Source organism: Patagioenas fasciata, chromosome 1 (assembly GCF_037038585.1).
Source record: "Patagioenas fasciata isolate bPatFas1 chromosome 1, bPatFas1.hap1, whole genome shotgun sequence".
NCBI lineage: Eukaryota > Metazoa > Chordata > Aves > Columbiformes > Columbidae > Patagioenas > Patagioenas fasciata.
In genome coordinates this window covers 97,525,001-97,663,522 of record NC_092520.1, presented here as the reverse complement: position 1 = coordinate 97,663,522, position 138,522 = coordinate 97,525,001, and the positions used below count along the sequence as shown (strand labels likewise).

Genomic DNA, 138,522 nt, shown 5'->3' with positions numbered 1-138,522 from the left:
TTGTGTGTTCTGTGCAAGTATTTCCAGAAGTCAATTTGTATAGGATTCTCTTTCAGCAAAACCTTAATCCTATTTCCTGGACTTATAATGTTGTTCCAAAAATAATGACAATGTCCTTGCAACATGTTTCATGCCATACTGCAGATGAATATTCCCAGTTTTATCTTCGCTGTTTTGCTCTGGGATTAATTGTCGTTTCCAATTCTTTCAATATTTTCATCAGCATTAGCCAAGAACTTGTCTTTCACCTTAGTTATAACAAGACTTGTTTCCTTACCATAGTCAAACAGAAAAAAATTTACAAGGCCAAAACTTTAAGAATCTTACATAGCACAATAAAATGTTGTATCTCATCTTCAGGTTTAGGTGAGCAGCTGGACACTAACATTTTTTATTACTTTTTGTGTGTGTGTGCTGTGAGAGTCAATATGTGTCATGGCACAATTGTATTTGAAATACGACATTTTACGATATCCTTAATAAGTATGTGACAAATATGTGATTTACTGAAACAGAAAATAAAAACACTGTTAAATGCATCTTGAAAAAATTACCAAGTCCTTCCAGTAGGCTCCAAAGCAACTCATTTCATGCATCAGTCAAATAGTCCATCCTGCACAGTCCTAAACAACAGAGGTAGGAAAAGACGGAAGCCTGGGTCAAAGCAGCAGGAATCTCTTCCACCAATCTCTCCTTACTGTAGAGTGCTTGTCCTTTTTTCTCAGCGATTAGAGCTAAGGTCAATAGTTTGTTGGGTTTAAAGTTTTAACTGCCACAGAATGTCACATATTCAATCTCTTCTCTCTAGTTTTTGTAGGTGCAGTATAGCTGTTTCCAAGAAACGCTGTCCTAGCCTTGCTACCTGTTTTTCATATCAAGTGAAGCAAATTCACCCACACTTGTGGTGTATTCCTGTACCACCTTCCAACCTCACCAAAAAAAAAAAAAATCATGGAGACAAAAGAGACACAGACACATTAATAAAGGCAAGATTTAGAACACTAAAGAAAACAACTTTCCACTTTCCAGTTTATAGCTGGCCAGGGCCTGCGCGATGTTTCTCCTCAGTGTCAGCAGTGTCATTGCTGTTACACAAACAGGCTCTGTGCCCGAGGAGGTCACCGCTGGGGTGCATCTTGACTTTCAGGCGTAGAATAAAGGAGCAGATTAACCTGGGAGGCATCCATGTGACTGGATGGAAAGACTGAGACTGCATGTATGTTACTAGGGTAAGAGCAGATTTCTGGTTTCAAAGTCTGTGCGCACCTCAGCTTCCTCCGAATTTCAGATTGGTGTGGACAGAAGTGTGTGCCAGCCCCTCCTTTCCTCCTCACTGCACAGCCTGGCTCCTGTGCACGCCATCAGCTCCTGGAACAGGGCTCTGGGTGCATGAGAACACACTGGCAGGAAAAACAACCTTGGAAAAAAAATGTATTCTCTCCCTCCCAAAACAAGACACACAAACTTACTCAGTCCTTTTGGAAATGCAGGCTTGGCTTTTCATGATAACTTTTATTTTACTGCACTTTGTTAACTATTTCAATAGCAATAGCTGGTGTTTAGTCTTCTTGCTTTTACTTTGAATATGCACTCCGATCTTGCTGCCAGGCCACTTTCCCCTCATTTCACAACTAATCTCTGCAATAGTATTTATAAGGTGTCATAGAGAATTTGGAATTTTTTCCCATCAAAATTTTGCAGCTGTTAATGTTGTGCTGTGATGTTTGTTCTTATTGATAACTTAGAAATCTATAACCCACTAGTCACTGTCATAAGGCAGTGCCATCAGTGTAACGTGAATCACGTTACATGGCTTGTTTCAAGTTTGGCTGGTTTCATGGGCAGTTTCTGTGGCTTTGGGGAGCTCTCCCTCCTGGTGGAGGAATGAAGTCCAACTTGAAATGTTTGGATTGTTTCAGAGAAAGAAACTGTTTTCAGATATGCAATACATGTATATTGTACAGTGGTTCGTCTAAACAATTAAAGGGTTACATTTCTCATCCCTTTCTATCATGTATGTTTTGAAGCACAAACCCACATGGCACAGGTGTCAGGCAAACAGGGCAAGTCAGCGTATCCCACACCTTTTTCTGCTCCTGAATTTCCATGTCCTTCTTTTTCGCTCAGCGATTCTGTTACCGGTTTGTTTAAATGATATTGTCTGCACGGCAGGACAAAGAACTTCATTTTATCTGTTAAATATTTAGCACTTTACCTTGAATAAAATAAAATATAGCTGTAGTCCTAAGTACAATATCAAAGAGATTAATGAGCTCAATAACTGCAAGAGAAGCAGCAGTGGTTTTGTGAGGGACCGGATCCTCTGTCTCAGGTCTCCCAAAGAGCTAGAAGGTTAATTAAACCCTGGCTCATTGTTATAACACTAAATCCTAAAATATGATGTCAGTCTTCACGTTCCTACTGGAACAGCCCTTGTTGAAATTCTTTCAAATATTTAAGAAGCAGGAAAAAGGAAAGAAAGCAGTTAAATTATATCCTTAATTGCCTTAAGTTTTGATGGAAAGGCCATTACAGGGGGAAGTCCACATGTGATAATCTTCCTGCTGAATTTGAAGATTGTATCAACTGTCCTATTTTGCGGGAGCAGAGAGAGAACAGAAGACAAACAGAAAGAGAATGGTGTTTAGCAAGTGAAATGGTCCTCAGCCGGCAAGAGAGTGATAAGGGGAAAATAAAATACCTATGGCAGGTTTTCATTGCAGGATGGAAGCAAAACCAGCAGTGACCACAGTGTAATTTGATTCCCTGATGTCCTTTACAATAACAAGGGCCCAGGAGTATCATGGTAGCTCCTAGAAGCCCAGGATTTGCTAGCACTAACAGTCATGAATGTGCAATTACTTGTTCCCTCTGATCCACGTATCCCACTGCTCCCATTTGGTGGCCTTCAAATAAAGATTTTTCAAGAAAAAGCTTATCTTTATTCTCTACATCTAACCACACTCTTAATATTTTCTGTTTCAAGTGGTGGGATGACCCTGGCCAGGCAGCCACACAACCACCATCCCCAGCTGGATAGGGGTAGAAAAGAGGAAGAATAAAAGCATGAAAACACATGGGTCAAGATAAAGACAGTTTCATAGGAAAGAGACAAAAAATGAAGCCAAGGAAATCGCTTACTACCTCCCACAAGCAGACCCACGCCCAGCTGGTCTCTGAACAGCAGCCCCCTTGGAAACCAAAAACCTCCCTTCTTCCTATACTCCAGTTTTTACTGCTGAGTGTGGTGTTATGGCATTATATGATACAGAAAAGTCCTTTAGCCAATTGGGGTCAGCTTTCCCAGGTATGTCCCCTCCCAGTCTCTTTTTCACCCCAGCCTACTCACTGGAGGAGAGGAGTGGGAAGAAGATAAAGCTTTGACACCATGCAAGCTCTCTTCAGCAACAGCCAAAACTTCAGTGTGTTAGCAACACCATTGTAGCCACAAACTCAAAACACAGTGCCATATGAGCCCCTATGAAGAAAGTTAACTCCATCCCAGACCCAGTGCAATATCTAAATCATTTAGATCATCATTATACTAGCTTTCTGTTGCATGAAGGGTCTAGAAGATGTCTTCCCAGAGCTTTTCAGCTTAGGCACAAAAATTGGTACCTGATAAACTGTGCCTGACTTTTCTTGTTACAACAACCAGAGGTTTAACAGGTTGGGTTGGTTTTCTTGAGATGGCTTAGTGCAGGATTACAGCAGAGACAGTCATGAAACAATACCTCGACTTTGATATATTATCACTGCTATTTGAAAGATAATCTGTAGCCTGTAGGCAGATGAACCGTTCTTGAGCTTACATGAAACAGTAGGAGATAGCTTACACATGTGGTATTTTACCAAAATGTTCAGATCTGGTCTGACTTGAAATGGGTTACAAAAGAGAAGTTTCATAGGCAAAACAAATGTTAGAATGTCCAAATTTATTATAATCTGGACAGTAACAAGGTTTGGAAAGAAAAATTCAGAAGGAATTTCTATAGAAAGCCTCCTCCTTCAAGATGAGCATCAACTTCTACCTATGGGAAAAGTTCAAAGGAATTCTACCAATGATCAGGTTAGAACAGCAGTCCTTGCTTGTAGGGATTTCTTGCCTTTTCCTCCAACAGATTTGGCAGTTAATGTTTTGCAAGAAATGGCTATTGAAGTCCATGGACTTCCAGTGAGATGCTTGCAGTTTTTCTTCTAGAATAATTCACTCTGTACAGTGTTTGGGATTGAAAAATCTGTTTATTAACTGGAACTAAATATTATACAAGTACTAAAGGAAACCTTAGCCCAAAGGAAGAATCACTTGAGGAGTCAAATGCAGAAACAGATGTTCTCATTTCAATTTGTGGAAAGCAGTCACAAAACTGGCACCAACCAGTGTAGTCCAGTGCCGCCAGCTTGTGGCCCATCAGCAAACAGCGCTCTGGCACACGAACACAAACCTGTGTCAACAGACATTATTTTTATATGTATTTTCTCATTGTTTCTGTTCATCAAACTACTGCAAAAATGAGACACGATGTGTTTGCCCCATTAAGTAATTAATTGAAGTAATTTCTCTACACTTTAAGGGTAAAGAAAAAAGTGCCTAGACTTTGAGGTTTTAAGGTGATTCCTACACTGAAACCAGAAGTAGTTGATATCATTTGGTATCAGCTTAGCCATGGCTTTTCATCTTATTGTATTACAAGAGAAAAAAATATGGTGGATTCCCTCAATGAATATGTGCATGAAAGCAAATAAAAATTAATTCCTGAGGCATACTTAACTTTTTGTCATTGCTGGGTCATAACAAATAAAACACTTCTGCATGCAGTCAGTTGATTATTTTTAACCGAGTTTTCCAGAGGAAATTGTGGTTTTAATTAATTAGTTTCATGAATTCACAGCCACATGCAGAAACACAGAAAAAAAAATATTACTATTTTTACATTTGGGAAAATTCATGATATTGTAAAGTGATTTTCAAAATGAACACTTTAAAAGCCACTTTGTCTTTTTAAATTAGTGTATCAGCTACAAATCATTAGCTATACATAATAATCAGAATTTTGGCTTTCTATCTCACATCATTGTGAAAGAATCATTGCCTGAAATTTATTTAATAGCAACAAAAGCAGCAAGGGGAATCCATCTCCATAGCAGCTCTTTTCAAGACCATTTTCATTCCATCCATAGATGTCTGTCTGTGTTTCTGCAGCAGACAGTGCTGTGTTGTGTGAACTGCCCCCATCACCAGAGCTATGAAAATATGTGGAATGCAGAAGAAGCGAGAGTAACTCTGCTAAAGAGCTGCATGTGTCCTTGTTTGGAAACCTCTAAATGACCACCAACACAAACCAGAGGGACAAGGTTGAAACGTGGGATGAAAGGCCTTCAAAAAGGGTCAGGAAAAGCTAATAACCTGAGGAAGTGGAAAGGAAAGAAATCATTTAAGGACGGAGAGTCTACAGAAAAAATACTGGCCAGCAAGCCAAGACAGAGCAGCTGGAGCAAGGAGGGGGAGATACTACCTCAGCTGGAAGGGAGGAACAGTAGCATACTATTTCTCCAACATAATCTTCATGATCTTTTCAACACCAGTCTTAGTCTTCTGGGAGACAAAGAAACCTCCTTTCCTGGCAATGCCTCTCTTTCTAGTGCTTCTTTAGACAGGCTTCCCCCCTCTCCCAAACAGCTTGCTTTGAATAGCTCTCAACAAAATCCTACCCATCCAGGGAAGATGCTACAAAAAGGCAGCATGTTTGAGTTACCAGAGGCAGCTTCACCTTGCAGGCATGAGGAAAAAGGCATTTTAACTCACAGATTGAATGCTGAGTATGTTACAAGTACACTTATTTACTTTGGTAAAGAAGAACAAGTTTGAAGTATGAAATTTTGAGTATGAACATAGAGTATGGAAGTATGAACATCATTATCAGGATGATAACATTAGGTGTCTAATGGTGCAAACAACTGCACTTTCTCTCCCTATACCACATGAACAAAACAAAAGGAAGAGGAGGGAAAAGTAGACATGTCAGCTCTTACTCCAAGCTAATCCCAAAGACCAGAGGAGTTCAACTCAGTCATGTTTGCAGCTGAGCTGTCACTTGCCTCCTTTCTTCTCCCCTAGCAGGTCACTTATATCTATTTCCTGAATCACTCAAACTTATTTAGAAACTAATTAGTAATAGTGCAGTGATCATAGAGCCTCTTACAGCTCTGCTGAAATCCAAACAACTTTTCAAGCAGCACATTTCCAGCACGGGCAGGAACAAGGTCAGGTGCCAACACAGACCCTCAAACCCCAGGAGTTTCTGCAGCTCTGGAGTATTGTCAGGATGTCAATCCTGGACCCGAGCTGCAAAACAGAAACATTTCAGCTGCCAGCAGGGAAGCACTAGGGATAAATAGCTTGTCTGGAACGTTGGGATCCAAACCGATAACATCCAGCACTCTCTGCAGCATCTAATGGATGCTACTTCGCTCTATCGCCTGGCTCTGAATCTGCTCCCCCAGCAGCCCTCTTTTTCGTGTTAGCCAGCCCAGCTAACGTGAATGGGAGAGAGTCCATGGCAAGTCCCAGGGAAGTCACACCTCAAGGCAGTTTTGGGCTTCCTCTTGATACTGAAGACGTTAGAAGAAAAGGGATAATTTCTTGGTTATCTGTCTGGAAAGTTATACTATCCTGAGATAAGGATTAGAAACATAGAAAGATAAAAATTTGAACACTGGCCAAACTTTGGAGAAGGGAGAGGTAAGACGGCACCACCATGGGCTGTTTCCATGCACAACTCAAGCACAGGAGCTTTGGTCCCACCACTAGCAAGGTGACTGCATTGCCAGATTTGAGCAACCTGTGATGATAAGACTTCAGAGAGACCATGAGTTCTTTAACCTGTGTCACAGCCAGAGAGCTCCCTGCTCACTGCTCGGGAGGTAAATTACTGTTACTGAAGTTGCTCTAGCAGCTCTACACTGCAGTCTGTGCACAGGTACACGCTAAGCTGGGGGCTGTATAGACCAGGAAAAGACAACCCTTTCCTCCAGTGTATAATCTTTGTTCATTTTCACTTAATGCAGTTATAGAAACATAGATATGTGGTCATTTCTAGAAGTCACTTTAGAAAACACATTAAAGGAAAACATTAATAAAATAAACCTTTACAAAATAATTATGGTTTTGCACAAACATACCATAACAGAGCAGTTGTGGGTTGTTTCTTCTCTTTGTCTTTGTGTGTAGAACAACCTTCTGAGGAGTACAAGTGAAGTTGGTAAGAGCTAGACCATGAAATTTCTAATTTGATTTTTCTAGGCAACAAGGATCTCTGTTTATCCATCACACCAGCCTGGGGAGCAGCTTACATGTCCAAGGTGTAATTAAAAATTGATGGAAAGAGGGAATCTTGAAGTGAGTTACACCGTTATTTAAATACTCTTTGAATTTACCAAGGGAAGGCTCATTTCAAAATTAGCATGCCAAAAGCTATTAGTTATTAAATTAACATACAGTATTAATTAGAAATGAGATTCCCTTGCAAGATTACCTTAGGCATGTCCTCCCTTGGTGAGAAAAGTACTATAAGAATAACGAAGTCTGAAGAAGAGGGCCAGCAAGTCATCACGATAAACCTAGAAGTAAGTATTCAGATAAGAATCCTCCACTTTAGAGTCTTATTTATTTATTATTTTTAATTTCCCCTGCTCTTGATCAATAGAACTGTTTTCTGCAGTCACATGACAGGTAGAATCAATCTTGTCATCTGTAGTCTGGCTGGAGAGAAGACAGCTTTTTATGTGTGCACTGGAACATAGTTATGAAGACATCAGGTGTTTTCATGCATGGGAGAAGGGATGGAGTGTGGTTTTGGTAGCTGAATCATTCACAGGAGTGAGTCCCATTAAGAGGATAGTTTTTGTTCTTACAAAACTGTCAAATGGCAAGGTGGTCTGTCAGCACTAGCCTGCACTTTTGAAGAAAAGGCCTAATACCCTAATTACCCTAAACAGTACCCCTCACAGAGGGTTAAACTGACAGTTGCCGCCTCTTAATTTCAGAGTATATGTGACTTCACAAAGAAGGAAGAAGACTAAGCAACCAGAAACACAATAGTTGTGCAAGTTTTGAGATCACAAAGACACCCAGGCAGCACAGGCTTTTTCCGCCACGGGTTTCTATTTCAGGGTTTGATCCTATTAGACTTCGCTCTGATCCTATTAGACTCTTGCTCTGATCACAGCTGGCCCCCCAATAATAAGGCAGATAAAGTTTCTAAAGGATGATGCTCCTCTAGCAGCACTGCAAACAACCATTCACTACTTTTAACAGCCTATGTTGGTATTTTTCAGCTGTGCCTGAAGATAGAAAGGCACCCTGAACCTTGCCCTAAACACCAAACTGAAGCTGAGTAAGACTAAGGTTCAAGCACCCCGCCAAATGATTTTTTGGAAAATGAGAACAGGTTTCCTCTTGCAAATGGAAGAACACAATTCTATTATTTAATTTTTGCAGAGGTACTATACAAAGTGATGACATTTTGTTTTAAATCTTGAGGAGGAGTGAGTACCGTCTTGTCACAGGTTGCACACCAAGGGCTCCTCCTTGGAAAGGCCATTTACCTTTCTGATGGGTGGATTAGCAAATGTCTCCTCGGCTGGGAGACAGCCAAAGAGGCAGATCTGTGTGTACTGATAGTTTGGGTGCCACTTCTGAATCTCTGCTGATATCTCAGAGAAGCCCAAGGGAATTAAACACTTGATTCCTATCAAACCAAAAATGGAAGTCATGTGCCTATTCCTATTAGTGCCTGCGAAATTCCCAGACCTAATATTAGCTCCAGAGGTTGTTCCACGGACAGATCCCCCTGAGAGTAAGAAAAAAAAAAAAAAATTCCTTCAGTGCAATTTGTTCTCCCTATCCACGTTATTGCATTGGAGTTAACAGGAATAATTTATGTTCCATTATGTGTGGTACTTAATTTAGATAGGCCAACTGCCTTCTTGTACAGTTGCCAGCAAGAAAGTGCATAATCTCAGGAATTAACAAGTTTGCAGGTTTCCCATTTTGCTGCAGTTCTGGGCGGTGGGGCAATGTCATTTGTTTGCTCCCATCTGACAGGGAATTAATCCTGGTCTAAACAAGTTTCCTTCCCTGAAAGTACATGTTGTGTCTTGTCCGCACCTCACAGCTGAAGAATATTCAAAAGCCCTTTCATGCAATAATTTCTCAGCAGGTGGAGAAGGTATTTTCCATCCTTTGGTGAGCCATTAACGATAAATTAATCAGGTAAGAAATACAGGATTTGCTAGGCAAACTCTCTTATCATGTGCAGTTAGTGAGTCTTGCTCTGAACCTACCTGCTGGCAGAGATAGGAAGCAATGATTCCCCATCCTTCTGTACTGCAGAAGAGGCAGATTCTGCCATTATAATCCAAATAAATGAAAACCTTTAACTTCTTAAAAAAGGGGAAAAAAAAAAAAGTTAACATAGACCTTTGAAATACCAGAGATTTGCAATAAAGCTTTGTAAATGATGGGAATTCCATGATAATGTGCTTGGTGTAAAATGGGAGATAGAATGCATCAAAAACAGGGGCAAAAGGACGAACTAAGAGGGAGAGCCTAGTCCACCCATTTGGCATCAATTCCATTTTCCTTATGCCTCATTTTTGTGCAGTGGCTTTAAGCAACACCTTACAGCTGGAAGAAAGTCCACTTGTGTGTAAAATAAGTTGTCCTCGTTCACTCAAACATGACACTTGATGCGGTTGCATGAAGAGAGGTGTAACTGCGGTGGGAAGGATTTTCCCCTGGGAAGGCTCAGGGGACCCCACTCCTACAACCTGCAAACTTGCTGTGCTGTACAGAAGCAGAGCACAGAAAACCTGCTTTGCCGACAAAGCACAGAAGAGAGTGGTTGTTAGGTCTACAGTCCTACATCTACTGTCCTCTCTTGCCTACAAAGTGGTAAGAGTAGTGGTATCAGCCCCTATAGGGCTATTTTCTGGCTGCTAATCCCCAAGGAGACAATTATATGCAATCCCGTCACCATAATGGTCTGAAGAGGATTTAGCTCAAACTCAACACTGGGTGAAGCCCAGGTTGGTCAGCCTCCTGGCAAAGTGGCTGTAAACACCAATGACAGAGACAAAGACATGGACAGATATGGTCAAAGAAGTTGAATAGTATCAGCCAAGAACAACCAATTAGATTAACCTGATCTAGTTGAAGATGTCCCTGCTCACTGCATGGGAGTTGGACTAGATGAGCTTTAAAGGTCCCTTCCTATCCAAACTATTCTGTTCAATGATTTTAAGTATCACCATGAAAATGGAAATGTTTGGTAGCTGAACAAGTTGCAGAGACCATATTCTGCTCCATAAGTCCTGCCTGGCTGGATTATAAAGTAGAGAGTTTTGGCCAGATGGAATAAGGTGCAGCACTGTCCTCCTTTGTGAGGACCACCATGAAAGGACTCGCACTTCCCCAGTGTGAGGGGGGGAAACTCAAATGCCAGAGGAGAGCAAGAACCACTGCCATGAGAGCTTTCTCTCCATGGACTGGAAAAAGCGGCCTGCAACGGTGCACTTAGGTGTATGATCATGGTAGAGGTTACAATTAAAAGATGCAGCTTTCAGCCCTAATCTTGACAAGGAACTTTGGGCTAATGGGAATCATACAAGAAACAGCATTTTCCTGAAAATACTTTTAGAGTTTGTACTTTATTGCAGCTGAGGCAGGAGGAGATTGATATGTTTTTAAACCCTGTGCCTAGTTTCCCTCTTCCACTGATTATCCTCATAAATGGAGCAACCTCTGGCACGTAGGTGCTTGTATAATTTTTGGACAAGTAAATAATAGAGAAGTCACAAGACAACTTGGCCACTGCTGAATTGGACTTTAGCAAATGCTGTCCTATATCAGCAAAAAAAGAAAAAAAAAGTTCACATCACAAGTCACAGCAAAAGAAAACATCCTGTCAGCAGAGTCAACTGTGCTCTTTATCACATTCATTGCAATAAGTCCCAGCCCCTTCTATCCTGTCAGCTATGTGCCTGTGCAGAGGCATTTCACATGGGTGGCAAGGTGGCGTCTGCTTTCTAGCAAATGTCTTGGAAAGCAACACGATTTGCCTTTCCAGCAGTGAGCAGGAATGCCTGCTCCAGCCAGGCCACCTCAGGTGGCACAGCTCAAGCCCAAGCAGGGTCACCATGTAGCTCACCACAGTCCTGCCCCTTTGGCACATACCTGTATCACAGCAGGAACACAATGACATTGGCATTATAGGGGATCTATCTGTGATACAATATCTTGATATCAAACCATCTATCAAATGATATACCAGTATCATATATGATATTGTTGTGGTTAACCAATAAACCCCTAGAAGGGAAGAAGGCTCAGTGGAGATGGGCAAGGGCAATTTACCCATGAAGCTCAGACAATAGTGCAGGGTATGACCAACTGTAGCCCTTGGCAAAGCCAGTTGACTTTGGCTCATCACAAAAGGGACCAGAGGGTGGCCTTTGTTTCAGATAGTTATCAACAGTTGAGTGGATCAGCTGCTGGTGTAAACATCTCCCTGAGTTAGGCAGAGCAGCATAGGGGGAATGAGTATGTAGCTCAGCCCCGCATAGAATATAAAAACTAAATAAGCAACAGAAGAATTTCAAAGAGACCAATGCACTTGAGACAACGTAAACTCAATATATTTAGGGGGGATGCCCAGCATCATGACAGTGAACATATTACAAGACTGGTAATGGAGATCATGTTGGCATTGTTCTTGAACTATGTCTTGCAACTGCTGTATTTTGCTGAGTGTAATTTACACTTGTATCGTGTTGTGTTTTCAGTATAATTTGCATCACAGAGCTAAACCAGAAATCCCATGTAATGGCACTATCTTCAGATAACTGCATTGGATATTAAACATTACAGCCTTCATGTGTTGGATATCTAAAAGAACCCAGTCAGAGAGCATTGAACTCTGACATATATATATATTATAGGTTCATAGATGTGAATCCATAGGGTGGCAAAATGCAGGAGAGTATTTCATTAACCCATACCACAGTTATTAAGTTTAGATCTACCCAATAAAATCTGTTATACTTACATAAAGTTTTGTTTCACAGATGCTCTCAGTCTGTCAAGCCTCTCAGGAACAGATTCCAGTTTTAAAAGTACGTAGAAAACGCATTCAGCTGTTCCTCCCCCTAAAAAGCACTCCTCTGCCCCATGTTACTGCAGTCAGGAGTGTATTAGCACATCTGAAACAAGAACTCGCTCCCAATGCAGCAGCTGATCATGTCTGGTGTTGACACAGCACTGCTTTTATGGAATTCCAGGCTGTTTTTCCAAATATATTAATGCAGTATTGGAAGAAAAGGGATAGACTAAGTGACATTGAGGAATCTAGAAGAGCTGCGCGCAGAAAGTTCCACCAGCACAAACTATTGTGTTTGGAATTTAAATAGAGGATGTGTAAGAAGCTCCCACAACCTCAACATCGCTGTGATGTGGACTGCTTACTACAGAAGCAAACAGCAAACCACCCAACAATGTCCCCTGTGCCTTCTTTCAAGGACAAAATGTCTTCTGTCATTTCCACAGGTTCCTTACACAGCACTACCTGTCAAACACGGTGGTGACACACAGCCCTTCTAACCTATCCTTGTCTATACACCCCACTGCCCGACTACTGCTGCTTCTCCAGCACCTGTTGTTGTGATCTCTGACACCGTCTGGTTCAACAAGGGAAAGCAGCTCAGGAAAGAGGACTTGCAGCAGGGCAGGCGGATAGGCAATGAAGGAAGACAATTCTTGTCGTCAAAGGTACCTAACAACAGAGATGTCTCTTCTGTAGCACATGGGAACACAAAGATATCAAGGAACAGACCTCTGCCATCAGCTGGGCTTTGCTTTTCATGGCTTAGTTTTTGCGTGCTTGTACTAAGAATCATACCCTCTTAATCAATTCTTTATTATGTTGTACTGATAAAAACTTCAACCCATAGTTTTCACACTGAATCTGAAAAAAATAGTCCTGGAAGAGAGCATTAAAAGTTGCAGATCAAAATCATCAGCTTTTAAAAATGAATTATAGATATGAGGAGATTCAATGGAGGCACAGAGATAAGAGAAGTTGTACTCGTGCAAGCTAGAAAAGTAATAGAAGTTTCTGCTTGCATACTCTTAGAATCAAAACCCATCCTCTCCACAAAGTCTGCCCATATGGTGAGACACTGTGCAACTGCTGTATCATTTTAAGGCAGGTCTGCACAACCCAGAATATTTTAAGGAGCAAAGGATCAGGGAAGGGAAAACCTATAAGAGAAACCAAGATCTCAGTGCTTGTAGTATAGTGAAAAGATGACAGAGGAACATGATTTTATCACATGCCTGTCACTTGTTAGAGGCACAAATATCCTAAAGAAGAGTTGATGCCTTAGGGGGCTGAGCAGGTACAGAGGCAGATCAGGAATAGACTAGAGTAGAACTTGTAAACATCCTCTTCTGTTGGGCAGCCTTCTGATAAAAATCTGAGGGAGTAAAAATGCCAAGTGATCTTCCAGTGGGTGTTGGTTTGCTTTCAAGTGAGAGCGTATGATGTTGGTGGACAGCTATGGAAGGGGGAAGGTCTTTCTCTTCCAGTGAAAAACAGAAACTCAAAAGATGGCAGATTTGAAAAATTGATTTAATCTACAGCATCCATCCATGTAGCCATCTTTCTCCGCTGGAGTCTCAATCTCTCAGGTCACATAGCTTTGGGTTTACTTTGGAGGATTCTTCAGGAACGGACCATCCCTCCCACCCATCCTAGGCATTTGGAGGAGCCATGCAAAACTTTATATATTGCTTCTATAAATGCTACAGTAATGTACCATCCCTTCACGGCTCTCAAAAACTGGCTTAGTGCAGGGAATGGTCATAAGGTTCAGCTTGTTCTTTAGTCCCAGCCCCCCAAAACGATCCACTCAGATCATTGCTGCAGGCACATTGCCCTCGCATGGATCAGTTTGCAGAACTGAGAACCAAAAACCACGAATGGAAATAAAACCAAACAAAGCAAGAATAGCCCTTAGTGCACCTTTAGTTACAAAAACCAGACTGGCAAATAGGAAAAGGATGCAGATGATCCAGTTACATTATCAGCTACTTAGTAATCTTGCAGAAAAACAGATGCTGTGCACTCACCCTTTTTCATTCAAGCACAATTAAAAAAAAACTCCATACGCCAGCGTATTATGTACAAAATCACAGTTAAAATAAGCAACTGAAAGCGTGAATGAGATTCTAATATGCAGTACTGTCACACAGCCAAAGCTATTTTATTTTACAAGATGAGTCTTTTGCATTAATCATTTTCTGAAAGCCCAGTAAAAACAGCATGAGCTACTTAAGCAAAATTTGAGAGACGACTTACAAAGTAATATTTGCATAGCGCTGTAAATCTGTGTATTTGGGCACAGTTCTTAGTAGAAACTACAGTAGGTGACAGGGTTTGGTTTTCTTAATAGTTTCATGTTTTTAACCAGATTCAGACGCATCTCTTCTGAACATAATAAAATCAAGTCTAGGAAATAACTGTAAAAATGTACAAAAATATATACACATGCACAGTAAGTGTGTACCCTGTATACAGTCAGTTTTATTACTCGTTAGACTTGGCTAATAATGATCATCTGGTACTTGCACTTTCCTCCAAATGACAAGTTTGTAACAAACTGATCAGGTTAAGGATGGTGAGTTTTCTCAAAGAGGTTTTCGTTAAAGCTACAGTACTTGCTGGTGATCTGAAGGAGCGAGCGACACGCCAGCTGACAGTGGCTGCCTGGCGATCAGACAAGGAGCATTTTATTGTCACACGGTACCGCTCCGACAAAGCTGAAGCAAAATAACACGAAGGGACACAGCTTGGCTCTCTGCACTGATGCACATGCACATAATAAGGGAGGTATACAGAACCAGTTCATGCCTTGGGAAAGAAAAGAATAATTCCTGATTAGCCTCTGCTGCCTACTCCTCCTTCCCTTTGCAAATGAGATTTTTAGTGTGACTAGTAATCAGTGTGTTTTCCTTGAAAATGTACCCTGTCCAAAATGAAAAAGAAATTAAACTTTTCTAAGAAAATAGGTAGTGGTAGCCCCCACACTAAATAATACTTCCAATTTAGATTTCAAAAGTGCTATTATATTCCAGTTTCTGCTGAAGTGTCTATTTAAAAACCATATTTCTTCTTAAAAGGATAAAATGCTGCTTCTAACGTGAAGCTCTTTAGAAACAGACAATCAGCAACACTCAACTTCCACAAAAGTGGAAGTGCACAAATTAACTTTCTTCCAAGTTTCAAAAACTGAAAAGTGGCTTGTAACTATGGATATAAAATTTTAATACAGACAGCTTTCCATAAACCTAGAGAGGCTGAGAAAGAAAAAGATGGCATGTTTGGCTTACGCAGATGCCAATCTACCGTCTTCTCAATTCCAAAGTGTGAAATATTTTTATGGTATTTTCTGGTGGCTACCTAATGTGGTGCAGACCCTGTAAAACTGAATTCCAGAGTGGTTTCCCTCAAAACCACAGCAGATAAAAAACCCACAACCAAAAATCTGCAAGGATCCTGATGCAGAGATTGTTGAGCCATCAGATAAACCAGTCTTCAAGATAAATAGAGGGAAGCATGGCACAGTAAGAGTTACTGTCTGTAATGAGGAAATAAGCCCTTCAAGACAAATTCTGACCCCGACTATGTGAACATGGCAAGAGTTACCTTGTAAGTTGTCACAGGGAGGTCTCAGATTTGTGTTAAGAGTCAAGATTTTGCCTGCCCACATATACCCTTATCGCTGGTTTGCAAACCTCCTGGCCATCGCTCAGTTTTTCAGGGCAAGAATTTGGCCAGACCTGTTGCTGTTCCTCCTCCTTCCAGCAATGCACCTTGCGGTGTTCATGTTCCTCCTCCCTTCAGTGATGCACCTTGCAGCTCCCAGCACGACTGTCAGCTGCTTCAAATCCCAGCTTCACTCACCACTGGCAGGCCTGGAGCAGCCCATTACAGATCAAAAGGTTCAGAAATATGGAAATAAGTACCTGTGACAAACTGGGTCAAAGTGCAAATTCGGCATTACCATTATTGGAGATAGACTTCTTTCCACAGGCATAAACCAGGATGTGTGGTAATCACCTGCTGTGAACCAGAAGCTTCACACCAAGTGATGTAAGCACACAGGCATCCAGGAGATGTTGTAAGCTCCACCTCTGCATCCAATTTTCAAAGGAAATCTAGGAACAGATTTTTCACTTTCACCTGCATTGACCGCCAACATCTCAATGAAACACATGTGGGCTAGGTCTGCTCAATCTTGGCCTTAGACTTACTTAATACATACTTCTCTAAGATGCCAAAATATGTCTGAAACACTGCATAGTGTGAGCTCAGAACTATTAAAAGGCTCCAACCCCACATTTATTTAATCAAAACCAGATTTTGGGGTAGACTCTGATGAACACATAGCAACCCCTGCTTGCCAGTTACTCCAACGGTTAGCGAAGACCTTGTCCCAGCTCTCTCTCATTGGGTTTGTCAATGCTAGAGGGACCTGTTACCAGGTAGCGATGGGCCTATGTGAGCCAGCCTGGGAAGGAACTCCTCTTCCCTAAAAAAATTCAGCTCTGAAACAGCAAAGTTGCATTATCACTTAACATAACCATGCCACTTCAGACCTACTGAGCATGCCAACCAGCATCAAAATGCAGGAAGACAAAACCCCAGCTATGTGAGACAATTTCTATAGGACTGGTCGAACTGGAAAACTTCAAGTTCCAGCTAAGAGACTGTAACCGAACCACCTGCAGAAAATACAGGCAAGCAAATATACAGACGTAGGTAGATGGAGACCAGCGGTATCACGTGGAAGTGAGCAGACACACTCACTTTTTCTGTGAATACCAGGCAATTAGGACAAAGGTAGCAGCCATATTCATTGGTCAGCATGTAAGTGTAGAGCCCTTCAAGATAAGTTAAAGCAGAACAAAGGAATGTTGCCCATGCTCTTTGTGCTGGAGACGTATTTTGATCAGTGACGCAAAGTCCACTGCAAGAGTACATTCAGCACACAATGAGCAACAGAGAACTGGAATCCCTGCCGAGCCGAGACCTCTGGATACCCGTAATCCGGTCCTTCTTCAGCATCAGCTTTTTGTGCCTTCCTAACCGAGAGATGCCACGATGCCAGCAGCCTCCGAGCTCTCCCACCAGGTTCTTAGACATACGTAGGTCAATGTGATGCCGACTTGGGACTGCAAACCCCCACTTTGAGAGCGACATCATCGTTCTTCATGACAATGACAAGTGCCGCCAAGGCCAAGGGCACAGCATCTGTCCACACTGGCCTGAGAACCATTCACATCTTCAGAGTCAATGCTGAGCGCCACAGCAGGCAGCTTGCAAGTCCACACTGGAGAACATGGTATTTAGTCTAAACAATCAAGCAATAAATGAAAGTTCTGAAAGGTGGAGAGAGAAAACACTCCAATAGCTTTAAGTTTATTAAACCTAGCATGGTTGAAAAGCAAAAGACAAAAAACATGATATATTTTTGTTTATTATTGCTTTTAAAGGGCTTGGTCATCAAATATACAAGCTATGTTCTATTAAACCAGAAGAAAATAAGATATAAAATCTATGCTCACTTTTCAAATCCAAGTCACCTGCTAATCTTCATTAGTGACATTAACTTCAGCTATTTCCAGTCATTTTAATTTATACAGACTCTGTGTTCGTGTGCGTGTGTGTGTGTATAAAAACCCCTATTTGAGTAGATAAAATTCAAAATGAAGAGATTTGTGTTGGTTTTGTAGTGTTTTGTGCATTGCTGAACACTTTCCAAATGGTTACTGATATGTCTGCTTAGAAGAGCAAAATTTAAGTAACTGATGATGTATTTATTATATTTTCAAAAAGAAAGCATGACCAGTAAGTTATGATAAGAAAATATGAAATGTTGATTATTCTCCCCTCGATGTACATGCACTAATCCCATGATTCCTAACAGGGAGTTACATGCACTAAGAGGAGAAAAGGATCCCATAAAGAGAAAGGCTATTCATTCCCTTCTCCTTTAAGTATCTCCCCTCTTCTCAGCATTAAGAAGGGATTTATTTTGTGAAATTCTTGTCATGCCCATTAATATACTGCTCAAAATGTAAATATAAAACAGTGGTCGGCCTGCTTTGCAAGCCTCACTCTGCTAAGCCAGTACAATTTATATATATTCAATATCATGTTCAGGAAGCAAGTATACAGCATTTGTAACACCTTTCTAACAAGCAAGAATTAGATCTATTACTGAATTACTTAAGGAAAAAAAAAGAAGAAAAGAAAGGAAAAGAAAGAGAAGCTCACTGCTTTTAGTCTTCTGGCTAAAAAACAGGGAAAAGTCTGAGAGTTATCTTTATCAGCATTTGGAAGTCTGACCATATTTAAAGACAAAGTACAAAAACATCCAGCAAGGAAAACAGAGTGATGGCTAGGCTCTGTTCTTCTGAATTCCCAAAGTATATTCCAAATTCCACTAACATTAACAACAGTTTTGGATCCTGTCTTAGGGAAGATTTATTGAAGGGACAAAGATGACAAACTAATGCTGGGGCTACGGGTACAATGATCCAGTGAGGGTGAGTCTACCAGGAGACAGACAATGTAGGTCATCCTTCGAATGCTCGTGTTGAAAAGACCACAAATAAAAATCAAGTGCATGACAGAACAGTGATTAATGACCCCAAGCAAAATATTTTCTAAGTTACAAAATTGCTCTTCCAGTGTTTGAAACCAGAAAAACCTGTGGGAGAAGAGGTTACAACCCAACTGTTAGAGAAAATACGAAAAGAAGGTAAATTATTACTCTCTTATCTTGGTTACTAGAGCAAAGATGAAAATAACGATGAGTGCTTTGATAAGATCTGCTCTTTACAAAAGGGAGATAAATATTCTAGTGGCAGCTGGGTTAAAAATACAGACCCTGAGGGTCAGCTTCTGCCCTCAGCTGTAGATCTGCAACTTGTGAGCCCAGCCAAATGGAGATTGTGGCCTTCAGACTTGAACATACAGGTAGTTCCCATCTGTTGCAAATAATTCTCCAGCTATGCACACAGCAGCAATCTACAATAATCTCAGAATGTGCATTTGTAAAAAAGAGAAAGCAAGAAAGAGAGACAGGTACAACCATGATTCTGATCTCTAATTTTCAGTGGAAAAAAAAAAAAGAAAATAAACCAAGGTCAACAAGCAAAACTAAAGATATTTAAAAACCCTGAAGGGACCCAATACTCCTAACGCTTAACAGCACAGCTCACCTTGCAATATATTTCACATTAACATCTAAAGCACAATCAAGTAGAAAGTGTAGCACACCCTGTCATTACAGCCCAGGGTAAGATCCTGGCTCTATCTGAATCAATGTCGAAACTTACATGCCAGTATTTGAAAGCTGATTGCTACAGACCTCTCCTTTTTCAAATTTTTTGTAAAAGACGACATTTTGAAAAATATTGTGCTGATTTCTGCTGCTGCCTCCCAGTTCACCAAGAGAGGTTGGCTGAACTGGACTTCAGTGATGGAAGATGCAAACAGGAATAAAAGGAGAAAACATGAGGACAATTGAATAAATTTCCTTCTTTGCATAACTCCAAATCCTACAGTCACCAGTAATTCAGAAAACAAAACAAACCCAAACAGATTCAAGATTATCGTACATGTATGATGTGAAACAGGGCAAACAACACTCAAGACTGAAGTAATATTTTGAAATTAAACAGCCTTGAGCAGTTAGCAGGAGATACGATGAGAATTTTATACTGTTTTAATCCTAGTGGATCTGTTCTATGGCATGTGCCGATCAATAACACACTGCTTCCAGACTCCACTATCTGTTCTCTCGCATTACAGAAGTTTTAAGACGATGCCTGAAAATAAAAAGTATCAGTGTAACATACAAATAGGATTTCATCTGCAGCCATGACAACACAGCATATCCAAAATTACTCTAACCCAGTGAACATCTGTCGATTAATTTAAGAAGGGTTGTTTTTTCCTGGCTCATTAATAAAAAAGGTTGGAAATCAACAAACATTACGTTGGCTTTAGCAAGAGGAAACATTCAATGGCTCCTGTTGTAAAAGTGAGTGTAGTGCTCTTGACAGAAACCAGTGTATTCAGTCATCTGAAGATGCATGTGGCCACCCTCAAAATCCCCCAACAAAGCAAGAAAAATTAGTTTCTTCTGCCAGCCCACCCCAGATTTTCTCCCATAGTTTGACTACAGTAATCCTTAAACAGGCAGAAAGTTGATGCATTCGCTTCAGTTGATGCCTCCAACTTCTTCATTCTTGGCTCAAGTTTTATTCATTAATATTAGTCATCAGTTATTAAGAAAAAGATAGTTTCTAAGTGTTTGTTGTTGTTTTTTTAACTGAAGTTAATCAGATACCATAGTCTGTTTGTGTCCTGAACTGCAGATGTCAGTTATTCCTTTTTCTTGAATTCCTGGTTGCCGTAGCTGGAGCCTTTTTCTATTTCAGTTACTCCTATCAGTCTACGTACTCCAAAGGAAGCTTTAAAATATAACAGAGAAATGGGAGGCATATTAAAACCAGTTCAAGAATTCAGGAAGTTACATGTAAACACACAAGCAGAACCAATATGAGTTAACCGAATCCTGAAGACAGTAGTGACTACAGACCAACAGTACACTGCATGTAGCTGCACATGGATCACAGGTTAGGTGTCACTAAAAGAGGGGGAGAATCCAGATTTCAAAATATAATTAATGGTTCTGTATTGATTAACAGGCCAGTAGTATGCACACTGAAGCACAACCTCCCTCCCCAATTTGTTTTTTGGGTTTGATTTGGTTGGTTGTGGTTTCTTGTGGTTGCTGTTTTGTTTGGTTGGTTTTTGTTAGGGTTTTCTTGGGGGAGGCTTGGGGCTTTTATTGGCTTGTTTGTTTTTTAATTCACAGAAAAGGCATGCAGTAAAAGTATTTTCTCCTTCAAGCACCATAATAATGGGTTACAATACACACTATTTATTGCTATAGATACTGCTTATGTTATGAAGGCAAGCCTGCCTGGATTTAAGCTTTTGAAATAATAAAAATGCTACACAATATAAACACTACAGAGTGCACTCCAAGTACTCTTCTGCAAGCCCAATTCATATTAATCAATACACAGAACTTATTGGAGGTAACGAATCCTGTTACATGTCACTCTGGGCTTAGCATCTTCTCTGCTTTTATTACCTGCTCCAACAAATCCCAGGAATGCAAGGATAAGGAGAGGTGATCCACTTGCAAAAACTCCAAAGCCAAACGTGAAGAGAGGAGAGAGGAGAACTGTGGCCCAAAAAAGAAAGTTGAGGAGAGTCCATGGTCTCCTACGAGGTTTAAACTGCTGGCCAGGAAATTTGCCTTCCTGATTATACATCTCTTGCAAAGCATCCTGGGAGAAAGAGATGGAAGAAAACATGTTCATAATGTTTGCACCAAGGAATCTGAAACTAGTAAACTCCAGGACAGCAAGGACAGTATCTTTGGTAAATATCCATCAGGATTACAGAGCTTTCATTTCCATCTGCTGTCATTTATTTGGGCATTTCTGTTGACTGCCAAGGCCACCGTATTAGCTCTTTGAAGACAATCTTAGCCACCATCACAAACTGAAACCACACCAGTTTCTCCACTATGAAATACCTTATTCTCTTCTCTTAATTGCTCAGGAATTTAGGGCAGTGTCAGGCCAGAGGCCAATTCAAACATCACCTGTCTCTTTGCTGGATGCTTTTCGTTTCCATTTTTACTTTCAGAAAGAAAGGTCAGCATGACTTAGCAAAGCACAGCAGAAAAATGCTGCCTATACAGCTAGAAGAGGAAGGCAAAGCACAAGCCAACCAGCAGAGCAGCATGCCTGCAGCCTTCCCTCAGCTTGTAAGAACATTCTGTAAGGCTTCCAAGCTCTCACCAAGGATGGCTCGAGTTTGGCTTTTTCTTAGTTTTCCCACTTAAGGGAAGCTAAAAGACAAACAGCTTATAAAGGACTGAGAAGCGCAAAGAGTTTCTTGCCAATGACACAGCCTTCTGAGGACATACCCTCTGCACGGGACGGAGCGCTTTAAGGATTCTAGTTACAACATATTGCTACCACCATGAGATCAATATATAGAAAAAAAGACAGAAGGAAAAGCTTTGTGCTGTTTGAAGGCACGCTGACCATGTGCTACATCAGTCCCTGGCAGCAGATCCCAGGGACTGTCTGTACCATGTCACACACCACTGCAGAGGCATTACCAGGAGGCAGAAGGAAAGTGACAGTGGAAGAAACATGAAAGCAAAGGACAACTGCTGCTAAAAGCCAGGACCAGCTGCCCCTGACATGCAGTTATTACTCTTCTTCAGTGAACTGAAAACACCCACAGGGAAAATGGAGCTTTCACAAATGTGTGACAGAGACTCAAGAGCTGAAGAACATAAAAAGAAAGTGGATTGCTATTAGCCCTCTGCAACTCAGGCATCTCTCTGAATCTCATTGTGCTTCCCGGCAATTTGAGACCTACTCACTAGCCAGCCCTCCATGGCCAAGGGGCTCTTCTGCACTGCTCCTTCCAGCAGCTTGAGGGATGGCTGCCAAATTATACATAATATTTCCATCTCTCCTCTCCATCCAGTGGAAGAGTGTGCATCACTCAGTGCCTTAATACACTACTCCTGTGAAAGCCTCAAAAGAGAGAAGAAGAGCGGGAGGATGAGTGAGGAGAAAGCAAAGTAGTTTACCTTTTCCTGGTAAAGCTTATGAAGCCAGTTTGCAGCTTCCTTTTCATCTTGAGGGATATCTTCCAGAGGAAATCTCCTAGATTAGTAGAGAGATTAAAAAAAAAAAAATATATATATAAGGCAAAATCCAGGTATTTGATTTAAGGTCTCTACTAGGGAAGATCTTCCCTTCAATGAAGGGTGTAAGGTACAGGTAATACTGTCACTGAAGGCAGAGGCCTTAATGCAGATAAGAATTGGGACTTAAATATTTAACATCTGATTCTCCACCTAAAACAGATTTCTAAGACAAAAGAAACTGTACAAGCTCCTATCAATTCCACAGCACATTAGTAAAACAAGCAATTCCCATTCAAACACTGTTCTTTCTGCACCGTAACTGCCACCAGTCATTCACAGTGAGCTCAGATTGAGACACCCAGAGCTGGGAAAAGACAAGCAAGTGGCGAACCCCAGGATGATTTTTTGTTGCTTTATATTAATGTAAGCTCTGTTTCGGAAGAAATGGGAGGGGTGGTTAAAAATCAACTTTAAGGAGAACAACTTCTTCTACAGTGACTTCACTTCTCTCTCCCTGCCTCCTTACGGACTGAGGAGTGCACTTCTGGATGCACACAAAAGTCATGTCCCCCTTCAGGTACTGCCCCAATCTCACCAAGAACATGGACTTTTTAAGAGCCTCTTTCTAGTGGTGAAGAGCCAACCATTTTCCCACATTTTTTTTATTTTCTGAGGTAGGCCACTGACACACACACACACAAACATATAGTCTCCTTTCTCAGCGGCACACATCTTGGCCCGGGATCAATTCAGAAAGCAGTTGGTCTGTTTGTAGAGGGCAGGCACACACCTTCCGCTCAGCTTGAACACACTTTGGCAACACTTGGATTGTTATCAGGGCCCTCTTACAGCAGGGCTGTAAGAACAGAACAGTGACCTCTGGGAGGGCTCTAGACACAGAAATCCCAGATACAACTTATTTGCTGCTGTTCAACCATGGAATATATTTCCACAGTACAAACTAAAGCCTTTTAGTCTGCAGCAGCAGAGGGAAGATATTCTAATACATTTCTAATAATTTCTGCATCCTGTAAACGAATCGAACACCAGATTATACAAATTCACTTTAATTAGCTCTAATAGGAGGAACTGCTCAATTAATGTAAATAATGCTCAACAAAAGCTCATTAAAAAGTAATTTCTTAAAAGCTCTCCAGCAAAGTTGTCACTGTATTGCTGTCGCCACTAGAGGGTACTCACAGCAATAACATTTGGTCCTTGTACTTGTTTTGGCTGCAATAGAGTTAATTTTCTTCACAGTAACTTGTATGGAGCTATGTTTTGGATTTGTGCTGGAAACCGTTGATAATACAGGGAAGTTTTAATTTTGCTGAGCAGTGCTTACACAGGGTCAAGGCCTTTTCTGCTTCTCACACCACCCTGCCAATGAGCAGGCTGGAGGTGCACAAGCAGTTGGGATAGGGCACAACCAGGACATCTGACTCCAACTGACCAAAAGGATATTCCAGACCATGGCATCATGTTCAGCAATAAAAAGTTGAGGGAAGAAGAAAGAAATGAGAGACATTTGGACTGATGGTGTTTGTCTTCCCAAGTAACCATTACCCACCATGGAGCCCGGCTTTCCTGGAGATGACTGAACACGTCCATGCCCATAGGAAGTGGTGAATGAATTCCTTGTTTTGCTTTGCTTGCATGTGTGGCTTTTGCTTTACCTACTAACCCATCTTTTTCTCAATCCACGAGTTTTCTCACTTTCACTCTTCTAATTCTCTCCCCCATCCCACCAGGAGGAGTCAGCAAGCAGCTGCATGGTGCTTTGCTGCCAGCTGGCGTTAAACCACTGCAGTCATTTAGCTGATCATTTTCTCTGGAGCCAGTCAGGAGAAAGACTCGATCCTCTGGAGAGAGCTAAGCTTCTTACCTATGCACAGGTAACTGTGTACACATATACCAAGAACAAGAGCTTATGTGTTTCCTTTCTCTGAGCTAAGCTAAGTCTGCTGGCACAATAAAGACACATTCAATTTTCATAAAAACCTTTAAAAACAATTTGCTTATTCTCATAGCTTCTTTTCCAAAACTGATAAAAAGCTTCAAGTATAGAAGAGCATCTTGAGAATGCTGATTCATTCCACAAACATATTTAAAATCAAAATTATCTGCACACGGTCATTAGTTTCTTTAATAGTGTACAATTAGTAATTTTACCTTGCAACATCATCCTCAACAGAATTTTATGAGTCCAAAGCTCTTCTAACAACTATTGAAAACTGCATTTCTTTTCTCCTGCTACCTCACCAACTTATATCTCCATTAGCAAGCCATAGGATATTTAACTGAAGGCAGCTACTCTTCAATGTATAATTACAGAGATGTACATCCATGCATGTGTGCCCCAGATCTAGTTAGGCATGCTACATGCATCTGCCATCAGTATGGAATTACAGGTGGTAACCACCTGACCAGCTGTTTTGCTAACTGTTAAGTTGTCTGCTCACTTTCCTCATCAGGAATCTATCTGGCAAGTGTCAATAATAAAAATGAAACTCCTTTCAAATGAATAACGCCATTTCTCTCCCCATCACCTCCACAGCTTGCTTTCTAACTGAAAGACTAAAATGTTGTGGAAGTTCTGGTATCTGAAAACAGAACTGGAATGCTGCCCTTCGCCTTCCCCATTAGGGCTGCAACACTCTGCCTCCTCAGGATAGCATTTTTTCCACAAAACTGTTGCTGCTACACCTTGACGCAATAGGTAATGAGTGTGATTCCCTACAAAGTCTTTCATCCTTGAGGGCTCTGCACCTGCCCTGTAGAAGTACAATGTACAAGTGCCCCACATCTGCAATGTCTGCAATACTAGAGTGGAAAGTAGTGTGGGGAAGCAGCAAGGTTTTTTTCATTTTTTGTTTGGTTTTTTGTTGTTGTTGTTGTTGTTTTGTGTGTGTGTGTTTTGTTGTTGTTTTTTCCTCTCCCCTCATTAAAAACAAACAAACAAACAAACAAAAACCAAACATCAACTTCATCACCATAATGCAGCAGCATTTTCCAAAGTGTGGGTGACGTCCCCAGAGGAGCAGAAGTGAACTGTCAAAAGAACCGTGCAAAGAACAACTAGGTCGATTGTCAGGTGCAAACACCAAAGGGAAAATAAGAAATTCAACAGGAAAGGGTTGGTAGTTTTTATGATCACAAGGAAGCCTTTAAAGCAGAAGACAACAAGAAGAAAGCATGTGTGTGCGCACGTGCATGTGTGTACGTGTTGCAAGGAGTTTGGTTTTAGCAGATACTCTTTCAGGAAAAAGAACAATGAAGAATTTGAGGAATGTAGCACCACATTCATACAATGTCTGAACTTCAGCATTATTTAACTTGTAATCTGCTAATCAAACCATGTGAGAGGAGAAAAACTGCTTTATGCCATTCACCACAAGAGACTACTCACATTGAACAGGCTATTTATACTATGCATAGGCTTGCAGGGGACTAGAAAGAGGACAGAACAGTTGGTTTTCTGTTCCCAGCAGATAAAGGAAAAATGCAGACTAGAGTCCTCACTGCACAAAACCTGGGGAAATCCTGTAACGACAATGTGGTTCTATCCAGGCTTAAAAGGTTTGCCCAGTGCTGTCTCACTTGCTGGGTGATATCAAGGAATCTCACATATGAAAGCGAGCTGAAGTAAGGGGGAAGTGGCGAAGTCTGTAGGCTGCAGAGAAACTTCAAGGACAAGGAAAAGGGGACTACAGCAAAGGACATTAACCTGTAAAATCTGAATACACTTCAACATGCCAAAGCATGCATCTTAGGGCTCACCTCCATCATCATATGCTCACCTTACACACATATCTGCTTCATATTTCTTTCCATAAAGGATTCCTAATAGAGATGGGTTCTTGTTTCCTCTGAAATTTAGTGTTACATCATACACTGCTGAAACTGTTGCAAAAAAAGAAAATATGGCTATTATATCAGCAATTCTAGCAACCACATTGCCGACAACCTTGCATTAGATGGCAACAGGGCCTTGTGCAAGCCTTGCCTTAATGATGTCAGGTAGGAGAGCGCTTCACTACTTTGTGTTTACATGTTGTATTTATCTGTTTCAGCCACCTGACATATTCCCACCTACTTAGCACGTGTATTACGAAAACACAAGACAACTTGATGAACTAAGTAACAATGAAAAATATTAAACCTTTCACGTATTTAAGACTTCTATCTGAGAGTTATGTGGCACAAATTAACAGCTGTCATGCAGAATGATTATTACTGCCAACTCACTAATTGTAATGGAGGTAATCAACAGAGTATATAGTGTGGCACACTGTATATTAAATCACATATTACAATTAATGCAAACAACAAGTAGCAGGTTGCCAGTACCTGTTCCCCTGAGACACTGGACAGCAGTGGTGAAACCTTTGGTTCTGGGCAACAGGTGGTATTTCAGTTTAGGCAACCCCTTGGATTCAGCCACCTCCATGCTGATACGATGCTTGGTCTCTGTAAAACGAGTTCCTTCACAGTACAGAAGAAACTAGCTCAACGAGACAAAAGGCAAAAACGAGGACACCTTGTGATCACAAGAAAGCACGCAGAATACTGAAAATTTGTGTGAGATAAACATACATCCATGCACATACACAATTTAATTGTCTAATTTGATCATCAAGTATTAAGCAGAAGTATCACACCTCACCACTCATTTACAATAGATTACATATAAAGTTTAACAACACTGGTAGCAAATTTAAGATGACAAAAGTCTAAATGGTTATACCTGAAATGTTTACTTTAAAAAAAAAAAAAAAAGAAAAGAAAAAAACCAACAAACCCTAAAAGGTTTGGCTGGCTGGTGATGGACTAATCTACAAATTAGAAAAAGCAATTCAAACATTAGTACATGACAACTTTAGGAAAAAAATATATATTAATCACTAGATACTTCATTTAAAATTTGTACTGTACAACCAGCATTACTCATTTGAAGACTGACTTGTTTATCTGAAAGGCTTTCTGATTTTTAGGTGGTTTTGTTTTGGTTTTAGTGGGGGTTTTTTTGCATTGTGTTGTGTTCATACAAAGTGGCGCCTTTCCCTAAAACCTTGTTCGTCTTGTAAGTCACTAGTCTGATTGTAGTATCTCGAGTAACTACCAAAGACTTCAATTCTCCCACACTAACTTCAAGCAGCACAAAACACGGATCTGTCCTTCTCCTGCCTCTCTATTGCCTCTGCTCTACCCAAGAGACTAGAAGCAATGCAAAGCCAAGAGTGCACAAACAAAGCCCTGGGGTGAACTTCCGCTTATCCCTGGCCTTTTTGAAAGGTGGACATCATTTCCATTGCACCAAGCAAAGGAAACACTGCTCCATCTCAACACACAAACCTCTGCATCCCAGGTAGGTAACAGAAGGTGAGAAGGGCAGGTTGCTGCAGTATCATGCAATGCTCTAATGTTGCAATTCAAATGCAAGACTTGTCAAATGCATCACTACAGATCTGCTGTTTGTCAGTACTGTGGTTGCTAAACTTTTTCTCAGTAGTGTATCCACATACTGTGCACCACAAAAGGCAAGTTAAATCAATATTACAGAATCAGAATCACAGAATGGTTGGGGTTGGAAGGGACCTCTAGAGATCATCTGGTCCAACCCACCTGCTAAAGCAGGTTCACCTGGAGCAGGTTACACAGGAATGTGTCCAGGAGGGTTCTGAATGTCTCTAGAGAAGGAGACTCTACAACCTCTCTGGGCAGCCTGTTCCAGTGCTCTGGCACCCTCAAAGTAAAGTTTTGCCTCATATTCAGATGGAACCTCCTATGAAGTGTCTGTGCCCCTATCGTTGGGCACCACTGAAAGGAGTCTGGTCCCATCCTCTCGCCATCCACCCTTGAGATATTTGTAAGCATTTATGAGATCCCCTCTCAGCCTTCTCTTCTCCAGGCTGAACAGACACAGCTCTCTCAGTCTCTCCTCATAAGAAAGATGCTCTAGGCCCCTAATGATCTTCAAAGCCCACTGCTGGACTCCCTCCAGTAATTCCTTGTCCTTCTTAAACTGGGGAGCCCAGAACTGGATGCAGTACTCCAGATGGGGCCTCACCAGGACAGAGTAGAGGGGGAGGAGAACCCCCATTGACCTGCTGGTCACACTTGTCTTAATGCACCCCAGGACACTGTTGGCCTTCTTGGCCACAAGGGCACATTGCTGACTCATGATCAACCTGTTGTAGACCAGAACTCCCAGGTCATTCCCTACAGAGCTGCTTTCCAGCAGGTCTGCCCCCAACCTGTACTGGTGCATGGGGTTATTCCTTCCCAGGTGCAGGACCCTACACTTGCCTTTGTTGAACTTTATCAGACACAAGAGTTAGACCTGCCAGAATGCAGTGAAAGAAAGGGAGCTGGTCCTGCAATCTTCATTTGGCCATTGAGGGCACACTTATTATGAAAACCTGACCAACCACGACCACCACATGGTGAGGACGGCACAAGGTACAGCGTCAGCCCCAGTCTGCAGTGCAAGTGCTTTCCTCTACACCAAATTCTCACCCTCTTCTACTCCACAGTGCAGTGATCCTTCTGGACCGAGGGTGCGAGTGAGGTACGGACCGTGCTGCAGTGCACGTCTGGGGAAAGCTGTGCGACCAGCCCTGATTGTGGCATTTAGAATGCACAAAAATTTGGAAATCGATGTATTCAAGTCAATTTTAATCATTATTTTAATTACCAAGCAGGAAGTCTTGATTTAAATAATCAATGCTAACTACATTTTGCATTTATATTTTCTAGTTGTTTTCCCTAGAGACTAGTCCTTGGTTCTCAATTGTAGAATCATTAAAATGTATAGATTTGCAATTAAAGTATGGTCTTGAGATTTTTTTTAATTGGCAGGGGTTTTTCTTTTTTTATTTTCAACATTGACCAGGAGAATATATTAAATGTCATGCCTATCCATATATTCAAGCAATCAAGTAGCTTAAAATACATTATCCAGATTCTTCTTTATCTTTGTAGTGACAAAAACAAACCCAAAACCAAAAAACCACACAAATGATGTATTCACAATATATTAATTAATGCTTACTATTTCACTATTCATTTTAACAAGTTATACTTGCTAACATTGAAAAAAAAATGACTTAAAATGCACAAAAAGCCTCTTAAAACATTTTATGAGCCAAATAACTGCACATTATATGCACGGCTATACAAGCAAAGCAGTAAATTAATCAAAACATTTGCATTTAAAGCTAAAAGAAGGTTAATAGGTTGATTATACCACTGTGTTGCTGCAGTAAAATCTAACAACTCTGCACATAATGAAAAATAGATGTTTCACCCCTGACTTCAAATAATGTTGAAATCAAAAGGAAAAGCATAACTGCAAAAGCAGGTATAAGCTTGCCGTATGTTCTCACTGAGGTGTTTCGGGAAACCTGTCATTTCACAGATCAATGAACATACTAACAAGAACTTCCTAACAAAGTTTATGGTTTGTTCATCCCTTCCACCAAAACTCACTCATTTCTCCAGAAAAGACTCTCTTGTTTATGCATATTTTTAGGCTACCTCAGAAAAAGTGGCTTAAGGTGATATAGATTTAGTAGTCAACTATAGGCTGTTATATTTTTTAAAGGTAAGAATAAGTGCAGACAAAATTAACCACTGTTACACAAGCCTGATTTATAAATTATCATCAAGCTTGTAATCACCTATGCAAGCTTCTAAACTGTTTCCCAAATGACTTCCCTCACCAACAGGCAAACAGAACACCACCTTCCCTTATCCGAAAAGACCTCCTGAAACAGAATACATGTTTGCCTTGAGAAAACTTGAAGAAAGTAGTGAGCAGACCTTCTCCTGATATAAAATGCTACAATACCACATGAGTATTTCCATCACCATTTCAATTCTAGCCATTGATACTAGAGCAGGAACTTGACACTTACCCACATATATTCAGGATAATCAGCCAAACGTTTTAATCCTTCAATAACTGTATCTCTGTCTTCTTCCCATTTCCTTTTGCAGAAAACAATCTCAAGGAAGTACCATGTCCAGCCAATTAGGGGCACATATAGTAGCTCTTTCTTAGCAAGAACTTTGGAACTCTTGGAGAAAAACAAAAATAACAATTCAAAAATGTAATCTGCTGATTTGTACAATGAGATGAAACAAAGACACTAAAGTTGAGATGAAGAAAAGTTGATGGAGTTATAGCTGGAAACTCAAATGCAAGGAAACTGTATGTGTATGGGTTTTAAATAGACCTATAGTCCACTAGATGAAGAGAAAGGTCATGGCCCCACGTACCCCTAGCACTCCAAAGCGCTCTGTCATAGTCCAGCCGCACAAGAAGTCGATTTCGAAGTTGTGATTCAAGATGATGATGACGTGTTCTTTCCCAAAGGTGTTCACCGTGGCCTCGTCTGAGAACAAGGTGCACTCTGTGCCTGACCACCATTCCAGCAGCATTACCAACTCTGTGAAACACAACAGAAGACAGAGAGAGAATTAGGGGCGCTGCTACAGAAAGCATTTAGCATTTCATCTCCAGCCCCATTCAGTGCCTCATCTCCTTTGGCTCCCAACAACTGTCACCTTTTCAATCCAACCCAATAAACATTAAATGAGAGCTTAGATGGGTATAAACCAAATAACACCATCATCCTTAAGCAGCATTTAAGGCACTAGATATATGCATTATGGATAATCTAACAAGTTTTTAACAGTGAAAAGTTTGCACATTATTTTATGAATGCAAAATTTCATGATCACTGGAAAAAATACTCAGACTTTGTGCCTGAAAACAGACAGTTGAGCTGTTGATTGCTCCACTAACTGAGTACAGTTTCTCCCAGGTGGAACACAAATTATGCATAGATGCAGCCTTTTACACAACATCAAACAAGCTTTATGGAGGCAAACAGACCAATAGAGGGCTTTTAAAGGGATCCAGTGCCATCGATCTTCTGCAACACATTTTAATATTAGAAAACAGGACTCTAATTGTTCTGTATTATGGTCATCAACACAGAGTCAGAAGCATCAGAGAATTGAGCTAATTTATCAAAATATCTGTGAAAAGCCAGGAATGGTAAATTGTCTTTCTTTTACTGCAAAAGAAAGAATAAGCCCTTTCTGCTGTGTCCTATCTACCTTTCAATATTCCAACATCTCTCTCACTCCATGCTGAACATTTCCTTTGTTACACACTCTTATTTTCCACTTCCCCTTTTTTTTATCTTAAAAAACCCTTCTCACTTAAATTTAGCATGCAATGAATGTAGTTGCTATGGTTAGCCTATTTCTCTCATTTCAGTACAACCAGGCAGATGAAAGGCATTGCCTGTATCATGGGACAACTATAAAGAGTATGAGAATAGTTCATTCTCCCAGTATAAAGATTTGCTTCCACGCAAACTGTAGTCACTGGTATTTTCTTATTTCAATGAGATATGGATGCAATCAAAATTTGGTTGCACAAACATGGCAGTTAAAAAGTCCAACTTTTCCCACATTACTATGACAAACTTGTAGAGTCAAAACTGGAAAGTGCCCCCTTGGTTCCCTATATCAGGTTCTGCCACATAGCGTTTCAGCTTTCTATTAAGAGCGGAGGCAGTGCCTCCCTGTGCAAGGGCTTCTGATCAGTGGGAGCACAACAGGGTAACCCAACCATCCTGCTAACTAAGAGTGGGTTCAATTTTGCACCACATCACATAGAACGCAAACACAGTATTTAGGTCAAGAGCAGGGAAAATCAATCCTGGTGTGCTGAAGACACACAGCTTCTATAACACTAGTTTTTCCACCTGTATTCCCTGTGTGCCCACTTATCCACCAGGTTGTTCCCCTGTATCATTTCCAAGAGCCATGACAAAGTTATGCCACTTGCTGATCAAGAGAGCACAACCCTGGTCAGCTGGAAATACAGCAAAGACAGAGTAATACTTCATACCAACCAGAGGTTTCTATCATTGCTTTCCAGCTCTGTTTCCTTGGCGAATTATGTGATTGCTTACCTTTCTTGCTCTGGTTATCCTGGCTCAGTAACAGGGGAAACAGGACAGCCAGGAGTGTCCTCAGTTCAGAGCTATGCTCTTCCAAGCTTGTGGCCAGGAGAAGGAAGTAGTGTTACCAAACACAGGGTAGTATTCTGAGTGATTTTCCCTTTCCATTGTTGTCTAACTACTAAGAAGGAACATCTCCAGTTCTGCTGCAGTCACTGCATTTTCGTATTAAAAAAAAAAAATAATAAATGGATGCATTTCTTCAAAATCAGAAAAAAATTCTGAGAGGCAGGTATGGATGATTTTCTGTAGAGCATTTCTTGTACCATTCACTCTAAAATAGTTGAGGAAGCTTTCCAGAGAGATTTGCCAGAGTTCATACTGCGAGAGGAGGGTTGATATGTCAGAGAATTAATATGAGGGAATGGATTGTCCTCTGCAAGTGTACTGATAAATTATGTGATTATAACTGGGAGTGGGCTCATTTCCTTTTTTTTGGTGTGTGGGTTACAGCTATTTTGCATGGCAGCAATCCTACTGATGCTACAGCAAGCCCATCCTTCTGAACAAAGGGATGGTAACACTTGTGCTGCTTGGGATACCTCCTGTAGAGGATAAGCGACACTGTGCTACAGACAACCCCCTCCTGCAGCTGGGGGTCCCACAAGCCAAAGCAGGTGGGTTTATGGCCTTGCAAGCCACCCGGAAACAAGGCAAACCAGAGGCACAGCACACTCCTCAGTTTAAAATACTAATATTTGAGAGAATTTTTTTGAAACTGGACTTAACCAAATGCTCTGTGCTCTCCAAAGGTGTGAATCATATGAAAGGAGCTGAAGTACAGACCATCCAGCATGCATCGTGTGTTGCAAAGGGTTTACATTGAGGCCAGGGCAAACCAGACGTTTTTTTCCCAAACATCTGCCATGAACATTGGATAGAGCCTATCTCCTATCTCCTTCTAAAGCTTTGCTTTATGTATCTGAGAAGAGATACAGTATGAACAGAGCCTGGTATTCAGCAGCCTAGACTACACAGCCAGATACACCATCACCTGTGTATCTACTCCTGCACACCAATCCTCTGCCAGGTGGGCACAACAGCTTCTGTTACAGACAGCTCTGACATGAACACCCGCAGCCTAAAACTAAACAGCTTGGAGTAAGTGAGCAAAATGTAGCATCCGGAACAGAACACCAGCCTTCAGGTTCACTGCTAAAAGGCTTCCACCTAATGAAATATATTTCATTATGAATGGCAACATTTGAATGGCTGCATTTACACAGCTTACTCAATTCTTTATAAATCACAATTGAAGTGCATATTCTGTCAGCTCTTCCATTACAGGCCATCAGCACTCTGCAATCCCATATAACATTTACATTAACTTTCACAGTTTAATTTCTCAGTCATTTAATTTATAACAGGCTATACTGGAGGGGTTATCCTAGCTACAACCCAATTATCTACTCAGCCTCTCCAAACCTTTTCGAACAATAATGTAGGTTTTTCTAGTGTGTACAAGATATTAAGATAACAGCATTTAAAAATGTGATTTTTTCCACGCACAATACTAACTTGTAGAAATCAAGGGTCTGAACCCTTGTGCCGTTACAGGCACAAGCAGCTCACACCCTCAGAAAAGTCAGACTATTAGTGCAACTATAGTTTTCAGGATAAGGTCATATTCTAGCTTATTAAAAGCACATTAAGAAATTCTTACAAGCAAATTAAAAAAATACCATATAACCCCACTCCCTTCCAATCAAGCTAATTCTTAAGTTTCTACCTCTAAGTTCTTCCACTACAATATCTCTTCTCCTGACAGTTTGCCTGCCACTCTCTATTTGATTTCCTTTCTCCTGTGCTTCTCAGACAACATTCTCAACAGGCAGGGCAAAAGGCACGGAAAGGACAAAGACAGCAAGCTTAAAAAGAAACTGAACAGGTACTTTGGAGAGTTTTTGTTGGTAGTACTTCACATTGTTGACTTGAGAAATGTGGGTGCCTGTCAGCGGACTGCTCAACTGTAATTTAAGTAGTCGTTTAGGTGACTCATTTACATGAAGTGGGAGTTGGATGCTGAGCTGAGCACTAAGGTAAGTGGCCATGCATACCAGGAGGGGACGGAGAATGGAAACAAATTAGATGATTCACTGCTGAAACAGGAGGTGACATTTGGACTAAGGAGCCTTCTAAACATTGATTTCAGAAATCTACTCCGCTGTTAAGCTATATGAGGTGAAAAAAAAAAAAAGCCATCCACAGGGAAGAAGTTTTGCAAAGGTCTACAAGAAGAGAGCAAAGCAGTTGCACTCACTGTAGAGCCTTCCCACGGGCAGAAGAAGAAAAGAATGACAAATTGCTCACAAGAGGAGACATTTGTGTCACAGATGGACGCTGCAGGGTGTCAGAGGGCTGTAAAGCTGACACACAGTTCAGCTATAAAGGCATCCACACTAGATACTTTAATGCAGACACCTCTCTTTGCAGACCATACAGTTGACTTGAGCTCCTAGGTGGTCAATATTGCCCATATGCTCAATAGCTGAAGCATTCTCTGTGAATTCCCCCTTCCCCATCACTTAGCACAGACTCCAATGCAGGATGAAAATGGTGTTGACACAGAATCAGCAATTTTGTAACAGTAAAGATAGGGTTGGGAAGGAGCTTTAATACCCGCTTCTTTTAAATAACAGAGTGATAATATGTGAGTCACTTTTGCATATTTTCCCAATATCTCAGAAAAGATAGCTGCTTTAAACTGCTCTGAAAGAGTCTACATCTGACTTATCATTTCTCTCTCTCTCATTCTTGTGTTTGTTTGTGTATGCATACATGTGTCTGTGTATATATATATACTCTTTAATTAACAAAAAGAGAAACAAAAACACTCGCCTCCCCACCCGCAGCCCTCAGGTCCCCTTCAAGCATACTCACGGCTCCAAAGCGAATAGGCAAGGCGACAGTTTACTCGGCGATAAAACTGCTTGTTTATGGGCCAGAGGGCTAGTGTGCATAGTTGAATGAAGTTAATGATCAGTCCACTCACGACAAAGACAAACCCGATGAGGAGGTGAACTATGGACTGGGTCTTCAGAAAGGCAATGAAGCCCATGATAACCACTCAGAGGCGCGTGCAAGGGCCGTCACTCAAAATAATTGTCCTGAAAGAGAAAGAAAATAATCAAATGAAGGCTGGTTTTACAAGCCCTGAGGAAGGGCCAAGCAGGAGCCCTTGAACAGTCCATACCACTTCAGCAACAGGAACCCAGCTCAATAAACACTCTGGTCTCCAAGCCTGCCTTATTCAGGTCTTCACGCAATCAACTGTTGACGGTGCATATCGCTTCCCAAAATAGCAAGGAATCGTTATTTGCAATTTACAGCCCACTAAGAAGATTATTGTTTGCTGAAGATGTATCTCGCACCTCTCTTCAAACAACAAAATCATATAATTGGACTAATGCTGGGAGGAACACAGAGTCCTGCACTCCCAGTGAAGCCATTGAGCCCTGATCAGTAAACAAGCTGCACCCTGACCACTGGACCTTCAGGGGTTGCTGTCCCCAAACTGCAATAGGACCCTTTGTCCCCCACACCCCATAAACAGCATCCCAAGCCTCTGGAGTTGTGTAAATGAGCCCATGCTTCCTGGCTTCAAAGCCAACACCACTCTGCACACACTTCTCCTGAACAAGCACCAAGTGAGAGCTACTGAGACTTCGATACGTGTTTGCTTCGACTAGAAGAGCACAGCAGCCGATCTGGGGAATGGGCTCTTCATCCTGCAGTGAATTTCAGGATGAAAAGGGCAGGGCTGGTCACATAAAAGCATCAGTCTGGCAAACACCAAGGCATGGAAATGGAAATTTGGTATTTCCACATCCAAAAACCATGCTGGAGCAAGTTTAGTATCTTCTCACTTAGTCAAAATGCAGTTTCATGACCGAATATACCAGCTAGTGTGTGTGCATGAAAAAAGTAAAATCATAGGAAAAGCTTATGCTACGCAGCAGCACAAACTTCCATCTGCAAAAGGATTTGGTGCAGAATCTTGATCCCATTGCCTTAGCCAGAGCACTTAACCTGGAGCATGTACCATATTTATACCAGGTGCAGAAAGACAGGTGATGTATGAACCACAAGAAAGTCACAGCAGTTTAGACAGACAAGTCTGATCCAATACAAATCCTGCCAGTACAAAGTTAACCCAATAAAATGTATTTAACAAGCCACCAGACTGAGTTTATTCCAAACCCTGCATTACCTGGCACTGGCCTTTTTGACTTGTTGGGTATTAGAAGCCCTGCAAATAGGCCAACCACAACCTCCATGTCTCACCCAAAAAACAAAAGCATGCCCCTAATTTTCTGCCACAGCCAAATATACTCTGTCTTTGCCAGTGTTGCAAATAACCAGAACAACCAGTAGATGGTAACAAATACTTTTGACAAGTCAAGCATCTGAAGGTGATGCAGAAGTTCCCGAAGCCCAAAAATGAAGTATCTGCCAGTGTGAGGAACCAAACCATTTCCATTTGCCACCTGCTTACAGTGTAGTGCTATTTATAAAACTCAACAGCAATTTTACTTGGGAAAGCTTGTTTTCTACTGTCTCTTCTACAAATCAGGTAATGCCTTTCAATGCACAGAGTGTCTAGCTTTTGCACAATGAAAATCGACTTGCATCATTAGAAAACTTCCCACTTCAGAAGTACATTACAGAGGAAAGTCTGCCTACACAGAAAGCAAAGCAAGTTTAATTGGCTGCAATTTAAACTTACAATAAATAATCTAAATTTTCCCAATGTTCTCCTGTAAGAATCACAGAATCACAGAATGTAAGGGAGTAGAAGGGAACTCAAAAGATCACCTAGTCCAATTCCCCTGCCGGAGCAGGAACACCTAGATGAGGTTACACAGGAAGGCGTCCAGGCAGGTTCTGAATGTCTCCAGAGAAGGAGACTCCACAACCTCCCTGGGCAGCCTGTTCCAGTGCTCTGTCACCCTCACTGAGGAGTTTCTTCTCATATTTAAGTGGAATCTCCTGTGTTCCAGTTTGAACCCATTGCCCCTTGTCCTGTCATTGGTTATCACTGAGAAGAGCCTGGCTCCATCCTCGTGACACTCACCCTTAATATATTTATAAACATTAATAAGGTCACCCCTCAGTCTCCTCTTCTCCAAGCTAAAGAGACCCAGCTTCCTCAGCCTTTCCTCATAAGGGAGATGCTCCACTCCCTCAATCATCTTTGTTGTCCTGCGCTGGACTCTCTCCAGTAGTTCCCTGTCCTTCTTGAACTGAGGGGCCCAGAGCTGGACACAATATTCCAGGTGTGGTCTCACCAGGGCAGAGTGGAGGGGAAGGAGAACCTCTCTGGACCTACTAACCATCCCCCTTCTAATACACCCCAGGATGCCATTGGCCTTCCTGGCCACCAGGGCACAGTGCTGGCTCATGGTCATCCTGTTGTCCACCAGGACCCCCAGGTCCCTTTCCCCTACGCTTCTCTCTAATAGGTCATTCCCCAACTTATACTGGAACCTGGGGTTGTTCCTGCCCAGATGCAGTACTCTACACTTGCCCTTGTTATATTTCATTAAATTTCATTAAATATCTCATTACATTTTTCTCCACCCAACTCTCCTGTCCAGGTCTCGCTCGAATGGAAGAAATATTTCTTCCACTAACATATTATTTTTAGAACAGCAGTTGGGAAGCAGAGACTTGTGTTTAAAAAGAAACAAATGGAGCCCTCCTTCCTCTCCCCTCCCTAAAGAGCTGCAGGGTCCAGTTGTCTCATAGAGCCAAATCACCATGCCAGTGTTCACATGTATGGGAAATAACCATGGTATTTGATATTTGACTCCCTAATGCAGCTCATTTATCTTTTCCACTGGCATGTTCTTCAAGTCATTGTATTAAGTACTGCCAAACATTAAACACCAAGTTCTTCACTTCCAAGATCAGTCATTCTCCTCATGTGGTCTTTCTCAAAAAACAGTTCAAAAAAACCAGAAAAGAACAATTACCTTTTCTCTCCCCACACAAGTGTTTCCTGAATCCCTACTTGCTTCCATACAGCCACGTGCAGGCAGCTTTGCTGATCACTATGTCAATCATATTCATTAGCCTAGTACTTACGGCCTTGGCCTTTCAATGCAGTTTGGCCCATTCCAGACAAGGGCCCAAAGTGCATACAAACAGCATGAGAAAGAATAGAAACTTCAAGTATTATCTTAAATTAAAATGGTTTGACTCCACTTCCACACCCTCTTTGCTTTGTGCAAAGTCTGGAGCACTCTGGTGTTTGTCCCTTACATTAAGGACACTGCCATCTTACAGACCCAGAAGGACACATCCCTTTTTACCAGACAGAAGGCTGAAGCCATTGCAGCATGTTGCTTCTCTAGCTTTGTTACACGCAGAAAACAGGATTTCCCATCCATGTGCTGATGCCGTGCACCAGTGCAGTGCCCCGCTCGCTGGGCACTGTCTGGCTCTGGTAGGAATCCAGAGCTGCATGGCTCTGGCTGGGGACGTGGCACAGTCACCTCGTGTGCCTGCCCCTGGGGTCACTGCACCCCCATCCACCTGTGGACTGCACGTCCTACCAGTATTGCTACAGGGTAAGGAGAACAGTAGCCAAAGCATACCTGGCTCCTCTCTGGCACCTTTCGAGGACATGATTTGCCCAGTTGCTCCATAAAGCACAGCTGGTTTAATTGCCCCTCCTCTTAAAATGGACAGGGATCAACTGAAAAATGGGGTAGTCTTCTTGTCTGATCCTTCCAGCTTCAGTGCTGGATACAGAACCTGCCAGTGTTTCTTTTGCCAATGCCTTGTTTAAATGTATTTGACTTTTAAGATAACTAGAAGTTAATCTTAACCCAGGAATTCTTTACTTTTCTGCATTCCTGCCTATGTAGGACAGCCAGGCAATTCAAGGACAGGCCACCAGGCAAAGGGCAGTCAGCAGCTGTTTTGCCGAATTCTAGGATCAGGCTGGGGAGAGGATCAGGAAATCAGTATTTGCTGGAACAAGGAGAAGAAACATCTCTGCAGCTGATCCTGATATATGTCTCAGATAAGTGAAGTGTCTAGGAAGTAAACATCTGCCCTATCTTAAGACAGCAAGTTCTAACATTATTAATTTTTGCTTTTTTAAGGTATATCCATATCACGCACATATTCAAAGACCTGCCAGTAAAACCTTTCTTCTCCTTTCTTTTCCTGAAGTACCTTTTAACTTCACAACATGGGCCTTCCACCACAAAACCCCCATTTTTTCCTGTGCAGCCACACTGAGAACTGCAGGCAACTTTAGCACCTTCCCCACTTTCACATCCTTACCAAGTGCCTGCTTTTACACAGCCACACTGCGGGACGTAAAATTTACTGTTACTAGTGTAAAATGCAGCTCAAACCAAACAGCACACTTCCATTGCCTTTTAGTGCCTTACCTCGCAGGGCTGCTTGACTTTCATAAAGTCAGAGACCACTCCCCACAGTATTGATCTTCTCTGACAAAAAAGTTCTGAAATGCTTTGCAACCTTCTGGGTTCCCTCCCTTATTTATATACCTCTCAAGGAAAGTGCAAGGAGGCAGATGAGCTACAGCTTTCTTGCATACAGAGTTGTGTCTTGAGGCTCCACATTTACATGGATTCTCTGGTATCCAAAAGATACTATGCGACTTTCAGTAAAAAGAGAAATCCAACCTTTTTATAGATTCATGAAAAGTACTAAAGATCAAACCGCTTTGAGACTTCTACTTCTCTGTTACATGCGACTGAAATGTGCTACCAAGTTCAAAAGCTGTTAGAAGGGAGAATGTCAGAGACAGTGTGATTGCATCAGGCTCATTTCATTTAGAAATCAGGTTAAAAAAACAGTTCCACTATGTGCACTAAGCACATTACAGCCATTTCATGAAATGTAGTTCATGTAGTTTTTATGAACTCAAAATTAAAAATTAAGTCATTAATCACTCTATAATATCATATTTCCAGTTCGAGCACCAGGTTTTAATTAATTTATTGCTGTCATGTATGTACAATTCCTCCGAAGTTCATGAGGTTTGCACGAATATGAGCATGAAATTAGAAATTGGTCCACTGATTCTAATATTCCAACCTAGTGAGAATTAATGTGTTTGACAACAACAAAAACTGGCAGCAGGTACTTACATCTCTAGCCTTTTGCCTTCAGTTTTTCTGAGCATGCTGTTGTTTAATTTTCCAGCTGCTTCCTCTCTACCATACCATATTTATCTCCATGTATAAAACTAATTACAGACATCTTTTGCTCTGAATGCATTGCCATACCCTGAATTCTGGTATTTTACCTACCTCCTAACATTTTTGCTAGCTAGGCAATTGAGTGAAACGCTTACAATACTGAATTCTACCTTTTACTACTGTATTTTAAAATACTGTATTTTTCAGATTGAGCTTTGTAAGCCTCCTGTCCATGTAAACTTGGCAAAGTTTGGCTAATAATACTGCAAGTCAGAAGCAGTACAAAAAAGGCATTTTGTTGGCCATGTCTCATCAAGAGTTTCCTCACAATTTTTCAGAATTCTACAAATTCTGCTCGTTGGAAACACACAAGTAGAATTTAAAACTTCCTTTTTTTTTTTTTTTTAATTCAAAGTGAGAGCTATCTGTTCCATGAGCTGGTTCATGTATATGAGGACAAACAGCAGCAGACGAGCTGAAGGAAACACCTCATCTCTCAGTATACTTTCTACCCTCTAGATTTCTCTGATGACCTGACTCAGGCTACTTCTCTCTTAAAAGCAGTTATGAAAATTGCCAGCATAAGCATCTTTTCTCCCTCATCTCCCCTTACAAGATCAGTAAAGCCAAGAATACTAACCAGCTACCCAACAGTCAAGGCAGAGATGTGAAAGAAAGCTTCCAGTGCCACTGCCTATACTTATCTGGTGGATAAATAAAAGTACAGGTCCCAGTCTGGTTATTCTATCATCCTTCAGAAGTACTACATTGCCAGGTGCAGCAGATTATTTTCCTGGACATTTCTGGGACATACCACACAAAAATACATTGAGTATATGAGTTGTGTTCAATGCTTACAAGTAATTACCTGTTAACCCTATTCCTTGTAGAATATGCAATACTTTTTGTAACTAAAAGATGAAGTGCAGTGGCTACCCAGCTTTTAAAAGTGTAATAATATATTCATAGCAAATACCCCTGATGTAGGAAAATGTTCAGGAAGAAAGTAGGTAATTGATGGTCTTCCACATCCTGCACTGTACCACATCTCTTTCTGGGATGAGGAATTTGGAAGCCTGACCGACATGACTCACAAGTCATACAAAATGAACAGACAGGGTATTTACCCAGGGCTTTGCCCCAGACTGCAAAAAGCAAGCTGAGGCTCCTGCCCACTCCGCCATGGCACCACTAAAACCAGTCTCCACTCAGGTCTGATTTATTTTTGAAGTGTAGTTTTAGCTGTGGTTGCCAGTGGTTCTTCTAAGTTGGTTAGGAAGTATAGCTTAGATCAACAACAGTGAGTCAGTTCAGCTAATAAGCAAATGAAAGGAAATAAGGTGTAACAACTTTTGGTATCCATTTGAACAGTCTGTACTAAGGATTCTCCAGATATGCTGTCAAAATAGACAGCTATTCAATCACATCCCACATAGCATTACAAACTGTCTGCTACAGACCTAGCCTTTTAAACCCAAGCATGACAGGAAGATTATCTTTGTTTCTCACACAATATAGGTCTTATTTCTCTGCACATCCCCCAGTGAAATGCAAGGCTGATTCAGAATTCATTAAAATTCCTGCTTGTCATGAATTTCTAAAATGGAAGTGTATAGAAGAGGACCTTAAGCCAAACTTAGGTCACAAAGATGCAGATTTGTTTTCAAGTTGTGAGAACTAGGAATACGACCTCAAAAAGAAAAAATGTCACCCAGTTACCATCATGAAATTAGATGAGAATTTATTCCTTGAAATTTTGTCAGTCTCAGTTTTGAAACAGCACCACAGCCAGTTTCTAGAAAAGGTCAAGAGTAGAAGATTATCACCACTAGCTGTCCAAAATATATTAATTATTTTGGTCTTGATCTAAAGCTCATTAAATCCTAGACACTTCCACTACTGTCAGTAGATTTGGCTCAATTTCTGTAGAGATTTTTGACAAGATTAATCTATTTCCCTCAAACAGAATGCCTTTTGCTTGACTCATCATCTAATGAGATGCCAGTACTTCAAGGCACACTGCTCTGACATTCATCACCATTTAACGGGCATACAGAATGAGGAATAAGAGGTCCTGAAGAAGTTCTTTAATTTTCTTCTGCCACAGGCAAATTGTAAGTGTTAAATTTTGGCACGATGTAGTGGTCACTTGGAACAATGACAACCACATGAGGAGCACACATCCTCAACAGAAACACTAGTCCCTGTTCATGCCTCCTCTACTCTTCAGAAATCTTAAATTTTATTATTATAAGACTGTTAAGTTTAAAATTAAACTTTAAGAGAGAGGAAGTAATGCACATGTGAAGCTTCTGCATACCAGCAAGCCCCATGGGTAAGTGACCATAAAAAGCCAACCCTTCACCCCACAAATGCAGCACTAGGGCACAGCCCTGCTCTGGGGAGTCCTTTATGTGCTCAGAGTATCTCTTGCATGGCAACATCACCCACCTTACGGAGAACATCCATAAAAGGTTCACACCCTACCGGGATTTGAGCCCCAGCACAAATTCCTGCTTTAAGAGAGAGAGCGCGATAACAAGTTGTTTAACTTGTCTTTTGTGGATAGAAACCCACTAAATATGTAAACAAGTAAAAAAAAACAAAAACCACATTCAAACAACTCAATGGAGTCAGAAGTGGACAGAATAGCCCTGGATACTACTTATCACTGCACCTGAGGTACAGTTCTCCCTCTTTCCCACCCTAAATGAAGTGTTACTGACATGACTAGGCCTCCTTGCCAGCTGCAAAGAGCATGGTCCTTATTCCTCTGCAGGAGATGAAAATCTATTTTACTAACTTGTTGCTACAATATTACAGTTGAAAACACAAGCAATATTAAAATGGTTATTTTCCCAATTTAATTCCAACCATTTCCTTTGATCATACTCGGCACATACAAAAAAAGAGAACAAATGTGCACAAATTCAATTTCTCCTCAGCACACACACACTCAGTTAACTTGGCCGCTATTTAAACAAATGGATCAGATAACTGAAATAAATCCTGACTTGCTTAGCAATCTGATGGCTGCACAGCAACCAATACAAGGAAGCAGAACTGCTTGAGAAATCCCCTTCACTGCAAGCATCTCTTTATCAACAAAGAAAATGATGGTATTTTCATAAGGATTTTCTGTTCACAACAGAGAAACTGGAGAGATTCTGCTGTGAATTCACTGGGTAAAACCAGCCCAGACAACTTCGATGTCACAGCTGAAAATCACTGAACTAGACTGACATTAGTTTTTCTGTAGAACAGCCTTACCATACTTGCAAGACACCGCAGGGTTCTCCATTAATCTTACCAGTGACGGAGTCCCATTACTTCAAAACATGGTTGGGCAAGCCTGTAACTTGTTTTTATTTCAGGAAGACAAACATTGCCTCATGGTTTAGTAAACTTAGGATAGTTTCTATTATAGTATGTCATTTACAACTGCTTGTAGGTGTTCGCATGCTGTTTCTCCCCTGTATACATGCACGTCATTTGTCATAATTCGGTCTGCAGTCTGGCACTTTTGCTTCTCTATAAACAATATATAAATTTTTCCTAAAGCTGTAATTACAAGAGCTTAATTGCATATTAAATTTAGATTAGATAATAATTTGCAAGTTCTGCAAGTTTGCCTCATTTCTCATAGATACGGATGGGTTCTGTGAGTATATGCATATTTACACATACTGGGGAGAGCCCTTGTAGAACTCAACTTTAATAAACCTTGCTCTAAACTTGAATATTACTAATTACAAAGATTTACTAGACTCCAAGCATTTGAACTCAAGTTCCTTCTTTGACCTGCTTGCTATCAAGACAAAAAAAACCCACATGCTTTTCTTGATCTACATGGCATACAATTAGCCTCATTTTGAAAACCAAAGGCAGTAGATAGACATTAGTCCTGGTTTCATCTTTAATGGAAAGCGGAAAATTCGACTGTTAGGGGCAAACAGTAAGAGCTCTTCAATTCTGATCACCTGAAACAAAAAGGAAGTTGCATATGAGTAAGCCTTAATGCAGCAGAGCTAAGCTAAAGGGCAAGTTAATGTGCACATTTTAATGCATGAGCTTCCCCATTAAAGGGTGACGGTAACCCAAGAGAACACCAGGGGTCCCACAGCTCTCCCCAATTATGATTGCTCTTCCTGGGGGCTGGACTGGGCTGTTTGCCTTCCTTTCCAGCACTACAGAAGTTGACCTCCCTGCTGCAGTCACACACAAGGACGTGGGCCAGGGGGACCTGTGGTCCCATCAGCCCAGCGAGACACAGTAGGAACAGACCTGGCTCATACAGGGAGAGGGAGAACATAAGCAAGACTGCAATTTAAAAGCAAAAGGAATAAAACCAGGGGAAAATATCAGCCCACAGCAAGATGTTTTACACCAAAACACATGAGCTAGAACGCTCATTCTGTATATTTTAAGAAATAAATAGGAACAATTATCCAGTTTTGTAAGTTCCTTGTGGCTCCAGACAGACAGTTAAGTGTGACTCACTCAAAAATGGCTGTCAAACACCTTCTGCCAGTCTTCTCTTGGGAGCTTGTAAACCTCTCCCCTGCCTTTTCTGTTTGTTTGGAGGCTGCTCTTCTGCCCCCTCTGCCACATTAGATAAAACCCTTTCAAGAGAGAAGTAGGATGCTAATCCTTGCTAGCTCTCCAGTTCCCTATTCTTTCCCTCCTGTTATACTTACCTCTTTTCCTCACACACACCAGCAACTTCCCAGGCCTGTACAAGCATCCTGCTGCGTGTCTCAGCGGATTTGTGCCACTCAACCATTGTGTGCAGTGTTACAGGCGTTGCCTGTCCATCTGGTATACAGTTTGTATGTCAGCCCCGTATTCGGAAAAATGCTGTCAAGTTTCCAGCTTGCACAGGCTTTGAGAGCAAAAGCAGGCTGGGAGAAGCTCTTGGAGAACTCAGTACAGTCCAGCAGGTCTAACAGGTCCGTTCCCGTTGTCTAAAGGACAGCCAAATATTTTCTGACCTGCTAACTGCTCTCTGCAGTTTCACTGTGAGTGCAACAGCAGGGTGTCCTGCCCAGTTTCAAGAGTGACAGATGATGGGCAATACTGGGATGCAATACCTGCCAAGCACTACTGCAATGCTCCTGGTGCTAAATGCTCCCTTTCTTTTCCCAGCCAGGTACACTTGTCAGTGACAATCTAACAAAGGACTTCAGTGGCATCTTTGTTAAACCCTGTGCACATCTCCCTGTATCCAAGAGAAAGGATACTTGCGTGAGCCAACAGCTAGGTGGAGGTTACTGTACAGCCCAGCAGCAGCTCACACATCATTCAACCATTGCACTTGCTATGAACAGAACTGCCACCAGCACCACAAGACATTTAAGCAGTTTTGAAAGCCTTTCATGAGAAGTAAGCCAAACCTCTAATAAACACAGTATTTGCATGCTTCTGACTTATTCCCCAAGTTACACTTCAGGCACGGGAGATCTTTTGCTTAATGACAAACATGCAGCTTTAGCATGTTGCACATGTAAAGCACATCACCACAGGCACCTGTGGATTGTCCGCTTGCTTGTGTTGCTCATGCTCTCTGCTGCTGCCTCAGCTATGACAGTTTGCGTGCAGTGCTGCACCAATGTGCTTTGAGGTTTCTGGGCCTCAGCTGGCCAAAGCAGGGGGTGGACAGCGCAGGGCAATAGTCCACAAGTGCCCATAGAGGTATGCTCTAATACTCTCACTGCCAACTCTCCCTTAAGCCTCAGGAGGAGCTGAGAGACCCTCCCCCCACCACAGAAAAGACAGAAAATACAGTGTGTTTCCAAAAGATGGACCCAATTTCAAATCACTATACCTTTGAAATTGGGTCCAGCTTTTCAAAGCACCCTGTACTTCTCCACTACGCAGCAGCAGGATTAAGTGGTTGAAAACAACATGTCCACTCCTGCAGCTGGGGCTGGAAAAAAAATCTCCGTTTTCCCCAAGACAGAGGAGCCCAAATCTCTGGGCAAGGGAGCAGGAAGCAACATGTTTCTCTCTGGAAGGAGAGGGCTGGAGGGGATGACCCGTTTTAGCCAGGTTTGGCATTCACAATGTGGATGCTCTGGAGATCTTGTAGATTTGATAAGTAGCACCATACTGACACCCCCAAAGACTGCTTCTCAGCTGACAGCAGGTCTCAGTACAGTGGCACAGAATTCCACATAGGCATGGTTTTGAAAATCACTTTGCATATATGTATGCATATATATACACAGACACACACATATATGTATATATAACATGCACAGGACATATCAACAATTTTCAGGATACAGTTTGTAGGCCTGACAGAATTTAATTTTAACCCAGTAGGTATGCTAGTATTTGGAAGGCAATGGTTTGTACATAATTAGCACCGTAATCAGAGCAAGGGTGAAAAGCAGAAGCCAGGAGAGCACAATCTCCACAATGCACACGTAACTCCACAAGGCTGGGCTGGCCATAGTCAATGTTCTGCTCAAGTCAGCTCATTATTTATTCTGTCCCACTGCAGTTTACACACCTGTGCAATTCCTACAGAGTATCTGTCATCCCCCAAACCTGTGATAAAATTTGCATTTTGACAGAAGCGTGAACCTTCAATTTTTCATGCAATGTCGGAAGAATATAAAATATCTTCTGTCTCCGCAAAAGTAATTGATGCCAATTGATTTATTCCTGTTGAGCTAAGGCATAGATTATCCAATACAGAGTAATAAAAAACTTAAAATGAACATTTTATACATAGTCTTTTCAAGGACTGACAAAAACAATAATTCTTCCCAGTTCTTGGAACAGATTCTCATCTTGCAATTAACTTCTCAAGGCTGTGATGGGCCAGGAGTAGCTCAGAGAGCAGAGGGGTAAAGCACAGTAGTAACTCACCTTGCACCTGAGCCGGCCCCAGACTCATCCTTACAAACCCCCCTTTCACTTTACGTGGAAGCAAGCAGAACCAGCAACGTAAGTACATATTTTGAGACAAAAATACAACCCAGGGGTTTAGTTTGATTTAAAAACCCCGCAAAAACACATTCCAGTTGCTTAAAAAGATGAAAGAGGACTGAGACAAAAACTTACCATATAATCTATTACAAATATCTAATTAACCACAGAAACAGCTGAAGCTGCAAATTGCCTCAGTGAGTTCTTCTCAATATAGCTGGAAAAAAGGGGCATTTTTATTATTTCTAAGAGCTCAGAACTTTTGCTCAACCTGACTGGAGGTCAAGTCAAGATTTAACCACCAGGAAATCACATTCTGCATCTAGCAGCTCTATTATATTCAGCCTTTCCCATGGAGCAAATGCTGATACTGACATTTTCCACTCAAATGTAAGCATTTTCAATTCCTCTTGAAAAGACTTTTTGCCTTAATTACTTCTGCTTTCGATAGAGCTAGCAGGTGTAGTGAGATTATTTTCTTCATTTCAACTAGTTCATTCAAAGTTGAAAACCCGACTGGGAGTTGAAAAAGGAAGGAGCTTCTTGCAATGTCTGAGTAAAACACAGGTGAGAGAAAATGAGGTCTCTGAATTTTAAATGGGGACAGACTTTCCCTGGTATTTATGTCTTGATATTTCCCCTAATAGTAGACCTCTCAAAGTGAACATATTCAGGCTGCGGCTACTCTCCGTAGTAAGAATAATACTGTCTAGAGTGGATTTTCAGAGCAATTCAATATCCCTGCAAAGCCTTTCATTCTTTTTGAAGTTTTTACACCAGATAGTTTGCCTGTACAAGTGAAAATGCATTTTTATGAACACAAAATTCTGAAGCTACTACAATCACAATTGGTACCATAAAACAGGTTTATCTCTAGATGCTGGCAGTAGCATTTTTCAAACATTAAATGAAGGCTATGGGGAAAATACTAGCAAACCTTTAAAGAGTAACACACTTGGTTTGTCATCACCTTGCCTCCTACCTTCTAATGAGTTAACATCTGCTTTGTATCTGGTAAGTAAGTCCCAAATTCTGACATTTAACCAGGTTAATTTTTTTTAAAACAGGTTAAAATACAACTATTTCAGTGTCAAACTTTTGTATCTGTATATCTTGATGCAGGGATTTACAGTTTGACAGACGATTTGCTGGAGCACCCTTTCCTGAATCACCTGCTCTGATTTGTGCAACTCCAAATATTTCAGATTGCTTCCACTCTCATTGAAGAGAGAGGTTTGCTGACAGCAGGTGGCCAGGTGCACTATCCAGCTAGTAGCTAGTTGAAGTGGCAAGTAACAAAGTAATTAACTATAGTGATTTCTCTAAAATATTAGGAATTTTTTTCTAGATAGCCCAAATAAATTTCATAACACCAGTAATCCAGCACTCTTCAGAGAACAGCAACGGTTCTGAAGATGAAAAAACTAAACATTGTATTAAAAAGGCATAATTTGGAAAACATCGCCTGTTTCCAGATCAGTGTACGGCATCCTCAATGACACAAGCACATGGCTCTCAGTTTTCCCTTGGAGTCGTTCCCCTGAACAGAGGGACATTTTCCAAAGTGAGCCATACAACTGCAAAACAGAAAACTTGATGTGTGGGATTGCCACTGCTGAGGTCGACAGCCAGTTCAGCCCAGGAACTTGCACAGGGAAAGCACAAACCTCTCTCAAAAAAGCATCCCTATGGAGCCAAGGGCAGGGAAGATGCCTAAACCTGATTTGCAAGTGGCCAGGTAGCTCAGAAGAAGGGGAAGACAGCAGCCTTGAAATGCAGATAGCTGAAGAGCTGAGATATCAAGGTGGAGTAGAGGAACAACGCAGCACAGGGGAGCAGAGATCAGCACCAGACCACGGTCCCCTCATAACCTGTATATCTGAATTTGCAACATGAACAAGTCTTCCACCCATCACTCTCCACCTCTGTGCCAATATATTTATCATGTTATTTCCTTCTTCTTGCTACATGAGACTACACTAGCTACTTGCATGTCAGAAGAAATCCTCATAACTTTAATTCCCCACCCTACTTGCTGCAACCATAGAGTAAAAAGACAATCTGTTGTTCTGTCATCAGTTTGATAGCTAGCTACTACCATGTCACAGAGATGTAGTTAATGTCACCACCACTTTGATTTAGTCAGGCAGGAGGAGCTTACTAATTGCCAGAAAAACCTCTTAACTTGGTTATTTGTTCCCTAACTCACTGGGCACACAACGGATGATGCATCCACACTCACATTGCCCCAGTGCAGCTCTGCCCCACGCATCACGTTCCTCACTCCAGGTCCGCTCCCAGTGGACAAGCAAAGCAATCACTGGGCAATCCAAAAATTTCTCAGATTCATCAAGAGGATAGTACACCTAAAATATCCCCAACTTAGATTGTCTCTTCTCCATGCAAACACCTATTTTCAGCAGTGCAGCTTCTATTATTTTTCTCCTGAGAACAACAAAGGTTTTGTATTTAATTCTCCCTTCACCATGGAAATACGCATAACAAGTAGAAGGTGGTATATTTAGTAAAGTGCACTTGAAGCTATTCCTGAACACAAGATATAAAACGGTATCCTAATAGTTTGTGAGTTTTATTTTTACAGTAATTTCGAAAAAAAACCCTCAAGCTCCCATCAATTTTCTGTCATTACGAGCCACTTCCTCTGTTGTGTTTTTTGCTAAAAGAATTTTGAACAGTGGCTATTGTATTTTAAGAACAAAATTTGTTATGACCCTTCATACTACCATTTCTAGTTAGTTTTCTCCACAAAGATTCTCCCTGTCCTCTGTGTTAACACATCCTTGATATCTACACTCTGACGGCATTTTTGTCATCTTATCTATTCCCAATTAGTCTCCTCAGTCTTTCCCTGGATAACAGTTCCTGCGAGCACTTTACGATCTTTGCTACACATCTCAAAATTTTGCTTTCAGCTTCTAGTTTTATAGATAAATTGGACTGTGTGAAAGCAAACAGAATACACGCATGACAGTGATATGGGGGAAATAATCTCTGAGCAATAACTGATGAAAATGTATTTCAGGCTATAGGACAAGTGGGAGAAGAAGAGTTACCCCAGCTACTGATAGCATCTTTTTCCCTGGCAAACTTCTAATGCAGGATGAGAGATCAGCTCTTCACATAGACGAGGCCAAACCATGGACACCTGCATATGGTTTGATTCTCTCTTTTCCAGAAAAAAATGCTGCTAACAAAGAAAACCCATGGGCTGCTTCAACGTTTACTTTGGCTTCAAGACCATCAAACTTGAGATGTTTGCTTTATTTTCTGAATGGTCTCTCCCAAGAAGCAACCCCCTTTGGACATGGACTAAGGACGTGGCATCTCACTTGCCAAAATTTTGGATATGTGTGAAGTCACCTTAGGATGTCACATCAAAGCCCAACCACTGACACAGCTTCTCTTGCCCATTCACCACCTGTCTGGGTCCAATATCAGGACACAGCCAGCGCAAAGGGAGGCAGTACTGGATCCACCCAGTATCATGTTGGGCATGTATGGGACAGCCATCACAGACCTATCCTCTCTATTAGGGGGCCAAGTCCTGCCAGGGCACACACTGCCCCAGCGACAGCTCACCAGGATCTAACTCAAAGAGCTCAAATACAAACATTGGGAAGAGCAAAAACTCACCAACAACAGCCATTCATGTTCAAGAACTTCTGTAAAGAATGAATAGCAAAGCCCATTCCTCACCAGGCTTTTTATCTTTCCAGACATTAAAAGACAACACCAATTTGTACTACTGCTAGCTGTATTAACAACATACGTAGAGTGGTCCAGCACTGGAACAAGTCACCCAGAGAGGCTGAGGAAACTCCACCCTTGGACATTTTCAAAACCCAAGTGGACAAAGCCCTGAGCAACCCACTTTATCTATGAAATCAGCCCTGCTGAAAGCTGCCTCAAACTCAACACCACACTTCAGAGGTCCCACCTGTGTTCTTAAATATATATACACACACAAAAATAATAATGAATGCCTGTAAAATTACAAGCCCTTAATTACAATCTCCGTAGAAAAATGGATGCCAAGACCTCATATTTGACCATGGGAAACCATTCCAAGACCTCTTTCATCCTTGAAATGTCATCAGGTGAGCTCAATAGGAAGGCAGGCAAGGCACTTTGCACAATAATAATAAAGTCCAAACTTCTTAGTTTTCACTCCACTTCCCAGGTGGGTTTTGTAGCCTGTGGTGAAATCTGTGTTGCCATGGCTACTCATACAAGCACTTCACCCCTCCTTTAAAACTAATCACATCACAGCTACAATATAGACATGCCCTATCAGGTAACTTAGCCACAGATTCATTTCTTCCTCTACCAGCTCTGCAAATCGAAGATTTGATCTAAAGTAAGTTCATCCTTAAGATAGATGCAAGTTTAAGTATTACGTAGAGCATCTGTTGCACTACTCAATCTCTTCACTAGCATTAAAATGATGGGTCTCTTTCATTGCATCTTCCAAATTTCAGAGTGTTAAGTAACATCTCTTTCGTTTCCCAATCTGACATCATTTGCTTGCAAAAGGCAATCAAAATCAGCCATTTGGGATCAAGTGCCCGGGGAACCATACTGTTGCACATCCCCAGTGAAATGGGAACAGTGCCTGCCTCTTCAGACTAGAGGTCTACGGCAGAGCAACCACTGGTCATGATCATGGGCATGATCAGCAAAGTCCCCAAGGTCAATTTGGTTTGTGTTCAAGAGTAAAAACATACCCTGTGGGGTGTTGACAGCTGCTCTTTCAGTCTTTCCTCTTGCCTTCAACATCTCACATTTTTCTTAAACTCCAAACTCGACCCAGTATATAGGAATCCCCATTTAGTTAATAAGTAACGATTGCCATGGTTGCAGAGAAGAGCTTGAGTAACCAGCTACTCATCATTAGGAAGCAATCTGCCGAATAAAGGAATTTGGCCAGTACTTCCAAAAGTCTGGTTCCCTACAAACTTGTATTTTAGTGTTGACACTTTTACAAGCTCACATCTGCATAGAGACCCAGATATCAACAAACACCCAACTTTGCATCATAACATTTCCCTAAGGCGAGGCTCTTAGCAGCCCCTTTCTCCTCTCCCCAGTTACCTCCATGAAATTTGTAGGATTCCAGTGATTTTGGAGACAGTCTTGCTGCTACCTGCCAGGCAAGCATGGCTGGAAACCCCTCAATGAGTTCAAAATGTATCTTTGAGGAAAGGGACACAATGTATTTGAACAGCACAACATGAAGTTTTATTTCTACAGCAAAGCAGGCTGAAAATCTGCCAAGCTCAACCTCTTTAAGTCTTCAAATTTAAATATACAGCAATGCTATATTAGCCTGGACAAACTCATGGTTTATGCATATGGGCATGGTCACAAAATTCTTCGGGTAATGAGTTTTCAGATATTAAAGATTTCCATGTTTGCAGATCCAGGAGCAGAAGCCACAGCACAGAAACAACCCCCTAAACTCCACATTATGAATACTGTTCAAAGTGTCAACTTCTCAGCAAACTCCGGATTTATTTGAATACTCTACACTCCTAAAACTGCATGGTTTGATGCTAGAAGTGTTACAAAGACATCAGCTGTTTTAATCTCTAGATACTTATCTCATATACAGCTACCCAGTCAACGTAGGACAGCTGTCTTCTCAGTGTGTCAGATTAAGCTACCTAAATAAAGCAGCAGAGCATACAGTGTATGCTCCTGTACATAAATGTGGTGATATTTCCAGCACAGTAGCCCATAGATTATGGGGACATTATCCACAGGTAATAGAAATACATAATGTTGTGGTTTTTGTGTCAAGTGATAATCTGTATAGATGCACCTGGAAAACAGAACTTTTCTACCAGGCTCAGGCCTGTTCTTTCTCAGCTTCCCTTAATGGCGGCACAGGCAGCTGCACTCCACAGGCCTGACTGGGAACATGGCAGCCAACACATAACGCTTCTCTCCCCTGCCATTTTAAGAAAAAATGACTAGTATTTAGATATGTGAATAATATAATAAGTTTAGATGTGACATGGATTTTAATAAATCTTCATCCCAAGAATCCCCTTCCTGCTCTTTGGCCAGCAGGGCCGGCCAGCCCTGACACAGGAACAGTGCTCTTCCATCCACTCTGCTGCTCTCCTCAGGGCTGGGGAACTGGCTACTCATTTTTGCCTATTTACCTCCTTCCGAAGTCAATATTTCTTTAAAACAATACTTAAATAGGAAGTCACTACTTTAGCTTCTCCCCAAAATAACAGACAATACATTCACCCCAAAAATATAGTGATGGGAAATACTAACAAAATCCAAAAGAAGATGAAGACAGACATAATTAGAAATGATGTGCTAAATTATTGCTTCAAACACCTGAAACCAGGAGAGTAAAGCACAATTACAGTCAGGCAGTGAAATTGTGCAGCTCATTAAAACTGCTTGATTATACATGCAAGCCTAGCATGGGCCTCCCCTCTCTAAGCCTTTCTCAAAAAATGCTGAACTATCGCAGTACAAAATAAAACAGCAGCCAAAACTTTATGATCTGACATATTTTGCTCTTAACTCAGAGAAGTGTATTAATGAAATCAAAACATTCATGCCATGTTCAGGTGTTTCAACACATCACCCAAGCTACAAGGCAGGGCTAGGAACATGGGAAAAAAAAAAAAAAATAAAATAAAATCACTGAGTTAAATTACCTTAAGTTCTAGTAAAAAGGACACCGATCAATCAAACTAGATACATGTTGGTATTTTGGGGTCCTTTGGTGGCCTGAAGCTGAAACTTAGGAGGCAGATTTGTCAACAGGGGAAAATGAAAGCAAAAGGTATTTGTTTCAAACATTTTGGACTGGGTAAATTAAAAATAAAAAATTAGAGCAGAGGATTTTTGAGTTTACATTAAGTGATGACAAGCACACACAGAACGATAAATCCATTATTTATGTGCCAAGTGAACTGCTGATTGGTGAAAAAGGATGATTCTGTTAGGGTCTCATGTTGCGGGGAGACTTCAGCCAAACTCCCCACAGCAGTAATGACTGACCAAAGAAGAAAACGTGTGGACATCAGTTTTGCACTATGGGTTATACAACCTGTACACACACTGGACTGCTGCAGTTTATTCTGTGAGGCATTCATACCTGATATGAGCCTATGTGCAGAGATGTAGACAGGCAGACACTTAAGAGCCCTCTGGACTATTTCCTATACAGCTGCCTGTAACTTCAGGAGACTGCTACTGTGATGGTCCCCTGCACATCTTTAATTGCTGCCTGAGCACCAGCCTTCACACATCTGAACAATGCTTGGTTGTTGTTTTTCTCTCCTCATCCCCTCCCTTTAGGTAGTTTCTGAGGTTGGTGGTGTTCTTGCATCAGACACACAGCAGGAGAGCCAGCCCCAGGCCCGCAGGGTGCCACCTAAATCCCAGAGCAACAAAGAGCCTTTGCTTCCTTAGATGAATTCCTTAGAGAATACAAACTAAATTTAGCCTAGAAAGTGACCAACATACATCCTGTCCAGCAAGCTAATGAGGGTGCTCCAATTCAGGAGAAGTAAAAGATCACAGATGGAATTACAGAAAAACCAGGTTAATCTCTCAATATGCAAAGTTGATTCGCAGCTGAACTGGTGATCTCTGATCTTAATCACCCCAGCTCTGTCTGAGGATATTTTAAGGGAACTGCAGCAGCCAAACTAGCACATTTAAGAAGAATAAAAAAAAAAAAAGAATGAAAGTCTTTCTAGTTACTTCCTACAGAGCAGACTTAAGTTAAAAAAATTAATAAACTAAAATATTTATCAAAGACAGCTTTCTTCAAGCATCAACAAATTAAAGAGTTAAAAAGCCCAAGCCAAAAAAACACCCTGAGGTACTCATGTTAAATTTCATCCATATCTAATCAGAGAGGTTTCAATGAGCTTTCTTGTCACAAACAAGTAGATGATGTCATTAATTTTCTCCTGAACCTTGAGGTTGTTGAAGAAGAGGATCTAACCTAATACCAGTTAATTCCTGCTGCGTAAAGAATTGTAATCTCTCCTGCAAACCAGATCTGACCTGGATTCAAGTCAAGAATTTTAAGAGTGAACAAAATAGAGGAAAAAAATCATTACAAAAGAGATGTACATGCTATGCCTGTGTATAACGCACACACAAATTTATATTGGTATCAATACAAAAGCATAACTGGTATCAGATGCATATAATGCACCCCAATATTGAGTCAAGACAAGCAGAATTAATTAAAAGCTACACTGTATTCGTGTATATACCTACCACATGTACTTCTGTAAAAAAACAACCAAACAAAAAACCCCCACCACATTTAGCAGGACAGCTGTTAATGTCCTTAAGCTCTACATTTCCTGTTTTTTAACACTAACACTGTAAAGTCACCTAAGTCCTGTTTTCTTGAACATTTTTAAGAGTAGAGAAGGTAGTACTAGAAAGGCTAGAAATTGCAAATTTTAACTTCTGCTGCCACACTGTATAACTGAAAGCTTACATATCTGTAGAGATTCACTGTAAAGCTTAAACATAAATAAACTCCTTAATATTAGAAGTCTGTGCGCATACACACAGAGGACTGTAGGCTTGTAAACAGCACAAGCATAACTGCCTGGAGGAGGCACTTGGCAAAAACAAAGCCAAGATCACCCCACAGATTTTCATTTATTTGTCTCTTTATATTGCCTTATAAAACAAACAAACAAAAGAACCCACACATTATGCTGGAGACTTGCTCTCAGCAACAACACACCCCATGGAAAGTTTTCCAACTGCAGCCACATTAATTACAACTCCAGAAGGCTTTTCCTTTTACAGTTGAAGTGACATGTAATTTTTCCACTAAAACTAGCCAAGAGATTGCACTTGGGTCTCTAAAAGTTGCGGTTTGCTCCAGACACAGCTCTAAAAAGGTCCAAGATTTCTTTTGGCTGAAAGTCTTGGACAGATGTACAGACATGTAGAAATGATGCCAGTCCAGAAACCTAGGGCACCCCTGCACTGCCCTTACCTCTCCCAAACCCAGGCAGGCTCATTGCCACGTGCTGCTATAGGACAACAAAAAACCCAAGAACGTCTGGGTTCCCATCCCTGCTGCTCCAAGCCACCACCCTCCTGGGCCTCAGCACACCCCCAAGGGGAACCAACCTGCTGAGCTCCTGGTAGGGGAAAAAACTACGGAAGTCCCTAGTTTGCACCTGCCCGAAACTTTTCTTTTGAAGTGCTGAAGACGCAGGTGTCCCGCAAACACCCTAATGCACTGTGAGCCTGTTGCTGCCTGATTTCCAAGCTGCATGTCAAGAGAGACAGCAGTGCCCATGCTAAGCAAATACGAGTGAAAGAAATTTAAAGAGGCTCTCACAACAAACTGGAAAGACACAATCGCCATCTTACCCAATGCGTGCTACGGCATCCTTAGCCACTACACTTTCAGTAGAATAAAAACATACAAAAACTCAAACAACAGCAAAACTGAGTCCCACGACAACTAAGGCAGCACTGGCATGACTGAGGGAGGTCTCTACCCCTGGCCACATATAAGTACATCAGCCTCCAAGAGCATTTCAATAGGACCACTACCCTTCAGCCCACCCCAAGAAAGCATTTTAAAGGACAAGCCATGACCACAGATGCAGCGCAAAATCCAACTTACCAATACAAGTAATAGGCTAAAGCCAGGGCGATGAGTGTAGCACAGACTCCAGCTAGCAAGCATATACCTGACTGGCTTACCAACATCTTCCCAATTTGTTATTGATTAATAAAACCAAAAAAAAAGGAGGAGGAGAAATGGAATGGCAAAAATGGACGGTGCGAGCCTTTGCTGGGAAAGCAAATCAGTCTTGACATGGAGGAGGGATTATGATGACAAAAGCACATCGAGGTAAATCTGGAAGCACTGCAGCTACTAAAACTGCCTGCTCAGCAGCAGGAAACAGAAAGCTGGGTGTCCTTTCCATTACATGGCTTTGTAAAACACCAAACTAAAAAAGCCCCTCTTACCTCCAGAATGAAGGTATGATCGGGGCATAAGTGGACTCATATTTAAAACAGGTAATACTTCTCAATAAATATTACTGTCAGGTGGTGTTGCTGACAAACCAAGCTTTTGCTCTAATCCAATAATCTTCTTACAGCAAATTACCAGGCTACAATCAACTGAATTCGCTGGCGTGGCGAGGTACCTATGTTCAGTACTGCCACTTGACACTTCCTTTTTCTTTAAGAGCAAACAAAGGATTTTAATGAAACCTAGATTTTAACAAAAAGGAACCTTGCAAGGCAGAAGGTGTGATTAAGGCTCAGGGGCCTGTTCAGCTGTTCTGCACCACAATCTGGACAATCCAGGTAAATAGAGACTTGAGGTCACGTCCGCATGGGGACGTAACAGTCAGGCTGAATAGTGTGATTCCTCTTCACCTGCCCTTAGACCAGTTCTCACTAGTGTAAGTGATCCTCCCCTGGTGAGAGTTAGGCCTCTAAAAGAAACAAGAAACGAAATCCAAACAAAATCTGTCTCAAATGCCAAAGAAAAAGTGGTAGTCCTCCTGATGCTCTCAGTTTACTGACCGAACTTTAGCAGCAGCACTACAGAAAGCTACAGTGTGCTGTTAGCTCCTCTTAAACCCTTAGCTGCCCTGTAAGGGGAGTCATGGAGATTTTAGGAGATTTTAATGAAGTGGAAAGAGATAGTACAAAAACATTCAAGATACAATAAATAGAAAGTTTTTACAATCAAAGAAACAGACAACATTGGAACTATTTGGCCAAAAAGGAAAAAAAGAGGTAGCAAATTTAAAACAAAACAAAACAAAAAAAACCCCCACGCAGCCAAATAGGGTATTTTATTTGGTATGAAGTTCAGCAGAGCTGGGTGGAAAAAGAATCTGAGAAGCTGCCTCTGAGTTTAAAAGACCATACAAAATATATATCATGTACTTGAGAAAGTGTGGTGAGTAGGGTCCTGTGGAAACCAACTTCTCAACCAGGACAGAAGCATCACAGCATTCATGAATTAAAGGAAAATTCCAGGTTCTCTCTAAGCACCAAGTCAATAGGTCCTCCTGTCATCTTATCTCCTGCGTAAAGTCCAAATCTATTGTGAAACCTTTTCCAACCTCACCTATGACCCAACCACATTTCTCAAGTGATTACACGAAGTCTTACTATCTACATCTTTGTCAGTGAAAGAGACAGCTTGCAATTAAGTTCTTTGCTTAGGAATAATAAGTTTCTATGGGCTCTAAAGGAATTTTTACTGATTTTGTTTCCCAATCTCATTTTGGAGCTGCTCACACTGTTTCTGTTCTCAGTTACAGAAATACAATTATAATAAATTATCTTAAACCCCAACACCTGAGAGATAAACACACACACAGTTCAAAGATGAGAAGAGGGTTCTAGACATGTGGAGTCTGTAAACTGGCACTTGCAGTGTTTCTGTAGGTGAAGCTCAGTTGCCAGTTTCCAGGACTGCTGATCAATACTTTTACAGTGCTCAATCTTCATTACAGTAAATACATATAATGGAATATGGCTGGGCAAAGGACAGGCTCAGGATTTTGTAAATAAAAACCAAAGCAGCAATTGTTGAGAGGCCTCATTTGAAAAAAAGGAAAAAAAATAGGATATTGCAATAGTTGCCTATATTTGGATAAATGCTTACTTAGTATTTCCATTATAAAAGCAATTCTAAAATTATAGTGGTGGTATTCAAACAGTGATTCTATAATACCAGCCCTTATATAGCAAATAAAAAAGGAGTTATCTAACAGAAGCCCTATTAGTACAAAATTATTTGAGTAATATGCCTCTTGTATTGTGTAAAGGAAATCAACGTTCTGTAATTATATAATGCTGCCAATCTTAGCCTCTGATGATTAAGAAAAACCTCAGTAGTGTCTGCTCATCTCTAAGACTACACAAAATGCTACTCTTCACTCTGAGTGGTTGCATTTTCAAGGCAGGTGGGAATTCATCCTTTGTATTCAGATAAAAATAAACTACAAAAGAAATTTCAGGAGCGTAAGTGCATCTGCACACCAAGCTGTAAAACCTAGGGACCCATCTCCTTCTAGACAGATTACGTGAATTTAGAAAATGCTTTGTGGCAGTTTCCTTACTTGTTAAAACAGGGATGCAAAATAAAGGATAAACAAAAGAGTCTTGTCTATGATCATCTGAGATAAGTGCTATAAGAAGAAACATATACTTTGCTTTCTGGATGGAAAATTATGCAAAAAAAAAATGTCAACCCTCAAACATAAGAAACAAAGAGTGGCAACAAGAGATATCTGTCAACATGCAAATGTGCTATGAGGTCTCAGCAAACACCGTCTGCATGCCTACAAACCCCTTCCCAAGTTTTAAGCTTTTCTCTGAAATACTGCATACTAATGGAGAAGAACTCAAAAGTCTGTCTTTCAAGAAGTGCTGTGCTGTTCTAAATATTAGGTATAAACCACTATGTTCTGCAAACCAGAAGCAACACAGTTTATTGTATGACTGTACCATCAGAGATCAATGGTGTGGGTGAAGGGGCAGGCAGGCTCTTGGGGTTGCCTTGTACCAAACCCACTAACTCCCTCCTACCCTCTCCTGACAGCAAGCTGGGAGACACAAGACTCAGTACATCAGCTTCGCTCATTTACGCTTCGTGTTTCTGCTCCAGTGTTTGCTACCACACTCCAAACTGCCATGATTGAAAATCTTAAATAAATGCAATCATTAATTACTATTATGATTACTAAATAAATAAAGAAATGAATAACACAGTAAAGCAAGGCGCCAGATGACACCAGAGCTATCCACATGCTGTAAGAACCATATCTGCAAAACTGATGAGGAACAATAGGAAAGTTTTTGCCTGCAAGTGCTCTACCATATTAAATCCAGAAATTCCTCAGAAGAACATTCACCTACAAATGTACCTCCAAACAGCTTCACAGCAATTGAGGAAGGCTGCTCTAAAAGACAGCTGAGAAACAGCATATATGCCACTCAGTTGTAACTTCGCAGTCTTCAGCTTTCTTGACAGATCTGTGACAAGTGAGAAAGACCAATCAGCTCACTGTCACCAGACTGATATTTGTCACATAGACAAGGATACCTTGTCTAGACATTTCTTTATAGGAAGTCTATGCTTTCACCAGCAAATTTTCCAGGGTTCAACCCAGAAAGGAATTACAGAATCACAGAACGGTTGGGGTTGGAAGGCATCTCTGGAGATCATCTAGTCCAACAAACCTGCTAAAGCAGGTTCACCTACAGCAAATTGCACAGGAATGTGTCCAGGTGGGTTCTGAATGTCTCCAGAGAAGGAAACTCCACAACCTCTGGGCAGCCTGTTCCAGTTCACCATCACCGTCAAAGAAAAGAAGTTTTTCCTCATATTCAGACGGAAACTCCTGTGCTTCAGTCTGTGCCTCTTGCTTCTCATCCTACTGTTGGGCACCACTGAAAGGAGTCAGGTCCCATCTTCTTGACATGCACCCTTGAGATATTCATAAACATTGATAAGACCCCTTTCAGTCTTCTCCTCTCCATGGAGGTGGAGGCCATGCGGAGGGAGAGGGAAAGTAAAAGCCACTGTTCTGGACTATCTGGGTTTGCAAGATCTCCATCACAGGGGAAACAAGGGAGAAAAGTAAAATTACTAAAACCAGAAGTGGTAGGTGTTCTGCTGTGTCACTGACTGTCAGCAACTTAAGATAAAACCACATTGTCTGCAGTCAGAAAGGAGTCATAGGTGAAAAAAAGTGGCTTGCAAAACCAACAGGTACACAACCAAAACGGCTCCTCAGTCAGTTCACAGGAGCTAACTGGCAGCCTGAGTTGCACCAAGGAACTTGATCCTGTTGTGGAAGAAGAGGAGGAGGGTGTTCAGTGCAATGCTGCTTCGTACAGTGCAGTGTGCAGTCTGCTATTCACAACCCAAAGGGTTGAGCAGTACAGCAGGGTGGAGGCCCACATCATCCCCCTTTTTCCTCATACAGGATCCACTTTCTATTCTCTTTCCTGTCATATCAGCTGCCATTAGCAGCATGTTCCTACCTGAACACAAAGGTTATACTTATTTTGCATTATTTCACTGACAATTATTTCACAGGCTTTTATCAGTCTGAATTCATCGTTATCCTTGTGGTCAGATCTCCTTTTGCATATACACAAAAGCACGTATCTTTCTAAACAGGTAGGGCAGACTATCAAGCAGACCGATAGCAAAAACAAATACATGCCTGACAAAGCTTTTTGTTCTGCGTTTTCAGACAAGATCACACCAGCATATCAATACTGGCAGCAGTCACACACCACACAGTTGTTTCAGTGTAGATGGAAAAAACCCACCCCAAACAACAGCAACAAGACTCAACCTTAAACCCTCAAACAAACAAACATAAAAAGCTCTTCTGTCCTACACAAATTTGAAGATCACATTTTGAACACAAAGATGAACTGGATGAGTATGAACGTGTGCTTTCGCACATGGTAAAATCTTTATAAATTAGAACCAGAGCACTTTATAAATATAGTATCCTACTCATTAAAAAAAATTAACTTTGAAGTATGCTCTTATGGTTCAGGCTGTTGCTGGTCATTCAGCCAGGGCAGCCGTTCTGCAAACAGCCCATCTATTAAAAAATTCACTTGTGAGAAAGATCTGAAGAGAAATATCGACAGCTCTGCCCAGTTTTTAAGGTCTTAGATCTCCTTGTACCTTGTCATCCTATTGCTAAATAAGCCTCTTGTACCATATATAGTTGACTCAAATGATTCCAAATTCTGCAGAGCAGGGGACCCTTCTATGTTAACACACACTTTGAAAGATGCAGTCAGCAAAGATCAGAAACCCAGGACTGGTTAGCGTTGTTGTGATTCAGTTTCACTTGTTGAGCTTCTTCTGACAGTAGCCTTTTAAAGCAATGTTGGAGAGGGAGGTGACCTAAATATCCTTTTACTGAAGGCGACAGGAATCCTTGAAATGATTAGCCCACAAGAAATCCATGCCTGCCTTGCACCAGCAAGATTCAGACAGCTACTTTGCATGAGGGCTGCTTCACTACTGACAAAAAAAGCAAGGGAGTTTTCACAGATGCTCTCTGCTCTTTTTATCATTGTCTCATGTAAACTATATCTGACGGGACCTAGACAAAAGGACATCAGAATAATTCTGACAGTGTGAGTAGTTTCTCAGTACTACAGGTGCCACTGTACTGGTACTAATCTGACTGTAGGAGATTTCTCAGTGACCTAACATGAGCCTGGTGGGCAGCTGTCTGCCTGGAAATTTCTACATCTCTCTACATTCCACTGCATCATTTCCATTTCTGTCGGAGACACACAAGATCACTGGAGCAAAGATTATAACTGTGCCATGTAACAGAAGACAAAGTACCAAAAGAAACCTGAAATGTGAAATTATAGTATAAAAGCAGGCACCCATTTATCTTGGAGCTCGCAGTGTTTCAGAATAGTTGGACTGCCAATTCAAAAATTGCTTCCCATAATTTGAAAAATTAGAGGCTAATTAATAAACAGAGGTGTTTATTGTACCAAAGCCCCATACTCAAAAAAGCCTGTGTGCCACACTCAAATTCTGTATGTCATCACTGCTAGCTTGGCACTGCTTTTCAAAAGCTCCTTGGTCAGGCAGAGTAATAGTTTGAGAAGCAGCATTTCTGCTCTTATGATTCATTTTTATCTGCCAGAATAACCCTTAGTTCATCTGCAATTATATACAAAAAAAAAAATCAGATATTCAAGGATATTAAGAACTGCCTGCAGTTCAATGCAATGTGTTAATATAGAACACATTTATAGACAATGAGTCTAGCAAACCAGGCTAGCTTCATTTAAAATAAACAAACAAGCAAACTGGTCTAATTATCAGAACTAATCTAAAATAATGAATATTTCTCTAATTGAGACATATAACAAGAACCTTGATGCTATTTACTCTGCAATGTATAATTGCTAGAGTCTGCAGTCTGTGTTGTTCATTTTCAAGCCCATTAAATATGAATTACTTTTGATTCGGTCTATTTAAATTCCTTTCACCTTTACTATAATCAGCCAGCTTTTGGAAATACCTGAAATAACTTTAAAACTTCACTGCATTTATTGGAAGTACTTCCAGGCAACTGGGAGCTTATCCCATGCCTGGCTTGACCGACTGCTCACAAGTCCCTACTCCCAGGCACTGCTAGAGGCTCACTCTTCAATGATGCTTAAGGTCAGCATGGCCTGAGGTCTGCTTGTATAACTCATTTTACAGTTACTACTAATCCTAGGTCTGCACCAACAAGATATATCTTAAGCTAAACTGTTGTTTTGGGTTTTTTTAAATTTTGTTTAGAGTTTTTTAGGAAATAGGCAATTTTGGTAGACTTGCTTATGGAACAGTTAACCTAGCAAAGCTGAGAAATTGGCACAGAGGGACAAACAGTTTTAACACAGCAGCACCTGCAACTGGGCTCTAAGTTTATATTACTAAATATCCCAGCACTACCCTGGCCCACAGTCATAAACAGTGGAGATGTTTTCCTTCTGGGACACAATGACAGTAACAAGTGACATTGCCATACCTTCAGTACAGGAAAAAAAAACAACAACCACCAAACAAGGAGATGCTTAGGGCTTTTGCCACCATTTTGCAATACAGATCCAAAATACCCAGATGATTTGTTACTCAACAAGGCAAAAGCTCACAAAGCCAGGACAGGAGCACCTGCCCTGACAGCTGTCCAGAAGGAACCTGCAAAACAAGACACTGCAGCCAGGTCCTGTGGTGCGGGACACACACGTGGCCAGCCACTGTTCACCCAACCAGCTTGGACACGTATACCAGTTCTCCACCATGGTACGGGACCAGCAGCTGCATCACCAGCTCACATCACACTGAGCCTCCTCCTCTCTGTTGTTCCCTTCACATCGCAGCAGGAACAAGGCTTGTTGTGTTTTCAGAGGGCTGTCCATTGTTTGCCAGCTATTTTCAATCACAAATGTATTTGGTTGTTTGATCTCCAACACTCTGGTCTCAGACCAAGCCTCTCCTGTGCATCAGGCTACTTGTCCCATGAAATCTGAACACCACAACCAAGGCAGAAAGGGAGAATCTCTTAAGAGGGAGACACAGATTGGACAAATGAACCTTTGATACAAAACCAGCCTTGCTGGTAATGATCACTGACTCATAGGATGGTTTGGTTTGGGACAGACCTTAAAGATTATCCAGTTCCAACCCCTTACCAGAGGCAGTGACGCCTTCCACCAGAACAGATTGCTCAAAGCCCCACAGTGAGAACTTCACTGGATTGCCACGACTTCTCAAATATGATGGACAGTGGCTTAGCAACTTCATCTGCCCATTCCCTCAGGACCTGTGGATGTATCTCATTAGGTCCCATGGACCCAGGTACCTTCAGGTTCCTTAGATAGTCTCAAAACTGATTTTCTCCTACACTGGGTAGTTCGTCATTCTCCCAGTCCCTGCCTTTGCCTTCTGTAACTTGGGCAGTGTGGCTAGAGCTCTTGCTAGTGAAGACCGATACAAAAAAAGTAACCGAGTACCTCAGCCTTCTCCATATCCCAGATAACCAGGTCTCCCATTTCCTTTTGGAGAGAGTCCACATTTCTACTAGTCTTCGTTTTATCACCAATGTACCTATAGAAGTTTTTCTTGTTGCCCTTGACATCCCTGGTCAGGTTTAATTCTATCAGGGCTTTAGCTTTCCTAACCTGATCCCTGGCTGTTCAGACAATTTCTCTGTATTCCAGCAGAGCACCTTTCCTTGTTGGCTCCTCTGTCACTTGGAGAAGGAAGTTATCAACACACTCCAGGAACCTCCTGGATTGCTTATGCCCTGCTGTATTGTCCCTCCAACAAAGGATAACATTATTATGCCAACGAGATGGAACAATATTGTCACAAAACGCGCACTGCGACGGCATTCATCTTCCCATCTGTATTTTCTGCTGCTTTGGAAAATCCTGTCAAAAGTCCTGATTGCGTGGCCTTCACAACTTAAAAAAAAAAATCATGTGAAAACAATTCCTCTCAAAGCAACACTGAGATTTTCAAAACAATTATAAAAGAGTAAGAGTAAATGACATTATAGCTCCTTTTAAAGCACTTTTATTTTGGATTATTGTTTCTTCTCAAAATAAGCACCCCTAAGAGACCCAGTTTATAAGACCTTGGTCCTTGATTTCCACCTGCTGACCACTCTTAGTTTAAAAACCACACACTGCACCAGATTAACAGCAGGGATCATATCTCTGGTAGCTGCTTTGCAGAACACCAGTCTGCCAGTGAAGAGGCTTCTGTCTTATGGGCTTTGAAATAGCCCGTCACCACAGCCTTCAGATCAGTAAATTAAGTATGAAAGCAGAGAATGTAACTGGTTTTCCAAAGTACTTTACATTTCTCTTTGCTTGAACTACAGAAAATCCTTGAAATTGTAACTTTGACTGCTTTTGAGAGCTGCTTTTTGGTCTAGCCTGCTGGATCTTTATGTCCACAAGTGCTTTGCAAAGATGATTTTTTTTTCCTCTCTGTGGTCCCCCCAACTAAGTTTATATGAAAACTGAATCTTCCAACAATTGTTACAAATGTTAACACTGGCAAGTCTGACAAAGATAAATGCCCTCATGAAGACACACAATAAGGACAGTATCAGCAGATGATACCTATGGGGCTTCTTGCCTATGCACAAACTTCAACAGGAGGGGGTGGCTGCTATGGCAAATGTTACCATAATTTGGCCTCCCCATAATTCAGTCCCTCACCTTTTTGACTGTGTGCCCGTTGGTACCAGTTGTGCTTTGGTTCATGAAATGGTGATTTGTTCTGCAGAAGAAGCATCCGCTGGGACGCTGAAAAGTTCTCAGTACAATTTCTCTAATCCATATTAATATCTATTGACCCGCTCAGGATTTATCCAAATAATCAAGAAGGTGAAGGCTGAGGGAATTATTCATGAGATTATTCAACCCATGCAGCTTCCAGCGTGGCCATCCACATCATTCAGAACATTTCATTTCCAGATTCTTCCTCCTTTTGCAGGTTCTAGCAACCCAAGATAAGACACCAGGCCTGCACTACATGAGGGGCACAGGCACCAGGGTTGGTAGCCTGCAGGGTATGAGAAGTCAAAGCTCTCTCTTCTCCAAAGATAAGCAGAGCTTGAAAATTCAAGACCTGTGCACAATTCATAAAATCCTGCCCCCCGAGCATATTTTAGCTTCTCAGTAACACATTGATGGCCTTTTCAGCACTTATACACAAAGAAGAAGAGCAAAAATTGCAGCCATGTCAGCTGAAAAATACACTACAAAACCGCAAGCACATAAAAACAGGCTTTCACGTATTTCTGGGGCATTGCTCTTATGGCTGATGGCAATGGCCCCAGGCAAAAGCATTTTGCAGAACCAGTTTTGAAAGTAGCTGGTCACCATGACACTGTAATGAGGCTACTTCCATTAACCAACCTACTGGGTCTCCCTCTATCCATCAAAGCTGCAGAGGGTCAGCATTAACCAGATTCAGCTGCAATAACTAATTTTTAGGGGTAAAAATTTGATCAAAAAATACTTTGGGCTCACAGAAAGTGGTTATTTTCCCACCTCATGTTATCTGGGATAAATACTTTAACTGCCTCTGAAGCAGGAAAATGTGCATCTTTGAAATGGATGTAGCTTTGCACGGGGTCAGAACGCATGCCCTGAGCACAGACTGTGGCTGTTCCAGTATGTACTGCCATGTGAATCAGGGCTCTGAAAAATCTCTCACAGAAATGAAAGTTTCTTGGGAGACTACTTGTCCTATAATAGATCTTGAAATGTTACAGAATACTAAAGCAACACTCTAGGTCTTCGCAAAAATCATCAAGATTAAATTACTTTCCTATATAAAAGCTTCTAATAGCCCATGAAGGGGCAGGGTTATCAGAGATCATCATCAAAATGTCAGCATCTGACACTAGCCACTCTGAGGTCTTAAGATCCTGTCCTGGAAAAAACATGTTCTGTTGCTATGTCAGCAGGTTCTCATCAGCTTTCCAGTTTTGCTGTCACTGTTTGTATGACAGACTACAAAAAGAAGGAAATTTACTGCTGTAACATTTCCATATCTGGTTACCAGACAAAATTTAAGGATGCTTGGATTAAAGGCAGCCTAAGATGACGCCAGAGTCAGCACTCAACAGATTTCTAAGAACTGTGTAAAAGAGGTCCTCAAAGCACTGTAAGGCCACAGTTTCCATTCTATATCCAAGGGGGGAGGTGATAGTTAAGTATTTCTAGAGTTTTCTGGAGCTTTATTTGTGATTAAGCCTTTACTGCAATGATTAAAAACAGAGAGAGCATACATGAGAGAGCAGGAGCAAACACTACAGCAAGCAACAAGCTGAAGCACTGGTTTCGTCCCTAAATTCAAATTCTCAGAGTAGGAGACTTCTGACACCTCTCTCAGCAATTCATAGAGATATATGAACAGAACAGGATTCGCACCCCCTTTTATTAAAATAAAGCATCTTATTGCTACAGACAAAATGCAAATACAGAAATGTGGGGGAAGATTTCTTTCTTACCACCACTGGGGACCACTTCTGGCACCTGGCAACACTCAGAGTAACAGGAGAATCCTCATCTCCTCCCTCCAGGGAAGTACCTCTGCTTATGTTTCAAGAGATTTGCTTTCTCATTTGCCTATAAGCAAAAAAGACATTTCTTCAATGAATGAAGGTTAAAATATTTTGGTTAGAAGCAAAATACAATGCAAACAACATGCAGTTGCTAACCCAGGTCTCAAATTCTTTAACTCAAACTCCTCTTATTAAAATTACACAACTTTCTCTTTTGTTTGAGGGAAAAAAACACTTAATCTTTCTTCCCATGTACTAATACTACACTCTGCTCCACAGGTACCATCTACTATTCCTTTCAGAGGGCCTAACTGATATGTATCTGTGAAATTAAAAGCAAGTGTTCTCAATTTATATTTAGTAGTGAAATTACAGCTTCTATTCAGAATGAAGAAAGGGCCTGCATACTCAAGAACTAGCTTACTTCTCCCTAGCATAACAAAAGGTATTTCTTTTACCTACAAACCTTGTCTTGATAGAAGTTATTGAAAATGAAGCAGAAGCAATTATCCATTCTCCAAACACACACTTAATCCCTATATTTTATTAAGAGCGGTTTTTATGATCCTGAAGCAATTAAGTTAATCATTATTTAATTTCAGATTACAGAACTGGAGATTTACTTCTGACACAAGCTCGCTTTCCACATAATTTAGTCTCAGTAATTAGAGATGTACTTCACCCAGAGGTGGCTTGTTTAAAGCGTGTTATCTAATTCCACAAGCCTTATACCATTCAAGTTTCACGCAGAAAACTACAAGCTACATTCCAAAAAAAAAAGAAATCCCCAGAAGAAACTCATTTACCAGACTGCAAACCTGATTTTCCATAAAAATGAAAAACTGAAGAAAAAATATTTTTCAAACACTCATCCAACAAGTAAGATAAATCACAAAAGCTTTTCTTTAACCCATCACTACCTTTAATGAAGTTCAAAGTTGCAAGAACAAAAAATGCTCTTCTCACACAAATCACTTCATTTGCAACTTATTTTAATGAGGATGTAAGGTCTACAATATAATGCATGTGTCGATTAGGATGCCCAGCAGGTACCTGTCATGCGATGTAACTGAATCATGCAGACACTTAAAAGACTTCTGTGAGGTGTGTTCAGAGGAACAGAAATAAAGACCAGGCACATAGGTTTATACTGAATGTATTTACCTTGGATACTATACCATTCAAAACCAGCTCAATTCCAACCTACTTGAGACAAATTTGTGTAAACATGTTGTTGAAACCAAACCATACTAGGAAATGCCAGTTAGCAACTACCCACCGAGCTCAGCTTTATGTCTGTATACATTACTAGCTGCCAGTTCATCTGGGCAGGCACATTGCTCAAGGCCAGTTTTATGTCAAAACACATCTGCTGTTTTTTGGAACAAAGAGTATCCATCTTCTACTGCCGCCATGTGAGAGAAGGAAAACAGATGACCAGGCAAGCATGTTTAAAATATATACCACTTTCTGCAACACATCATCTTCAAAATTGCCCAACAAAACCAACACACGCAATTTTCTACACTCAAAAGTCAGCTATATTCAAAACATTAGAGAATACCTCTAGAAATGCAGAAGATGCAGATTCATTTAGAGACTTCAGTGGCATACTTTTATGGTCAGGTTTGACTTGCCACATAGAAGAAAGGCTACAGAACTACCAACAGCACATAAGATTTCAGCAAAGACTGACAACGGAGAATAAGGATGTGAAGCTACAAAGAGATCAGGACACAACACATTTGCTGTAGCGAGTTTACTCAAAATAAATATAAATACGTCTCAGCTAGCTGGATTTTCAGCAAACATTGTTTAATACCTGCACGTGTGGTGTCACATTAAACATGCGAAGTTGGAGACCGATAGAGGAACTGTTACACAGTAAAAGATCCTGCCCAAAAGAGATGGTGACTGACAACACAGGAAGAAAAAGCTGCAGAAACCTTGGAAGTTACTAATGGAAATGGGTTTTTTGGTTGGTTGGTTGGTTTTGGTTGTTTTGTTGTTGTGGTCGGTTTTGTTGTTGTTTTTAATTATTGAAACTACTGAATCTATTTTCTGGTCAGTTTTCTTTCTCATCATAGAACATCTTTGAATCTCCTTATTACTTGCTTGACCCACAGCTCAGTCTATTCCTTAAAGACCATCTTCCACATGATAATCTCCTGATGTTGATGAAGGAATGGCAGTCAAAAAAAAAAAGAGGCTTGATAATATGTTTTCAATCACAACTTCATTCCTAAATGGTAAAACTGGTTTCATGGCAAACCTCCCTCAATGTCTTATGGAATCATACAGATATTAACAGAACAACTTTGGGAAATTACTTCCTGCTACCACCATCCCGCTACTGTGACCATCATCTCAGAACATTGCCCCTAAGAACTAAATGCTTCCCTAATGATAACTGGAAATGATAGAAACTGCTTTCAGAAAAAAAAAGAGGTCTTCACTCGTAGGAAAAACTAGGGAGAATGTCAACAAAATATGAAGGGTTTACACAGACAATCAGAAGCGTTCCACCTCCCCCATAACACAGAACTGACCTGCAAACATTCTTGCCATGGCTGTTGGAGGTGGAGTACGCAGACTGAAAAGAGAGGAACTGGAATTACTAATGAAATGGAAATTAGGAGGATATGACAGAGTCATTGTGTTGACTGTAAATCCTTTTGTAAGGCACGCATTATAAGCCAGACTACTGACCTAGATGGATCAGTGACAGACAGACTCTCTCTTCAAGATGGAAATCAGATTTCTGCAGTGAACAAAGCATTTAATTTTCCATTGCAACTTGCAACCAAAACCTTCAGTTTTGAGGTTCTCTCTCTAAGATGGGGAACAGATAAACAAGAATGAAGTGGACTAACGTATCTGTGGTCTCATGACTGCAAAGTTCTCTGTTCACTCATCGAGAGCGAGCTTGAGCACCACCAAACCAGTTGAATGTATTCCCCTCCATAACCTTCTGTGGAACCACTGCTCTGATGCATAAACATCCTCCAGCAGGTTCAGCTGTAGCAGCTTAAAACATTATTGCCCATTCTTGTCCATCCCAGCCTTCTGCTAGGGATCCCTCCTTCATAACTGGAACACCTCCATAGCCTGCACCTTCATTGCTACAATTCACACCTCAATATGTTAGTTTAAACCCCTGAGGAAGGTGAGTTTTTGTCATGACTTTTTTTTTTTTTTTTTTTCACCAAAGCAGCAAACTCCACAAGGATTTTTCCAGCTGTGAACTGCTAGGACTGAAGCACCTGCACATGATCCTTTCTGCAGTGCCAATGGCTGGTAACACCTAGAGGAGCAAGGAACGTCTGAGATCATTGCAGCAAGATTTGCTAGACAATCCTGATCCAAGTTGAAGTGGTCAAATTATTCCTGGTAAAAGAGGTTACAATCCTTCTAATACTGAGACCAGAAACAGGCTAAGTCCTCAGCAAGTTAACTCAGATGTCTGTACAGCACTGTAGTGCTTAGTTGGAAACCTTTCATCTTGCTCCTAGCTTCAAATGCAACATACAGGAAAAGAAGCCATGGCTATATGAAATGACATGAGCTGGGAAAGCCACAGCTGCCTCAAAAAACTAGGGCAGAATATCTGTGAACTGAGTTAAGGGTGCCCTGTTCTGGGAAATGTGAGCCCAGTTACAGCTCAGACAGGTTTACTCCCAAGAAATTTAATAATTTATCTGCAATTTCTTAGAGACTAGTTATGTCTGAGGTTTTGCCATGACTTTCCCCTCATTAAAGGCCTAAATATACTACCAAAAAAAAAAAGAAAAAAAAAAATCCCCACATACACACAAAAAAATCAAAACATAAAAATTCCACACAAAAACCATACAGCATAAGAGAGTAAGTGTAAGAAGGGAATTTGAATGGGCTCAGCAAGGTTTCCAGATTTCCTACTGTTTAGGAGTGCCTGGGTTCAGTTGGGTTTATTAATGAAATTTAAATTGTGAATAAATCTTGAATGTTGATGCAAGCTCATCTGTGCTTTATAAAAGAATTGCCTGAACTGGCTTCTGGGAAGAAGCAGGCTCTGAAAAAGGAATTAAATTATTTTTCTAAATGGCTATTAATTGTAAACATAGTGTTTTCTTATCACAATATATAACATAAATCTGTCTTGTTCAGAATAATTTCAGTGATTTTTTTTCTTTTAAACACTGGAATATTCTTTTGCTTAGAATATGCCCATTATAGAAAATGTTAATGGTAATAGAAGAACAGTTCCACCTAACACAGAGCTACATAAAGAACTGCCTTAAGAGAAGCAAGGATAGCTAGGTGCTCTATTCAGCTCCTAAATAACACAGAGAGCAGCTGTGGAGCACTGTGGAAAACATACACAAGAATGTTCTGCAGGGTAAGGGATAAGCTTAATTTCTCTCTTTCTTCCACAAGTCTTAAAAAAAAAAAAAAACAAAAAAAAAGATGACCCAAACCAGTTGCAAACACCCTCTGATGATTTCTTCTGACCTTTCACTGTTCCTTTCACTATAGGGTACCCCTCCAGCGCCTTCATTTTGTGCCTTGTCCCAAACGCTGGGACTGAGGGCCCCTGCACTGCACCCCAGGGGAAGCCTCCTGTCCACAGCTGAGTTTGCACAACCTTTTCTCCCACTGCTCTGACATCACCTTTGGTGTGCAACAGATTTATAGATAACTCTTAGAGCTGTAGGATCTTTAAATGGCCTTCAGTCAGGAAAATATAATAATCCCAAAAGACAATTCTTCATAATTATCCACTAACAAGAAGAAATTGGTCATTAGCTTTCATGCTCTGATCTTCCACATGCAGACTTTCCAGGTACTCCAAATTAATAATCTTCTTATGAATTCACTGATAAAGTTAATAGGAATGAGTTACCCTCAGGGGATCTGAGAATTGCAGCTTGCATTCAGCAGAAATACCTTTCCTTTACAGGCTTCGAATTTGTAAGTTTCCAAACAAAAAAAATATTTATATGGAGTTATTAGTCACACCAGGGTTAAAACTCCCAGCAACCTGTGTGTGCCCAGCACACCAGACTCACATAATCTCCTTGAGCCCATCCATACAACCCCCTTTGCTGTCCACGTGAAGTCCCTTTCAGCAAGAGACTGCCACTAGGGCCACGAGTCAAGCAAGCTTGTCTAAAAAACATCATCCAACACTGTCCTTCATCTGCCTCACTGTTGCCCACCTCATCCTCTGCCTCCATGCTGGATACCCTCCAAGCTCCCAAGTTCCTTGCAAAGCACCTACTCTTATCAGTGGTAGCACCAGCAAGCCCCAGGAGATGGCCACATCCAACTACGGGGCACAAACCTGTGTGGCAGCTTTTGTAGCCAAGAGATCCACCTACTCAGTTATTTCACTCCCCCTGGTTAGACTAAACTTAACAAAACTTATTTCTGTTCATTCACTATTCGTAACTCAAATACAAGTGAAATTAAAAGGATACAGTTCAGAACTTTAACAAATGTAAAGAGCATTTCAGAAATAAAGTCTACCACAGAGCACTTGAACTAATTAAAAGTTTACTCCTCACCCAAAACTCCTAGCATTCTGCATTAAGTAAAAGCCTTTAAAAGAATGCTGTAAAATTCTGAACTGCTAAAAGTAAGATCTGAACAGGTAATGGTGAAACTAGCTGCATTTGCTGTATCTCATTCAATAGCACAAATAAGGAAAGAACAGTTAAATATACCTGTATCCTGAGAAAAAAATCTTCACAGAGTGGTTTGGGTTGGAAGGGACCTTAAAGGTCATCTAGGCCAACCTCCCGGCCATGGGCAGGGACACCTTCCACCAGAACAGGTTGCTCAAAGCCCCATACAACCTGGCCTTGAACGCTTCCCATGACGGGGCATCCACAGCTTCTCTGGGCAGCCTGTTCCAGTGACTCGCCACCCTCCTGAAGAATAATTTCTTCCTTATATCTAATCTAAATCTATGCTCTTTCACTTTAAAGCAATTATCCCTTGTCCTGTCACTACATGCCCTTGTAAAAAGGCCATCTCCAGCTTTCTTGTAGGTCCCCCTAAGGTACTGAAAGGCTTCTATAAGACCTGTCTAGAGCCTCCTCTTCTTCAGATTGAACAACCCCAGCTCCCTCTGACTGTCTTCACAGGAGAGGTGCTCCAGCCCTCCCATCACCTTCACGCTCCTCCTCTGGACTCACTCCAACAGGTTCATGATCTTCTTATGTTTGGGGCCCCAGAGTGGGAGGCAGGACTCCAGGTGGGGTCTCACCAGAGCAGAGCAGAGGTACAGAATCACCTCTCTTGACCTGCTGGTGACACTCCTTTTGATGCACCCCAGGATGCAGTTGGCTTCCTGGGCTGCAAGTGCACATTGCTGGGTCATGTTGAGCTTCTCATCAGTCAACATCCCCAAGTGCTTCTCCTCAGGGCTGCTCTCAATGCATTCTCTGTCCAGCCTGTATTTGTGCTTGGAATTGCCCCGATCCACGTTCAGGACCTTGCAGCTGGCTTTGTTGAACTTCATGAGGTTCACACAGGCCCACCTCTCAAGCTTGTCAAGGTCTCTCTGGATGGCATCCCTCCCCTCCAGTGTGTCAACCACCCCACACAGCTTGATGTTGTCACTTGCTGAGCGTGTGCTCAGTCTTACTATCCAAAGATATTAAATAGCTTCAGTCCCAATACTGATCTCTGATAATGCCACTCATAACTGGTCTCCACTTGGACAATGAGCTATTGATTGCAACTCTGAGTGTGACCATCCAGCCAATTCCTTATCCACCGAGTACTGCATCTGTCAAATCCACATCTTTCCAATTTAGACACAGTGCAGGACTGTGTCAAATGCTTCGCACAAGTCCAGATAGATGACATCAGTTGCTCTTTCCTTATCCATCAACACTGTAGCCCTGTTATAGAAGGTCACCAGACTTGTTCAGGCACGATTTGCCCTTTGTGAAGCCGTGCTGTGTGTCATTAATCACGTCCTTATTTTCCATGTGCCCTTGCATAGTTTCCAGGAGCATCTTCTCCATGATCTTGCTGGGCACAGGTGTGAGACTGACTGGCCCATAGTTCCCCAGTCTTTCTTTTTTAACTCCTTTTTAAAAATGGGAGTTATGTTTATATTCTTCTTTGTTATGGGTGAAGCCATTTTGCAGTGAAAGAGGTGATAATTTGGGATGAAATACAGCTTTACGATCTCCAAAAAGTTACAGATATGCGTACTCTTACTATGCATACTCCTTTCCAAGAAACAGTGGCTAACAATGAAAGAATAAAAACATTAATCTTCAACAGAGCTAACAGATGCACAGAAGGCCTAGCTTAGCCTCTGCAGGAAAACCTGTGCACTGGATCTTTTAACTCATATTTTTTTTTCCTTGTTTACACAGGGGAAGTTTTTTAATACCATCTTAACAGCATTTTTAATTGATCAGAAATATACATAAACAATAGATTTCCAGAAGGCTGATAAAGCTTGAGCTAACTGTAATATAAAATAACAATGTAATTCCTAAAAGGATGCATTACCTTTACATAGTCCTAGCTTGGTCTTGGTCAAACACAGCAAGAGAGTAAACTGCTACTTCAGAGGTTTAAAGCAGAGAAGAAGAAAAAACAAACAAACCAAAGAAAAAAAAAAAAAAAAACAACAAACCCAAAACACCAACAGAAAACAAGTCTAACAGAGGAGCACACGACTGAGGAGATAGAAAATACTTGCGGTCCCAGGGTGACACAGGATGGGTATTTTATTAATCTTGCAGGAGTCCTGCCAACAACCCTGCCAAGGGGCTGTCGATGCTTTTCCCCATAGCTGTGGCCATTCCACCTGCAACAGGCTCAGAAAACCTCACCAGATCACTCTTGCTCATGCCAGTCCCGGGGCTGGCACGGGCGGCAGCAGGGCCCCAGCTCACCCCTGGCCAGCGTGATTGAAGCAGGTGCCGGCTATTTTTATGTCCGAACTGTGATTTACATCTGACCTGTTATTAAGTTCAAAGAGAGAAGTAGCCGCAGCAATGCCACCGGGAAGGCAATGCGATGTGTTGTGTTGCTAGCTCACCGGTGGAGAAGGGGAAGCTATGGCTGAGGAAGCGGGATGTGATCACGGTCCAAAATGCTTGGTGGGCTGCAGAAATGTGTTGCAGGAGTGGTCTGCTCTGACTGCCATAAACCAGCAGCTGCCTGATGCTGCATAACCTGCCAGATGCCAAAAAGCCCTGACCCTTTCCCTCCCCATGCATCACATAATCCACTTCTGACAGCACCCAACAGTGGGTATCATGCGCTGGCTTGGGCTGATCTCCCTGATTCTGGATACTGAAACGTGTGCACAGTTTGTAAATAAGGGAGTGTGGGACTGAATTAATAAATTTTGAAGTTCTGCATGGCAGGCTAGTGAAGTAATAATCTAATCTTAAACTAGTTTAAATGTGTTAACTGATTCACCAGTTCATTCTCACAGCACAGATCTCAAAGGACTGTTTGGAATGTGATCAAGTGGCCAACTCTGCACAAGGTATCATGTCCACAGCAGATCATCTGCAAATGGAGAATTACTTCAAAATCCATTTCAAGTAAATCTTCTCCTGCCCAGAAATCTCAGCTTCTAAGATTAGAGATCTTTTGGAAGATTATTCATTCCTTCATCTCACACTTAAAAGGATGACAGAATTACTAGATCCTGGACTGAAACAGAAGGCATTCAGTAAAAGCAGCTTTCTTATCAAGGGACCACCTTTTCACTGAGATCCATCACATATCTTAGGGTTTGACTGAAGTATTTAGTATGTTTTTTCTTTTTCCATGAACACAAGAGATGAGCAATCTTCTAATCTCTGAGGTTGAAATGCCCAGCTTCTACAGCTGCAGTAATTAAACCAACCTCTTATGCCATTACCCACATCAAGTCTCTTCCTCAGCATCTGCTCTATTCCCACATTGCACTTTTAAGTCAAACCAAGATAAGCTATTTTCTAAGATCAGCTGACTTGTCTCTCCCTCAAAATCACTGCAGCCAAAATGATTCTGAGAAGATATGAAGCATCTTGCTAAGTATCCCAAAAGGTCTCTCTTAAAGAAAAAAAGAAAAAAAAGCGCAGACGTCAATGCAAGTGGTTATTTTTAGCACTTGAGTTGTTCTATATTTATTCTTCTATCTAAAAAAAAAAAAAAAAAAAAAAAACACAGCATGATCTCTGATGAAGCATTACCAGAAAATATATTCTACTAAGAAGTCTGTTTTACGAATCTTAGCTACACTGCAACAAGTACGTCAGACCACCAACTCAGCCATATAAGTCTAAGGGCTAAGAGCATACACAGAATTATTTCTCCTTGGTTTCAGAGAGCTGCTTTAAAAACAAACAAAACCAACAAACAATAAAACAACCCAGAAAGCAAAATCCTCAGCATAATCTTTTTGTCATTCTGCTTAGATGCAACACTTCAGCCTCATGCTTATAAACTGCCACCTTGAAATATTTCTAATTTTCTAACCTCAAAAAAGCTCAAGACACCTTGTGGGTTAGCTGTTAAAAACAAAACAAACCCCCACTTCCAAATCCAGGACACACCTTCAACAAAACCTCAGGTCAGCAGCAACTGCAGCAGCTCAGGTCATACATTCAGGCAAGAAGAGACTACTTATCTCTTTCTTATTTTGTTTCCTTACAGCTGTCACCTTCTACCCCTGAAGACCCCTGCCCTGTTATCTCTAATGTGTTTAAAGTCCCCCAACAGCCTTGTGCCTCTGACCTTAAAACAAATTATCAGACTTCTTTTCAAGGGCGGGATATGGGTTATCAAAGTTATGGTTCATTTGTGCGGGAAGAGATACTTGAGATAGACAGGAAAAGCACAACTGTGTCAAGGAAGCTTCTCCTAGTTGTAGTAAACTTTCATTTAAAGAGGGAGAGAAAATAAAGTCAATGAAGACAGGGTCTTCCATCCAGAAAAACTGAAAGATAACTTGTATATTTCAAAGTCCTGCTCTAGAAAGATACCTGTTAACCTACCCACAGTTATTTTAGATTGTTGAGTTATGCTAGATCTCTTAATGCACTCATCAAAATAAAAGGCAGGGGGAGGAAAATGGGAAGATACTGGTTGAATACTTGCCTTTATATAAACTTTAAACTGCTCACTTCTCTGACCTTGAAGAACTCTTTCTTCCAGCTATTCCCTAAATAAAAGACAGACATCTCATCACTCAGCCATATACTCCAAGTATTCTTCCAACTAACATTACTCACACATTGACAGCTCTCCAGTCCCAGGGTAAACAATAGACAGTTAAGAGACTCCAGAGTATGAAACTAGACCAGAAACTTCTCTGCACATACAATGATAGCAAATCACACAATGGCTGGGGTTGGAAGGGACCTCTGGAGATCATCTAGTCCAACCCACCTGCTAAAGCAGGTTCACCTAAAGCAGGTTGCACAGGAACGTGTCCAGGTGGGTTTTGAATGTCTCTAGAGAAGGAGACTCCACAGCCTCTCTGGGCAGCCTGTTCCAGTGCTCTGCCACCCTCAAAGTAAAGAAGTTTTTCCTTATATTCAGATGGAACCTCCTGTGCTTCAGTCTGTGCCCACTGCCCCTCATCCTATCCTTGGGCACCACTGAAAGGAGTCTGGTCTCATCCTCTTGACATCCACCCTTGAGATATTTATAAACACTGATAAGACCCCTCTCAGCCTTCTCTTCTCCAGGCTGAACAGACCCAGCTCTCTGTCTCTCCTCACAAGAAAGATGCTCCAGACCCCTAATCATCCTCGTAGCCTGCTGCTGGAATCCCTGCAGTAATTCCTTGTCCTTCTTAAACTGGGGAGCCCAGAACTGCATGCAGTGCACCAGATGGGGCCTCACCAGGACAGAGTAGAGGAGGAGGATAACCTCCCTCGACCTGCTGGTCACAATCCTCTTAATGTACCCCAGGACACTGTTGACCTTCTTGGACACAAGGGCACATTGTTGACTCATGGTCAACTTGTTGTGGACCAGAACTTCCAGGTCCTTCTCTGAAGTGCTGCTTTCCAGCAGGTCCACCCCCAACCTGTACTGGTGCCTGGGGTTATTCCTCCCCAGGTACAGACCCTTCACTTGCCCTTGTTGAACTTCATCAGGTTCTTCTCTGCCCAGTCCTCCAGCCTGTCCTGATCTTGCTGAATGGCAGCACAGCCTTCTGGTGTGGCAGCCTTTCCACTCAGTTTGGTATCATCAGCAAACTTGCTGAGGGTGCACTCAGTTGCTTCATCCAGATGATTGATGAACAGGTTGAACAGGATCGGACCTAATACTGACCCCTTGGGAATCCCACTAACCACAGGTTTCCAGCAAATAAGTTTGGTCAGTGGCAGGTTATTACTACTTTTATACACTGTAAATCACCTGAGTCTGCAACTTACCACAAGGTAAAGTTATGGATTTTCAAAAAATTGTAGGCCTTTTCAATTTTAAAATAGACATGCCTCAATTACCTCAATCTCAGACTGATCCTTGTATGTTTATGTTTGTCTTTGACGACCTTGTACTACATCATTATTACACTATGGAAGCCAACAAGACTTAAATTCACACAATTTAAAATGAGCTGCTCTGAAAGCTTTTAACAGAGCATACTCACTTAACTCCCCTATCCAGTTTTGAACTATTTTTCTACTGATAAAAATGTTCCCATCCAGCTGTGGTTTCATTTTAGTCTTCTGTAAAAAAACTAAAGACAGGAAAATAGGTAGCTTAAATTCAAGATTTCTTCTTCTCATAGCCACACAAAATTCAAAAAATAAGGAAATTTCCTCTGTTGCCAGCTCCTCCCCTACTACCAAAACGTAGTTTATTTATCATTGTAAAGTACCCCAAAGCAAGGCAACAGAAACATGCAAAACCTTAGAAAGATGGAAATTAAATGCTGCATATCCTCTCTGTTTATTAAAAAGAAACAAAAAAATAGATACAAAGGGTTTGCTTAAGGGAAGCACATCTGTGGGAGAAGGGACAGCATATCCAATTTATTCTTATTTCCTGGATTAAAAGCCATTCAGCTCACCATTTATTTCAGGTAATTTGTCTACCTCTTGTGAACTGGATAGCTCCTTTTTCAAAATGGATTAAATTCCAGAATGAGCATGTCAAGAAGTTTTTCCAGAAACATGCACTGTGTATGAACTAGGTTTGGCCTCTGGTAGTCTTCCCTTCTGCTGTATATGCCCAAATAAAGCTGTTTTGTGGCTTTTGTTAGTGCTTGGGCAGCAAACTGACCACATATAACCTGTGCACACAAAGGCCAATATGCAGCCAGGTATAACCCATCTGCAATTACAGACACAGCATTGCTCACATACCCTCCTCAACACTGGAGATGTCCAATGGGGTTCTCTCAGACCCAGGCCAACATCCTGCAGGTATGAACTGGTTCCTTAACATTGGCCACAAACACAAGATCACAAGGACACATCCAAACAACAAACTTGGGAGGTGACTCCCAGGACAGCCATGCTGCAATCAAGAGCACATGAGCTACAAAAATAGCTTCTTTCAGAGGAATTCAGACTGCAACAAGACCTCCAGCACCTGTGTCTACTAAGAGAAGCTGGAAAAAGCAACAAGGGAGGTCCTGCAAGAACACCACTGAGCCCTATCCATAGCCAGCAAGCTCCATTGATCTACAATAGCACATTAATACACAGCCCCAGTCTGCTTTTGAAGGAAATGCGCTACTGCTTCTGCAACTTGGACCACAGAGTGATTTTAGTGTGCACAAGTCAGATTCCCTTTAGATGAAACCAAATCAGAAGATCTACCTGGTGTGCCACTCTAAACCCTGCTGGTGACACAAGCTGAGGCCAAGGTTATCACACAGGAGCCACCGGAACACAGCACAGTCCCTATGCCTCCCAGACCGTGCTTGTAAGTGCTATGAGGGAACATTGATGTGCAGGGAATGGACATTTCTCTTCGTCCATTCTCCCCCATGGCCAACAGCAGCAATCTCCTGCATTAACTCATCTGTTTACAACGCTGGTAAGTGCATTGCTTTTCTATACCTGTTGCTAGGGAAGAAAGATGTGTGCATATGAGTCTTCACACTGAATTACAGCGCACTCACTGATCTTGAGTCAGCAAAGAGCCAAACATCAGCAACCTGACTGGGAAGGCTGTCATGCCTTTAAAAGCAATTCCACAAGGGCAGAAGATTGCTGGTGCTCATCGCACAGTAAGCAGCTGAACTATAATAGAAAGTATCTCTCTGCTCCTTGCCCTGTACAAGGGCCTTGCTCAGTCCTGCTGACCAAGCACACCTGCACACAGCATGTTCTAACACAGACCACAAAGGCCCTGACTATATGCACCTCATTATCCAGCGGGATACAACTCCAGAACCACACAGGCCTCCTAGGTCATTCCTTGATCCAGGTGGGCTGTTGTGTGGCACAGAGCAGATTCACAACAGTTACTGATGGGGCCCTCAAAGGCCACCAGATAGTCCCAACTAGCTCTTCCTTCAGCACGGGCCAGCAAAACAAAACAAACAAAAAACTCCCATGCACCCAAGGGATCAACATTTTTGGAGGAGCCCTCTTCCCTCCTTCACTCTCTGCCTCTCCCCTCTTCTCCCATCATGCTTCTCTGCCTTCCCTTGGTGCAAATTTGAGCAGGTTGCAGGACAGATTCCTGCACTACAGCACTGGCCATAGCGAAGAGGTAATTACCACACATGGTAGGATATCCTATTCAGAGTTCAACTTCACCTGTACCTTACAGGAGGAGCAAAAATAGGTCTACCAGTTTATACTGCTTTCCATCTTCTGCTGCTGCTCCCACTGTGCTATGCCGTCATTACAAACCTGGGGAAACTAGTCAGAGCCCTTCCATACACGAAGAACAAGTTTGTTTTTCTCTGCTCCACAAGGTCCTCTGATGCAGAGGAGGTCTCAGAGGCAAGGACAGCCCCTGTCACCAGGCAGAAACCTGGACATGAGGAAGACCCAAAGGGTTGAAGGCTCAGCAAAGATGCTGTCAAGACTAATCAAAAGGGACAAAAAAGAATGGTTGATTTGAGTGCCACCAGGAACAGAACACACACATGTGTGCATGCATAAGCATGCAAAAATGGGGAGGGCAGGTTAGCAGATTCAGAGTCCATCAGGAATCTCCTGCTTTTTATTCAGCACAGACATATTCTCAGTCTGACTAGTAAGTCACAGCACACAGTTTCATTCCTTGTTACACTCTGTCTGTTCCCGGCCACTGATCACAGTGGTTTTCCTTTGTAATAAATGTCCTAGGTGAGTGCCATGCTGGGTACTCCAACTTTCTGAAGCAAGTGTGGGAGGCGGAAATTACAACCTCAGAAAAGATTCCCCCACATCCTCAGTAAGTGTCCACAGCAGCCACCCATGACTCAGAAGGCACTGGATATATTTGTTTCTCACCTTTTGTGCAGGAAGAACCAGGCAGCATGTTACACTTCAGTAAGGTAAGATATGAGGCCGTGCCGGGAAATTCCCTTCCACGATCTGAAACTGGCAGGACTAACAAAGGGCTGCCCCCACTATTTACTTAACAGCAGTCTTGGGCCAGGCACCAGGCTAGAATCAATACTGCTCATACTGCCTGTGGATACACAGAGGGCCAAAGGCCCAGGTTATCTTGTTGAAAAGTCTCACCACATGGAGATAAAAGGTTTGGAAGAGAGCCTTAGAAAACCTGATCATAACTACACCCACACCAAACTTGCTCACCCCACATCTGCTCACCACTAGTGGCAGGAACTGAGGGTTATGATACTTTACAGATGACAGTCACTCTTCTGCACAAGGTCTGGACTGCTAACATTTAATTTGGTGACAGCAGAGATGCCATACTATCTGATGGTAGAAGACCTTGACTGCGACTCTCCACACATAAAAGCTGTGCCCACTGCTGGTCATCTTGTGTCTTAAAAGCAATGGCACCCTTCCAGACCAAGCTTCTCCACCAGGTCCAGAGAAAAAGCAGCTGCAAAACTTCAGAGAAAGCTCTTACTTCTGACTTCTTCCCCAAACAACAGGATGGCCAGTCTGACTCTGGTCATTTGGGTGTGCTCCTGGAGCAGGTGATGGTGAAAAACACCCATCTTCCCTGACATCACTCATCTCAAGAGTCAGGAGGGGATCCAGGCAGTAGGTTGCATAGGTCACTCAAGCGAGCAGAAAGAGAAATAAAACTTGTTCCCACATGAGGCTTATACAGACACTACTGATAGGGCAACGACATGCTAGAAACATCCCTAAAAAATGGGGAGGAGGACAAATTGACACCTCCTGGAGCAACAGTCCAAGAGTAGAGGTTAGTTGGGCAGATTACCTTCAGAGAGCTCTGCAGCACACGCACAGGGAAGACAGTCAGTCCAGGGAGAAGGCTAACTCAAATTCAGAGAGCATTAAGTGGACAAAGCAAGTAAAACTGAAATCTGATCCTCTGGCCTGCTCCTACTGCACTGCACATGCCGTTAACGCAGACACAGGAAGCCACGACTCCCCGGCACAGAGATTCTCTCTTCCGTAGAAACAAATCCTCAAAGAGCTGCTCCAAAATCCTGGCCAAAACCCAGCACTGGCACTGAAGGGAAGAGATAGGTTCCACTAAAAAGCATTTTGAGTATTATGTGCTATGCTGCAATACAGTTCTGTTGCTTGGAATTTTTTTTTGTCTTAATACAACTTTTGCTTCAAGTATCTGATAGACAGGTGCTTTTTCAATCTTCCCTACAATAGATACCTTTATAATCACTAAAACTACTAAAGAACAGGGACTGGTATGTTTATTTGAACAACTAAGGACAGAAAAATCACACCATACAGTTCTTTGATTTCCAGTTTGAGCAATATCCTGAGTCTGAGCATTACACGTAGGTGTACTTTCCCCTTTCCTCCTCCAAACATGACATTAAAAAAAAACAGAGTTTATCAAACGCAGAGCTAGTATTAATCAGCCTCTGAGGATCTGAACCCCATGGGCTCAGGGCAAACTGCTGTAGAAGACTATTTCTTCTTCAGTGGACTTTGTGCTGATTTACATGCCACATGAACAGTTTAAGGCAAGGTTAGGACTTCATTTTGGCATGCACCCTGCGTGAGGCATTACTCTACAGCTAGACTGATACTGCTAAAAGACAGGCCAGAAGGCCAAGCATGGTCCAAAACAAGACAGGTGGCAAGCCAGCAGCTAAGCAGGGTAGATGACAAGGTCCCACAGCACTCAGAGCACTCCAGCAAATAATACCACTGAGTGCTTTGCTGATTGACCCACTGCTTCCCAAAGGTGGCCCCTTTCCATCTTGCCATGAACCATCACCAGCCTCCCATATAAGGACTCCTCTACAGACACATATATAAGATGTATACTGCCCAGCCCTTCCTGTCCTCCACGATTCCAGACAGGTACCTAGATCTTACATGAAGGAGATATCAAGGAATGGAGGGAATATTTCTTCACATTCAGGCTCACTCTGACATAGGAAGATTATAAGGGCTTTCCAAAACTGAAGGAGGTGAGAAACAATATTTTAGCCAAGGGAGGTGAAAAAAACCCAATAATAATTATTATCTCTAGAGACTAGAATAATTTATCAGTAATTTCTTTTTCTACTTCAGTGCTTTCCCAGCTCCTGAACTATATGTGCATGCTGACCCATCATCCCAACCATGAGCATTTATCAGCCACCAAAATCAGAGAGATAACAGTTCTTACAAACACATTATCACCACCTAGATGTAGATCCTCTGGTGCACCTCAGTGTTTGCTCCCTGAAAAGGGAAGAAACAGCTGCAGAACAAATTGAAAAAAAAAATAAATAAAATCTCTTAATCAGGCAGTTCACTGCTCTTTTAGGGGTTTGAGAAGTAGACAACAGAGAACAGCCAAACTGGGGGACAGGGACGAAAGGAATTAAAAAGGTCAGTGTCGGGAATGGACTAAGCAGATCTGGCAGCTACCTGCAAAAGGGGACAGAAATGGCCCCACTTTCAAATGGGGTATCAGGACCCTCACAAATGCCAAGGACAGAACTTGACCAGAGCTGTACACTAATACCTTAGTGGTATGCACTCTTGTTCATGTTTGGACAATATTCTGAAGCCTGAGGAAAGGACTAATTTGAGCACAGCTTATCACTGGGCTGATGAATCAGCTCTCCAGTGTGCATTTTCCTTAGGGAGAGAAGAGAGAATTGCCAGAGGACAGTGCTGCAGGAGATAGCACTATGAGGAAACAGCTGCTGATTTTGATGCAGGAGCAGCCCATTGTGTGGAAAACATTTTGGTGCAGTGTTCTTGGCCAAAATCATCATCCCCAGTCAAGCACATCCTACAGAACGTAAGGAACAAACATTCCCTGAGGAAATCCACAAGATTTCCAACTCTAAAATGCTGGAACAGCATTTGCTTTTGCTACTGTACATGCAAGTAACAGCAAGATAGCAAACATTCTCTATCACATAGCAAAAATCAAGGGAAATCCACATTGATGCAGTCCTCTCAAGGACAGTATCAATCGTGCGCATCCAAAAACCAATGAGCTTGTGACTTACCTGCACCTATATTTCACAAAATTGGCACTCAAGTCTGAACTGTTAACTTCACTCAGTAACCTTTCATAAGATTAAATGGAAAATGAGCTTCACATGTTTTCTGTAAAATTATTTTACGGAAACCTTAAAAAGCCCTCAGACTAAAACAGGAGCGTGAAGCCCTAGGGAGGACCACTATGCAGCCCAATGGACTTGCTGCAATTTGCAGAAGCAACCTTTCTGCCTCTTCAGTGTGTTGCAGAGCTTACTGCAGCTCTTCTACATAAGGCTTCCACTTTCCTGCTCCCCTCACAGACAAGCTTAAGCATGTGATAAAGCAGCTCTTGAGATGGCAGCACCAAGGCTTGCCATGAATGCTTGCCCTACAATCTTCTGGCTGCCATCTGGGAAAGCCTAAAGTCAGGAGAATGGCAAGCAAGCAAGCCACTGCCCAGAACAACCATAGGGAAAACGTCTTTCTACAGAAGTAGTTCTCATTTACAAAGATGCTAGAATGAGTTTAAGGATTCTGACATCATGGGCCTCTGATAGTTAGCAAATTTCCAAAGAGATTAAGGCAAATTTTCTACTGATATGCCAGGAAGGCTGGTTCCAAAAGGGAACAGATATGGAGCAGTGATACACAGCAATTTCCCAGGCTGTCCAGAGAGCCAGGCAGAGGGAGACCACTGCATCCGTGTGCTCCTGCACAGAGCACCCCAGGACCAGCACTGCCCCCAGCAGCAGCTGCCCTTGTCCTGCACAGGTATCTCTCCTGATCAGGCCATGCTCATTTCCATACGCAAAAACATCTCCAGGAGAGGCTGTTGCAGGTAAGTGCATCCAAAAGCAGTTCAGTTTCTTCCACTACCCCGATCAGCCACAGCAGATAAATAGCCTGAGCTACCAGGCTGCGCAATCACACAAACACATGCTGTAGCCTAAATACCTTAATGATTCTCAGAATCGTGACACCAAGCAATGGTCCCACATTGCTGTCTGAAAACAAACAACCCAAAAATACAAATGAAGAGAAAACACTGTAGGAACCAGTATTTGAGCTTGCACTTGAAAAATCTGGCATCCTTAGAAAAGCTTCCTACAACATGTTGCAAAGTGAATTCCAGAGCACAGAGACCAAACAGCAGGTAAGTGAAAAGTCCACAGCTTGCTCATCTTGCAAAACCAAAATGCCACGCAAGTGTGTTGATTGGAAGACAGGTCAGAGCCATCAGGTGGACACATTCTGGATTATTTCACTTTTATGAAAAGTTTTACACAAATACATGCCTGCACAGGAGTATTTATGTGGAATAAGACCTAATCTAAAATACATCGTTAGTACTTCATATTAAAATCTACCACCACTACTAAAAAAGCCCTGCACAAGCCGAATTCTTTACTTATCACACAAGATAAAGCTCCCAGGTACTCTTGCCTGTTAGAGGAAGTCTGATAAACAGAGGAAGTCTGTTCTATGACTGGCTTTTTTTGGTTACAAAGATTTGATCAGCACAGTCCTGCCCCTCTCCAGCTCAGTCACAGATCAGTTAAATTAGACTCATAAGGCACAGCTTCAGCTTTGATGACCTTTATTTCCAAGTTGCCGTAATGGGACAGAGAAATATTATGGAACAAAACTGCATTTCACATTTTTGTTTAACCAAACACTAGTTTACCACTAGACTACCACAGTCTCCCCTCTTGCAACATTTTCAGTGTCAGATAACAGCCCACCTCCAGGATGGCTGTATTCTCCATGCAAAGGCTAAGAACCATGTAAAGAAAAATTACAACTGCAAAGGTACATATGCTCCAAGAGCCTTTCACACAATACAATCTATTCCACCAAGCACTTTCAGACTTTGAAGAACAAAAGTGGGTTTATATTCCTGTGCCAGACTGACTGATTTCTCCTTTCTCTAAAAGGAAAACCTGCTCTCGATTCTGTCCATATAGAGATAAGGATCTAACTTCAGCAAGAAACACAAGTAACTCAATCTTTTAATTTTTCCTAATGCTTCACATGTGTCCCATCAGTGGCATACTGAAATTTTACTTATTTGTTCTCCTTCCACATGGTAGAAAAGAGCTTTCAGTGTGCGCAAAAGATGATGCCTTAAATGTTCCCCATGGGCCTCTTATTTATTGTTCACTGTAACTTCTTTCTCCTGCTGGCAACTGGAGACTCGTTCACCAGATTTCTGTGATGACAGGTATAATAAAATACAAGCAGGTATATTCTGTTGCGTCTCTGGACACCTGCTCTGAAAGAGTTTTCTGTTCCTCCGTGCTGTTATTTGAATACATGAATGACCTTTCCAAGGTGACAGTTTTCCCCAGAACAGGCTTAGTCTGATTGTCAAAACTGAAGGATGGAAAAAAGACACTTGCTCTCCTCAAATATCTTTCAGTGCTACCTTTGTGAACTGAGAAATCAACAGCTTCCGAGACTTATTTTGAGCCCGACAAATTATAAGGCTTAAAGCAAACGGGGCCTTACCGTTGTACTACAAATAAAACTATTACATTCTGTCCATCTATCAAGATTTTAATAACACCGAGTTCTGTGTATGAGCCCTGTTGGTTTTTTCACAGCTTTTCTTCCAGGTGACTAAAAGAACTACTCTCCCCACAAAAGCTGTGAAAGGAACCTAGAAAAGCAAAGAGGTAGGTTTGTTGTTTTGTTTTAATTCTAAATGCTGAACCACTGAAAACAAAGGGAGGGCACTATGTATACAGTTCATTCCAAGCCTGGTGAGCCTTATGACTTGGTATCATTGCTTCCTCAAAAGCCAGCCTGAAGAGTAGAACCATACTGACAGCCTGCCAGTATTTGGTCAATGGCCTTCAAACCAGTACCTCTACCCAAAAGGTATAAAAATCGGGTCCTGGGGAAATGGTGAAGAGAAGAACATGCACATCATCAGAAGCTGTGACGGTCCTGAAGCAGAGCAGACAAAGGAAATTCCATAGGAGGGGCAGAAGAAGAAACAAGAGCCAACAAAGATGTTGAAGATGCAGGGTGGTGATCAAGAAGCGTGGGGAGGAAGATAAGAAAGAAGCATGGCCTTGCTGTAGCCAGGGGCTTATATAAACAGGAGATGAGGCTTTCATGCATCCACATCACCATGTCCATTTCTGACTTCAGCAGTTCAAGGATTGAGTTCACAGACTGAGAAGTGTGCATGGAAGAGCTTCACAAACAATTGCAACCACCAGAAAACAAGTCTTCATCAAGAAACTCAACAGGGACAGCTGTTTCAAGTTAAAAACCAAACCAACCAACCCACAAATCCATAAACCTGATCACAGTTTTAAGTCCCCACACGAAAGCCCATTTTATGATAGATTAAGCAAAAGCTGCTGGGACTAAAGCTTGGTAAACAAGAGCCACCACCTTCTGGATGAAACTAAAAAAATTCAGGTCACAAGCCATGTACTTCAGCAAAGATCACCAGCCAATGGAAGAATTTACTGAGAGCCAGCATAGTCTTCATGACTAACCATTTTTTAAGCCTTGTCTGGAACTACTTCTTGGAGGCAAGTTATAGATTGCATACAGATTTTTGAAATGTGTGGTTAACCCTGGGATAATTCCTATACCCTCTACCTTTGGCTTGTGATTCAAGAACCCAAGAAGTGGGTGGGTGAAGGGATCAGGGAATGGAAGAGGGGCAGGAAAAGAAATTAAGAGGAAGTACAAAAAAAATATTTAGAAGGAAATATAGAAAACATGCTGATAATTGGGGATTAGACTAGATGATCTTTGGAGGTCCCTTCCCACCTGTAACCTTTTGGGATTCTGTGATAATGAAGCAGAATGACTAAGAGAAGCCTACAGAGCGAAAGTAAAAGAATGCACATAGTAATTTTATTTTTTTAGTTGAAGATGCATGGGAGGAAGGAAAGAAATGGAAAAAGAGAAAGCAATTCTGTGTAGAAGACTGGAGAGGGGACAAGGAAGAGCCATTAAGGAAAAGAGAACAACTTGGTTTGCTTGTTTGTTTCTTCAGATCACCACTTCAAGGGTGAGAATTTCAAGTGCAAAGTTCCCTATACCACAGAACCCAAGCCCAGCTTGCCACACAGTACTCCAACCAGCCTTGCGTTGCACAGATAGTACATGATGCCATGTGACAGCGAACCAGAAAAATGCTAAACCTAAAACATGCCCCCATTCACACACACAGGCTGATTCTTCCAGATGACAAATCCTTACACACAGTGATCCCCTCTCTAAGTGACAACATGGAAGCAGATGCTTTTTTAAAGCTACTGTATTACTCCACACTCAGCTCCGATCAATGCAGCTGCTGTTTATTTACTTTGTTGTTTCAAGCTCCGTGACAAGGTACAGCAGCGAAACTTTACCTGGACACCAGCTCTATGGGAGATCAGATGTGTGTAGCATTATGATCTATGCAGAAGGAAAGGAGACACCAGGAATCGATGCACAAAAGCACAGGAAACAAAGAACTACCTAGCTGGGCTCTCTGTCGGCTTCTCTAAGCAACAGCTACAGGATCAAATAACAATAACCAAATTGAAACGGTTTGTCACATAACGGTGTAAAGATCTGAACTTCATAGTCTGGGTAGCCAAGGCGGCAAACTATATAGGACAAATTAAAACGTACTGACCAATTAATTAGCCACGGAGGCTTTAAAGAAGGCTGGTCTGTCTCGCTTACAGCTCTATCAATGAAAGCCATCAGCCTCTCTGAAGACAGCAAGAAAGTAAGGGCAGCACAGCAGGCTTCTCTCACCTCTGCTGGGCACGGGACGGTAACGTGCTGGGGGAGGCAGACAGAGGGATCAATTCTCTCATCAAATCTGAGTTTACTCCTAAAATCTCTACTCTGAAAATCATATCCAGCAACATACACACAAACAGAAACTTCTATGGGGATAAACACTGCATGCAAGCTTATACTTCCAAAAACTGGGCAATATCATTTGGGGGGAAAAAAAGTGCAGAAAATACACATAGCGGCATACATGTACACTAAAAGTCATGGGCAAAACCTCAAACTGAGGGAACATAAGGCACCCAAAAGTCTTAGGAAATTTAAAAAAGAAAAAGGGGGGGGGGGTGTTATACATCCTCTTTTGCTTTCACCTATGTTCATATTTCATCCACATAGCTTCTTCCACTCATAAATAAATATATGAAAAAACAACCAACACACACACACACAAAAATTCAAAAAACAAAAACCAACCAAACAAAACCCAACAAAAACATATACAAAGGCTTCTTGCCCCCCAGCTACTCGGGATTGCCTCAGTGATCCCCACACTGCATGAAGTGATCCCAAGCACCGTTCACTCTGGGGTTACCAGGACGAGGGGCAGAAAAAAACCCTTGCTAATGTATAGATATACTCAAGTGACTCCACAATGACTAAGGGAAAGGGGAATAATTCTTTGCAAACACTAAAGACAGCTGGCAGTTTACTCATGCCCCATGCAGAAATGCTTTTAAATGTTAAACAGCACAGTCAGAGAGATCTATTCCTTCTCATGTCTGCACCTCCCCCTGCTTCCAGTTGCTCTGCTCCTGAGAGCTCCATTACTTGTGTTAAAGAGTCTTCCCTTTTAATCTACCTACTGCTTTTCAGATTAATTTCACAGCATGTTTTTTTTTTTAATTTTAAAATCAAACGGAAAAAAAAGATAACATTTGACTGTAAGAATATACCATTACCCGAATAAGCCAGTTTCTTTACAGAGAGAAAGACAATAATAAAATTAATCTTTTAAACACAAAGATGGGCAAAGGAAAAAGAGAAATGAACAAATACTGAGGAACCAGGCTTTTTTGTTTGTTTGTTTCTGGTTCTGTTGTTTGGTTTTGTTTTTTTTTTTTTTTTATTTCAACGTGACAGATTTGGGTGCTCCAGTAAGACTGTCTGCCTTCAAGCTGCAGGAAATACAGTCAATGGCATCTACATGTCAGAAGCCTGCTTTCCCATCTCCTTGCCAGTCTAAGCATAGGGTCAGATTTCCTCTCATTTTCAAGATGCCTCAAGAGGCTAAAATGGAACAGTAGAGCCACTTACTACCCTATTAAGAAACTAAAACTATTTAAAAAAATAATTTAAAAAATTGTGAGATGCCTCTCCACATCCATCACATTCATTTATTACCACATAGCAAAAACTCTCTCATTATCCTCACAGGAAACAAAGTCATATGTAAACACAACATTTCCTAAGTGGATGCCAGATTTTAGGAAGAGTTGCTCTTTCAGGAATAAGGAACCCATAAAACAATACAAATAATTAAAGGTTCAAGTATTTACTGGCACATGGAAAATAAAATTCCACTCTCACAGAGCATCCTAAGCATAGTGCATTCAGTAGTAAGTGGATTAAGACTTCACACACACCTCAGAGGAGACATCTAGGGGCATTACAGCTTTTCTTTTGCAGGTCTCCCAGCTTCACCTTGCTCTCCAGCACAACCACCACCTTAGAATATCAAATGCCAATCCACTTTTGGCAAATGGAGAAATAAGGTTGCACCACTTTTGGTAGACAATAGGTAATCCTGCAGCACCGAAGACCTGCAACTGCTAAGCCAGCAGGTTTGGGTCTGCAGGGAGGTCCCCAAGAAGCGCTGCTGGCCGACATCCCATCGCAGGGACAGCTGCCCCAGGAGCAGAGGAACCACACATCACCCAGACATGTCCAGGGCCTCCATGACAGCAGATCGACCTCCCTGGATTTCCCTGGGGCTGCACCTCACATGGCTCATGAGGCTCAACGTTGCACTGCTTGGGCTCACAGGCCCGAAGGGATAGCTGACTCCGTCCATGTTTATGTGTCCTCCTTCATCCAGGGCCCTTTTGCAGATGAAGCGCCTCACGGTGTCACCAGCAGACAAGACAGTTGGTCAGATGCTTCCTGTTACTGACAGATGTGTCCAGCTGCACACACCACGAGTATGGCAAAAGATTAAGGATGCATTGCCAAAATGACTGGTGCCAGCCTGCACTGGTGCAGAGCATGTCCGGAAAGGAACAGCAAGTATGTCCTGACCCATGCATGCACACCGCTACCGGCATCCGAATTCAATATCCAACATCCTTCAGAGATCCCGCTGCAATCCCATGTTGCTTAAAATATAAATACCATTTGGAAAAGTCACATAATCAGGGTAAAGTGCATGGGTAAAGCAAACATGCAAGTGCCCTCTGGATCACCGAGGTCAACCCTGGTACCACTTGTACACAAGCAGATGAATTTGAGAAACACTGCAATAGACTTTAGAAAGTTTTGTTGACTGGCCCGAGTCAGTATGAACAAGATCTCTCTTTTTGAGCACTCTGCAGTCAGAAGGAATGGTTATGATTCCTTGTGAGTGCATTTTGCCAGGTGCCTCACTTGGCAGTGTTCTGCCCCACTGCCCAGCCCCAACCATGGTGCTGCAGGCTCTGCTGCCACCTCCTTCCCAAGCTACACACAGCCCAGTGATTTGTTATGCCACAAAGCGCCATTTGATCACAATCCTCAAACACAATTTGAGCTTTTCAGAAAGCACAAATTATAGTATTTTTTGCCTATTTCATTATAATGTTATAACATGCTTTTCAATGTACTACTGGTGAACAGAACATATTTTGATCCATATGCAAAATAGCAGCTGATTTTAAGACAAAGACAAATAGTTAAAAACAAGCACACAGTTAACACCACCTGAAAATTGCAAGCATTTGGTGCACTCCAAAGGAAAGGATGTTTGCTTTTCAGCAGTGCAATAACCTGGATTACACATCACTTGAAGTGCTGGTTACCGCAGAAAAGCACATGAGTTACTGAACTGGGGGGAACGTTTCTAATTACTTATTTCTAGGCCTAAAGCTCTGCCTGTTGCTTGATTCTTAAAAACAGCCAACTATGCTCCTGTCTTTCTCTTGGACATGTAGAAAACTAAGAGAATACGAATATATACTTTAAAAATCCCAAAACCTCTCTCCTTCCACCTTATGCCTTCCCTCCTGCAAAGGTATTTATAATATTAAATGCTTACTCAAAATACTAAACAAACAAATCTACACAGACAATTTATATGCACCTACATACAAGGAGTTTTAATAAAATCTGAATGCTTAGTGAGCAAGTAACTTCCATCGCCCCTATTTCAGATAGGCATTCAGCTACCATTATCAACAACATTCACAGACTCCGAGAATCTTACTTGAATTTGCACCCATTGATGTGACTGCTCTTCAGAGGCTGGACTTTCTCTTACTATCCAGACTAATCATTCTTTCCACAGCTCAAGATGGTTTTAGTATTTTCTGTTCTAAGGTGGCTTTGCAATTATGGTCTCATCAAATTCTAAAATGCTCTTTATTTTTTTTATTATTATTATTATTATTAATAATAATAATAATAATAAAGCAGCTTCATTCAGGACACATGGGTGCCTTGAAATCAAGAGGACTTAAACATATATCTGAGTGTTTTGATGAATAACACATGATTGGAAAGCATAGAGATGCAAGTACTTTTTGCTAGGAAATTATTTTGCTCTTCACATGACAAATATTTTTCCAAAGCTGGAAACCTCCAGAGACGTTTTCTTGTTTCTCTCGAACATCAGATTTATTACAAAGCTATCACATAGTGTTCCAATGTATTTATTAGTTTGGAAGTACTGTGCTAAAGGACAGTGAGAAAGCAGGGGGAAAAAAAAAGTATCACCATACTGATCCATTCACTGCCTTGCTTATTTTACCTTTATCATGGCAGAGGCATGCTATTTCATTAAAATGAGTATGACACCGTGGCTAGGAACATGCAGTAAAGAAAACGATCAGACACTACTTGCCTCAGCTGCTTAGAAACTATTTAATGCATAATAAAAATCTTGCTCCTGCCAACAATGAAAATATTAAAGTTTACAGCACTTGCAGTCCCATAAGTATATATTATATATCTGTCTTTGAAGACACACTATTCTTAGGCTTACACATTTGCATTTTTGCAATGTTGAACTCATGGAACATTACTGTACTATAGTTTACTCTAACATCTTCATTTCAGAGTGATTTTAAGCTGAGGTTTGAGGAAAGGTCTACCAGTTATAAAGGCTTCTAGGTTAACAGGCAGACAAAAGAACCCCAAACAACACGTTCCTTGAACTTCTTACCAACACTTACGGAAGAGATACAGGTTTCTATACACAGGTGCCAAGCATCTGTTTTAGTTCCAGGATACATCCACAGCATCCATATGGAACTGGCAGATGTGACACCAGACCATCAGGAAACCTACACTCTTTGAGAGGGGTGGCTCCAGGCATGGAGAAATACCCCAGAGTGCCTAAAGCGACATTAGATATTCAGACCCCAGAGTCGCCCCCCCACTAGTCTCCACAGCATTTAATTAAAGAAGATGACAATCAGATTTAGAATCGGCCCGGTCCCTCCATCCTCACCCCTTCCAGCCAGTTAGTTTGGTGGATGGCCACGTGATTTCAGCGCACAGGAAAGAAAGCTGCTTTTCTCAGAGTATTTGGAATACTTTGCATGGTATCAGTCTGACAAATAACTGAAGAAACTTTTGACAATAGTGACCACAAGAAGAAAAGCACACACTTAAAAACTGAGCTGCACAGAAGGCAAATAGAAGATAGCAGCGTGAAAGGACTAGGCTTCCACAACATCTCAAGAGATATGCAACACTATTTCCCACTATGGCTTTGTGAGAGATCATGGAGTTTCTCTTTTTATTAAGAAAAAGAGCAAAATCACGTTCCAATACAGAAGAGCATACATTATGAACTAAAAAAAAAAATGGGGTTTAGGTATCGGAGACATTAACTAAAAACATTAACTACCTGATACACACACTTTAGGAAAGTGTTTTCTACCTGCACAGAGCTGCTACCCTGTTCTCCAAGGTCACTGCGATTACTGATGGAAACCACCATGACACCAAGAACAAATGTGACATTAGCATGGCTTAAGACTCCAAATATTCCACCTTATTTTACCTAAGTGATTTATAAAGTTTACTCTGCTCACTGGCAGGACTTTACATTTCATATTCATATTAAGCACGAAATAGTTCAAAACAAGACACAGCTGATCTATAGAAAAAACTCTAAGTCAAAAGGAAATGGTTTTGCTCCCCTTTGGGCTTTATTACTTTCACCAAGGCACTTCTGTTATATAGTCAGAAGTACATTTAATACAAAACAGAAATTAGGGTTCAGGAAGCTGAAACAAAATCATGTCAGGAAAGTCACACATTGCCAACAGGAAAGAACACTCATAAAAATTAGTTTGAACACTTCAACTCTTCCAACTTCTATTGTGAGTGATGCCCAGCAATAAAAACATACCCATACAAAATAAGTCAGCCTTGGCTGGTTTGATTTTTGACCTGATTACATTCTTCCTCCCAAAATAACCTCTCACTAAACAACTAAAAAGGCTGCAGTCAAGAACTGGCCAGTATAACCAGGGTCTTTCACGAACTTACACAGCTCCCTCCACACGCAGAAACTGTCACTTCCATCGCAAGAACTGCAAAGCTGTCTGCGCTAAGTTAACATCTGAACAAGTCTTAAGATAGGATCCTACATAAATTAGGATTGCATCCAGACCTGAAGCAAGAAACTGGGACTCCTGAGAAAGAGATACTGCCATTCTAAAAAATACGCAGCAGCTCTTAAATGCCTGTGAGAGTCCTCCAGAGCACAGCCCTAGCCTCTCATCCTCTGAAAAAGCAGCAGAAAGTGCCTTGGTGAGGTACAGGAGGGAGGAAGAAGCAGAAGCAACCCACTGGGTCCATGGTGGAGGACAAAGAAGTTTGACAAGAAGCAAATTCCGTGTCTAAGAAACAGATCCGGGAAGCAATAAGCAAGGCAAGGTGAGATGTAATGTAGGAATGCAGAGCAAGGCAGGCAACAGGGAGTCCTAGAAAGAGAAGGGCTGAACTGCTGAACCTGCACAGCCTGCTCAGCGTCTCCCCACACACCCTTCTCTATTTCAACTCGGACCCTTTCCAAAAAACCTGCTGGCTTAGTTCATAGCGGAAATAATGGCAGCATCTACCCAAATGTAGACCTGTTTGGGTACCTACCTGCTGGACTTGGGAGAACCTCGGCCCGCGCTCTAAGCACACACACTTATATAAATGTAAAACCAAGAAAATCTAGGAACAGTTAAAGGCCCTTTTCACTCCTTTCATGTTCCTTCTCCTTCCTCTCCCTTCCCCATGTACATCTAGTATAGAAGAAAGATGGTTAAGAGGTGCAATAAAGAAAACCTGATATAATTCCACAGGAAGTACAAAAATGAACTACACAAAGATAAAGCATTACTAGTACAGTTACTTAATCTATCATGCAACGTAGCATTAAACTTACCTGCTCATTACTGTAATTTGGCAACTGAGTCAAATGCTTAAATAAGAGCCGTGACAAGACCTACAGCAAGTGGGATAAAACATGGAAGAGGAGGAGGAGGTGAACAAGAGAAAATTACACCAAGAGATCAAGATAAGTTGGAGATGCACAAATTCACCTGTCTGAGAAGATCCACCCTCTTCCAGAGAAGATCTGCTGGCTACAGTCTCAAGGAAAAAAAACTCAATGGGAAAAAAAATAAACCTCCACTTTATAATCAAGTTGTATGTGCTTGGCACTGCTAGAACTTGTTAATCACAGTTGCTGTCAGACAGACACCCCTGCAGAGAGGACCTGTGTCAGTGCAGTGGGTTTTTAATTTGTCTAACAATTATTCTCAGGTTTAGAAGCACAGAGCTAACGAGGACTCACTGGCTAGCTAGAACAAACCCGCACTGCGAAATGCAGGTACCAGATTTCTGCTGCTTATACCTTCTTTCACAGGTGTAATTCTACCAGATTATACCAGATTTGCAAACTCCAAATACTACACTATCTGCAAAAGACAGAATCTTCAAAGACAGAGGGTTCATTTACTAAACAGTAGCACCCAAAATGCTTCTAACATACAGAATCCCATTTTAACATTGTTCTGTAATTAAGGCAGAAACACAGCAGGACTTCCCTCTCCTACAAGCATACGGCATTTTAAAAAGTAGCGTATTGCAAATTCCCCCAACAGCTCATTGAATGAATGAGTCATTCAACAGAGGCTCAGTTGATCTTAGTTCTGTCTCTCCTTCCTAGGCACACACTCCACAGTCAGCAACAGGAAGACCGAAATTCCTTGCAGTCACAAGGAAGCAACCTGTTCTTATTTATATTAAAGATACACATACTTTTGATGAACTTTTCAGACACAGTTGATGGCAGTTCAACGCTGCTGACATCAGGCACTGGTCAATGCTGGGGAAAGAACTCAAAAGATATTAAGTTCCTTGTGTGGAGCATTCTAGATGTCGTGTGTTTTACCAACACACAAAACCCATACGTCCTGCTAAACAATTTGAGGCACACCATGTATAAAAGAAAGCATTTCAGGAAGCTGGATGGTATTTCTTTTCTGTTCATACAGAGTGATAGACCATCACAGTCCATAAATTTTCTGGTACTTCATCTCTAATGTTTGCTAGTGAAGTCCTTGGCATTACAGGGAGCCAAGAATTTGACGCAGATTTTAATTCATTGATTATCATTCTGCAAAACTACTTCAGCACCCACTAGCTTCGTGCAATGGCTGTAATTCCAAAAAGGCAAGAAGCAGAGAGAACCCGTGCTTGCATTGAAATTCTGCAGGCACATACCAGCAAGCTTCTGACTGAGATTTACCCAGCCTTTAAGCTTTTGTTTAGTGCCCTCCACGCATTGCTGGTAGTTGATGCTTCTGGCCAGAGCAACTCACATGTACTTTGGCTGGTTGTCAAGAATTAATTCTGTGCCACAGAAACTCACCAAGAGCCGAATGGCTGAAAAGTAGCAAAACAAAGGAAATTAACACCATGGTCTTTGTAGTAGCTGGGTTCAAGTTCCAGTTTAAAGGGGTCAGTATCCTCAAGGCTTTGCTATACCTTCTGCATGAAACAAATGTGGACTGCAAGTGAATTGTCTTCACATACTTAAAGTGGAAGACATGAAGCAGCCATTAATTAAAAGGACCCCACGTCAGAAAAGCTAAAAGAACAATACCCTTCCCAGGGTCATTCAGTCTGACGCACAGATTGATCAGCATTGCCCTGTGCTGGAGTTCACAGCATACAAAGTTCCTAGAGTGGAGCAGGCTTGCAGTACAAGCCTCTACCAAAACACAATTACAGTATGCGCGGCTGAAGGGGATTTCAAGTGGTCACCTAACCTAGCTGTCCCAAACCTTTGACAGCTAAGATTCTCCATCACCTTTAACTTATTTTCTTCATCATGAACACTAATTTCTTAGCCCCCCACCCCAGGCTCCCACACATTTTTTGCATGGCAACATAAGGGATGAGCAAAGACAGCCAGGACTTCCATTCTTTGGCTCCTCCCTGCCCCTTGCCCACATCTCGCATTTCCCACCAGGGACCCAGCACTCTGGTCCCCAGTGCAGGAGCACCAAACCCCAGCCTTCCCACAAGCATCTGCCAGGATCTTTATTTTTGAGTTCTTTCCAGCAACAGAGATTTCACAACTTCTGTTTGGCAATGGAAAGATTTTTCCAAAGCCTTCTAGCTCTCCCTTTTGCATCTTAAATCCATAACTTCTTGTCATCTCTACAGCAGGCAAGGAGAGCAGTTCACTCCCTTATCTGCAGCAGGCTTTCAAGTGTTCTCTACATAGAACCACCTTCATTCTGTAAACCTTCCTTTGGTAATGTTTTCTAGATATCTCTGTGAATTTTTTCACACAGTTTTTCTTACAGCTTAGTCCTTGGGAAAAAGCATTTCTTAAAAGGTGAAGCCTTCAGTTGCATGCCATGGTCCAGCTCATGCCAAGAAGCGTCATTTCAAAGTGGTGTGTATCCCCATCCCACACACTTGGTTTTTGCTTTTGGGGTCAGAAAGAAGGGGGGGGGTTGGGGTTTTTTTGCAGCCACATAAGATTGACTCACATTCAAGTTTGCAAACTGTGAAGTGGAAGCACTACATTTTTGGTTATTATCAAACCAGGTATTTGGTAGGAATACAGACAAGCCTGGGGCTTTCTTTTCCCTTACGTTTTGCCAACCTAGCTGTGTTAATGAATAGCATTAGAGGACAGACTCCAGTGCAAGTACAGAGGCACAAATGAATGTAGGCAATGATATCACCAAAACTGATTGTGGTTGATTCTATAGGAGGAGGAGAATTAAGAGTACCAGCAGACTCCTCCCTTCCAGGCTAAACTGCAATCCCACTACAAAAGCCGCTGCCAACCTTTTCTCAGTGTTGATATTCTTATTGCACTGGGAAGGAGAAAGGAGCCAACTAGGTAGGAGGTAAACAGCCAGTTTTATCTGCCCTGTGACAACACGCTCACATCCAGGATTACTCTGCTATTTCACTGCTCCCCATGCTGGATCAGGCAGGAACCTGAACACACAAGAATATGGCTCTGTTCCCTCTCTAGGGACCCAGATCTCAGGAAAGTTAATGCTGATCAACCAGAAAAGGACAGGCTGCCTGAAGGAATAGAACGGAAAAAAAAGAAAAAAAAAAAGTTGAAAGTTGGCTATTTTAGGTGACCCAGTAAAACCAAAGCATCTGCATAATGCTGCAAGGCTCTTATTTGGAACTGAATCCATGAGGTTCAGAAAGGGAGCTTACAAACGCCACAGTATGCTTCAGACCATTTTTAAAGCTTTTTGGCCTGCACTCGTCACTTTAAAAGCCAGCAATGTTTTCACCAAGCCCACCCCTGCCATGTGCCTCCTTGTCACAGAGCAGAGATACAGTAGCTATTTCTCTCCTAAGAAATTAAATCCACTTTTTCTTGAAGGAGGAGGGTCAGGAGGGTGAGGGCACCACACTTTTTTAAAAAAGAACATTAAAAAATAATTATGCTAAACCACATATCAGCACAAATTAAAAAGAGACAGTAAAATGCCTGCTTTCAACTTGCTTAAATATTCAATTAAAAACAAACATTTAGCAAAGTTTTATTAAAATAAATCAACTAAGGAGATGCTCATTAAACTAATCCAAAACCCACATTCTTTTTGGATGTTCCTTCATTGAAAAATAAGTCTTCAATCTGCCATTATAAACGCGATCATGTCCTCCATGGATGTGCCTTCCTTTGCAGCAGCAGCGAGTGTGAAGAACAACCAGTTCCGATTTCAAACATAACACCAAGTTCATTAAAGCTTCAACCTGTTTCCCTCATACAAAAACACATCCTCTGCCTTTCTCAGGGCCAGCAAGCTAAGTTATCCATAGATAACCCTTCCCCGTAGTTCATAGCTTCCTTTGGGATCCATCAAGACAGCTTTTGAATTGGTGTCTGAAGAATTAGTGTAGATGGACGTTAAGTACTGGCTTTCCACCTGTAGCGCCTTAAAAGCAAACCAAAGGTTCAGCCTTCAAACCAGACCTACTATATGGCTGCTTGTCAAATGCTGAGATCGTTGCTTTTGTATAAAATGTTTAAGGTTTAGGACATTAAAAAATTGACAAAAAAAAAAAACAGACAAGAGAAAAAAAAAAATATTATAGCACTCTCTTTTGCTGTAGAGAAAGGTACAGGCACATTACCTGAATGATGTAAGGCTCATGGTGGGTTACATACAGCAGGTCCTGTTAGTTCAGTGATGATGAACACTATCTGTTTTTTTACTGTGAAATATAGCCAAGATGATGCTGTGAATGCCAGTACATCAGGTAAACAGCAAAACAAGGAACTTTATTTTTTTCCAGTAAAGCTAATGATACCTTTGGGTCCTGGAAAGCTACAAAGCCTGCTTTCCAAGCTACTACAAAAAATTCCCTTCAGTATCACCACTACTTCCATCAGCTCTGTTTCTCCAGCATGATATTGCTACTGAAAAGCCAATATACTACTCTGGCAGTATATTGGAGTATACCATTAAAAAAAAAAAAAAAAAAAAAAAAAACACACCACACAAAACAAAACAAAATTATAGTACACAGACTAAAATGAAACTTTTCAGCCAGTAAAGCTTATTTCCTTGTTGGCAAGTTGCCAGCAGAAGCTTATAAATCAAAAAGAGGAAAGTACCATCAAGAGGGCTTTAGTATAGGCACAGTTGCACCCAGGAGACCTTGCTAGTAGTACAGATCTAATAGCATGAGCATACATACCTGTTCATTCTAAGACTATATGCTCCAAAAACCTTTCCCATGAATCAAGTTATGGCTCTCAATTCACAGCTACAGCTGCAACAAGCAAGCTGAAGCAATGCCGTTTTTAACCAAAGCTTTTGTTTCCAATGCAAGGCTGAATGTCTTTTCTAGGGCTGAGCAAGACCAAAGCAGCAAAGGAGCACGTCTGTACCAGCTCAGAGTCGAGGTCCACCCTGTTGTACAACACATCCCCGGGCAGTGGCCAGCAAACGATGGCCACGGAAGAGCAGAGGACCTGGCAAGTGTATTGCGACCCTGCTGCTGCCCAATCTCTCAGCCTTTAGCAATTCGCAGCCAAGGCACTTCTCAAGGTAGAAGTACAGGGCGTTTCAGGAAGATGGACCCCATTTCAAAAGCAGTATATTTCGCTATTTGGGTCCATCTTTTTGAAACACCCCATAGCGCTGCTGCCCTTGGAGTTCAGCTTAAGACACACTGCTCTAAGGTTGCTAGAAAATGAACGCAAACTTGGTCCTTTCAGAGGGTGCGCATTGAGTGTTTTCTGATGAGTATTTGGGCAGGAAAGCTTGCAAGGAATTCAGCAGTGATAGGTCTCAGACCACCACAGAAAAACACTGGGGAAAAATACAACTGCAGAGTTAAGCTAGCCAGTTCAGTTTCCATCATCAAAAACAATTCAACTCAAGAGGACAAGAAGCAAACTAAATTACTCAAAGTGCATAATATTCAGATTAAGCCATCTCAATTCTTAAGAGAGATCATGTAAACATCCTTGCCACAGTGCTAACTATATATGAAACACCTATTTTCAAACAGTTGTCCTTCCCATGGATAAGAGTGATAGCACACTCAAAATGGATGTGAAAACATTCACAAGTTCCAGAAGAGTTAGCTGTGAACAGAGGTGAGTAAAAGGCATGGCATTCTGTCCCTTGATAGAAAGCTGGCTGTGGGGTGGCCAGGAAAACAAGATTTCTTTGGCCAGAAAGGCAAAAGACAAGATAAAAACCACAAAACATAAAATATCAAGAGCCACCTCAATTCCACAAACTCAGTGATGAGGGTATTTCACTGGAAATAGGGGGGATGGAAAAATCAGTAAGGATCTCAAATCTGGCCCAACTTCCCAAAGCTGCTTATAATTTTAGCCAAAGGTACTTTACAGGCAAAGTGAATTTAAAAAAATTAAAATTAAAATTAAAAAATCCTTTAAATAGAGAAGAGAGATTCATAGGAAAAGAGGGGCTCCAACTGTCTGTACTGTGCATAGCCCCAGGAAGCTGCCTGAGGAACCAGAGGTCTATAACCCAAGGGCCATAGGCATCCAACAGATTCACGAGAAGAAGTTCAGCTCCAACACGCTGGTAGGAAGCCCCAGGCTGCAGGAAGGCATTTGGAACATGGGGGCCCAAAAACCAAACACACACTGTGCAGCATAGTGCTGGATGAATCAATCAGAACTGTAACTGGGAGATAAATGCTTGTATTAGGCATTAAAGGTGGATTGGTCAACCATATAGCCACGCATCTCTGCTTAGCCAGGAGGAGGAACAACATTTGCACTGAAACCTGATGGAAGGCTACCAGGCAGGTTAACAGGTTTAAAAATCTACTTTTATCAAATAAACTGATTATAGCTGTGTTATTTAACTGTATGTAAGCCATCATGAAAATTTGGGTCCAGAAGCAGTCTAGCCTGCATCACTACCAGAAACCTGAATGCTGACCCTGCAGGAAAAGACTGAAAACTCCTAACACTAAACCATCATATGAATTATGTTGAGAGAAAAGACATCCATCATGTTCACCTGAAAAGACCCAATCTGCATGTGAAGTATCCTCAACTTCAAATCTCCAGGGGAAAAAAAACCATGTTCTTTGCACACAGTCAAGATTAGGCAAATCTTGCAATGGTAATTACAGATACTGCATCCCCAAGCCATCTGCTGTGGCATTCATAACTGCTGGAAGGGCAGCACAAAGAGCTGATGGGGGAGAAGAGAGAGACATTACCAGCAACCAAAGCCAGGCTGTACAGGAAAGCTGTGACACTGGGCTGACCCAAATGGAAACTTACGTCCTGGTTATTCAGACCTCCCTCAGCTTGCAGATACTGCTAGTGTTCATGTAGCAGAGAAACAGCCGTGTCTGCAGCATTTTTGGATCAAAGGGAGCTAGGAGCCCTGCCTCAAGGAAACTCATAACCCTGAGCAAGCCCAGGGGGAAGGATCCGACCAGGACCTCATCCCACAAATAAGTGAACCTGTGCTCTTAATTCAGTTTGAGCAACCCAGCTTTCACCCATGGACAAACATCACAGCCAACAGCTCTGCCCATCTCTCCTCCAAGAAGTGATGCCAGTAACACAGGCAGAATCATTTTAGAACAAGCTAAATTCATCCTTTACAAGCACGCTTAGGGCCCAGCCTCATGTATGCACCTGCATACTGAGGACTCCTGCAACTGCAAAAAGTTTGGGTTTTGTTTTCCTCTCTCCATCGGCACAGCTACAGCTAGAAGAGGCAGGAAGACGCATTCACCCACCCCTTGATAACATACCCGCATATCTTAGTGGAGGGCCAAGCCATGGGCACTTTGAAAAATCCCTCTTTTGCAGTACAGCTGGAGACAATGCAAATTAATTGTTTCGCCATCCATAAAAAATTACAACAATACTCACTTCATAAGGCTGTCACAAGGATTATTTAACATCTCTGAAGAGCTTTGAAAAAGGAATAGCAGCTATTGTTCTGAGTACCATAGAATTTGGAAAGATCCCACATGAATTTTACACGACTGTGCATGTGTGACAGTTGCAGCACCAATAGATTATTTTTCTCCACAAAAAAGCCTCACAGAAGCTCATTTACTCTAGGCAACACTTTCGTCAGAAATGTACTTTCTTGCTCATTAATATATCCAAAATAGATATAAACTTTGACTATTTAATTAATAGATTCAGGTGCTGTTTCTAATCTTAATTAAGGGCAACATTGCATTTTTGACAAAGAATTCAGTTTTTAGGCTGTCACAGCTCCTAAACACACTATGATTACCTAAGTAATGCTAATGCACAAGAACAACAGGCAAAAAAAAAAAAAAAGGCGACTAATATTTTCACTGAAATCCCACTTCCTTTACAGCAAACGAGAAAGTCTGGCTGCATGAAGAGTTGCTACACATGGAAAAGAAGCCAATGTTATACCACTTACACCTGACCATTAAAGAGCAAAAAAACTGATGCAGAAACATTGTACAGGTTTTAAATAGTGTTTTTTTCATGAATATACACATACAGAGGAGGTATTGGTTTCTAAATGTTCTGCCATACACTCAGATCCACCTCTTCCATAAGGAAAATTTCTAGCATATCTCTCCAAACGTATAAGGAATCTATATGCCCCTTCATTCTCACAAAACATAGGGAGATCAACGCCTGCTTCAAGGATGAGCATTTTTTTTTGAGCAGTCTCAAACTACAGCAGTAATCAGTAATTAGGCAACAAGGTTGCATCCAGGGTAGAGACCAATCTGGCTGAGAGAATTACCATATCCACTGCACAAAGCTCCAAAGGATCATTGGGACATCTTTGGTTCGGAAAGCAAACACTACATTATTGATCCTACTGCAAGAAAAACAACAGTATTAGGGCTCATCAGTACATTGGCTTTCATTCCCTATCCAAGATGCGACAGAAAGCTTCTTCTCTTAATTTAACCCTAGTTTTTCACCAAGGCACTGGCACCTACAGGTGCACTAAGTAATGCAGAATTGCAGTAGCAAGCCTTAAACAGCTTAAGTCCCAAATTCCTCAATTCCCAGGGGAATCAGTAGCCCAAAATAATGCAAAATGCATGGAGGAAATTGCATGTCCAAGGAGAAGGAAGGAAAGAGCAGAGAAGGAAGGAAAGAGGAAGCACCATGAGCAGCTGGGCTGATTTACCAATAGCACACAGCAAGGAGATGTACCATCAATCCCAGCTTTCCCCAGATTTATGTCAGGTAGGGATCAACAGCTTTAGGGGAAGTTCAGAGTGCCAAGATGATCAGCTCCTTTGTCTATAGAAAAAAATTCTTCACGGAAAGGATTGTCAGGCATTGGAACAGGCTGCTCAGGGAAATGGTGGAGTCACCATCCCTGGAGGGGTTTAAAAGGTGCTCAGACAAGGCTCTTAGGGACATGGTTTAATGCTGGAGTTAGGTTATGATTGGACTCAATGATCCTGAGGGTCTCTTCCAACTGAAATGATTCTATGATTCTATTCTATCAGTCTGATGGGCAGCAGCCTCGCATCTTCTGAGTAGTGCATTGTTTCAATACAGCTCTCCTTGCATTTTCCCTGGAAGGTTTCACAACTTCGACCTAGCACTTCCCTGGTCATGAACAGGGTACCCTGGTACAGCCAGTCACTTGCCTCTCCTACTAAAACTGTTTGAGTTTTGCATGGTTTTACAGACAGAAAAAAGAGTCCCTATGGCTCTCAGTTCCTTTTTACAACACCGAACTCTCGTTTGGACAAGAAGCCAGGCCTCCTGCTTCCCCAGATTAATGTCCTGGCTACTAAACTGCACAGTTATGCTATCTGTCCCATGCAAGGTTAGACAGCTGCAGATAAAGACACAGCAGAAGGAGGTGCTGTTGTGAAGGACTGGATCCAAAAGTAGCACTTGCAGAGTGGTCTTTACAAAAGAGATATTTCTTTCATTTTTGCTATGACTTGCATGTAGCAGCTTTAAGAGCCCAGCTTCTCATCACTGTCATGTCTTGCACACTTCTAAATGTGTCCAGACTCACAGGAATAAGGAAATTTTAATAGGTAAATCATAAGTATCCACCAATTTAAAAAAAAAAAAAAAACAACAAAAACTATTTAAGTAATGGTTTGTTTCCTTTTAAATAATTTGGACTCTTGGAATTTGAACTTCTGCAATTAATAAACCAAAAGAGGAAATAGAATTTATTGGTTTGGTGCACTAGCAAATTAAACACTTCCTATATTATCCTGATTTTAGCAATAGGTCCCTGTGTCCTAGTGATAACCAGTCCCCAACATAGACAGTGACTCACTCCTGGAATCCTGACATGATCGTGCATCAGATGGCAAATTGATTTTCATGTAATACATTTAACCGCATCTTCATCAAGCATGCAGCAGAGGCCTTGAGATTAGTGCTTCTTTTTCTCACTTTATGTTGGTTAATATCGTAAGTAAACAAGAAATTTTGATAACAATTTCTAATGCCTCTCTATTCCCTTCCTTTTAGTTTTCCTTTAAAATATGGTACCTATTACTTATTAAGAGCTACCCATATGCCAAAGTTGCCTGAAACGCAAGCATCCTTTACTAGGGGCTAAGCACCAGAAGGTAGTGGAACGGTCTGAGAGACAACAAAATTTTGGGTTCCCTTTGCTTTTTGTCATTCCTTTTGTTCTTTACTTTGTAATGTTCAAAGTACCAATTGCCTAGTCACCTGTTCTTTGTTCAAGCACTGACTACAGACTAAGACATACGCAGCAACACTCACTGTTAACACACACACACACACACACACACACACACACACACAAGACATTTAAAGAACAGGACATTTTTTAGGCAGTACAAATGATAATTATCTTTCTTTGTCATTGGCCATTCCTATAAAGAATTATGTTCTTCTACGCCAAAGGAGCAAGACTGCATGCAACCTTTCTTGTGTTTTTTCGTATTTGCATAAAGCATAGAAGCAGCCTACCAGAATGTATCGATATCATACAATCAGTAAAGGTGAACTCATTACAGTTAACAGCAATTCTTTATTCATATTGGTTCCCCACAAAATGTAAGCTTCAAATCCAATTATTCCATAATAGTTTTGTAAGTAAACAAAACACCATTCAGGATTTGAAAACAATGCATCTTTCTCCAATCACAGGCAGGAAGTAAAAAAAAAAAAAGATAAACTAGCACAGGACTGTGCAATGGTTTCATTTTGTAAGAAGATTAATGCAGGGCAGAAAGCTTTGGCTTTGTCTGGGAAAAGAACATACACTTCGTGCTTGTAGTGTTCCCTGTAATTCTAGGTAGAATTTTGCCCTGTTAATGCATCTCTTCAGAGATAAAAGAAATCACACTGGGAAGAGGAAATAGCATCGTTATTTCCGTCGCCATTACCTCAACTAAAGTCCATTCTGATTTCAGCCCTTGTCAAGTACAACTCGTGTACCCTTGACTGAGCGATCTGCAATGTTTGTTAAACGGCAGTACAAAGTTTTGATAAGCGGTCCTGCCATTTTAATCATGCTCAGCAGGGACAATCTGGTCAGGTGTTTTTCCTGTGCTTGTTGAATTCAAGCTATATTTGGAGACCAACTGTTCTCCAGCCTGCTTTCTCCAATTAAGCGTGTGTATAGGGGTCCAGAGGTGAAGGTGGCAATTAAGAGAGAAATGAATAATGAGGCTTTCTTAGAGTACATAAGATTACCCTTAAAAAAGGCTGAATACAGGTAGTGAACGTAATGCACATCATTTTAATTGCAAAGGTTCAGTAACAATAGATGTGAAGGAGAAGACTAGAGTACACAGACGGGAACCACAAGCCAAGGCTCCTGTGAAAGTCATAGGAAAGACCAGAACACATACGTTTAAAGTCCAAGAGCCGGAATTGCTCAGAGCACAAAGAGCTCTCTAACAGCCCAACATTCATCGCAGCAAAGCAAGTTCACTGCAGGTTACAGCGACTCTGTTTAACTTCATCATCCCGTATATAGCTGCAGTCTTGAAAGAAGATAAATGGAAACCTTACAGGTTTTACCGCTTGTAGAATCAAACTTAAAAAAAAAAAAAAAATACACATACCTATCTGTGATTATGTTGAACTTCACCCAAATAACCTGTAGTTCGAGCAAGGAGCCTCAAGTGAAGAGTGTCACCGCAAAAGAAATGCTGCCAAGACAAGAGAGCTTAACATTTTACTTCGAAACATGCTTGTACGTATCAGCAATTCACCAATGGCAAACATGATCTTGGACTCTAGCCTATTTCCCTTAGAGCAGGAGAGGGGGAAAGGCCATGAAGTTTAGTTTGGACTAGAAATTAATGAATCTGATGACATGATGAGCTAACAAGGCTGTTACTGCTTTGAAGAAGGAGCAGCAAGATCACTGCAAACTCTGCCACTTTACTTTCTTGTTCCACACCTGCTCTCTGTCTTACCCAGGGGGGAAGATGAAGATTCAAAGAGGAAAAAATACCGAAGGAGAAGAATATGTAAGTGTGGTATCAAATAGGTAACAGTTGCAACAAAAAAGTTCCCTTAGAATACAGTGTATTAAAAGCCATAAGGGGATAATCAATGTGCTTATTCATTTAGATACCTACACATTAGGTTAGCAGCTTATTAAATCCATCAGCACCATCTGAACAGAATCCAGGCACAACAGCATCCCATTTGGATGTCACTCTCAGATCAGATCTTCTCCATTTTGCGCTCTCAAGCCGTGCACCCAGGTGCACCTGGCTCTTCGTAAACGGGCTTTTCTTTAGATTTTGTTTTGTTTCGAACCGCTCTCCTACTTTTCCTCCCGCCCTGCCTACCGCTCTCCCCTCCCGCTCGGCAGAGACCCCGACTGCCCCACTCCCGGCAGCGAGCCGCCAGCCTGCACCTCCCTCGCTCCGCACCCCCGGGAGGGCGCCCATCTCACCGTGGGAGGGGGGATGCATTGCAGCCGGGGCCCGGCCGCGCCGGCGGTACCATTGTGCCCTTCCCCGCACCGCCGCCATCCCCCCGGCTACCCCTCGCTGCCGGCCTGGCTGCCGCCCCCCGCCCGCCGGCGCACAAAGGGCTGCGTCTGCCGGCAGCACCGGCACCGCGGCCGCCGGACCGAGCCGGGCCCGGCGCGGCTCCGGTCGGCGCCGCAGCGGGGGGCGGCGCGCTGGGGCCTTCCGAGAGGGGCGCCAGGCGGAGCCGCCGCCACCGCCCGGGAGCGCCCAGGCGGGGGGTGCTGCCCCGGCCCACGGAGGGCCCGGCACGGGCAAGGTCTGCCGCCCGCCTTCCCCTAACAGACCGGCACCCGCGCCTCGCCGGCGGAGCGGCACCAACCTGCAGTTCCCGCTGCCGCCTCCTCGGGAAGAGCCGGAGCTGCCTCTGCCCGCCTCAGCCTTCAGCCCCGGAGCGGGCGGCCTTGCCCGCCTCCGCCTGCTGCTGTCCGCGGTGCCACCCCGGCGGCGGCGGCGGGCTGGCTCGGCGCCGCTGCCCTCGGGAGGCGGGGAAGGGGCGAGCGGGGCGGGCGGCTGCGGGAGCCTCGCTCATTGAGTGCGGCAACCCCAACTGTCGCCGCCGCCGCTGCTCCCCGCAGCCGCTACTTCCTGTGCAGCGATGGTTCAGTTCCTCCCGGTCCGCTGGGGGCAGGAGAGCCAGGCGGCGGGGGGGGACGGAGAAGGGCGGGGGGGTCGGGTCAGATAGCGGGAACGGCAGCAGCCGCCGCTTCTCCTGCCCAGCCCCGCCCCGGCCAGCGCGGCGGGGCCTCCATCAGCCGCTCTCTCTCTGCAGCGCAGCCCGCTCCGCGCCCAGCCGCCGCCTGCGCCCCCCGCCGCGGGGCGCCCGCCACGGGGTGCCGTCGCTCCCGCCCGAGGCGCCCCTCACCGCGGCTCCGCTCTCCCGGCGGGCGGGGGAAAGGAGGGGAGCGGGTGTGGGGCGATCGCCCGGCCCGGGGAGGGGAGTGCGGCTCCCCCAAGTGAGGCCAAGACGCCGCTTCCCGCCCGTGCAAGCCCTCTCCCCTGCCCCAGGGAGCGGCGGCGGCGCTTGCCCCCGGCCTGTCCGTGAGGAGGGAGAGCAGCCTCGCTCGGACACGGCCGTTCACCGGAGTCAGGGCTCGGTCTCCCGCTCGCCGCCCTCAGAGCGCTCTGTGTCCTCCCGCCTGCCCAGGGGCGCGTCCCAGGACCGCAGCGGCGGGGAGGTGCGGGGCCTCCCCCGCTTGCGGGCCGGGCCCCGCCGGAGTCCGGCGCTGCCGCTCCTTGAGGTGTAAGTGAAGCTCCCGGATACCTACACAGGGACGGGGGAATCTGTTTGGAAGAAACGCGAAGATGGCACCGTGAGGAATCAATAACGGAAATTCTCAGCAAGGCAGGAAACCGCTACGTAACACTGTTAATAAATAAAGATACAATCGCGGGTCTGAATGAACAGCAAAGCGGTGAAGCGGCGGCTCTCGGCTGCAGGGGTGATGCTCCCCATGCGGTGCATGGGGTGGCCTGGCAAGGGCTGGGCCTGAGGGAAGCTCCTCGTGAAAGGAGCAGCGTCTCACCTGCGTTATTTGATTTCAAACAAATGTAACGCCATAGACTGACACCATCTTTGTGCTCCTACATATACCATAAAGAAGCAGGTCAGAACATATCAAAGGGAATACAAGTTTGGTCCGTTTTTCAGAATAAGCCTTGAAAAATAACGTTTTTGTTCAGAATCTTACTCGTTCTCTTCAGGGTGTGACAGGACTGCATGCAGGGGTTGCAGCAGCTGAGTTTGTCCTGGTCAGAGAAGTTCATCTCAGTGAGATTTTCATGGGCAATAATGACTAGGGAGGTTTTCCTTTCCTTTCCTTTCCTTTCCTTTCCTTTCCTTTCCTTTCCTTTCCTTTCCTTTCCTTTCCTTTCCTTTCCTTTCTGCAGTATGAGGAAGTGACAAAACTTGGAAATTACAAATATTTCATTACAAAAAACAAAACCACTTTAAAATTGGAACATTTTCAAATACCAGCATCTAGCATTATTCTCCAAACACCTTACTGATGCTGCTAAATAATTATACTTTTCAAGATGATGGGAGCTTGCAGATCTCAAAGCCTTTCAATAGAACTGCATACTTTCATTACCTCTGAAATCAGTTTCTTGTATTTCATTCCAGAATGTTGATTCTGAGGAGACTTGCGTTAAGCAGTGGTGTCAAAGGACAGTGGTCATAGTGCTCTCTGGAGCATCGCTGTAAAGGAGTTGCTACTCTCAGCAGTTATGGGAAACCTGTTAAAAAAAAATGGTTTTAACAGTTATTTAGGTTCCAAATGTTCTCCTCTTTTGCCTGTGGTATGTGACATTCAGCACATCATAACTCAACCTACTTTAGAAAAGTACATACAAGTAATATCTAAATATTTATGTTCTGTGTTTACTTGAAGTGCCATTAAATCCCTTAATTGCTGTGCTTTCACAATCATTACAGAACTCCACTGGTTTCCAGTTGTACATGAGTTCTATTACGAGGCAGAGATTCTGCCCTTAGGTCAGGTGCATATGCAGGTTTTTCTTCTCTATCCATCTTCCCCAGCACAGCCTCTTACTGGCAATCCTGATCAGCCTTAGCTAATGCTGCTCAGCCCATGCTGGCTTGGCCAATCACAAAATCCTTGGCCGGTGTAGCTTTATAGTAGGCTGACATGAGTGACAGCAGCTTCCATGGCTTCCTGAACATCACAGGTGATTTCAGTCCTTCAAGCAGTTTGCAACTGAGGTAGGACAAAGGCAGGCTAGCATTCCTTTACAGATCCCAGCACCTGGTCTCCTGTTTTTCTTAATTTTCCTCACTGGTAGTAGACAGGTATTTGCAGCAATTTTTCTGCAGCTTCTGGGTTTGCAGAAGGATGCACATAGAGTACAGCTTCCATTTTTCCTTTGGGTGAACTTTTAGTATATCTCACAAGTCTGTTTCCAAATAAGAAATAGCTCATTCAAGGAAATCATCTAATACAAATAGCTTACGACAGTTTAATTGCAAAAACAGCATGATGTAATTTCTTCAACCAGAAGACTTTTCAGATTATATCGCTGTCAGGAAGACGGTTAGGCTTGCCTGACCTGTTTCTGGTCTGCCCAAATTTTAACTACAGTAAAGTATAATTTCCCTATTTTTTATATACTGGCAGTGCTACTTTGCAGTGCTTATAGTGTCCACTGAGTGAGTTGTGCACATAACAATCAAATGATCAAAACTAAAATCTGAAAGGAAGATGTATTTGTGGGGTATTTTGGATTGAGACAGAAAAGAAAGGAAGGAAGGAAGAAAATCAGAAATAAAAAGAGAGTTTACAGACTGTGGAAAAAAGGGCTGGCTACCTATGAAGAATTTAGGAAAATAGCTAGATCGTGCAGGAAAAAAATCAGGGAAACAAAAGTGCAGTTTGAAGTTAATTTGGCCAATTCTGTTAGGGATAATAAAAAGTCCTTCTTTAAATACGTTAATAACAAAAGGAGGGGCAAGGAAAACCTCCATTCTCTACTGGACTTTGAGGGAAATATAGTTAACAAAGATGAGGAGAAAGCTGAGGTACTTAATACCTACTTTGCCTCAATATTTACCAGTCAAACAGATGGCCCTCAGGATAACTGGCCTCTGGAGATGGTTGACAGGAATAGGAAGCCAAATAGTCCCCTTGTATTCCAAGAGGAAATAGTTGGTGGCTTACTGAGCCATCTGGATCCTCATAAGTCTATGGGACCAGACGGGATCCATCCTAGGGTGATGAGGGAGCTAGCAGAAGAGCTCGCCAAGCCGCTCTCCATCATCTTCCAACAGTCTTGGCTCACTGGGGAGGTCCCAAATGATTGGAAACTGGCAAATGTTACCCCAATCCACAAAAAGGGCTGCAAAGCTGACCCTGGCAACTACAGGCCTGTCAGCCTGACCTCGGTGCCTGGCAGGGTGATGGAGCAGATCATCCTGAATGCAATCACACAGCACCTCCAGGATGGACCAGGGATCAGACCCAGCCAGCATGGGTTTAGGAGGGGCAGGTCCTGTCTGACCAACCTGATTTCCTTTTATGATCAGGTGACCCACCTAGTGGATGAGGGGAAAGCTGTAGATGTGATCTATCTAGACTTCAGCAAAGCCTTTGACACTGTCTCCCATAATATACTCCTTCAAAAGCTGATAGCCCATGGCTTGGACAAGTGCACTCTCTGCTGGGTTAAGAACTGGCTGGAGGGCCGGGCCCAGAGAGTGCTGGTAAATGGGGCTGCATCTAGCTGGCGGCCAGTCACTAGTGGTGTCCCCCAGGGGTCAGTGTTGGGTCCAGTCCTGTTTAACATCTTTATTGATGATTTAGATGAGGGGATTGAGACCACCATCAGCAAATTTGCTGATGACACCAAGTTGGGGGGCAGTGTTGACCTGCTGGAAGGCAGGAGGGCTCTGCAAAGAGATCTGGATAGACTGGAAAAATGGGCTGATTCCAATGGGATGAAGTTCAACAAGGCCAAGTGCCGGGTCCTGCACTTTGGCCACAACAACCCCCTTCAGCGCTACAGGCTGGGCACAGAGTGGCTGGAGAGCAGCCAGACAGAAAGGGACCTGGGGGTACTGATTGACAGCAAGCTCAACATGAGCCAACAGTGTGCCCAGGTGGCCAAGAAGGCCAATGGTATCCTGGCCTGTATCAAAAATAGTGTGGTCAGCAGGACAAGGGAAGTGATCCTTCCCCTGTACTCTGCATTGGTGAGGCCACACCTGGAGTATTGTGTTCAGTTCTGGGCCCCTCAGTTCAGGAAAGATATTGAGGTGCTGGAGCGGGTCCAGAGAAGAGCAACAAGACTGGTGAAGGGACTTGAGCACATGACCTATGGTGAGAGGCTGAGGGAGCTGGGGTTGTTCAGCCTGGAGAAGAGGAGGCTTAGAGGTGACCTCATCACTCTCTATAACTACCTGAAGGGAAGTTATAGTCAGGTGGGAACTGGTCTCTTCTCCCAGGCAGTTAGCAATAGGACAAGGGGACATGGGCTTAAACTCTGCCAGGGGAAGTTTAGGCTGGATATTAGGAGGAAGTTCTTTACGGAAAGAGTGATCAGGCATTGGAATGGCCTGCCTGGGGAGGTGGTGGACTCACCGTCCCTGGAGGTTTTTAAACTGAGATTGGACATGGCTCTTAGTGCCATGATCTAGTAAATGGGCTGAAGTTGGACCAAGGGTTGGACTTGATGATCTCTGAGGTCTTTTCCAACCTAGCCAATTCTGTGTGTGATCTGTGTGTGAAGAGAGAGGGAGAGAAAATACATTTGAAGTTTGGGGATAAAAATGCTACCAAAAGGTAGCACCTATAAAGTTTGCCAAGAAATTAATTTCCACCTTCTTGCTCAGCTATATTCTGACATCTCCCTGGCAAACAGCATATTCTCAGCTGGTAAGAGAGTTCTGTGAAGTGCTCTCCAGGACCTCTGGAATGAAACTGAGAGCAACTGTCCTGACATTCATCTGTTATCCCCAGGCTTAAAACGAGCTGTTCCACGAGAGCCATATTTGCTGTATGCACAAAGCAAGATTTCACACGGAGCCCTACTAGCCTTTTCTATTGAACAAAAAGCACTTAACATATACAAGTGGTTGAAATCTACTTAAGAGCATCAGGAAAACAGCTATTTCAGATCATGCCAACAGGTCTTCAGGGTTTGCTGGAAAGAAAGTCACTTATGTTGATCTTTGCTTGTCTTGTCAACTTTTCAGAGAATGCGAATATAATTAGGAGGGGCAGATTTTCTCCCCACCTGAAGAGACTGTCTTTTCAATGTGAATGGGGGTTCAGTTCTCTCAGTTTTTGAGATGTACCTCTTTTGTACCCATTGCACCTCCTATAGCTCCTCTCCCCAAATCTAATTTCTCAAACGGTTAGTTAGAAATTACTGGAGGACATTTCTGTGTTAGTTTTCAGCACCAAGCCATGTCTGAGCCATGTTCAACACCTCGCTCCAAAGGCAGCTCCTCATTACTTCCCGTCAACTGCAATTAAGCCCTGATTAACTTCTGGAGTGAGCAGAAGCCAGGCAACCACTTGCAGTTTTGTACAGCAGGGACTGCATGAGCCATGGTACGTCAACTGCTGAAAGGTTGTGAAGACTTTAAGCTGACACTGAATTGAGTCTCGTCTATACTTGAAAATTCACATCAGTGAAAGCATGACATAGCAACAATGCTGTTATTTTCTAGTGCTAGCATATGCTATCCTAAACTTAAGCTGTAATTAATTTGAGGCCTTAAGCAAAAAAATATGCAGACACAATGCATTAGTGTTCATGTAATACGAAAGATACAGAAAGCCAGAATTCATTTCCCAAAGAGGTTAACACTTTAAAACCAACCTAACTGAATGTCCTCTTAGCTTACCAAATGTTCAACATTGCCTTTAAAATATTTTCTACAGTATTCTCAGCCTTGTTGTGTCCTCAGTAGTGTTGTGCTGTTGATTTTGACAAATGAACATAAACCTGTACTATGAACATGGCTTTCTAACAATTACCTGAAAGTTAATTTCTGTTAGAGCTGAAATTTGTCAATTCATAAAACATTTTTTTTTCCTTTGGGAAAGTATAGTCAGCTTTCATTTGGTCACTTTAGAGTTATACGAGCATTAAAACATTCTATAACCGTAATTGCAAAAACTTCCTGTACGTTAGAATAAAAATGACTGGAAATAAAGAAGCCGTGAGCTAAAAATACATATATAGCAAACATTTCAGAAGGGACTGCTGATTTAGAGTGCCTAACTGTGCATAGTTTGATGGGCCTGCTTTTCAAAAGCTGTTGAGTTTGTGTAAACAGTTCCCTTCCAGATGTCTCCATTACAGCTTGATTTTTTTTCTCTCTCTTCTCTCAGTTCTAGTGTTGGTGTCCATTAGAAATGAACTAAGAAAGTCTGATAGACAGGGTTGCTTATGAGACTGGGACACACAAACGCCAGATCATTTTAGCCAGAGGTGACATCCCTGGATTTTCATCTCTATGTGCCTAGTTGAAAAACTTCTGGCAGCTAAGCAAAGTTTCAGCAGAAAACTTGGGCACCACTGTGAGGTAGAAGGTGGCTTAAATTCCCTTCATGCACTTTGGATGCCTAAGTGCTTAACTGCTGTTGTGGTTGGAGGTGGACTTTAAATCATATTAAATCCAAGTGTAAGTAATTTGGATTTTCCTGATGCCCGTGTACACTTTTTCAATTAAAACTTATTGAAACTACATGCTGTCAACAAGAGATAAGTGTGTGCATATGCTTTACACATACGTATCTTTCAAAGGGGTTATGACGTTTAAATTAGATAAATAAAAAGAAACACAACCTTATACTACTTTATTGGGTAGAACTAAGGAAGTCAGATTTGTAGCTTTTCCACTGAAAAATTTATTCTACTTCTTTACAGAAGAGTTTTCCAATACAAAAATCACATGATGCTGGGAAATAGGTCACACTGCTCAGCAAAGAACAAAACCTCACGCAATACAAATACACACTACACATTTGCTGTAACTACAGATCCCTACACTTTCTCTTGAAATTGCATTCATTATTTTCAGTTGCCCTAAGGTGAATTTTAGCTCTGTTCTTCTCTCAAGACTCTCAGAGCGGAACGAAACACTCTTGACTTATACTGAAATTGCTTTCCACCCCCCTCTAATCTAAGAACTGTGTCTTGGGCATCTTCTAAAGAAAAAAAATACCCATTAATGTTAGTGGGAATTTTTCTGTAGAAGGAGAGAGGGATCACAGACATATACATAATCAGATCTGAGGGAATGCTGGATAAACTCTACTTTGATTTAACCTCTCTCTTAACAGCGTATTTTCAACCTCAGAAGCCAAGGCCTGTCAACATCTGTGTCCACATCTGCACTGTCAGTGTTGCGTGTCAGGTGAAATGAGCCCAGCACATGCCATGTTGTGTGGCTGCACATGTGTGGATCTGGAAGGGACCCTGGAGATCACTTAGCCCAAGAGATAAAACTAAGGGATCTTTTCTTGTAATGCCCCCACACTGTTTTTTTGTTTACAAAGAGAAAACCTTGGGTTCAGCTTATAATATCCCTTTGCTAGGTTTCCTTTCATGAACTTGCTTATTTTCTTGCTTGCATGCCTGGAAAGATGCATGTTTGATACTGAATTTTGGTGGCCTGTTCCATCAACCACCTTCTGACAGCTCATGAATCATGCATGGTTCCCAGACCAAGTGTGAAAAGCCTGGCCCAGCTGATCTATAGAACACATCTGTACAAAGAATGATGGAGTAGTGAAAACCCCACTTAATGCATAGGATCAAGGAGACAGAGCTGAGTTTACTTAATTCTGAATTTTCTGGTAATTGCTGTAGACATTGTAAATGGGCTTGACATTATTTGAGTCCTTAAAGCAATTTTGGAAGCTTAGTCAATTGATTTTCCTTTGCATTGCCAGAATGGTGGATGGGGACCAAAATGTGAATGCAAATGAGATTCCTCAGCTTCAGGACTGCATTAGGAGAGCTTCTCCGTCAGCTGCAGTACCTTGCTTTCTGTCTCTAGTGGCACTCACATGCTGTTCAGCTTTGTTATGCTCTTAATGGTGGTCACCACCGCAGGCGGTGCCTCTGTACTTATAATTGAATGTTGACAAACCAACGTACCTGTTTCATGCACTAGTCCAGCAAAAACCTACCCACTCGGAGCTAAGCCATTGCTGCTGGTCTTGGACAGAGCTGCTGTCAGGCTGTCCTCTTAAGTATAAACATATAAAATGTGAAAAGATAAAAGATTGCAATGTGCCAGATCCCTAATACAGATGAAAATTTTATTTCCTACCTCTGTGTGGAAGAAGTTGCTTCCTTCCTGGTTTTGGAAGCATTTGCAGTTCAGTAAGCTGCTGTTACATGGAAGGGGATATGCCTGCCCACTATGGTTTTGATAGACTTCAAAGTGCTTTTGTGGAGTAATTGATGGCTTTGCCATCCTGAAACTCAATACACATGGTTTTAAAGGGAAAAAGATTTCGTGGTACTGCTGTATGTATAATAAAATAAATCTCAGTTGATTTATTAATGTATGAATGAAGCCAGAGAGGACTGACCGATATTATCTGTCATCATCGTATACAATCCCTGGTGTACGGACCTGAATCCTTAGTTTCTCAGGTGTGGTTTGGTGATGCTACTGGAGTCAGACTAGCATTACAGCAATATACCCAAGAGGAAAACAAGACCCTGTTTGCGCCAGCAGTTAGTGTTGTAGCCTAAGTGTATGAGGCAAGACAGGTGGGCACTGATATGCAATGTTGTGGTAACATTTCCATAAGACAGGCTTATTTGTATGGTTTTGTATACTTTGTGTATGTGTTAATCTTTCCCCATGAGTAATTTTCCTGAGATACCACCAAAATGAAAATTGAATGTCACAGTATCTGTTTGATCTGTACATCTGTTACCAGTGTTCTGGTTTACATAATACCAGTGAATTGTCGTGCAGTTTAAAGTACATACCATTTTGTATTGCAGATTTCAATGTAATTGTCACATTTCTGAAGCTAAGTAGAGAAGAGAAAGGAGCCAGTGGACATCCTTGTCCTTCCCCACCAAGAGTGTGAAAGGTGTATATAATTCACATAGCCTTAGAAATCCCATGACTGATGCTTCAAAGATCTACTTTCATGAACTACAAATTCTGAGAAATGCCAGTTTTGCAGTCGTGTTACTGGCTGGATTTGCCAGAAATGGAAATGAGAGTAAGGTATGGCAGATTCAGTGTCATCAGCAGTGCTTCAGCACATCTGCAGTTGGGAAGAAATGTTTGGATGCATTTGTGTCAGAAGAGAAAAGCAGCAATTACTGCTAGGGAGTCTCTGATGCAGATCCAAGTAGATCATCATATGAAGCAGACTGTCTCTGCTGTCAGGTATTAAAAAAACCCAACAAAACAAGAAACAAACACCACCAAAAACAAACAAACAAAAAAACCCAAAACATATTTGAAAGAGACAGGGATTCATGAAGTGCTGGTTAAGTGTAATGCACAATAATCAAATGCTCAAGTAAGAAAATCTGCTACAAAGAACATGGACAACAGGTGCTTCACACATTTCAGTAGGGAGGGTTGCAAAACCTGCTATTGTGCTTGCTCCCCTATGTATACTGAGAATGACAAGATCGTTACAGCAGAGTAAATGTGGGACTGATAAGTCTAAATTAGAAAGTTCTCCTTAATGCAAACATTTTCTGGTTAGAAATAGCATATCCATTAATCCAAGCACAAGGACTGTGACTGACTTCCCAGGAAGATTTGTAATTCTATGAAATCCTATATATGAGTCAGTAATTAAAGGATTCATGGAAGAGACACCTACTATCGTAAATCAGAGACTGAATTTGGACAACTACTCCTAAACACCCTTGTTGAGACCAAACATGTATATATATATATATATATATATATGTATCCAGATAACTTGTTTCTGATATGCTTGCTATAGATAACCTGGTGCTAAAGACATAGTTAAACTTCTAGAGCTCAAACAAAACAAATCCAAAGTGACACGGAGACAAGAGTTTTTGAGTACAGTAGCATTATGTCTTAGAGTTAAATTCACTAGTAACACCACGTGAATCACTATGAAAGAAAGAAGACAGGCAGAAGAAGTGGCCAGCTGAAACCATCCCAGGAAATAGCTCTGCATTACAGAGTGAATCTAATCAAAAGGATGAGTGGATATTCACAGATCTTCCAGAAGATCCCTACATATTATCACTTCAGAAGGGAGTCTGGAAGCTTTAGATTTGACATGGCATTTGACATTTGCCAGGAAAGATCAATAAAGGCACAGCAAGAAGCAAAGAATGCTTCTCTTCCATAACACACCCACAAGGCACATGGTCTAAGAACAGAGACCTTTTTTGTATAGCCCTAAAAGTCAGAATTCATCAAATTGTCACTTGAAGAATGGAAAAGATACTAGCAAGAAGCTGCGTGACAAAGTTCACTGTCCCACACACCTGCTTCAGTCTCACCAAAAACCACTAAGGGGAAACTGAGCTTTTGAAATCATCACAGGAAGATACACACAAACATACTATTTCACATGTTCTCCAGGATTGTGAGACTAAATCAATCATCACTAAAGGCACAGAAGGTTTGTCCAGTGCCTTGGATTCAGCCTGCACTGGAGTATTGGAAAACAACTGCTGCTTTCTTGTTTTTATTTTTCTCAAACACAGTCCTGGGCAAGATTGACTGATAATAATAATAATAGTAATTATGCATATTCCCTGATGAATGGCCTTTGGGATGAGACACAGCTCCCAAGTGTTTCTGCAGGCAGCACAGTGTCAGAGGTTTTGCAGCCTTGGATAATCAGGGGGCTTCCCACCAGAAACTGTGGGATTCCCACATCGTGGTGCGGAGTGCTGTGGCTGGTGCCACTGGGTGCTGCTGGACACTGGCCAGTTCCAAATGTGGATGTGGGGAGAACCAGGAGATTATAGGAATTAACTCCAGCCACTTATTGCTATACAACAGCTACCAGCATTCAGCATGCCTTGTGTGCTGGTTTGACTGGAATCCATTTAATTTCCTTCATGCAGTCAGAAACCTTTCTTTTTTGTAGCTAGCACAGTCACTGTTTGATATTAGTTTGAGAACAAGACATAACACCCCAGGACAGAGTTAATGTTTTTAATTGCTCTGGTCAAAGAGCCAAGGACACTCTGAGCTCTGCCCACAGGTGTGAGGCAGCAAGGAAGGGGGGCATGGATGGGGCAGAGCTTGACTGACATCCAGACTGATCAGTGAGATTATTCCATCCCATTAGCATCGTGCTTCATATTTAAGGAGAGTCAGGAGCTTCCAGTCTCTTTCTTTGTCGGAGATGGGATGGAGACCTGTTCAGGGGAGTTCTATTTGGGATTTTCTTTAGTTTGGCCTTTTTCCATCCTGCCATTTGCAGAGATGTCTGGGCATTTCTGCCTTATTCTCTCTTCTCTCTCTGGGATCAGCTGTGCTGCTGCATGGGACTGGCTGCTCCGTGTAGGTGGAGTTCATGAGGAATTGCATTGAATATCTTTTATTTTTTTATATTCTATTTCTATTATATATAAATATTTACTAGTAGTGTATTAGTATTATGCTATTTTATTAAACTGTGTTTATCTGGATCCAAGTTTCTCCTTCCCTTTTGATTCTCTCCCCTGTTTGGAGGTGGGAGGGAAGTGAGCAAGCAGCTACCATGGTTATATTCCTAGCTCAGGTTAAACCATGACACCTTGAATGGGTGCTTGGAAGTGGGAAATTGGAGACAGTCCCTGGGATGGGACTGGCTGTGCTGCGGTCAGCCAGTTCTGACTGCATCCTCAAGGGACACGCAGGCAGCGGGAACCCTGTGTGACACGCTCACCACAACCAAAGCCACCCTCAGGCTGGTGAGACGATGGGACAGTAACCGATGGACCTGGAGACATTAGCAAACAGACCAAAGTGCACTGAGCTGTGCAAGATGTCAGTCCAACCCAAAGAGTTATGATAGAAAGAGTTGCATAGCGTGTGCACTTACTAGTTTCAACTGAGATTTGGAGAAGAAAAAATTACAATGTTGCTTCGATTATGCATCTCGTATCATAGCAGTGCCTTGCAATATATTTTACAGGCACCATTTGTGTATGGTGCATTTAAACAATGAATATTGTTCTTGTAATTTAAAGAGAAAATTTTCATACAAGTGTGTGAAGTTTAAGCATTATTGCATCAAGTACATTTGTCACTAATGGGAGGAGGTCACCATAAAAACATTAATTACTGATAAACTACTACAAAGAGAAGGTTATCACATCTAAATCAAGCCTAAAAATGTAGATGTCTCTGAAAATGTGTCTTTAGAATTTGCTGCTTTCCATGGTAATAAGAGCTGAAATTTCCAAAGTTGCCTCTTTTGACTTAGAGAGTAAAAGAAGCAGCACGTTCTGGCTTTGCTGTTATTGCATTGCCATCTCAACAAAATTTCATAAAGAGACACTTTTGCCCATGTTAAATTTGACAGCATCCTCGAAGCATGAAAAAAAAAATATATGGCAAGATATTAAAATCAGCAGCTGTTCAGTACAGGAATAAGTGCCATTGAAAGATTTTCTTGCTCGGTAACTGGATAAAGTCTTCACAAATTCATAAATTGCGAAGAAGTCCAATTACCTGAGCAACTAGAACATCTGAAAAATACTTTGAGGTTTTTAAGTTTGAGGAAAGGAGTGGGTAGTCTTTCCTTTCTTTAATAATTCAAATGCAGACAGATGCCAGTGAAGGTTCTACAGCAAATGAATCACAAAATATTGACTTCCTACATTTTTTAATGAGTTCCATTCTTCATCAAAAGTGCTTGGCACAAATTAGTATCAAATTAAATTTCTTTTTTACTGACATTATATCACTCAGTACATTGAGAATGCAAAAAAGATTAAGTATTTGAATAAATGTATGTTAGAGCAGGTAATTATTTTAGTAAGTACATATAGAGTTTCTGTTTGCAAGAAAGAAGTAGGAAGTAGTGTAAAACTACATATGATTGCAAAATGAGCTATTTTAATAATTTTAATGCAATAATAATCAATTTCTCAAAATGAAAAGAGCAAAAATATGAAAGACTAAGAAAAAAGATAGAGATTGATTATATAAATTAGTGAACATCCAGCTATGCCTTAAATCATGATCAGAATGACTATGGGTTCAAAACAGAATAATTGAGTACTAAAGTTTCCAATCCAGGAACAACTTTTGCCTATAAAAAGGGCTTTTTTTTTCCTAATACAGAATTTGACATGGGAATGTTTCTTGCAACAGAGTTTCTAGAATGCCAACTGTTGAACTGCTAAAGATAGGATACAGGCACGCACACACCTGAATGCACACAGGTATGTTTTGCCTGACTCGCAGCTCCACAGTTACTCTTTGAGACAGTAAAAATCTGTAGGCTGAGGATAAGCAAAGCACATCCCCCCTGCTCGCAGGCAGCGCCAGCAGCCTCTCGCCTGCAGCCTGTGGGACACAGATGGGGACAGGAACGGAGGCTCAGATGTGCTGGTAGCACAACAGCCTGTGACCTGCTGCCCTGTGCCACAGGGAGCCACGGCCTCCTTGGGATGGACCGCTCTGGCTGGGTTTGCATTGTACCTCCAGGAAAAGAAGTGTGACAAAGCGAGAGACAAACTATTAAGAGTCAAAATGAGCCATCGATTACAAACTTTTGTGCCTTCCACCTGGCTGAGGAATTTCAAAGTCATGGCTGAAAGCTGAGCAGTGTGCCATGGCACACTGAATGGGCATCTTAGAGGTCCAGTGCTGCGATGCCGTCAGCTTTTTCAAACTTATTTAAGTGGTAACAAAATATGAGGGAGAAACAAATCATTCTGGGTTTGGTCCTAAATAAAAAAAATCATAGAATCATAGAACAGATTGGGTTGGAAGGGACCTTCAAAACTCATCTAGTCCAACATCCATTCCATGAGCAGGGACATCATCAACTACATCAGGTTGCTCAGAGCCCCATCCAGCCTGGCCTGGAACGTCTCCAGGGTTGGGGCATCTACCACCTCTCTGGGCAACCTGGGCCAGTATTTTACCACCCTCATTATAAAAAATCTGTTCCCCATGTCTAACCTGAATCTCCCCTTCTTCAGTTTAAAACCATCATCCCTTGTCCTATCACAATGGGCCCTGCTAAAAAGTCTGTCCTCATCTTTCTTACAGGCCCCTTTTAAGTACAGAAATGCTGCAACAAGGTCCCCCTAGAGCTTTATCTTCTCCAGGCTGAACAGCCCCAACTCTCTCAGCCTGTCCTTACAGCAGAGCTGTTCCAGCCATATGATTTTGGTGGCCTCCTCTGGACCCTCTCCAGCAGGTCCATGTCTTTCCTGTACTGAGGGCTCCAGAGCTTGACACAGGACTCCAGGTGGGGTCTCACCAGGTCAGAGTAGAAAATCATTGTCATAATGTTATATATCAACCTGTTTTTGTTTCACATGTGTAAAGATTCTTTTTCCAGTTTTAGGACTAAATGTAGAAAATACTAAGAAAGCAGAGAGTAAAAGCTGAGATCCTGATTTTCTTTTTTCAGATCAACAAGATATAACTTCCTTAAAATATATTCCACCTTGCAGCTTACAGAACAAGTTCTGATGATTGGGGTGTTTGCTGAAACAGTCTAAACATGCAGTTTTGGGAAAACAGTAAAAGTTGCTGTTTCCAACTGGGAGGCAGCTCATTAAAAGGCATGAGATCAGCTCAACTTATGCCAAGAGAGAAAAACAAGAAAACAAAAAGATCCCTAGGCAGCCTGTTACTAGTATGGATTATTTGCCTTGCTTTAAATTTAAGACTTATTCAATAAAGAGGATGTTTTCAGTTAATCTTGGGAGACTTTAAAAAGAAATCTGCTCTGCTTTCTATAATTTTTCCTTGAGTTTAATTGCCCAGGACTCCTGGGTCCTGCTGTGATAGCAGTAGATGATACACATCAACAACTCAATGTTTGTTTACCTACCTCTAAGCTTACAATGGTCTTCCTGGTTTTAGTGGGTGTTAATTATTTGATTGTGAAGTATAGTGGGACACCTGTGCCTGAAAAATGCCTCCTGTGCCATTTGATTGCCTTTTAAGTAAATTCTCCCAAGCCTCCCCAGTGTGGCAACCTCACTAATCAAATAGAAGTGCAATCCTGAATTCGCTCAAGGATGCTCATTGTACTGTACCTGCTATTCTCTGAAGTTCTCCACAGCCTTGGCCCCGTTGCTGGTCCATATAGACAGCCCTTGCTTATTGGAGGGGTGGGATACAGGCACCTTTGCATAGTGAATGTCTGCATGGAGGTGTTTTTTACCCAGACTTGGTCCCTGTGAGCCTGATTCAACACCCAATTAACCAATAGGAACCTTTGCATTGACCATGATTAGGAGGAGCAGCAGGCTTGGGCTGCTTGGGTTTGAGTTGCTAACAGGTTTTCAAACCTTCACCAGCAATGTTGGACTATCAAGTACTGTACTTGTGTAGGGAGTTTCTGGCCATTAGCATGGATGATGCCGAAGAGAGGAGTTTTGCTTGAGTTATGCTTTGAAATGTCACTGAAATAAGAGGAAATATCTACAGTCTTGAATTAAAGGTTTTCTACGCTCACTGTCTGAAAATCATATACATTTATTATCATAACGTATAGATATACTTAAATATTCCCTTAGCAGTGTTACAGTTTATAGCTGTTGTTTTACAAAACCTGCTGTTCAAAGTAGTCTGAAATTATGAAGTCAGGAGCTTAAGGGCAGCTTCTTTCAAAAAAAAAAACCAAAAACCAAAAACCAAACCAAACCAATCAAACAAAAAACAACCATCACCAAACCCGGCAACACAGACAAATGTACTGCAGAAAACCAGAAACAATTAAGACAGGTCTTAAGAAAGATTAAATCAGTGTAATTGCCTTGTCAGAAAGAGGAAGGAAATGCCATGTTAATGTAATTTTCTCTTCCTCTAAATCAAGAAAGAGGATTAAGTGAAACTGATGCAAACACAGCTCCGATTTGGCCCTGATCTTGCGGCTGTGCCAGTAACAGCTGTAATCTCCACTGTGCATACAGCCAAGCCACAGCACAGAGAGTGCGGGAGGCAGCTCCAAGGAGCCCTATATTGCAACTCTCTCCAAAGAAAATACCTTCATTTTCCCTCTTGTCCACTTGTCCCTTTCTTTCTTCTTCATTTTGTGTACATTAAGCATTTTGCATGGTGCTCTTATATTTTACAATGTCTCAGAAACTATGCACAAATATTTACAGCAAATACAATATATGGCAGTTTCGTTTGCCGTTTGCCATTTGCCTGAATTCATCCACTAGTTAAAATGAAGATAAAGTTCATATTCAATGGAAGGCCAAAGGATGCTTTCTGAATGTTGCTGTCATCCCAAATTCAAGGCAGAAAGGAATGAATCATGGAGAAAGGAGAGTAAGGAGGAGGTCTTGGCAGCCAAGGGGCGAGGTGGTGGGGATGAACAGAGGCCAACAGGCTGTGGGAAGATGGCCTGGGGAATTCTGCACAGCCAGAAGTTAGGAAGCAAATAATGACTGATAAGACACTTGATCAAAGACAGTGGAGAGAGGTGTGGGATAAGATTGTCGATGATTGCTCAACAAAAATGATGAAATAGTCAAGTCTGCTTGCAAAATGGCAATCCAGCTACCCAAGAAAGACAGATGCTTGTTGTTGGCAAGTTCACTATAAGAAAAAGCAGAAGGAGGACCTCTCCTCAAAGGAAGTAAAGCTGGGTTATTCAGGGATGCAATATGGTAACAACTAATGGGAAAGAAGAAGAACCAAATAACCATTGTTTCAGCACAAAATCATGCCTGAAGACAAATTTAGTCAGGACACCAAAGACATGACAAGAAGAATGTCTTTAGTTTCCTATGCATCAGCCCTTGATGACTGGGTAATAAACAAGATTTGGGATTTCTCAAGTAGCTCAGCCTGTTTAGCTTAATAAGGAGTGCGTGATAATTAGATCATAGGCTGTAAATATCCATCTACATGGGAACAGAAATCTGATAAGTGAGGGCTCTTTCATCTACCAAATGAAAAATTACAATTGACTAGCTGAAGCTATAAACTCAAACTGAAAATGACATGCAAGATCTGAAATGTGAGGATAGGTAACCATCACCAAGCTGTACTAATGTCAGATTTCCTGTGTCTGGCAATCCATTAGACAGCTGTACCAATGTTTGTGGTGGAATTCCTACTTATGACAATCTTAAAACTGAAAAAAACCAAAAGCTGTGTCCGGGTTGATTTTTTTTTTTTTTTCAGTGGGTTTTCCCCTGAAAGACATGGTTCTAACACAGGTTTTGGGAAGGCAGATTGTGTTGTAGAGATGCTCACCCTGTGTAATCGCAACACGATGTGCTTTTTAATGTGCAAATCCCTCTTTTGTGCAAACTCATCCATTCAAGGTGCTTAGCAGGGTCTATCACAGGTTAAAGGGATACATTTTTGTGGGAACTGCTTGTCAAAATATTGGCAGCCCCTTACTAAGACATCTTCATTAAATATAGCTCCCTTTGAAATCACAAGCGTGTGTGAGAAAGACCCAGAACTATGCAAACCATCACTGGTAAAATTACAACATTCTGTAGAGATTTTTCTCAAGTATATCTAAACAAAAAGAAACTTAAAGTGTTCGAAAGAAAGAGGGGAAGGTTTGCAGTTGAAATCAACTGTCACATCTGTGGAATCTATGGACGTAAAACTGGCAGTTTATGTTAACCAAGAATTTATCTCAAATTCCCACCTGTCACAAATAGATAAGCTTAGCTAAACAGACTAAGATGTGAGTAACAAGAGAATAGATGAAATTGGACAAAAGGCGAAGGGAAGGCTAGAAGCTTGATAACAGGTGTTTTAGGAAAAAAATAAATAAATAAATAAAAAGAAGTAAAGTTTCAGCAGAGACTGGCCAGTAGCTTAATCGAGTCCAAGTATAAGTGAATAATATCTCTAGCCTCGTGCACTGAGTAACACGGATGATGCATTCACACAGTAAGACGGACAAATAGCACTGCCTGATCATGCAAAGTGTGAATGTGTCTGGGATCTGCCTTAATTTCTAAAAAATCAGGGCAGAGATCAAATTAAAATGTGGAGATTTTCTGGCTATATTCTACCTCCCCATCCAAGGCACACAGAAGCACATTACTATGGAGGCTAGAGCTCAAGGGTTTGGACAAACATACATGACCATCACTGGCATGTGTAGTGCATGTCCACGTACAGGAATTGACTACCCTGTAGGACTACCAAGACATGGAGCGCACTGCTTGGGTTATTTCTACACTTTATTTCTGAAGCTTTTCAGAACAGTACCAGAGTTTGACCTCTTCTGCCTAGCACATATAGCCCTCTTCTTAATACGGAATTGGTCAAAAGCAAGCCACTCTTGAATTTTTAGGAAGGGAATTTCAAATATAAATTTTAGGGATATTGATTTGAAATCTCAGATTGAAGTCACTTCCCTGACATTTGCTTCCAGACTTGAGGCATTATTGATTGTGCAACAACGTTCAAAATCAAATTAAATGCATTGATTCTCTCCCAGGAAAACTGTACAACAGAAGCAGCTCTTTCTCTAAGTGAGTCTCCTAAACCTAAAAACGAAATAAAACAAAACCTAACAATCCCCCAACCCAATGCTTAATAAAAACTCTTCCTATCTGACAGCATCTTTGTCTCTTTAGAGAGAATTATTTTTAGCTTTGATTGTGAACAATACTCATGTGAGTCACAGAAGGTAAGCAGCAGTCCTAAAAATGTATCTAGGATTTTGCTAGTTGCTGGGATGGTAGCAAAGGTGACGTGTCACCTAGGAAGATTAAAAAAATGCACTTTTTACAAATGCAGACAAAAATGTGATAGCAGTCAGATTTTGAGTAGGAACATTTCCACCCATTGTATCAAACTGAAGCTCATTTTCTACTCTAGTACAGCCTGATAGAATTTGGGATATTTTCTTACCAATCTTTTTTCTCCCCTCCTAGGAATATAACAAACCAGTCATGTTACAGCATTATACATCAGCAGCCAAGGAGAGAACAGGGAATAAGACATTTCTACCAGCTCCATTTGCAGAACTCTTATTAATCAAAATCAAGCACTGTAGTACTTCTAAGCAGCCATGGCTGCTGAACCCTGGAGCTTTAACTTGTCATTTAAACAGTGGGGTTACTGCTTGTGTAAGCAGTTGTGTCTAAGCTCTCCGTAATCTGGGAAAACAAAAATGTGAAGTCAAACTCCCCTTTTATTTCCCTTATTCTGTCTCAATTAGAAAGGCTGTGATTCCTAGGGTGAGAGCCTGCTGAGCATTACTGTCATGGTAGTTGCTTTTCATTCAGCAAAATTAATAGATGATTTGCATCAATTGATGCATAGATTGCATCAGTCTATGGTGGTGAGGGCAACTTCCTCCCCATAATCTTACCCCAGGCACCAATCTTGTCTCTGGGAGCAGAGCATGGGCCCTGACCCCTCAAAGCATGCTGGTGTCAGGGTTGGCACAATACTTCCCCAGGGATAAGGGAACCCCTGCCCTGGCTGCCACCAAATACCTGCTGGAAGGAGCTCTGGTGGGAAAGGGGTCAGGTGGAGAGAGTTCCCACTGTGGCCAAGGGATAGCGCCTTGTTTGGAGCAGGCCTTGGTAGGGGATCATGCCTTTGGGAGCTGAGCATATGTATAGGGAGAAAGGTTAATTGATGAATGTTTGTGAGGTAGCTGGAGAAGAGATGTTCAAAGTGGTAATGATTTTAAACTAAAAGAGGGGAGATTCAGACTAGACATGAGGAAGAAATCTTTTACAATGAGGGTGGTAAAATACTGGAACAGGCTGCCCGGAGAGGTGGTAGATGAGCTATCGGTGGAGACATTCAAGGCCAGGCTGTATATGAGGAAAAGGTTCTTCCCCCAGAGGGTGGTGGAGCACTGGAACAGGATCCCCAGGGAGGTGTCACGGCCCCAAGCCTGACAGTGTTTGAGACTGGACAATGCCCTCAGACACATGGTGTGAACTGTGGGGCTGTCCTGTGCAGGGACAGGAGTTGGACTCGATGATCCTTGTGGGTCCCTTCCAACCCAGGACATTCTATGATTCAGGCTAGACAAGGGTCTGAGCAGCCCAATCTAGCTGAAGATGTCCCTGCTCATTGCACACAGCTTGTCATTGCACAACCAGCCCAAGAGCTTGGCATTTCTCCCCCTTCTGTCCCAGCACCTTTGGGCTGTATGCTCAGCTGGGGTAATGCAGCACACCCAAGCAGAAGGCAATCAAACTTCTTTCTGTACTCCAGCAGGGACTCTCTTTTTCATTTTAGAAAGCCCACTCCCCAGGGCCCCAATTGAACTTTAAGCTACAATTGAGCAGCACTATAGGGGTTCAGCTCTTGACTGGAGTTATCTGGGATTTACTGCAATGTAAACAATAATTTTGTAATAATAATGTAAATGTGTTGTTAGATTGCAGAGTCACATATTACTGTTTAACATTCCTGGCACAAGGTTGCTTATGCATAGTTTTGCAGATGGTTTAATTTGGGAGGGTTAGATAGCTACGAAGGGGTTACTATGACATTTCCTCTGTGGGTAACATGGCTTCCACTGTCTACACACCAGTAGGTCTATCTGGAGGATTCTGCATTAAAATTGACTATTATTCGAGGCTCTTCCAAGAATTTTCTTGCTTTGCTTTTTAAATAAGGACACAAGAGAAAAGGAAAAATGTGTATGAAAAATTTCACTCTCATCACTTGTGGGAGTACTTTAATTTTGCTGTAGCTACACACTATTTGTTTTCCCCCTTTGTAAAGTAGTCTTAAAAAACACGGGCTAGAAAGGGCAGAGAGTTTGTATTTTTATTAAGTATTGCTGGTTACTGTAGAGACCTTATCATTTGGATAAATTTCCCAGGTGAAACCTTGACCTCACAGCAATCAGTAATAACTCTCCACTGACTTTGTGAAGCTGAGTGGAGTGAAAGCAATCCAATGGCATGATATTGTTGGTGTGTCCTCTTTTCCAGAGATACTACTTCAACACAAGCCACACTGAGAAAACAAACAAACAAGCAAACCTTAGCTTGACTTTTGGTCTTACACTTGAAGGTCACCAATCTTGATTTTGTTTAATATGCGCACAGACTTGCTTCTGAAAATATTGGACTGTCCTCACAAGCTCATCTGGTGTCTTATCTCTGATGTCCAGAAAACAAACCTTGCCACTACTGTCATACTGCCATGTTATGAAGGAGGTTTTGTAAGACAGTGAGAGTGAAAAACACAGATGACTTTGTTAATTGAGAAAAAAAGATCTTGCACTGTGTCTATATATAAAACAAACAAACAAGAAGGTGACATAGGTCATCCTCGTGCCAAGAGATACTGAACGGCTGTGGAAATCAGAGGGCACCAAACCTGTTGTACTGTAAAACTGATGGATGTCAAGATTGTGTACATTGACCTTTGCTTACTTATTATGATGACTTTCTCTTGTTATCTATCACAGTGTTGCAGATATATCCAAATCTGAGTAACAAACTAGAAATTCCTGATGAAGTGGAAGGAATGCAGCAATAATCAGTCAGGTTCTATTTCCACACTTTGCCTGTTTTGCATTAAAGTAATTTTTCATTAAAGTAATTTCTGTTAGCAGGTTACATTTTTTCTTTTTCTAATTAGTTAGTTCAACCAGGTTGGCAAATTGTATGTGCACGTTTCAAATTCTGCTTATTTATGGCACTGAATGGGCAACTCCGTAAATGTCTACCTTAGTTTTGTGGTGAGATATGGGTGGTGGAGGCCACCACAAGTTGTCCTTTATTAGCCTCGACACAAAAGCTTTGACAGTGATTGCTGTAAGACTATAAAGGCTGAGCAGGCTGTTGTAAAAACACAACAGTGGCAGTAAGAAATGTAAGTATTTATCAATAGCTGGAGACTAGATAGTCTGTGCAGGCCGTGTATTGTATTATACACATTTGTAATATTTCTCTCTTTGCAATCCATTACCTGCAGGAAACTTAAGACTACAGAAAACTTGACTCTAACTCTCAGCAGGTCACTCCTCCCCAAAACTGCAGTATTAATTTGTGCTGCTAATAGTGAATAAATAACTCATAGAAGAAAGTAAGCATTAACAGTAGAAAAGTTTGAGTGGAGGCTGGGTAACAACCCACAGCAATGCCCACAGTCTTTGCAAAGAACCAACCTGTTTAACAGATTAAAAAATACATGCATGCCACATTTCTTATACTCTTTCCCTAAGTATCCACTGCTGCCTAAAGCTGGAGACGGGGTATTAAGCTAGGCAGACCACCTTTGGTCTGAATCACTTACGTGTGCTTACACACAAGCACCAAAGTTACACACACCATTCCTTTCCACTTCCTGTTTGCACATCCCTCACTCCCTTCCCACCTTGTTTACAACCCCCTAGCACTCACTAGCCCATGTTCCCACCCAAGTATACACACCTTTGATGGAACAAAAAGTAAACTGTGGTTATAAAATTGTCTTTTGAGAGGTTTTCCCAACCAGGAAGGTGGCAACAAGACCAGGACCTTATAGTCAGCACTGAGTAGGATATGAAGGAGTGTGGCAGGACACAAAACAGACCAGAAGTCAGGCAGAGCAATCCTGAGAGTCTGTGCATGCTGTGTGTCTTGGGGATACAAGCAGATTCGATATAAGCCAGAAGTCAGGAGCTGAAGCCACAGGGCTATGAAGGGGACTCTGTCGGGGGAGGCTGGGGGGACAAGGCAGGGCCAAGGCAGGAGCAGGAGCCCAGCCAGTGGTTCAGATGCAGCTGGGCACCAGACTGAGCTGCAGCACAGCCCCAGGTGCCCCAACTGGCAGCTGAGCAAGCAACCTAAAAGCAAAGTTCCCAAACAACTCTCAGAAACCACACTGTACACTGATCACCTGGACAAGACTTGACAGAGGCTGATGGCTTTCACGTAGGAGGAGCCCATTTCCCACCAGCTGTGAGGGCAACTTGGTTGTCCGTAGAGGGAAAGGGGGCAGGAGGCTGGTAACAGCCCTCTAAGCCCAGCCCTGCTCTTGCAGCCCAGCAGACCCCTTGGAGAAGAGCCCATCAGCACCACTAGTCACCCCAGACAGCACCATTAGCTATATGGGGAGTGACAAATTCTGCTGCTGCCCACCCCTTGCTCTGAAGATGAAGGTGGTCATACCAGCTTCACCATCTTCTTCTATCTCAGCAGAGCTTTGACAAGGGGAACCAACATTTCTCTGGCTGTTGCTGGACAGTCCCTGCCCCACAAGCAAAGGGGACAGAGGAATCCAGCTTCCCACTTATCTTGACCTACCCTGCAGCCACTGAGAGGGAGGAACATGTAGCTTAAACCATGGAGCAGTTTGCAAACTGGAATTTTGGCAACACCAGTCCAAAAGCCCCTGGTGAAGGTAGAAGTGCCTTTATCACAGAAGACACAGCTTCACTGCTCTGCCCCAGCAGGAAGAGCAGTAGAGAGAAGGGGTGTCCAGTGAATAAAGCTGAGCAGTGCCTTGTACACAGGTATCAGGGCCTGGACTGTGTCTAGTCACATCTCTGAGGAGCCAGAGTGAATAAAAATTGTCCCCGCACACTGAGGAAGAAAAAACATAGTATATATGCTTTGCCCACTTGTCAGTTGAAAAGGACAATGTGAGCTGAATAGCTAGGAAGACTGTGGGAAGAAGACCAGTTAAAAAAATAAAAAAGGTATCATTTATACTCTTCAAAAAATGCCAGAACCTCTTTGCTCCCTTCTTACGTGACAGGCATTAGTGGTAGATGTACAGCCACACTGCTCCACACAAGCCCCTGAAAGTCAGACTCTTTACACAGAATCACAGAATATTAAGGATTGGAAGGGACCTCAAAAGATCATCTAGTCCAATCCCCCTGCCAGAGCAGGAACACCTAGATGAGGCTACACAGGTGGGTCTTGAGTGCCTCCAGAGTAGGAGACTCCACAACCTCCCTGGGCAGCCTGTTCCAGTGCTCTGTCACCCTCACTGAGAAGAAGTTTCTTGTCAAATTTAAGTGGAAGCTTTTGTGTTCCAGTTTGTAGCCATTGCCCCTTGGCCTGTCATTGGTTGTCACCGAGAAGAACCTGGCTCCACTCTTGTGACATTCGCCCTTTACATATTTATAAACATTAATGAGGTCACCCCTCAGTCTCCTCTTCTCCAAGCTAGAGAGCCCCAGCTCCCTCAGCCTTTCCTCATAAGGGAGATGCTCCACTCCCTTAATCGTCTTTGTTGCCCTGCACTGGACTCTCTCCACCAGTTCCCTGTCCTTCTTTAGCTGAGGGGCCCAGAACTGGACACAATATTCCAGATGTGGTCTCACCAGGGCAGAGTAGAGGGGAAGGAGAACCTCTCTGGACCTGCTAACCATCCCCCTTCTAATACACCCCAGGATGCCATTGGCCTTCCTGGCCACAAGGGCACAGTGCTGGCTCATGGTCATCCTGCTGTCCACCACAACTCCCACATCCCTTTCCCCTACACTGCTCTCTGACAGGTCGTTCCCCAACTCATACTCGAACCTGGGGTTGTTGCTGCCCAGATGCAAGACTCTACACTTGACCTTGTTATATTTCATTACATTTTTTCCCTCTTTTCCTCATGTAGCAAGTCTCCTAAGAAAGATGGCAATGCAGTAACCTGTATCTCACTCCACACCTGCTATCTTACTGCAAGCGAGACAGGCATTACTCTGCAGGAGCTAGGATGGTGCCTCTGCACACGTAGACAAAACTTGTCAATGTTTGAGACCAAATATCTCAATTTTGCTGTGCCTCTGAGTCATAATCCTTAATGAGGTACAGGCTGTGTAGCTGCAGCTCCTTGAGCTGACATTAAGGAAAATAATGTGAGAAGCAGAGCTGAGGAAGCTTAGTTTTCTACGGACTTGCATCCTACAGCCCTACTCTGCTCTTCACACAGTATCTCCTGCTTCCTTTCTTACATCCCCTGTGATTCACCCTTTCACTCTTATTTCTCCAACCCCTCTTCACATCTACTAATCACTGCAGCCCATGGACGTGCACATCCTACCTCCAACCTCTTCCCATGTGCCCACATACTGTCGAAGTAAGAGGCAGTTTCTGTTGTGGTCAGTCCCAAACCACAGATATACTGATCACTTGGGCAAGATGGTTCTGTTGACTGACCGCTCCACAGGTCAAACAAAACCAGTGACTGCCACCGCAGACTACAATCTTGCCCCATCAGGTGATACAAAGATACAGTGCTCAGATAAAACCACAGCTGGGGTGGTTCAGCAGCACCAGGTCCCACAGGAGGAAGGCAACAGAATGTTGCATGGACCATTCCACTTGGTGGTACTCTAAGATACACGAAGCATGGAAGCACAGACAAAGCAAAGCACAGCACAGATTATCTTTATAAAGGGTGAAAAAAGCAAAATTCTGAGGCAAAAAGGTGATACCATAACCGTTGGCTTCTAATGGGTATAACAGGCCTGTCCAAACCTAGTTTGTCATCACCAATGAAGAGGAACTGCTAGCCTGTGACTCTTGTTCTCCATGTTACACACCAGTGATCCTTGACCAGACCACTTGAGCGCATGCATCTACTGCACTGTGCAAGACTGTAACAGTCTATGAGTGCAGAGGGTGAAATCTGGCCAGGAATGAGTATGAATGAAATCAGGTTTTTTAGTATAAAGTCCCTTGCATTTCCCTAAGACCTCACTTTGAGATCTGCTGCACTGGTTTCCTACACCTGACAGCATAAAGACAAATAAATAAATAGGTTCGTAACTCTGAGGTCCAGTCTGTTCACCAGCTAGTCCCCTCATTTGTAGCTTTATGCTCTCCTAAATTGTTATACTTAGCAGCTTATTTTTATATTAGCACTTATCTTTATCTATGTCTGAAGTATCTAAAGAGGTGGAAGGTGTTTAAAAGTAGAAAGAGTCTGGTCAATGGGGCGGAGTCTAGTTGTAGGTCTGTATGTAGTGGAGTGCCTCAAGGGTCAGTACTGAGGCCTATATTATTCAATATATTCATCAATGATTTGGATGAGGGAATAGAGTGTACTATCTGTGAGTTTGCTGATAACACGAAGCTGGGAGGAGTGGCTGACACGCCAGAAGGCTGTGCTGCCATCGAGTGTGACCTAGACAGGCTGGAGAGCTGGGTGAGGAAAAATTTAATGAAATATAACAAGGGCAAGTGTAGAGCCTTGCATTTGGGTAGGAACAACCCCAGGGTCCAGTATAAGTTGGGGAATGACCTATTAGAGATCAGCATACGGGAAAGGGACCTGGGGGTCCTGGTGGACAGCAGGATGACCATGAGCCAGCACTGTGCCCTTGTGGCCAGGAAGGCCAATGGCATCCTGGGGTGTATTAGAAAGGGGGTGGTTAGCAGGTCCAGAGAGGTTCTCCTTCCCCTCTACTCTGCCCTGGTGAGACCACATCTGGAATACTGTGTCCAGTTCTGGGCCCCTCAGCTCAAGAAGGACAGTGAACTGCTGGAGAGAGTCCAGTGCAGAGCCATGAAGATGATTAAGGGAGTGGAGCATCTCCCTTATGAGGAAAGGCTGAGGGAGCTGGGTCTCTTTAGCTTGGAGAAGAGGAGACTGAGGGGTGACCTCATTAATGTTTATAAATATGTAAAGGGTGAATGTCACAAGAGTGGAGCCAGGTTCTTCTCGGTGACAACCAATGACAGGCCAAGGGGCAATGGCTACAAACTGGAACACAAAAGCTTCCACTTAAATTTGACAAGAAACTTCTTCTCAGTGAGGGTGACAGAGCACTGGAACAGGCTGCCCAGGGAGGTTGTGGAGTCTCCTACTCTGGAGGCACTCAAGACCCACCTGTGTAGCCTCATCTAGGTGTTCCTGCTCCGGCAGGGGGATTGGACTAGATGATCTTTTGAGGTCCCTTCCAATCCTTAATATTCTGTGATTCTGTGAGCTTATAAGTGGAAAGGGTTTAAAATTTGGCAGCTTTCCAAGTCCATCTCTTTCATCTTCCAAGTCTTCTCTTCCTGCTGCTGCTTTCTTGGAAGAGTGGGACACATCCCATGTTCCTGATTCTCCTCCCTAATATCAACTATAGACCACCATGTTTGGCAGCCGTCACAACAATAAGGTAAATTATCCTTTTCTCCTAAGCATTTCCCATTTCTACCTTCTTGTGGTGACAGCAGCAAATTATGGAACTGTAAGAAGACAAATTTCCATCAGATGACTGAAGCATCCTGCTGTGACCTGTCAAATCCTTCTGAAACTTTCTTTGAATTGCCTTTCAAGATGAGCTATTCTTGCAGAGTCCCTTCTCATGGTCAGTGCCTACTCTTTTGTGATCTGACTCTTCCTAATGTGTAATGTAATCTCCAGTATCCCCTGATAGTTATATAGAAGACATGAACCCCATTTCTTGGGTTGTCATTTTTCTCCACTTAATTGGTACACAGTAATCCTTGGTTCTTCCCTGTTCTTCAGGAAACTGACATTCAGGGTCATCAAACAATTGCCATCTTACCGGGCATCTTCTGATCTTCTAAAGCAAGGTATGAAAGGGCTTTTACCATGAAGCTGTTGAAGCAGAGACATGGTACAGCTGGAACAGGAGGAAGGCATGTGACGGAGACAAAGTGGGAAGCCTCCTCACCTCAGACTCTCTGTGCTGTGCTCACCAGAGTGACCCACAGCTCACCAGGCTCTCCATGGCTCTTTCCCTCTCCCCTCCCAAGTTAGGGCGATCCAGAATTAATC

The 138,522-nt window shown here is 42.2% G+C and overlaps 1 protein-coding gene across 6 annotated transcripts; it reads right to left on the bottom strand.

Moving 5' to 3' along the window:
• Positions 1-17,498: 17,498 nt before the first annotated feature.
• On the bottom strand, positions 17,499-110,946 carry AGPAT3 (1-acylglycerol-3-phosphate O-acyltransferase 3). Of its 6 annotated transcripts, XM_065860780.2 has the most exons (11): positions 110,527-110,944; positions 109,284-109,370; positions 68,650-68,767; positions 35,805-36,031; positions 31,165-31,334; positions 30,801-30,962; positions 27,232-27,385; positions 26,682-26,784; positions 22,822-22,897; positions 21,295-21,493; positions 17,499-20,605 (listed from the first exon to the last, which is right to left on the bottom strand). In XM_065860780.2, the coding sequence occupies exons 4-11, from the start codon at positions 35,980-35,982 to the stop codon at positions 20,517-20,519; spliced, it is 1,131 nt and encodes a 376-aa protein (XP_065716852.1). In that variant the 5' UTR covers positions 35,983-36,031; positions 68,650-68,767; positions 109,284-109,370; positions 110,527-110,944; the 3' UTR covers positions 17,499-20,516. The 6 variants fall into 6 exon arrangements, with proteins under 6 accessions (XP_065716852.1, XP_071667714.1, XP_065716841.1 ...); XM_071811613.1 differs by lacking the exon at positions 68,650-68,767 and having other exon boundaries at positions 110,527-110,946; XM_065860769.2 differs by lacking the exon at positions 109,284-109,370.
• Positions 110,947-138,522: the final 27,576 nt, after the last annotated feature.

Coding starts and splice junctions, on each gene's coding strand:
- AGPAT3 (XM_071811613.1), bottom strand. CDS start 35,982: ATGGGCTTCATTGCCTTTCTGAAGACCCAGTCCATAGTTCACCTCCTC. Junction 27,386..30,800: donor ATTATCCTGAATATATGTGG/GTAAGTGTCAAG, acceptor TCGTTGAGCTAG/TTTCTTCTGTACTGTGAAGG. Junction 26,785..27,231: donor CCAGTGTCTCAGGGGAACAG/GTACTGGCAACC, acceptor TTTTTGCAACAG/TTTCAGCAGTGTATGATGTA.